We start from the raw sequence: 144,179 nt of genomic DNA on the forward strand, positions 1-144,179 counted from the left end.
CTACATTATGAATGGGCATTTTCTTTCGCTGAGGTGTCGATATGCAGCTAAATACAAGTTAAAGTTAGTCCCATAAATACAAATTAAAATTACTTTAATAAACGTAGTGATGAAGCAAACAAAATGTGCAGAAAGGTCATCTTTCTGTCTGAGATCGGCAAATAAATAATATCGAAAATTTTCATTTCAGCTAAACGTGCATTTCATTGAAAGGAGAAATTTGAAACTGTAAAAATACATCAACGGTATCCAGCTGTACAACCCATTGATGAAAGAAAAGTATACCATATCCCGGTGTTCTGACAAACGTCATATATTTGCTAGAAATGTAATCAGTCACCACGCGGGGTTGGTATTATTGACTTGTATTACTTAATGAGTAGTCCATTACTGATACCAATCACAGAACACTCATGTACGGTTTCAAAGGAAATAATTCGAGCACATGCTGAATATAAGTCGAGGGCAAATTTGACTCTCAATATTTGTCCCTGGAAAATACATCATAATTCATTATAAATTCAACTTAGTTATTGCCAATTAATGTCTTGGGTTGCCTGACCGTGTATTTAAATCAAAGGATGCTAGATATTTATTTTGAGTTGTAATGGGCTCAAATGCATTCGATTTGCCAACCAATCTCTGAATTTATATAAATGCAGTAAACTGACAACGAACAGTACAAAACTAGTATCTAACTTGCCTGACCACTATAGATTCTTAATGAGGCTTTTCCAAAAGCAAATACAAATCATAGACAAGACAAATAAAACAGAAAAACCGTTGTGTTTGCAAAACTTTACATGGCTGTTTCTACGGAAATTAAACCTTTAAATATATTATGTTTCAACTAGTTTATTTCAACTTGTGGATACTGAAAAATATTTGTACTGCCGTTTAAATTAAATGAGCCATAACGACATCTGTTGTTTCATGTAAATTTACGTAAGCGCAAATTATCTCCTGGATATTTCATTGTTATAATAGCAATTATAGGCTATTTAGCAAATTTAGAGAATTGTTTAAAAGAAAATGTGTCGGCTGCAAAAGATAATTTTGTTAATGCATGGCTGTCTTTTTCTAGTCTCCTTGGTTTAAACCGCTTGGTTTCAATGTTCTAATATCGCCGCCTTAGACCATTGAAACATATCAGATATCACATGAATTGAATTGTGAATGAATTGGTGAGTGGGAAAGGCCGGGTTCATGGGACGAGGTGATAGGTCTAATGAACCTAGATTTACAAAGGCACTGACATTTGCAAGTACATTAGAAAAAACCTTGCACATAGAGTAGTAGAATGTGGACACATCTTTACTGCATACTAAGAAACACATGAGGGAAAACTGTTCAGTCAAATACAATAGTGTCTCTGTATTTCTGCTATTATTATCGTTAGTATTGTCGTTAATATCACGACAGTTGCTAGTAGTAGCGGCGGTAGTTCTTTTCCTTTCGATTTTGTAGTTTAAAACCAACAACCTCCAGATTTAAAACCTATATATTATACAATGCAAACATCAATACCAAACACATCAATTCAACAGTTAATGCAAAAGTTATTTTTTACCGATCACCCAAAGGACAAAGATTAAGGCAACAATTACAGATAACAAAAATAGTATTTTATTTCATAGGTAAACTAGCACTCCTACAAAGTCTATACATATACATGAGTAACAATTTGTTCAAACAATAACTTTACTGAGTAAGGTGAAGTCATAGATTTATAACATAGCAAAGAGGAGATGAATTATAATGCAAGAGTGATCAAATAATGTTATCAAACTTGTTCAGTATAGCTAATAATGATAAATAGTTTTGTTATACATTCCATGATGATATATTGAAATATATCAGTGAGAGAAAAAATGTAGAAAGTGTACGAGAAACTTGATATCAATGTAATATCCCCTCTGACAATATCACTTTTTCAGCTACTTTGTTTATCCATTTAAGTAATACATCTGCCATTTTGTATGTTATTCAGACTTATATATGTCTTATTTAGGCCTATTATGTTCTTTCTTCACCTTTTTGTCTCACTCCCATCACTTTCCAACAGAATCAATAAGCCTGAAAATGCTCCAAGACTGTTGACCCTCAAGTATAGTACACATTTATTTGATTAATGAAAATGTGTCATCACAAATGTAGGCAAATAACCCACCAAAACAAAAAGCGTTCAAGTAGTAACATTTGGATAATTGGATTCGCACACGGATCATGCAAAATGTCAGTGGCTAAACTTATGTGCCCTGTTGATATTCGACATTCTATGACCAACATGTATACAGTTTTGCATACCTGTTACTCTCAACTACAAATTGTACACATTTGTAAGGAACACGTATGATTACATATAGTAATACAATTGTTTTAGTAGTGGTTCTAACTATAATCATTATCATGTCTGAAAATGATGCGGAAATAAGGCTTTGATTAATATCTAATGCAACTTACATGGAATTAGGGTCAACCAGATGTTACCAAAATAAAATGTAAACCTGCCAGCACAAAATTATTCGCGTGTGAATGCAGAAATAAAACAAAATAGCAAGCGCAATCCTCACAAGTACACTCGACGTCAAATAAAACGGACTTTATTTTCGCATCCAAACATTGATGGTTAGATAAAATATACAATTAAATTAGAATCATCATTTAAAAGTCGATGTTCCTTAGTTATTTTAAAAGTTGGGAAATTTTTTTAATTGCATTGAAGGAGAATGGTAAAAAAAAATTCACGGAATCGAATATGTTTGACTTATTAAAATCATAAAGTAAAATGAAAATTTAGATTTTATTGTCTAGATATAATGATCAATTTCACTTGTGAAGGGGTATTTGTTTTTTGTTTTTGTCATTTTTGGCATCGCCAAAATACAATGTCGCGAGTTCACTCGTGAATTATATCCTGATATATATATCCTTATATATATATATATATATATATTCAAAAATGTAGATATGTTCTATATATTATGCACCGAGCAAAATATATAGAGTGACAAAACAGAAAACAAATGTACTGCGCTAGAATAGGCTTAATGTACAAAACTTAATGCTTATCAACAATTGGTGTTATCATACGCTGCACAAACAACTAAAATTATAAAATATCAATTGTAGTGAAGACAAGCATACACATAATTGCAGGTATAAAATATATAATTTACCTTACTTGCCAAACGAGACATATGTTGCAATCTGTATTTATGACGTTCATGCAAACTGACTTATATAGATTCAAAATATATAAAACCCTTACAACTGCTTGGAACATTCATAAACAATATAATTTCGACGCAAGATCATTGCATCTCTGAACATATTTCACTTTCACTGAATAGTCGATGAGCAAGTGCAAGTATTATAAGTGTCAGGAAGCCTAAGCGTAAGAACGTACGAAATAAATGATACAAAAGGTGCAACAGCAGATAAAAGAATAAAGAAAAATTAAAACTAATTTATAATTCTTTTGAAAGCCTATTTTCAATGCAAATAATTGCACAAGTGTAATATCATGTTTTGATACAGAGTCATACTCCCTTAACCTAGATACAAAGCATCGTGTATTTTTGAGTTAATTGATCTTTTGAATTTTGGATCATGTATCATAATCCTTCCGTCAATAATAATACCCAGTGCAAAATATTGGACATTAGTGACAGTCGCTACATAATGTAGCATCACATATATTATTACATGTTTTGTTTATTGGATTATCTGATCAATATTTTCATGACTTGAGTGGCACACTTTCCATATTTGTTTTAATACGTTACGCAGGTTTTCATGGTACCACTGATTAAAATTAAAGATGACGAAACCATCGATTGATGTATCAGTCATGGCAGCATAATCATTTTGACCTCGTTGTGGGCGAAGAATACATCTGTTTGCATTATTCCTGAATTGCAACTGGTTTCAATGATTTGAATTGCACGTTGACCTAGTATTTTGATCCTAAAGTACACTTCTCATAACGACGCTGTAACTTTCAACAAATTGTTATAGTAGGATACGTTTAGTTTGCAGGGCTGGACCTGTGGCATTCGTGAACATCAAATATTCAAAATCCATGGACACCACTTTTAACGTATGCGTTATCGTAATCAGAGGAAATATTATATGAGTATAATCAAGTAATTTATGTAATTCATAGAACTGCATTTGGTCTATGCAAATTGTAAAATTTAGTTTCAAATTTTTTAATTGACTCCAAACATCAAATATTCGTCTTATAAGTATAAATACATGGGACGGAATAGAGGTTTTCGTATGATTACACCATATATATATATATATATATATATATATATATATATATATATATATATATATATATATATATATATATATATATATATATATATATATATATATATATATATATATATATATAATACTTTCACCCATGCCCCCATTTGATAGATTGACCTTTAATTTTATCCACGTCTTTCTGCTCAGATGTATTTAGATAATAGCATAATTTATTCTTGAAACTGCACATAACGATATTCTTGTACTAAACCGTTCTAAAGCATAGATCATTATGCACACGTCCGAGCCAATGATATTGCATGTGTATCCATATCATCGACAATTCGAAGAAAGAGTACAGGGCATCGTATACAATATCTGTCAAGAAATTATGTCAAATGATCCTAAGGTTTGACCACCAGTCTCATTTCCTAAAAGAGACCGGATTTTCTGCTTGACAGATCTAAGACGAGTTGTTACAGTCGTATTTGGCTTTAATCATGTGAGCTTAATGACATGAACTAAACATGTTCAATACGTAAAATCACGGTTTTGAAAAAATCAACAACTGATTTATTTCCCTAAAATACAAAGTCAAAATTAAAATCATGACGTTCAGATGTATATAGTGTTCCAAACGGGTTACATTGGTGTTCTAAATAAAGTCCAGTCTTGAATATGCTGATGAGCCATTATTCTCACATATGATCATGTGTCAAGAGTCGCAATGTATGACAATTATATGATCAAGAACGTCTTTACATTAATTAGCAATAATCTCAATAGAGTTAAGCTATGCTCAATTCTATAAGCACTTTGTAATTTCAATGAATGATTGAAATAAATCATCTCAAAAAAGCATTAAGTATAACTATAAGACTGACTCCACTAAAAATGTTTACGATAGGACTATTTACGTCTGTTTTGCACTATCTTTATATAAAAAAACTAATACATAATAACATAACCAGGATGGGGGTCAAAATTAATTTCACAACATTCTAAGGTACAAAATGACTCTTGCAAAAGACATCTGCGAAAAAATAAAACAACAATTTAGATATACATAACAATAGATCGTACAATAAACGAGAACAACGGCACTAAAACCAACATTATATTTTATTAAGCACGCAGACAACTTGCCGGGCAATCAGCTGCTGTAGCAAAGGATCAAACCACTAATTCATTTCCTGGATACATCAGTATTAAGGATTCCCTGAAAGAAAGACTTTCTCATGTACTTGATAACCTAGTGTGATGCCGATTTAAGCTACCCTAATTAAGAGCTTCTCATCCGGTTCATGCTGAAAATGAATCAAATCTTTCATAATCCGGCAAACATAATCTATGTTGAAGTACGGATTAAAGTGGCTTGATTTGTTTTGTCTTTCAATTTTATAGTATAGTTAATGAAAGGACCTCGAAGTAAAGTATCACATATTTTCCCACATTGATACTGGTACCTTTAATTCATAATTAATTCTCTTAATGTGTACATATAGATAGCGTGATGATTATTCAGTGGAACTGTGGATGATTTGATGAAAAAGCGCAAGTGCGACATTAATGGAAATAAAATAGGTTTTTCTTCCTAACGAAACTAATACTATAGCACGATTAAAATTATCAACAATATCTGAAATTATATTTTGCAAAAGGATCAAAGCCTTGAAGATTTGAAACCTACGCAAGACAAATGAGCATCAGCTAGAAGACAAAAGGATATAAAATCCTCACTATTGTTGTATTCAACAATCGATGTAAAACTTCTAACAATTATAAATGGCGTCGATGTAGAATTCATTTTCAATAATGAAAAGGTAGCTAGCTCTCAGAGCAGCTATAAACATTTACATTAAGTAACACTGCAATAACAATTGTGTTGAACACGATTCATATATCCAGAACATACTATATTCATATATATATATATATATATATATATATATATATATATATATATATATATATATATATATATATGCAGTACAATGACGACGAACAGTGCGAAACTAGTATCTAGCTAACCGGAGCACTTTCGAATCTTTTATGAATCTTTTTCAAAGGCAAATACAAAACAAAGACAAGACAAACAAATAAAACAGAAAAACGCTCATGTTTGCGAACCTTTACATGGCTGTTTCTACGGGACTTCAACCTTTTAACTTTTTTATTTTTCAATTAGTTTATTTCAGCTTGATGCTGTTACTAGAAAATATTTGTATTGACCTAGAAATTGATGCATTTATCTTAATCAATCCCTGACACACGTGATCAATTGCTGGCTCAAGTGCACTATATATATATATATATATATATATATATATATATATATATATATATATATATATATATATATATATATATATATATATATTTCATTTATTGCTTTAAATGTTTTTGCTGAAGTTGAAGAAAATTGGAACAGAAGAACAATGAATAGAAATGAAAATATTTAATAAGTAAATATGTATCTAGCCATTCAACACACCAACGGAAAGATGAAAGCAGACATGTCAAGTCGGTTTAAATAAGGCTAACATTAATACGAATAAGGCATGAATGGTTAAATGTTGCTACATTTGTTAAATTAATACTGATGACGAAATATCAGCAATTTTGACTCGTCTAAAGATTTGGCCTGTAGAGGGATCCTTTTGTCATTCCGATTGCATTTACACTAAAATGTAGAAATAATTTGCCACATAAAAACGTAAATTATATGTTTGTATCGACAAATGTTATAACAACTTTCTAAAAAGTAACGAAGCAAATATCATAGTTATCGACGAAGAGGGCAGTCAATAAGTTATATAAGTTGTATATCCAGGACAATGCTTCTTTACATGTTTTCCACAGTTTCTAATCTCCCATTCTTATCCAAAATCTTAGAAAAGGTTGTTCTATCCCAGCTTGTATCTCATCTTAATTCAAACAGTCATTTTAGCACTGTACAATCTGCATATCGCCCTTGCCACAGTACTGACACTACTCTTCTCAAAGTAGTTAATGACATTCTCTCTGCGTTGGATAGCGGAAAGATTACAGTCTTCACCCTCCTTGATTTGTCTGCAGCATTTGACACAATAGACCATGATATATTACTTCACCGTCTCCAGCACGCATTTGGCATTCTTGATACAGCCTTACTGTGGTTCAAGTCCTAGTTGGTCAACAGGACACAAATTGTATCTGCAAATGGAATACACTCCAGTCCAGTTGATCTATGTTGTGGTGTTCCACAGGGGTCTGTTCTTGGACTTGTTCTCTTCATTCTGTACACTCAGTCGCTCTCAAGTGTCATACATCATCATGCAGTGTCTCACCAATTGTATGCTTATGACACCCAAATATACAAATCTAGCCACCCAGCTGAAGTTGATGCTACCATCCAAGGTGTAGAGAGGTACATTTCTGATGTGAAATCATGGATGATTGATTGATTGATTGATTGATTCATTTTTAACGGCGCATCGGCACTGTTAGGCTATTTAGCGCCAAACAAAGTGTTATTTCTATAATCTTTTAAAAATTATAAAAGGTCCTATATCGACCAGCGATATAAAAGAACAAATGGTTGAAATTAAAAAACGGTAAGATGATAACGGTGCAAAATAAAGGTTACCGCTCAACGGGAGATGTAAAAATGATCAATAGGTATTAAAATGGGACGGTAAATATATTGCATAAAACTGCACAAGGTGATAGCATAAAAGTCAGAGTTTAGAGTAAATATTTACGGCTCTCAAGAACTCTATAATACGAGTGATGTTTATATTATCAAAAAGTTCTTTCATGTCATGCACAATGTAATAACGATCGCGCGTTGGTTGTAGGTCAAAGCACTCTATCATAAAGTGCTTGACAGTGAATGGTTCATTGCAAGAAACGCACTCTGGTGGGTCGTCACCTTTTAGTATGTGGGTGTGGGTGATAAAAGTATGACCAATTCGGATTCTTGCAATGACTACCTCCTCCCTACGAATGGTTCTGTAGGAAGGAGTCCATTCTCCTAGAGTCGGTTTGATTGCGTGAAGTTTGTTATTTACAGCATCATTCCATGATGCCTGCCACTTCTGACGTAAGAACTTTCTGATACAAGGTTTAAAATCAGTATATGGTATTTTAAAATCAGTTGGTTCTTGAGAAAGGGCCATTTTAGCAGCGCGATCTGCTTTTTCGTTACCTTTAATACCAATGTGGCTAGGTAACCAACAGTATATTATATTGTGGGAGACACTCAGCTCGGTATTTTTTACGAGTATGTTTTTCAATAATGGGTTCCCCAGTTTTCTATTGTGTAGTGACTGGAGTACTGATAGCGAGTCGGAGAAGATGATACAGTTTAAAATACGGTTCTTTTCTATATGTTGCAGAGCAAGGTCTATTGCTCTGATTTCGGCTGTAAAAATTGATGCTCCATTTGGTAAGCGAACTTGCGTTGTGTGATTTCCACAAACAAAGGCTGCAGCAGCCTTTTCCTCATCCTTTGATCCATCAGTGTAAATTCTGGTGTAGTTTTTAAATTCGGTGAGGAGTTCGTGGTAAGAGTTGTGGAAGATAGAAGGGTTTGTTTCGGATTTTTTTCCATCGTGTAGCGTAAAACGTACTTTTGGTTGTTTAATTAGCCAGGGTGGTGTTTCAGAGATCGATGTTTTCTGAATTTTAGAAAGATCTAAATTTGTAGTGTCAAGGCTGGATGATATTCTAATGCCAAAGGAAGGTATGGCGTTTGGTTTATTTTCGTATAAAGTTTTGTATTTGGGTTGAGAAACAGCCGAAAAAGCAGGATTCAGAGGGTTTGATTTTAATTTCAGAGCATACTGTGCGGAAAGCATTTCTCTACGATGCGATAACGGTGGTTCATTCGCCTCAGCTAGAAGGCTTTCACACGGGGATGTTTTAAATGCTCCCAGAGCCAGTCTTATTCCCTGATGATGAATTGGATCAAGCATTTTAAGATACGTTTTTCTGGCTGAACCATACACAACGCAACCATAGTCCACTTTGGAGCGAATAAACGTTCTGTATAAATTTAGGATGACTTTTCTATCAGCACCCCAGTCAGTGTGCGCTACTACTTTAAGTAGGTTAAGTGCTTTTAAGCATTTAGCTTTTAAGTTCTTTAGGTGTGGAATAAAGGTCAGTTTTCTGTCAAAGATTATACCTAAAAATTTGGTTTCCTCAACAACTGGAATAGGTGTTCCATCCAGCGTGAGGTTCGGTTCATCGTGATGTTTTCGTAGTTGACAGAAATGCATGCATACCGTTTTTGACTTCGAGAATTTGAAACCGTTTGCACTGGCCCAATTTTGAATTTTGTTTATATTTTGCTGCAGTTGTCTTTCAATTGTATGCATGTGCTTTGACCGATAACATATTAGAAAATCATCAACGTATAACGAGCAATCCACACCAGGAGTCAAACACTTGGTGATGCTATTAATTTTGATGTTAAAGAGCGTCACAGATAAAATACTGCCCTGGGGCACACCCATCTCTTGCTCGTGCAGATCTGAGAGGGTAGAGCCCACTCGTACTTTGAATTCTCTGTCGGAGAGAAAGCTGGATATGAAAGAGGGCAGACGGCCTTTTAGACCTAGATCGTTCAGGTCATTTAGTATCCCGTACTTCCATGTTGTGTCATAGGCCTTTTCTAAATCAAAGAAAACCGCTACTAAATGTTCTTTCTTAATAAATGCATCGCGAATGAATGTTTCTAGTCTAACCAGATGATCATTGGTGCTCCGGCCATATCGAAAGCCACTTTGGAAAGGAGATATTAAATTGTTAGTTTCCAAATACCAGACAAGCCGAGAATTGATCATTCGTTCCATTGTTTTGCACACACAGCTTGTGAGTGCAATTGGTCGATAGCTGTTGGGGTCTTCGTTATCTTTACCGGGTTTGGGGACTGGTATTACAGTTGCTTCTTTCCAGATTTTTGGCACATTACCAGTAATCCATAAATCATTGAAGAGTTTCAAAAGAGATGTTAATGATGGTTCTGGAAGGTGTTTCAGAAACTGGTAATGTATCTCGTCAGGCCCAGCGGATGTATCATGGGCCTTATCTAAAGCCTACATAAGCTCCGATAGTGAGAACAATTGATTATAACTTTCCGAGTTGTTGGATGTGAATTTTAAACGTGACTTTTCTTTTTGAGTTTTAAGTTTTCGGAAGGCTTCTGAATAATTAGATGATGAGGAATTTTTCGAGAAACTGTCAGCAAGAATATTTGCAATGTCACGTTTTGAACTAAAGTTGTTATTGTTCAGTGTCAGATGTCGGAGAGGGTTTTGCTTTCTCTTTCCGTTTATTTTGCGTATAGTGTCCCAAACTTTTTTAACAGAGGAACGAGAGTTTAAAGAAGAAACATACTTCTTCCATGATGCTCTTTTACTTTCTTTGATTATGCGGCGAGCTTTGGCCCGGGCAATACGATATATATTTAAGTTTTCGGGCGTCGGTTGATTATTAAATTTCCTTAATGCTTCTCGGCGTAGTTTAATGGCTTCCTTACATTCCTTAGTGACCCAAGGTTTTTGGGTTCTTTTACAATATGGCGAGGACTTGGGAATGGATTCTTCTGCAATCTCTATTAAAATAGATGTAAAATGCTGAATGGTGTCGTCAACATTGAAAACTGTATCCTCATTCAGCCTAGTTTTACAGAGTGTTTCAAACTTGGCCCAGTCGGCCTTCTTTAAATTCCATTGTGGAATTACTTCATCGACTGTAGAGTTAAGATTTACAAGAAAGATTGGGAAGTGATCGCTGCTATGAAGGTCATCAGCGACCTTCCATTCATAGTCCAAAAGCAGAGAAGGAGAACAAATTGTCAAATCGATGCTTGTGTATGTACCCGTGCCTGGGTGTAAATATGTAGGTGTTTTGGTATTATATAGACACAGATCGTGTCTAGAAATAAAGTCTTCAACTTTGTGACCTCTGTCACTTATATGATTCGATCCCCATAAAATGTTATGGGCATTAAAATCCCCGAGTAAAACAAAGGGTGCGGGAAGCTGTTGAACAAGATTGTCGAGTTCGTTTGGTACTAGGTTAGTGTTTGGTGGTAAATAAATAGAGCAAAATGTAATCACTCTATGTAGAGTGACGCTTACAGCAATGGCTTGTAAATTGGTGTTTAAATGAATGAAGCTATGAGGAGCTCTGTTGTTCACAATAACAGAAACTCCTCCTGATGCCCTATCAACATTATGAGAGTAGTTGTTAAACAGGGAGTAGTTTTTAAGTGTGATGTTATCTGTATCTTTCAAAAATGTTTCCTGAAGACATAGTACTGCAGGATCACGTTCGTTTAAGAGCAAAAGAATATCATTGTAGTTGGCTTTAAGTCCTCTACAGTTCCATTGTATGATGGTGTTCTTCATTACAAGTTAATATTGAAGATTCTGGAGCTAGATTAGTCCTTTCGCGGAGGCAATGTCTTTGGTTATTTATCTGGAGGAAGTACGGGGGTGAATTTTTTGTTGTTAGGTCTGGAGCCACCTTGAGGACATGGAGCAGATTCTTCTGCATCCATATCCTCAAAGTCTCCAAACCTATTGTGCAGTTTTATTGGGTCATCAGACCCTTTTTGCTGCCTATTTCCTGTCGACTTTTTCTTACTCTTTGGTGATTTTGATGGTGGAGGATTGTTGAACGTTGTTTGCGTCGATGTTGAGTTTTTTGGGGGTTTGTAATGCGATATGTTCGAGACGGAAGGGGATTCAGGTGGGTCTGTTTGGGTTTGGGCGTCTTTCGTTGCTTTTTGATTGCTTTTTACTATGGTTGAGAAGGATGGGCCGGGGAGTGATGTTCTATTTTATACAAGCTTCCTGGCCTCTGGATACGGGATGTTGGATGTGTATTTGATCCTTTGGATTTCCTTCTCCTGTTTCCATATATCGCAATCTTTTGAATTTGCATGGTGTTCCTTGCCGCAGTTGACGCAATGCGGAGTGGCTTTGCACTCGAATTCCCGATGAGAAGGGTCTCCACATCGTCCACATACTTGGTTTCTGGAACAGCGGTATTCATGATGACCGTATTTTTGACATTTGTAGCATCGGAGGGGATTTGGTATGTATACCTCAACCCTAACTTGTAAGAACCCAACTTTGACAACTTTAGGTACCGTTGGTCTGTTGAAGGTGAGTATAATGGTGTTGGTGTCTTGCAGATCGTTGTTTCGTTTGATACGAATCCTACGAACTGCAGTGACACCTTCACTTTTCATCCCCTCTACGATGTCTTTGTCGCTGACTCCAGCCAAGTCACGGCAACGAATGACGCCTTTTGATGTATTTAGAGATGTGTGTGCGAAACAAGTCACTGGGATGTCATGAAATGCTTGAATTTTTTGAATGTTCTCTGTGTGTGCTTTACGTTCGCACTCCACAAGCAGTCCACCTGATTTAATCTTTTTAACGCTTTTTGGTTTGCCGACTAATCCAAGTATAGTCTTTTCGATTATAAATGGCGATAGTGCGGCTAGGGGTTTGGTTTCATCTTTTGATTTGATGACCATGAAGCGAGGAAACGATTCCACACTACATGGTTCATCATCTGAGTCAGTTCCCGTTTTGGTACGCTTATTTTGATTTTTTTGATTTTCCATTTTGGCTTGAATAAAAATTCAGCACCCGTGCTCCCCACCCACCAAGGAGCCCAACAAGGGGACACTTTTCAAGTGTCAGGGATACACAGATGCCATACTCAGTTGATAAAATTACCTTTGATTGACCCTGAAGTCGCCAGTTTCTAAGGTCGGTAAAATTACCCCCCGATTGACCCGTTAAGCCACCGCCTTCTAGGAAGTCTTCTAAGACTTGGAAAAGGGAAAGATAAAGTAAAAGAGTTTAGGGGCAACGGTGGTATCAAGAGAGATACAAGGAGACAGATAAAGAAGGTGAGAGAGTAAATAAAGACCTCCTAGGGCTCGGCGTCACCAGCCGAGTTGTCGGAACCGGGCCCATCCCGACCACCCGTCTAAGAGAAGTAGAGGCCAAAGTAGTGTGTTGCAGGGAAAGCCTCTGCTCAACTACCAGGATCCTTTCCTCCTCCGACACGGGACGCAACCCACGGCAAACAGGTTGCCTCTACTTAGTCGCCTTTTACGACACGTAGCGAGGCACGTCGGGCCAATTCTACAACCCCGGACCCGCAGGGGGAGAAATCATGGATGACATGTAACAAGCAGCAGATGAATGATGATAAAACTGAGGCCATTCTGATCACAACACAAAGACTTTCTCATTCACATCCTTTACCTCAAAAAATAAATATCAGCAACACCAACATTAAATTCACACAATCAGTACAAAACCTAGGTGTTACTCTTGACAGTACTCTCACATTGCACCAACATGTCATGAACATATGCAAGGCTGCATATCTTGAGCTGAGACGTATCAGCTCAATTCGCAAATATCTTTCAGTTGATGCCACTAAAAGACTTGTGTGTTCATTAGTACTTTCAAGACTGGACTATTGTAACTCAATTATGTCTGGTTCATCTCAATATCTACTCCAGAAACTTCAAAAAAGTTCAAAACACAGCTGCTCGAATCATACTTACCACGATCAGAGCACACCTCCCCGCTGCTCTGTACCATACACTGGCTATCCATTCGATCCAGAACCAAACACAAAATGTGTTCTCTGTGCTACGTTTCACTGTCGGACTCTAGTCCAACATACCTATCCGACCTCACTCATGTGTATACACCAGCAAGATACATACGCTCCACTTCTGACAATCATATGCTCATTATTCCCACTATGAAAACAAATTCATATGGACAAAGTTATTTTGCATACCAGGGCCCAGCAACGTGGAATGAATTGCCTATTGAACTTAGACACAAAGACACAGTGATTACATTCAAGAGGGCACTCAAAGCTTACTTATTTCGACTGCAAGAACAAACTTAAAGACCTAATAATGTTTCCTACCTTACATATTCCAGCATGTTTTTTCAATGTTTCCTAATTTCATGCTGTTTGTTTTTGTAATCATATCATTATATGTTTTTATCTTATAGGTGTTGTGTAATGTTGTAAAGCGATTAGAGCTTCTAAAGACTAGGCGCTATACAAAGTCCGCATTATTATTATTATTATTACTATTATTATTATTATTATTATTATTATTATTATTATTATTATTATTATTATTATTATTATTATTATTATATTGTCAAGAAAACATCGTCCTAAGAGTGAATAAAATACTGACCTTTTGTATAACAGGGAACTCTCAGATCAAGTAAAAGAAAGGAAATGTTTTGTTCTGATTCCCGGATGCCTACACCATCTAGCCTAACAATCATCCTGTCTCTGTTTTAAACAACGCACGTCTTCATCTGGTAAGCCTTTTTAAATCTGAGTTGGACTTTGTGTAATCTTTAGAGGGATTTAGCATTTCCATGGAGATGTTTGCAAAATTATTCCACTCATAGTTTTTCAGAAAGTTGCCAAAGTAGTACTGTAACATTTTTACATATTCCTAAAAATAATTTAAAGCAAAATGGATGATCAAAGGGATGTAATGATATTAAATAACACAAAATGTCAGGATAGTAAAAAGAAACATTGAAAGCATAATGCGCACTCAATGTTTTTAACGCGGAAAACTTTCGTTCAAATCAAATAGCTACCTTCCGATGGCTAGCACCTTTTATTGATAGATTGTGTTTAAGACTCCCGTTTGAAACATACACCATCATACCGCTATGTTAAGTAGAAAACTGTAACATGCTACAAAGCATAACATTACTTTTACATGAGAAATCAGTATTTATATCCACCAAGTCAAATCAACGACCCGGAGGTGAATATTCTAAAATATTGTTATAATGTGGTGATCAATACGATGACTTTCGTTAAGAAGCACAGTGTACACACGAAATATTAGAGCCATCCTGGAAATCGTAAGTACTTTGAGCATATTTACAGCGTTAAGGATCGCAACTGGGACAGACAGTATTATCATACAGGTTAGATAATTTTTAACCAGTATAATAATGATATTTATTGCATTAATAGCAATTCTGGATTATCAAACATTCTTCTGCAGATTCCAAGGATAACAATTTCCGTTCTGTATCATACATATATATATATATATATATATATATATATATATATATATATATATATATATAGAGAGAGAGAGAGAGAGAGAGAGAGAGAGAGAGAGAGAGAGAGAGAGAGAGAGAGAGAGAGAGAGAGTGAGAGAGAGAGAGAGAGAGAGAGAGAGAGAGAGAGGGAGGGAGGTAGAGAGAGAGAGTGAGAAAGAGAGTGGGTAGAGGTAGGGATAGGGAGTGATATTTACCAATAAGTTCTAAGTATCCAGCCAATTCCATTATATTGTTATGCGGCTCCTGATATTCACTTTCTTTAGCATCTGCCCTTTGGAGACTATTGTTATAAGCTGGGACAATCGTCATTCCGGGTGTAGGGCTAATATCAATCAAATCGAATAAAAAAAAAACCATTCTAAATTGAGCTTACTTTCTTAGTCATACTTTATATACTTTTATAATCCATCTAAAAATAAGATTTCAAACATTAAAATATAAATGTAAAATAGTAAACTTTAACAATTCATGTATATAAATGATTTTTGAAGGAGCACTAAACAAATTCTGACAGCGGCCTGTGTAAAGGCAAAGTGTTACATAAATGGTGTGAAATATAATTGTTGTCAATGCATTGCATATAAACAATGTCATGATGTCGTCGGTTTTATGGAACAATACAATATTTTAATCACTAATTAATCAATCCTTTGTATATGTTGCCATTGGTTCTCTTGTGCAGTACTAGAAGTAAGTGTACCTTGTTGAATACCATGCATAAATGTCATAGGTTCATTCGTTTCACAATTTGTTTCTACTCTACGTCATGATAAGATGGCTTATAACACATCAATGTTTTATTTCCTGTCACATTGATTGTTTAGTATCACCACAGTTTGTTACTTGTACAACTAAATATCAGCATAATTAATTAATCATACCAAGTGAGTCTTTCCTCTTTCGGCCCTGGTCCTGCAACATATTTAAGAATACAATGATTGATACCTCAATGATGCCTTGTGGCTTATTGATTGTAGCTAAGACATCAACTTTATAGAAGACAGACGGCTATTTACACATACTTAAGGTTTTCAAAATTTAGTTTAGTTTAGTGAAGTTAGTGAAGTTAAAATTGTATTGTCTACAAAAGCTGGTGCTTTATTAAGTTGAACACATTATATATAATGATATGGACGTGCGCTTTTGGTCGTAGAACGTGTTTAAAATGAATAAAGAGATGATATTTCATGTTTCTCTGAGAAAGCTGATAAATCATCAATTGCTGTGTTTACCGCCGATCTGTTTACGGTTGCGTATTGAGCAAGTACAATTGTTCCAAAGTAGCATGTTCTTGCCATTTAATTCTAAATGTACACTTCACTATTTGTCAATTCGAATAGATATATAAGTCAATATTATCATTGCTACATGTAGCTTCTCCGACGTTAATAATCCATACATGTGTTATATAGCGGCATCACTATCGCCTGAATTAAGTGACATAGCATTGACTATTGATCGATGCATCCCAAGAGAATTGAACTATTATCTGTTCGATATCTGTTTAGATATATTGAGTTTGGTACCTGAAGCAAATAACAAAAGCCTATTGGATAACATTATGTATGTGCCTCGCTTTTCTAAGAAGTTACCCTCTTTGCAATTAGCTCCTTCCCCAAAGATTTAAGTTTGATAACTGATGTGCTGATGAATTAACTGATCTATGTCTTATAGCAGTATTGGAAACCATCTATCGTCCGTTTTATAACTAAAGATATTGCACACGTATGAGGCAAAGAAACGATGGCTAGTCAACAGTAAACACCAAAATGTACTAATATAATATAACTCACCACCTACCAAGAATATTTCATAGACAACCTACTTGCAACGTCCAGGACAAAACACAATCACACTATCACAATGAAGCTTTTTTATTGTTTTCACAAACGTTCCCAGACGACCGATCCTTACCCTCATTCAAATTTGGTTGTAAACCAAATTCTCATAAATATAAAGTCAACGCCATATTAGATCATATTCCCCTTAGGGAATAATAACAGTTACTATACGGTCTCCCAACTACTGAGACCTGCCCTCGTGATTTCTATTTTTACATACAAACCTAATAAGATAAGTTTCACTCAAAATACCGTGAGCTACTCTAATAGGTTTATGAAAGAAGCACATGTTTGATTTTCTTTTGGTGGGAATATTTATGACAAGCAACAGTGATAAAAAGAATCAGCATTTATTCCCAACATACGCAGAAACGTAAGGTTTGTTACTGTGTTCAACGGGTCTATTCCAACCGTTATTTTGACGTCCAGTTTCATGAACTAATTCAACTGTGATTAAATGCCATCTATTTAAAATGAGATATTTTGGAAACAGATCCTGTGTAGTAATCCATTCTTGATTAAACTCCATCTAATCATACTCTCTCCAGGTTTTACAGTCACGCAACATAACTCCTCAAGTTCTAACTCATTGAATGTATCATATAAAGATGAGAAATAGCAAATCCTATAAAAACTTCTTGTATACATCGATCTGACTTAAAACGTCACAAAATTGTAGTCCAGCTTTATTACTTGATTTATCTCGGTAGCAAAGTTATATCATTTTTAGAGATAGAAGATGATTCTAAATCAAATGATTGGCATTTGGTATTTCATAATTTTCTAATATAGGAATCACTGTACATTTTACAGATACAATCCTAAAATAATCCACGACAAAAGCATGCATACATATGCATGTATTTACTCAACATTGATTGTAAAAGTTTAAAATAGTTTACAACGGACTTAACGTACATACGTTAAGACAATTTTAACATGCAAGCAAATAAAACAACAATGAATACAAAATACATTTTGCTAGCAATGGCTGTTTTCTTATAATATGGTTTTGCTAAACAAGTGAGCATATAAAAATTAGAAGATGACATGCACCTGTATTTTATAAATATTAGCAAGGAGCTATAAACAGAAAAGATAATGATGTAAGAAACGAAGAATGACGTAACTACATGCATAGTGAATATTAGGAGAGGGTAAGTATTGATTATACTTACTCATCCCGACATGCAAATCTCTCTAGTATAAGGGTTGAATAGAACTTTGACAACGACGATTTTAGAAACATTTTACTCCAACAAAAAAAAAAAAACAACAAGAAAATGAATGAAAGCATTGGCTAACCTCATCGATGAATATAAATATAATTATGATAATTTAATTGATTTGACTCTAGTTAAAGCACAACAGCGCAAAACGTACACATATTGAACACTCAAATATAAATTTAATGAAAGAAGGAGGGTCTCAAAATATATTTCTATATTTGCAAAAGGCTCACTTTCTAAATCTATGGATGACATCATTAAAACAGAGAAGGTAAATTTAGGTGACCCTCCTAAAAATGAATTGGAAAACGTAAAGGGAAAGTAGATATGTTACGAGCCCGAACTGTCTATTTTAAAGACGATGAGATGAACGCTGCGATAATCTTGAAAAAAAAATGATCAACATGAACATTTTCGAACATTATAAACAACTAAAGATCTATCGCAATGATTAGCTTTTTCAAAATAAACCCGTTCACAAAGAATATGAGCTTCTCTCATACAGTAGAACAGGCTGAATGTAGTGATTATATTGAATATGGCCAAAAATGCAGCATACTGAAAACATGGACCTAAAATGCCGATAAAATGATGATGACGATAAAAATATATTAACTGCAATAAAATATATCATATTTGTGAAATTGATAACCATTGGCTATATTTTAAAAACATTGAAAGAAATCATGATCATTTAACCGGGAAATACAGACGTTATTTGAACAAATTGTGCAATGTGCATTTCATTGTATAAACTACTCTTTTGTCCGCATGATTTGTACGGTAGATTATTATAGCAGGACTCTGTAGGATACTAACATTTAATTATCAATACCTTACTGAACAACATTAAGAAATCAAAGAGCTATGATATTAGCAAGTAAAAATAATTAATTAGAGCATATGTTTTGAGAAATCGTACAAAACATGAGACAAATTTTGAAGATAAAATTGCTAAACAGTTGAAAGTATACTTTCAAAAGTGTTTCCAGAATTTGTGAGCAAATCGTTCACCACTTCGTCGTCGCATTCTAATTTGTATCTCTCCACATTTGCAATATACATCCACTTGTTTTATCAATTATTATTATTGTTATTAGTAGTACGTTTAAAAGTATTTTGTGGTTATATATTACTTAGCCTGAAGAGGAGATTTAGGCATGGGCAACATACCCAGATCTCCATCACTAGGATGACGATTTCTTTCATTTGTGGTTCTATCAAACATTAATTTCGTTTTCCTTGAGTGGAGTGAAGATTAAGTGCGTGCTTTTTCACAAGCCTTATAGTTGAAATCAGATTCATAGTCACGAAAATTAATTCTGGAGTCTTCCCTTTTAAAATTTTCAGTCCTCAATGGACAGTATGTCCGAGAACTAGCTCAAAATACCTAAATCATAAAGATTCCAGCATTGATTGGATAACAGCACGCAATATTAAATGAACACCTTCGTCCCATTCTTTACCCGTATCAAAGCAATATGACCGAATCATATTTTGTAAAGTTTGGTGAAATTTTTTTAAAGTCACTTGGTTTTCAGAGTGAGAAGCAGAAGACTTGAATTGCTGGAAGCCTACTGCATGCATAACTTGCTGGAAAATTCCAGATATAAAACTGTACCCTTTATCAGACTGGACAGATTTAGGAAGAACATCAAGTGTAAAATACTTTCTCAAAGCTTTTCCGATGGTTTTAGATATAATATTTCTCAAAGTAATCACCTCTGAAAATCTGGGTGCAGGCCTTATGGTAAACAAGTATTGCTTGCCTGGCTTGGTCTTAGGTAAGTACCTATAGTCTGCCACTATTCTGCTATATGCTAAAATGGATTGCGGTTGAATCTTAGGTATCTTGTGATTGAGTTTTCCTATTATTTGAGAAGTGTGAGATCTAAAATATTTATAAACATCCCTTTTCATTTTAAGCCAATAAATATGACTAAACATCTTGTGATAAGAAGTACTGAATCTTAAGTGACCAGCCAAGCCAATCACATGGGTTACACTAAGACGTTTCTGTCGTTATGACCCCTAAGCGACAATTTGATAGCTCAATTACCACTCATCACCAGCGGGTACCTCAGTTGGTCTCCATTTTCTCGTAGGGACCCTATAAATTATTTTGCAATTTCAGTTAATAATTTAATTAAATAATACCACTCAAATTACATGAAAACATAAATGTGATTATACAAGACTGATGATAAAATATTAATGAACAATTGATTACATGGTCTTCTCGACGTACAGGCTGTAACATGATCTATGACATAACAAAATACCCAAGATGTATATCATTTAGAACAGGAATTTGAATTGATTTATTTCTGATTCATTTCAACTGCTTGCTTCAAGTTTAGCAAACAACATAACATAAATTAAATGATAGACTTTTCAAGTGAAACACCAGTGTCCTCACCTCAGAAACAAGTAAACATGTTGATTACTAATAGTCATCATCTTAATGAATAATCTGCAATGATAGACAAAGTTTGGCTATGCAGTTTCTTATTTACAAATGTCCCTTACAATCGAGAATCATGGACGAAAACTTAAGTGCACCATACAGATATGTCTAAAACACGTGCAAATATATTATCCAAATCCACTTAACTTAATGTCATCAAACGTCTAGGAACCGTTGCATATACTAGCCAATGATGTGGTAGCAAACATTTATCTTGTATATAAACTAGGCGGAAACATATTTCAATATTTTCAAACTGCTATGTCAGATCAAGTCAAATTTTATAGATTAAAGAAAACTCTCTCTCTTTTACTTTGTGTACTATAATTGTATTTTAGGGGATGGGGTTTAGTTTATCTTTCGAACCAGATGTATTGTTTTCTTTTATTTCAAGATAATTTTGTTTGAACTAATATTATGGATATAATGATTTCATTTTATCTCACAATCATAGCAAAGACATTGCCTTGAGCTATTTGGTATTTGTTTTTTAATTTGAATGCACTGCTCTCAATAAATATCACAATCACACATGTGAAATGATAAGTAATTATCCAGTCACTAAGCTTAATGATACACGGTGAAACGTCTATAAAGTTTGTTAACCTTACAAATTGCAATCAATATTTAGCTTTAGTTACGTGAAAGCTGAGTAAGGGATCTCATGTCCGCTTTAGAAATGAAATACTTGGCATTTAAACATATGTTTCACAATTCCTTACGATAATGAATTTTGTTTTTGCAAAGGATACATATTGAAGATGCTTACAATGTTTCCATCTAATACTGTCATTATTTTAAATGTACCTTTTCCATCTCTGTCTTTAAATATATTTGTATTCCTTGTCTGAATTATATATAACTACTATGCTACTTCACGTATTAATTTCAAAATTAACGTGTGTGACTTTCGTATTATTAAATGTTGGGCAAAAAACACCACAGGACCAAAGTGACCTACATTTCGGTATTATGGAGAATACAATCATTGCTTAGAAATTGTGTGTGGTCTTCAATTCTTCTATCCTTTCATCTATTGCCAGCAATTTTGGTGTACGCTTGATCTATCCTGCTTACCAGAGCTCGATTGATGTGACCTAAGTTTGAAGACATTAAAATTGCTTCAAAATTGCATTCAACCTTTTCGTCTGGGTTATGACACGCTTATATCAAGACATATTTCACGGAACATGCACTGTGTCTGCACATTGGGATGAACATGTAACAGGAATGTTTCCTTACTTTTCAGAAAGAATTAGTAACTGCTTTTCTGTTTAACCATGCTATAATGCTAACAGTTAGCATATTGTAACAAACCTTCTAAAGAGAGTGATTCTACATCGTAGGTTGCTGCATGATTCTAGCCAAATTGGGGCACTATAACGTGCCTTTCTGTTTTGTTTCAAACTTGCTATAAAAATATTTCCATCCTTTTGTACCTTAGGCAGCTACAGGTATATACTTAAAACGAACATTTGTTGTGTATGCAGGGATGGGATAGATTTGCGTCTCACGCCTATACTGGTCACAAAGACCTACAGTTTAGGATAAAATAGTAGTGACAGTTATTTATTATCTGTAACACCTATTGCAATATAAATTCCACACAAGATTTTGCATCTTAGAATGAAAGCATTAAACTTACTTACGAGATCGTGAACATCATTTCTATATTGTATCTGTCTTCAAACTATAACATGGTTTAACTTAATACTTATTCTAAGAATACATATTAAAGTGGAACAATGTTTACATTTAAGTTCGGGAAATGTGATCGCTAGATCGGGAGTTTGAAAACTTCATACAATTTGTGCGTATGTTCAAATGTATACATTTTATAACTTAATAACTCTAAACATCCTTGTCAAATGCATATAGGTAATCAGCTAAAACGTACATCAAAAACGCGTTATTGTGACTTACATTCTTCGGTCAGGTGGGGATTACCAAAGAGACTGGCTTTGTAATAGACGTGGAAGCTATCTGGCGATATCCTGCTCACTAACAACTCTAGATAACTAGTACAACTCTTTTTGTTTACCAGAAAGTCATGACGTTAATCGGGAGAGTCGTAGCAGCTGAAATTCCACGTAAAAGATAAAACGAAATCTGAGTAACACTACTACATCTATCAACTAATAAGACTAAACTGTCTCTTACTGACACAATTCTTGTCGTATTTTGAAGTCATTTAGTACTATTGGCTTAGAGAAGAGGACATATTAATTAATTTTCACAATAATGGGACCTAAAAGTAATAATCCGTTGTATTTCAAAACCAATCTAATTGGGAATGATTTTGTATGTGTGTGATTTGAATTTTTAACGTAGCTTTAACATTGTTTCAGTCATATCGCTACGATTTCTGCAGTGTGTCAGTATATAGTGATGTCTAGCACTAAAGCATTATGCCGCAGACATGTAGCATCATGTCATACCCAGTCACATTATCCTGACACTAGGCCGACCAGTCCTAACACAAATGACCGAATCTAATTGAGATTATGCTTTATATCCGTACATATTATGCACATTCTGGTATCAGGTTTTATCCTCTTTCTAAATTTCTAGCATCCTTTATAATTTTCATGAAATAAAACGATGAGTAAGATTCGGTAACATAATACGTGTTTCAGATTGCAAACAAAAAGTTATTTTCATATTGAGGTGATGTTTGATGTAAATCAGCAAAGTAGGTTCTGAGCTATATATGTTTAAGTTGGGCAGAGAGGGAAAGTAGACGCATACGTAGGGATAGACAAAGTAAATTATATATATATATATATATATATATATATATATATATATATATATATATATATATATATATATATATATAGATAGATAGATAGATAGATAGATAGATACAAAAGCATACAAAGGGAATATTTTGATCAGGAGACAACTGTTGAATAATGACTCTTTTAGAAAAATAAAGTGATTTATAAAGTTAGTGAAGCACATCGTTAAAATAGCAAGTCAGTATATGAGTTCCAAGTTGACGTCATATGGTTTAGTGAACTCACGTGCAACTAAAGGTATATCTAATATAAATTTTCAACTATAACTACATTCATAGATGTTTATGCATGTTGCATTAAACATGCTGACCGGATAATTATTTTTCAGTGTGTGTGTGGGAATGGGGAGGTTAGGGGGTAAATAGGAGCCTAAAAAACATCAAAGAATGTCTTTGCTCAAATTTGAGGAAAAAGAACGTATTATATTAATTATATTAGCTTAGGATCCTCATCTTGACTTCAAAAGAAAGAAAAAGTCTGGTTCTAAAAGAATTCATGCCCCCCTCCCAAAATATACTACTATTATAAACAAATGTGAATCGAAAAGATGTTTCTTTCATTATTGATATTTCACCTAAAGAGACATATTAGTTTTAAAAAATAGTGAAATGTGTTTCCATCTTGTTAAAACATAAATTAAATATTTGATATAGAGTCTATATGAACTATATTGGCTAGTACATGTCTCATGGAATAGTTTCAGATAATTTGAAGATATTAACTTAGATGGTTTTGTACAAGCTCTTAAAATCATGTTTCCCAAGTGGCTCTCATCGAAAGCGGAGACAAATTTATTTTGAGACCATGTGAAAATTAATGTCTAAAAATGCAATGCTTTTAATAATAATAATAATAATAATAATAATAATAACAATAGTAATAATAACCTTGATTATAATACAAGTGCATGAATATTTAAACTGTTCGAACGGGAAATATATTAAAATATTACTACTAATTAGTGAAAGATTTGCCCGAAAACTCTGTTCGTTTGAAGTTCGTTAGCACGTCTAATAAGCATGAACCATCCTGGAAATTGTATGTACTATTTCAGAGTTACATGAACATTGCAACTGTTAAGATCAGTCAATACACAGCCGCCTCTAGTAAATCTTAGCTACGTTCGCAGGGCACATGAATGTATTTATATGTGATATAAATAATATATATATATATATATATATATATATATATATATATATATATATATATATATATATATATATATATATATATATATATATATATATATATATAGTATGTACGCTTTTTCACTGGTATACCACGAGATGTATAAATGTCATTAAAAGCAAATTCGGCAAGCCTAATTTCCTTTTAATGAAAACTTTATACAATTCGTGGTATATCATTGATAAGGCGAATATACTATATATATACATGAACAGAGAGAATGAGAGCGAAACTTACGAATAGGCTCTAGGTATTCAGTCATTTCGATTTCACTGATATCTGGTTGTGCATATTCTCTTTCATCATCAGTAGCAATTTGGACAGTAATGTTTGAAGCTTGGTCCGTCCTTATGCCTAGTTTTCGTCTAATGCCAAAGAAATCAGAGATATCAGAATGCATTCACGCTGAAGTTTTATATTCTTTAGGTTAAAATATTTCGTCGTACTTAATATTTTAACAAATAATTCAAGGATAAACACCGTATCTGAGCTGATTTCAAGCTTGCAGTTACAATTCGAAAACTGTAAGATTCATCAACGAATCCTTATAAATGATTTGTGTGGAAGCATTACACTTATTCGACTGCGGCTGGAATCTATATTATAAACTATAATAGAGTAAGATAAATCATTATGTTAAACTTGTCTGACTTCTGGATTTATCTCTCAGTAACCATTTTACTCAAAAGAATTCATGTATTGTTATTGCAAACTGGACACATAAACGTATTGCTGTAAGATACTATGTATATATGTATATAAAAAGTAGGCAAGCTATCATTTCTACCACTGTATTGTCAAAGTGATCCTTGCTTATATACTGTGGACAGATAAGACGATTAAATGCTTTAAATTAATCATTGGTTTGTTTAAATATTATTACTATCAAGACATTGCACACCAACTATAGTTACTTGCCAGTTTGTTTTTTGCTAATGTTCGTTACACTACAGTTTCGAAAGATGAAACAAAATATAATTTATTTTGTTTCCAGTTGACTTTGAAACCTGGAATCTTTTTCTATTTCATTCAAGGTTTTAGAATCATAAACGTAGTTAAAAATTGATAAATGAAATTCTCATATGAAAATATGCATGCACCATTATTCTAATGGCGGATGCTTACTAATCCTAGTAATCAGGGACATTTTACCTGGTGTGTTTGTCCGTAGCTATTATACAGCTGCTTTGTCTTCTTTGTACCTAATTTAGAGATGCCTGTATATTTGTTAAAAATAGGCATACATTTTGCAGGTTCTATCTGCTTTAAATGTAATTAAACTACGTCGTGTTTAAAGTTTCATATAAAGTGAGTGTAGTACATGCGCAAGAAAATAGAATTCATTAATCTTACCCAGTACTGTTTACCTCTTTCGACACCTTTCCTGCAATATATTTAAGAATATAATAATGACTTCCTCAGTGCTACATTGCGACTACGTTATTGTAACGAAAATGATCTCAAGATGACTTCGGAATATTTGCTCACCTCTAAGATTTTAAATGTTTGGTTTAGTGTAGATGGAATTAAACAGTCTACTAAACTGGGTTCTTGTCTAATTTAAATTTAGATATAATCATACGGACCTGAACTTTGTGTCTTTTAACGAGCTTCTAATCAATTTAAGATATGATAGATCATGCAGACATCATAGTTCTCTGAACAGTTGATGTCAGTATACAAATATTGAATTTAATACTCGACGAAATGTAGGAATAGGTTCTGCGGGAAACGTAGAAAACGGATCTGCTGGTTAGAAACAGATTTGTTATCTGACTTGTAGAAGAAAAACAAACGAACTAATTATATCAATTACTTTCAATGAAAAATAATTTGAGGAAATGAAAATAAAAGTACTGGTTTGAAAGCAAATACAGGTCCACACCCTAAAAGATGCAACTATTGTAGAAAATGGAAAGGAACAAAAGTGCTTTTGTTTTTAAAATTGAATTTAAATTGACATGGTAGTTTCAATGATATTGACACATGTTTCCCTCTGGTTGATATGGAAGAAAAATAAATAATAAAGAGTAAGTAAAACATTATTGGGTAGCACATGTCCCATGAAGTATGATGGTGAAGTTTGATGACCTTAAATTTAGTGATTTCGGACATGTCAAAATTAAATTTTCTCACGTGGCTGTCATCAAAAGCAATATACATACATTCGTATGTAAACTATTTCAAGAAGAATATTTACACATATATTTGTTTGCATTTGTATATGGTAAAAGTGTTTTTTCTACGTGGATATTGTGGATATGAAACAGTTGTAAGAATAAGAAAGGGTCTACACAGGCCTTTTGATTTTCCTGGAATGTTTGAATGAATCTAGATGTCCTTTAGCTGCAAAATATGTTTGATCAGATTGCTATGAACACTAGGACACAGCTTCACCACGTTCTTGTAGGACAAATAAAAAACATGAATAATGTGCAATATTTTATGTGTGATGGGTCACATTTCTGCAATTCTCCAAGCAGCTGGAATAATCATCATATACGTAGCCTGTTTCACAAATAGGTTCACGTTAGGGCTTCGTTAGAACCAACGTTTGTGTCATATTGAAATTAATTGAAATTTGTTATCAAACAGACATCTCCAGAATAGCACCTCGTACATGTGCCCTTTCCTTTACGCATCATTATTTCCATACCGCTATAACGGAAAGTTAATAAAGAATTGCACAATAAGTGTGGCTTGTAAACACATAATAAGAACATCCGACGTTCAAATATGTATCGCATAGGATGATGAAAATATCATATAGACAACTTCAATCTTGAAGGTGGCGGTAAAATAATTTGAGGTAATACAATCATGACTATTTATGTAACTAGTGCGTCAAATAGTCACAGTTTATTCCCGTCTTGTGACATGTTCCCCTCCAGCCATAGTGAGCTTTGAGTTAGAAACCTAGCAGCTTCCTGACCAGGTGTGGAGCTTTGTACATGATTGATTGCTTAAATGATTGTACTTTTACGGCACACCAGCACTGTTAGGATATTTAGCGCCATAAAAAGGTTATATGAATGATCATTTAAAGATGATAGAAAGTTTCATGGCGACCAGCAACATCGAAATAAATTTTCTAATATTTTATGAGAACAGTTTGTTAATGTTCAGAGCAAATATTCGATTCTGGATGGAAAAGTAAAAACATATTTGTAATTTTCCAGTCGCTGAGAGTTCTGATTAAACAACTGACCAATCGTATATATTAATATCTGTGAATATCCTGTCATGATTTGATGCTTTTGTAATCATACGTCTTTACTTAAATCAGTTATCTTTGGGACGCAAACATTAAGTTTGTTCAATTGCTGTAATAATAATATTTTCATTAATTGTAATACTCTTTTTTTCGTTGTTCCAGAGAAAATATGAAAGGCGTTTCTCAACTGGTTGCATGCCGAAATCGGGATCACATTGATTGACTCTTAAATTGATTCCAAACAAGGACGGCAGGCAACATTGTTTATTTCTAATCAAACAATTTTCTCCATTTTACTTTTACTATTTCCTGATGAACGGCTGTTTATTTCTATTTAGTCTCTCATGAGGTTTCGCAAATATTTTTTCAGTTGGGATCGTCAATTCCTTCATATTAGAAAAATATCTTTCAAGAGTTATTTAAAAACATAGTTCAGCTTGATACGGAAGTTAAGCATCCTCTTTCATATACACATTGTACAAGAATAATTATGCATTGTATAAGCATTTGATATTACTTTTCTGTTTTCGAAACCTCCCAACAGCATTGATAACCATACCAGTCGCTACAAGTACGACAACTAGTCCAGAGACGAGGAACCATTCGAACGTGTCTGTAAGAGAATAAATGCATGCTAGTCATACAAAGGGAATGATACAGATAGATAAACGATATTCAGGACAAAATACATATGCAGTCTCTGTAGATTAAAATGCATATTGAGACGCACATGCTGATAAAATTAAAGCAATCTGTAATGTGTAAACTATGTAGATAGCTAGAAGTTAATTGCAGCCCAAACGTTTTTATGCAGATATGTTTTTGATATACCACAATATCAAAAATCAGATTAGTAAGTATCCTCCATCATGTGTTAAAATAAGAACTGCTATTGGTATTCACGACACATATTCATTTTTTCATTGTAACATTTCTCTCCGGATGTGGATGCAGCTATGCATTGTAATATGTAAAGAAAAAATCAATTACAAATAAAACTTACCATACGTTTTAGTTTCATTAGAGTAATCATAACAGGCAATGTATTTATTTATTGATTTTGAAATGCACAGGTTACTTACAATTCTCTGCCTCAGAGCTAAGTAGATTAGGGGTAAATGTTGAGCTGACATATTTATGCGTACTTTCTGGGCTATATGTGGCGTCGTTTTCTAAAACAAATAAGAATAAAACTATTGTCACTTTTACCTGGCTGCAGAAAAGTGATGGTATTTGCTTTTATTTAATTTTCAAAGTATCACTGTGAGCTAATCATTTGACGATACTTCTAGTTTATATATATATATATATATATATATATATATATATATATATATATATATATATATATATATATATATATATATATATATATATATATATATATATATATATATATATATATATAAGCAACAAAATTGTCTACCGAGATTATTGAGACACAAATCAAACTAAAAGTGCTCCTCATTTTATATTATTATCAACGATGCATAACGCGTTTCGACGCAGAAAGAAACAATCCTTTATCAAGCAATTCAAATATATTCTGGATATCTTATCCCGCATCTGCCAACCCTGACGAGTCTGTCTCAGTAAGCCAGTTGAATTTTGATTCCTAAGATTGACCAGTTTTTAGTAAGGTTTAACATAATAGTGTAAACTGCTACCGTAAAGCTGGAAAACATAATCAAATGTTTGGTATTCGAAACATGCAGCGACAATAAACATTACGTTCAACTGAAACATTTGTGAAGTGCTCGTACACACTTTATTTACCACTAGTACAGTTGCAAACTATAGTTCCAAACCCAATGCAGCTCAATGGCGTGTTGGTATCCATCAACTTGGCATAATTCTTCGAAACCCTTTTTCGGTTTCACATGACGATAGCAGTCATATCGCCCGCCTCGAGACACACTCAAATCGGCAGCTTATTGGCCAATAAACGTTTTGTGTCAAATCCAGCGTTTATGCAAAAGAATCTAAATATTCTTTGATATTCTTCTCTGTTAATTATTAATACTTTTCAAGAGGCTTATTTTTCCTTTAGTCTTAAATATGCACGGATAGCTAGACGTCATTTTTTAAAAAAAAATATACTATCATCAGTTTGATCATGGAGACGCATACTATGAACATAAAAATAGGTGCAGTTTAAAGCGTCTTGTGCGCTGCTGTAAAGTTAGTCTGGTTCCCTGATAGATTTTACCATTCTAATATAAAACCCGTATCCAAATCAGACACGGATAACCCAATTATCTGGATGTTTTGGGAGCGATAAATTTTTCCTAAGTTTTGCATAAATGCCCTAAGTCTTTATTTGAAGGGTAATTTTCGTAAGACTTACGGCACAATCGTAAAGTTTGGCAGTTTGCTCAACCCTTTTTCAATTTTTATAATCTTTATTTATTTTATCAGTTTTAAGTCGTTCAAGAAATGGAACTATGGACAAGTGTGTATTGATTGTTTATTTCAATATTTACCATATTCTATATATTCCATTGATCAATAAGGGAATTTATTTGTCGTCGATGATATGATAAAACATATTAAATTAGAAGAATTACACTGGAGAGAAGAGATCAATATTTTAGTGGTTCATTCTCATTCTGGTCAGCATCACAATTATCAGATGCAGAAACCTACTGAAATTAACATAATTGTTTCATTCATTCTTACAGCATTCGACGCATATGCTCCTACCGAATGAAGCATCCACAATAACTGCTTTTCTTATTATGTTCTTACTTCAAGAAATAGTCAATGAACTTGATAGATGACGAATACACGTACCGAATAACATCCCATATTGGCAACAGATGTGACAAAATCTTGCATACAAATCTTCATTACAATAAATAGATATCGTATATTTTAATGGAAATGGCTGGAAAGGCAAACAGCTAATTCTTGACCAGAAAACGAATATCCTCCTATCAAAATAAGTCAAAACATTTGTAAGGTTTCTTCATTGCTTTTCTTACAAACTATACTATTATAAATGCAATTTGGTCAAAAATTCATTTCATAAGCTTATGTTATTCCTGAAAATAGATACATGAGCAAACAATATACTACGGAAACTTTATATCGATATATGGATTGAGATTGGCATGACAACCAGAGGAATTTCAGCAATAACAAAACTTAAATTTCACAAATTTGTAATGCTCCAATGTCTGTGATTTAGAAAACCAGAATCCGTTTCTCAGCCGAGTTAGATATATGTAATTTAAATGTGTTGGTCTGCTGACACCATCAACTGTGTTTGATTAATAATTTTACCACTGGCATTTTTGTGAGAAACAAAAAACTAACTAGTAATTCCAGCACTAGGTAACCAGCGCAGAATATATATCATTGATTTAATTCACAATACATATTTACCTTCAAGCGTCACAAATACGGAATCCATAAGGAAATCCATGTCGTCCCAGGCAACATATATGCCCACGTCTAAATATGATACCTCTCGAATTGTGAATGAGAAATTGCCGTTTCTTAGTGAACAGTTGTCTATCCGATATTTGTGCAGGTTTCCAACATCTGTACAGTTTTCCAGTGTTACATCATATTTTGCAACAAAAGAATGTAACTTACTTATAATAAACTCAATTTGGATTGATTTTACTTTGGTTATATTACACATGAAAGGGAGGATAATGGATTCACTATATTTTCCAAGTAGTCGATGACCTACAAAATAAATATAATTATAGTATGAAAATGAAAAACATATCTGAACTTGAAAGTTTCCTTTAACAGTAAGGGCTTATCAAAAAAAAATCAACAACAGTATACCTTTGTATAAATTAATATTTGCTCTGAATCGTACTTAACTGTGCAACTTTGTATAAAATAATATTTGTTTACTATTAGCGTTCTCTCGCCGTATTAACTGACTAAATTACCTTCACGATTCGCTGGTGTTGGGTTGCTTTTAAGTATATTTTATTATCATTTTATTATTCATTATTTAATTCAACATAAGTCAACTAACTCATATTGGATTGTTCGTAAACGTTTCCTCCGAAACAAAAGGTTTTGGAGGATACATGGAAGTTACAACAAAAGTACATGGATGCAATACACAAACTTTCAAGTCAAAAAAGAAACATATAATTGCATAGTTATAAAAAATCAGAGTGAGACAAACGTTCATATCACTGGCTACAACAATTAACGTCCATTGTATTTATCTGATAAGGTGAGTACTTAGAATACAAATTTCTAAATATTTAAAAATATTGGAGAGTTTACGTTTTTCTATAGTTATACGTATCCTAACAATACTATCGGTTGTGTACGTAAGAGGTCAGATGATATTGTAAATGAGCTGCAACTTGGACAATATAAAAAGTCGTGCAATATATTCCTTATCATTTTTATTATCTTTTCAGAGCACGTAATCTTGCGGACTGCCAGCTATTTATATTTGGAACTATCATCTGTTTGTCTGATAGAGTTACTTTATTCACTCGACCCAGTTGCAAACGGGTGTCAGAACCTGCTAAGCTGTTCTCCCTGTTAGATTCCGTCGACACATCTTGCAATAGGCCATATGACTATCGGATGATCTAGACATTATTCATGTTGTGTGCACAAAGCGTTATGCTGTTCGTTCCATTAACAATATTTAAGTCCATTTTATTGAAGGATCTTGGATATTATATTAATGCATCCTAATCAATATTGCAAATTACTAGCCAGTTCAAATGACACTTTTAGTTATATGTGTCTACCATGAAACCCTGAAACATACAGGAGTATACGAGAACAATGCAAGAGAGAATTGTGACTCATACAGGAGCAAAATAACTTACAAAGAATGATTTCAGCATTCACCAACATGCATAGCCAAGACATATCGCATAGTTTGGACGCCCAGGTCAGATGCGTTAGGAGTTAAATTACTACAAGAACTTACGTGGAACAAGAATGCTTGTTTTTCCTTTCAACATGGAATCTTCATAGGCCTTGTAATGTCCACTGTCCATGAAATTGACATTTAAGAGGAGAAAACTGAAACTATCTTTGTTCAATTCAATCCCTTTTATTCGGCTAGCATAAATCTGGTTAATAGATATGGTTTCAGATTGATTCTTCCTTGAGTCATACATCATCACATTGGTGACACGTTGCTTACTGGTGTAATCAGAGAAGGTTATTTGTAAAGTATTCTTTCCATAAGTTTCAAGTGGATAAATATGTACTGTTGCATCGTCACCTCGAAGGTAAATATTCGGTTTCCAATCTACAAAAGAGTACAGTTTGTAATATCCCTAAAATGTGATAACCGTATTTCAAGTCGTTTCTTGATAATTTGAAGTAAAATAAGCCTTAAATGAAAACGCATTAGGAGGGAGTTAAAAGCAATTCATTCATATGTTTTTATGTATAGCATGGCCTTGTATAATCTGCATGAATAAGTTCAAGTCTATATAACGTATAGTTTTCTTATGATAAATTAAATGTATGTCTTTGTTCCCAGGACGCCTTGTATATATATATATATATATATATATATATATATATATATATATATATATATATATATATATATATATATATATATATATATATATATATATATATATATATATATATATATGTATCACTATACCTGGGTTAACTAAATGACATAGACAGACTGTTAGTCACATTCAACAACGATAAACACGTTTTCTCAACATCAGCTTCGAACATAATTCACTTTTTTCATAATGTTTTCTCGATATTTTTTGTACTATTACGGTCAACATATCAAATTGTATATCATGATGAATAAATAGTTCATGCTGTTATTGTTCTATACTATCATATTTCAATCAGCGGTATGAACCACGTCAACTCAGTTGTTTTTAATTGCCTAAAATTTATTTTTATATTCGTGTAGGTAAACTAAGTTAAAAGCACGCTACTAATTTCATTATCTTACCTTTTGCATGAATTATTCCAAAGAATATGAGGAAAACGCATATCGTTGTTGCACTATCCATGATGTTCTACTCAGCTGAGACTGCAAAATGTTAAAACAGTGACTCGTTTTCTTGATACATAGGTAACGTTATGAAACGATTATAATCAGTTGAATGTGTTAGTCACGCAAACCGACAACATTGTATTTGTCTGCATCAAAGTGTGTTCCGAAGTCGTTCTAGTGAACTTCCTCAAGCAGTTAGATATACATATATATGGACGGACAAACGGACAGACAGTAACAAATACCTAATTAAAATTTCCTTACTGCAATCAGAACTGGCAAACATAGCATCAAATAAAGCGAAACCCATTCAAATCTAACTTTCATTAGTAAATTATTGTTGAATATATTTAAAACACTATGAACCTTAAACAATGTGCACTGCATGACATATTAGCCTTCTTAGTTGAACCGTTATTAGAGTGGAACAAAGATATACACAGTAAACAATGGATTATAAATGAAAAAAGAAGTATGAAGTTAAGAAGATATTCTAGCCAACATTATTTGTGTCGTAGCGTTATTTGTAACTTTTTAATGACACACATGAAACTATCTTCACTCTAATATGAATATTCATAACCACTCTTAAAATATAATGGTCACTGCCTTAGCGTAATATGTACAATGACCAAATTGACGCTTAAGCTGACGATGGATCGTGTGAAACAAACGTGGCAATCAATTTGCTTTGATTTATATTATAAATATATGTATACACAGTGGATTTAAACTATTTTCGCTTACACATTCATTTATTTTTTGATAAAATACCGTTCATATTCGTTATAAAAGGGTAAAGAACATTTATTCATAATTAGTTAAGTCCGTTGTTATGTACAAAGCCATATTTTTCAACCCTCGGGTATCTTATGTATATGGAAGCTGAATCAGTGTTTCAAATATTGTATTTGTTTGTTGTAATATATCTAGCAAATAAAATATCTCCGGAAAATGTCAAAGACACCGGCACCAGTCTCTGATATTACAAATACATCCATTGTAAGTTGTTCAAAGTTTAATTTGTTTGCCAAAATATTCATTGCAGAGGCTGTTACTGGAAACGATGAGTGTTTGGATAATAGTTTAAATCTACTTCTTTGCTACGACTTTAAACCTCGAGCTTATCAAATGTTCAGCGCTGAGATACATCACGACCATTTCACTAGCGTGTGGTATCTTTGACTGAATTTCCATCTAACCCAAATGACAATGATATGAAAGAGTGCGATTCTTCCTTCTGATTGGTCAGGGATTTTAAAATTTGTAACACATTGTGAGAAATGGCAAGAGTGGTCAAGCTCATTAACAATGTTCCGTACATTTTTTTCAGGTCTCTAGACCAAATTACGCAAAATTATAGTATTGAGCAATTAAATATACAGTCATTATAATGCAAACAATATATCTAATATGTTGTTTTAATTAGCTATCAACTTCTATGAACGGAAACTATAATTGACATCATTGTTAATTTGCAAATTTCTCCCTGCTTCGTTTATTTAATGCAATCACATTGTTATGCAAAATCAAAATGATTAACATATTTGGAATATTACGTTGTGGCCTCAATCGTGAAATTGATATAACCGTCCAATCATACATTTTCACTGAATTCGTAGAGTTTAAAGGCACTATATTAATCAACTGTACTATAAAGCTATCCTAACTTCCGACACTGGTTTATGTTTTGTATCTTTGTACTTCCCTGACCCATCTCATCTCTGTTATTGAGAACTTAATTCAAATACAATATTGAGCAAAATTCCGTGTACTCTATTTCAATGTTCATTCCAATGATATAAGTGGCTGCCATAGTATCAAATGGTGTTGTTCATCAGGACTTTCAAAGAAAAAGGGAAACAAAAGTACGTATAACAAATTACGATATCAGGCGAGGAACGATACCGAGCGAAGAGGTGTAAATGAAACTTCTGACCTGTTAAGTTGTAAGTGATTCTTACTTTTTAAGTAGGTATTACAGTTTCATTAACGCTGTCAAAAGGTAATCGTACCACTATTCCTAACAATGTACCCTCCATAACTACTGACCTTATTATAGTCGGGTCTTAATGACTGTGAACCAAATACATCTCGCTACTTAATCGTTTCTCTAATTTCTAATCTCGGTTTTGTAAGAATAATTTATCAAAAACAATTCCTTATAAATCTTTACCAGATCTGGTTAGTAAGTCTCTCTCGTAATCCGCGCGAGTTTGATTATAAATGGCATTGTATGTATGCATATATGTAACTATGAATAAACTTCATGCAAAAAGAATAACATAATAAAGTACATTACAGTAAAGTGTGTGATTTCGAGCAACGAGAAAATATGTCAAGCATGTTGACTAATTTGGGCTGAATATCGGATATGTCGGATTAGGAACATACTAGTTTCTTCACTCGTTAGATTAAATATATCCGTTATTCAATCGCAACAAGCAAACTTATTGTATACACTCCTATATTAGCTATCTTCACAACATAAGAGTTTAGTACTAGATATCGTACGATGGATATACATAACTATGTATCTATTCATCCACTTATGCGTGGAGAAATGGAAGGATGAATGTAAGCAATTATATATTCACGTTAAGGAACACGGCTAATAAGAGAATATGATACAATTATTAAACATATGTGCCATTCGTGCAACGAGAAATGATGCAGAGCAGATTATTTTCTGAATTACTAACGAAAATGAAAAACATACTGAGATAACGAAATTGTTGCTTTTCATCCGCGTAAATAAAATATATATGTTATTCGCTTGTAAAAAGCATTGTCTATTTTATGCACTAATATGTCGATTATCCATAGAATATAAAAAAGGTTCAGAAAGTGTGGAAAGGTGCTTCAGACAAAGAAGATTATTGAAAGAGTGGAAAGGTGATTATTAGTAAGTCTATGTTATTTAATACTAGTTTATCTGTTTCGACTTCCAGTCTCTGTAATTCCTTCTTAGTCTCTTTCTCTCAAACGCTCCACTTCGACTTGAACATTGCTCAACAACTCAAGGACAACAACCGTCTCAATATCTATTTTAAGGCGTCAATTGTCTGAAGAGGAAAGAATGGTGACTTGTGATATTACGAAGATCCAGTAAATCCACCTTACATAAATGTTGTACTTCGTCCATAACATTACTGTTATACAATTTCGATAAGTCTGAAACATAATGTTAAAAATGTACAGATACTTTAACAATAATTTACAAAACGTTATCAAAATAAATTAAGGCGACAGAAACAGCTTAGATAAGATAAGATAATAATTCTTTATTTCAGACTACAAAGTCCATACCTCTAAATTAAAATGTAATTGTAAAGGAAAAACATTGTAAACATAAAAGAACATATATATCATACATACAAGTATACAGCTACATTTAAAACAAATAATTGTGCCATGAAGTGTTAAGAAGGAAATTAAATGGCACATTTAAAGAGTAATTTGTTCCATCTACTAATAATGTGAGAATTTAAATGAATGTCATAATTCCAAAGAGATTTCAAAATACAGTTCTTACTATTAGATATTCTTGTCCTCATCGCGAAAACATACTTTCTCATTACTTCATCAAAACTGAATACATTATGATTTACAAACATGCTGGAGGCACTGTTCCACCTAGGAAGACCTATTAGAAAACGAAGACTATTATTGTAACCAATAACTAGTTTTCTTTTCATAGATTCACTAAAGTTTGTCCACAGAGGAGCACAATACATAGTGCAGCAATAAGTTTTGAATAATCTAATTTTGATATTCAATGAACAATTCTTAAATTTATGTAGGAGCATGTTTGTTCGAGTACACACAAATCGGTAATGTCTCATCATATCTTCATTATCCGACCGATTGAATTTCAAAATATGACCCGAATAGGTATAACAGTTGCCATGCGTACGAGCACTGCCGTTAAGATGTATAGGGGGAGGAGATGGTAATTTGAACGAAGTTGGCTGAAAGACCATACATACTGATTTTTGTTTGTATTATAGATGATATCATTCTCAAATGCGTATTGTTCACATATCTTTAATAATTTCCATATACCTGTGATAGAAGGACTTATCAATGACATCAAAGCTAAAATTGTTAAGAAACAACGCATTTGGTGGCAGACGTAACCCCACGCAACACTGGCCGAGCTTACGATTTAACTCGTCTATATATATATTAAATAATAATGGGGAAAGAATACCCTCCTGCCTCACTCCACTGGTTACATGGAAAGCGCTGGATATTACACTCCACCATCGTACACAATACAACTGTTTGCCATACCAGTTAACTAACATATGAAATATGTAGACAGATATTTTAATATCAATCAACTTTATAAAGAGTGTCCAGTGATTGACCCTATCAAATGCCTTGCTAGCGTCTAAAAACATGCAAATACTGGGTTGCCATGATCCACATAGTAGCTAACAGTTTCCTTAAAGGCATCTATGCATAAATCTGTTGAATGCTGCTTTTTCAAACCAAACTGATTAACGGAGATTGTGACTTCACATCTTTGCAGCATGATGCATTCAAATATTTTTGAAATAATAATCGTAAGAGCTATAGGTCTGTAGCTATTTTTGTCCGCCAGGTTACCAATTTTCCTCTTTAGTAGCGGTATAATTGTAACTTTTGTGAAATCATCTGGTACAAAGTGATGCACAAACATACAATTAAATAAAATCGTCAAAAGCATATGAAGTCTAGTATCTGAAAATTTAAAATATTCCACGTATAAAAAATCTGATCCTGGACATTTACCGCATTTTTGTCCTGTAACTGCACTTTGAATCTCAGATAATGTGATTACCTCAATAGGAGCAGAAGAGGTATTCAATGCTGAAAACACGTGCTTCTTATTCGATTCATTTTTAATACTATTGAGTAAGTCTTCAAAATGATTTTTTCACATGTTGCATATATTATTCTGACCATGGTTCCCATCAATGCAGATTGGTAGTTTATTGGAAGTTATCGTAGCATTGTGTTTAACATGGTTCCAGAATTCACGTTGGTCGACATTTTCAAATTTTTGTGCTAACGAGTCTGCTGGATGTTTTACTGCCTCCATCTTACATGATCTAAGAGCATACTTAAATTGTGCTCTTGTTTGGCGCATTTGGTTACTGAGATGGCCGTGACGAGGTTTACCGTTATCACCACACACACACACACACACACACACACAGATATATATATATATATATATATATATATATATATATATATATATATATATATATATATATACGTTAGAGTTTAGAATAAATATTCACTGCTTTCAGAATTCTATAATACAAGTGATGTTTATAGTAACAAAAGGTTTCTTCATGTCATGCGCTTTGTAATATTGATCACGCGTAGGTTGCAGGTCAAAACACTCTTATCATAAACCGCTTAACAGTGAATGGTTCACTGCAAATACTCACTCTGGTGGGTCTTCACCTTTTAGTATGTGGTAGTGGGGGATATAAGTATAACCTATTCTAATTCTTGCAATGACTACCTCCTCCCTACTCATGGTTCTGTAGGAAGAAGTCCTATCTCCTAGAGTTGGCTTGATTGCATGAAGTTTGTTATTTACTGTATTATTCCATGATACATGCCACTTCTGACGTAAAGACTTTCTAACACTAGGTTTAAAAACAGTATACGGTATTATAAAATCAGATGGTTCTTGAGTAAGGGCCAGCGCGATCAGCTTTTTCGCTACCTTTAATACCAATATGGCTATATAACCAACGGTATATTACATTGTGGGAAACACTCAGCTCGGTATTTTTGACGAGTATGTTTTTCAATAGTGATATTCTAATGCCAAAGGAAGGTATGGCATTTGGTTTATTTTCGTGTAAAGTTTTGTATTTTGGTTGAAAAACAGCCGAAAAAGAAGGATTCAAAGGGTTTGATTTTAATTTGAGAGCATACTGTGCGGAAAGCATTTCTCTACGATGTGATAACGCTGGTTCGTTCGCTTCAGCTAGAAGGCTTTCACACGGGCGTGTTTTAAATGCTCCAAGAGCCAGTCTAATTCGCTGATGATGAATTGGATCAAGCACTTTAAGGAGTTCAAGTGTTTTTAGGCATTTAGCTTTCAAGTTCTTTAGGTGTAGAATAAAAGTCAGTTTTCTGTCAAAAATAATACCTAAAAATTACGTTTCCTCAACAACTGGAATATGTGTTCCGTCCAGCGTGAGTTTAGGTTCATCGCGGTGTCGTCATAACTGACAGAAATGCATGCATACCGTTTTTGTTTTCGAGAATTTGAAGCCGTTCGTACTAGCCCAATTTTGAATCTTGTTGATATTTTGCTGTAGTTGTCTTTCGATTGCATGCATGTGCTTTGATCGATAACATATGAGAAAATCATCAACATATAGCGAGCAGTCCACACCAGGAGTCAAACACTTGGTGATGCTATTAATTTTGATATTGAAAATTGTCACGATAAAATACTGCCCTGGGGCACACCTTGCTCGTGCAGATCTGAGAGAGTAGAGCCCACTCGTACCTTGAATTATCTGTCTGAGAGAAAGTTTAAAATGAAAGAAGGCAGACGGCCTTTTAGACCTAGATCGCGCAGGTCATTTAGTATCCCGTATTTCCATGTCGTGTCATAGGCCTTTTCTAAATCAAAGACAACCGCAACTAAATGTTCTTTCTTGATAAATGCATCGCAAATGAATGTTTCTAGTTTAACCAGATGATCGTTGGTGCTCCGGCCATATCAAAAGCCACTATGGATAAGAGATATTAAATTGTTTGTTTCCAAGTACCAGACAAGGCGAGAATTGATCATTCGTTCCATGGTTTTGCACACACAGCTTGTCAGTGCAATTGGTCGATAGCTGTTAGGATCTGCACTATCTTTACCAGGTTTGGGAACTGGTATTAATTTTGCTTCTTTCCAAATTTTTGGGAGCAGTAATCCATAAATCATTGAAAATTTCCAGGACGACTGTTAATGAAGGTTCTGAAAAGTGTTTCAAAAACTGGTAATGTATTTCGTCAGGCCCAGTGGATGTATCGTGGGCCTTATTCAGAGATTCCATCAGCTTAAAACAGTGTAAACGGTTAATTATAACTTTCTGAGTTATTCGATGTGAATTTCAACCGTGTCTTTTCTATTCGAGTTTTTAATCTTCTGAAGGCTTCTGAATACTTAGAGGATGAGGAATTTTTTGAGAACCTATCTGCAAGTATATTAACTATGTCATGTTTGGAATTGATATTCTTGTTGTTTAATTTGAGATGTCGAAAGGGATTGTATTTTCCCTTTTTATTTATTTTGCTGATGGTGTCCCAAACGTTCTTTATAGAGGAACGAGAATTTAGAGCTGAAACATATTTTTTCCATGATGTTCTTTTACTTTCTTCAATCGTGCGGCGGACTTTGGCACGAACTATACGGTACTTAGTCAAATTTTCGGGCGTTGGACGATTATTAAACTTTTTCAGTGCTTCTCGGCGTTGTCTAATGACCTCTTTACATTCGTTTGTGAACCATGGTTTTAAGGTTCTTTTACCGTTTGATGAGGACGTGGGAATGGATTCCTTTGCAATGTCTATTAAAACAGAAGTGAAATATTAAAAAGGATTATTGTCGTTTAAAACAGTATCCTTGTTAAGCCTAGTTGTACAAAGTGTTTCAAATTTGGCCCAGTCGGCCTTCTTTAAATTCCATTGTGGAATTGCTTCGTCAATTGTAACGTCGTTCTTGTTAAGAGAGATTGGAAAGTGATCACTGTTGTGAAGGTCATCAGCGACCTTCCATTCATAGTCCAAAAGCAGTGATGGGGAACAAATTGTCAAATCAGTGCATGTGTATGTACCCGTTCCTGGGTGTAAATATGTGGGTGATTTGGTGTTACATAGACACAAATCGTGTCTAGAAATAAAGTCTTCTATTTTGTGACCTCGGTCACTTATATGGTTAGATCCCCATAAAATGTTACTGGCATTAAAATCCCCGAGTATAACAAATGGTGCAGGAAGTTGTTGAACACGTATGTCTAAATCGGTTGGTACTACCTTTGTGTTTGGTGGCAAGTAGATAGAACAAAAGGTAATCACTCGATGTAGAGTGACGCTTACAGCAATGGCTTGTAGATTTGTATTGATAGGGATGACGCTATGAGGGGCTGTATTGATCACAACAACATAAACTCCTCCTGAAGCCCTATCAACATTGTGCGAGTAGGTGTTAAACAGGTTGTAGTTTTTAAGTGTAATGTTATCCGTTTCTTTCAAGAATGTTTCCTGAAGGAATAGTACTGCAGAATCATATTTGTTTAAAAGGAGGAAAATATCATTGTAATTTGCTTTAAGTCCTCGACAATTCCATTGTATGGCAGTGTTTTTCATTATAGATTTAAATTAAAGATTGTGGAGCTAGGTTAGACCTTTCGCGGAGGGAATTTGTTTGGTTATTTCTCTGGAGGAAGTACGGTGGTGAATTTATTGTTTTTAGGTCTAGAGCTACCTTGGGCGCATGGAGCAGTTTCTTATGCATCCATGCTCTCAATGTTTCCAAACCTGTTATAGAGTTTGATGGGGTCATCTGACCCCTTTTGTTGCCTGTTTCCATGAGATTTGTTTTTGTTTTTAGATGATTTCGGTGCTTGGGTATTGAAAGTAGTTTGTGTAGATGCCGTGTTTTTCTGTACTTGGTAATGAAGGGTGTTTGAACTTGGTGTTAAATCGGGTGTTTCTGTTTGTGTTTGAGCGTCCTTCGTTGTTTTAGGATTGTTCTTCACTACAGTGGATAATAATGGGCCAGGATGGGCTGTTTTGGCCTGTACAAGTTTTCTGGCTTCTGGATAGGGAATATTTGTTGTGTATTTTTCCCTCTGTATTTCCTTCTCCTCTTTCCAGGTATAACAATCCTTGGAATTGGTGTGGTGCTCCTTTCCACAGTTGACACAATGCGTAGTTGCTCTACAATGAGATTCCTGATCAGAATAGTCTCCGCATCGGCCATATATTTGGTTTTTTGGAGCAGCGGTCTTCGTGATGGCAATGTTTTTCACACTTACAGCATCGAAGGGGGTTTGGAATGTATATCTCAACCTTCACTTGCAAGAAGCCAACTTTGACCACTTTGGCTTCTGTTGGTTTGTTGAAGGTGAGTACAATGGTGTTGGTGTCCTCAGATTGTTATTACGTTTAATACGTATTCTACGTACGGCAGTGACACCTTCATTTTTCATTCCTTCAATGATATCTGTGTCGCTGACTCCAGCCAAGTCGCGACAACGAATTACACCTTTGGATGTATTGAGTGTGGTGTGAGCGAATGAGGTCACTGGAATATCGAAGAAAGTTTTCATTTTCTTGATATTGTCTATCTGACCTCGTCGCTCACACTCCACAAGAAGGCAACCCGATTTAATTATTTGGCGTTTTTTGGTGTTCCAATCAATCCTGTAAATGTCTTCTCGATCACAAACGGAGAGAGTGAGGCAAGCGGTTTTGTTGCATCTTTAGACTGTATGACCATGAAGCATGGAAATGACTCCACACCACATGGTTCGTCGTCAGAGTCAAATAGAGTTTTGGATCGTTTATTTTGATTTTTTGGGAAATTTCCAGTTGGCTTAATTAACATTCAGTACCCGTGCTCCCCACTCACCATGGAGCCCAACAAGGGGACACTTTTCAAGTGCCAGGGATACACAGATGTCATACTCAGTTGATAAAATTACCTTTGATGGACCTGTGAAGTCGCCACCTTCTAGGGTCGGTAAAATTACCCCCCGATTGACCCGTTAAGCCACCGCCTTCTAGGAAGTCTTCTAAGACTTGGGAAAGGGAAGATAAAGGAATAGGCTATAGGGGCAACGGTGGTATCAAGAGAGATACAGGAAGAAAGATAAAGAAGATGAGGGAGTAGATAAAGACTTCCTGACCAGCCGATTTGTCGAGACCGGGTCCATCCCGACCACCCGTTTAAGATAAGTAGAGGCCAAAGTAGTGTATTGCATGGAAAGCCTCTGCTCAACTACCAGGATACTTTCCTCCCCCGACGCGGGACGCAACCCACGGCAAAAACAGGTTGCCTCTACTTAGTCGCCTTTTACGACACGTAGCGAGGCACGTCGGGCCAATTCTACAACCCCGGACCCGCAGGGGGACACTTAGATAGTAAGGTGAATAGTTATTTAACAGCATAACAGTTGACGATTGCATTCACAGCCCTCGTGGAATGATCAAAGGATCGCTTCTCCTGGTCTCACGAAGAATCCTATATTCGCTGGCGACCTGTTGAAACTCAGTGGCTGTATGTTTTATATGTAATAAAAACAATTATGTGATCGTTGCCATTTATTCAAGAACGTTGTGCCCAGATCAATCGTATAGTTAACTATCAAATAACTAGTCCTGCTAAAATAAATGCATGTATATTATTTATATGTATTGCAGGTGTATGTATATGTATTGCAGGTGTATGTACTAATATTGAATGCTTAGCAAATCTGAAAGAGGTAAGATATTTCAATCAAATGCTACCTTCGGCAAACTGTCACAATCAGTCATATTTTCTTCTCCGAGCCGTCTAAAATCATTAAAAAGGGACGATATTTTCCGCCAAATTAATACACACGAAAATATTTGTAAAATATGTTTAGCATACAAAGGATATCGTTTGTGGCATAACAATGTCGTTGGTTCATCTACATATGCATACACACCTGCCAATTGTATTTGTTATGCTTGAAGAATCTTTTCCGATATTATTCGATGTGCGGATATACAAATGCACACAACACGTATTAGCAAAAGGATATACATTAGGACAAGACCACATCAAACACAAAGTACTTACTGTAAGCAATGAAAACTATCAGAGAAAAGAAGAAAAACAATTCGATTGCAATCATCATAAATTAGCTATTTCGGAAGATATGTATCGAACAACAACCCTGAATACAACGAAGTAGACATATTACAGAAGCCATCTTATTGTAAACGCTACAGGGAGGGATCGAATCTATTAATGCTTCTTAGATGAAATATAGATTGCGAGGTATAGTAGTTATTCAAGGAGAAAGAAAACGTTGATTCGTGGTTATTTTCATGAGATATGATTGAAACTACATCTCCATTAATCTAAATATTCATGTTTTGAACGCTATCAAATATATTGAAATTTATCTAAGCACAAGATTTATGCAACATCCTCAATTTAAAATTCAAACTAGTTGAATCTGTGTGACGCTAAATATCACTTTCTTCAAAATCTGTGTGTGAGCCACAATAACGCATATTTATTGGAATTTCTGTGGGTTTTTTTCCATTACATACTTGAAAATTGGGTTTAATTTTAAAAACAGAAACGATATTGTGCCCCCATGAAGTGAAGTATAAAGGTCGTTGTTACATCTGTGTCAAAGTTATTCTAATTTCAAACTGCATATCATATTAACGAAACTGTACAGTTGAAATATTGACTACAGCTCTGATCACATTGGTACTTATTCAAAGTATTAAAGTGTAATGGGGTACTTTGCGTTGTTACGCATAGCACTTTTTTATCTTTTCGCATTGTTGGATCGGATCAAATGTTCGCTCAGCTGAACAAGAATGACAAGACTGGTTCCTTCTAGATCATATTTGTTTTAAACGTTTCTTGTGTGCTCTCAATCTGTGTAAAGAAAGAATGAACCATTATTCAGTAATTCCGCTGCTGAGCTCTTGGGACCACACTTGTGCACTTAAATTAAATCTCTTCGAACTTAGTCATCTATCATTATCGATTATTTATCAGGTGTAAAGCAACTTCCGAAGCTTCTACATAAAGGTCAGCACGGATAAGGTGCATTGGTGAATGAGGCTTGGATATTTGTTACGAAAAACTTGCATTTATCATTACCAGCGAGGTTTCAGAAATGTTCTGAATATTAGAATTAATTTGTGTTGATATGCATCAATTAAAGGAATATATGGTGTGTTGATGATGATGATGATAATATATATATATATATATATATATATATATATATATATATATATATATATATATATATATATATATATATATATATATATATATATATATATATAAATGCAAATCATCAAAAACTGTCTTCACCTTATGCCATGTTTGCAGCATCGCAGCGGAATGAATGTACGTTGACTTATACCGGAAGCGTATTTGACGACAATGTTACATCATCGAATATGTACAAAACAGTCAATATAACACAATACATGGCTTCCCAGATAAAAAAGGGATGCATGTATTTATGTGCGTTTATTCTTGTCAATGTGTACCGGTTGTTTAGTGAAGAAACTATTCTGTGCTACGTGATGAGAAACATCGTTTTGAAAGGAGGAAATATATTATTTAGTATAATAGAGCCTAAATTTGAACTTAAGAAAGCCTTTTGCTGCGATAAGCAATACTAGGCAGTTAAAAACTGAGGCAACATGAACGTGTGGCTAAATAAGATATATGATTTTATTTGCTGCTTGATATCCTCCTACTGAGTGCCTTGGTTTGTGAAAATAAGTCTGGATCAAGCCTAAATCCTATATAAGTCATCCGAATCCCATTGTAATCAGAATCTTATAGTTATCATATGAAATCATGCATAGCATAAATCTCGTGTTTGGCGGACTAACATTTTGATGAACCCATGTATACGCACCATAAGGACATCACATCTATTTTTCAAACTATTTTCGTGCACTTCGTAGCATGAAGGGGCAAAAATATGTGCTATACTGTTTAACATAACGAGATGGTTCTTTAAAAAAAAAAACCATAATATCCGGTTGTTTATGTAATACACTCTTTTAAATTCAAAATTATTTGACTCGTGTGTAATAATTCATATATTTCCAAGAACCAATTTGAGGAATTTAAGAATAAATTCTATTTATGCAGTTTTGGACCAAATTGAATTAAAGATATGTTTCAAAGTACAAAATACTGAATTGTGTACCTTAATGTTGGTATCAATATAACTGTTTATCCATTATCACGATGCAAAATGTAGGTATCTATATTTTCTATATTCATTATTTAAGATAGCAAAGACAGAAACTTGGTATTATCAGAATAATCTGAATATAACAAAGTCTTGCGCTACTTTCAAAACTTGCACTATCTCTGTTCATTGACTTGCTTTCAGTATGATCTATTCAAAACATGTACAAATGTAGATCGTAGTCCCATTTCTGTAATGTGTGCAGCACCAAATTGTCTCTAGTCACTTAGATTCTTCAGGCATAATTATAATTGTAATAACAGTTATAATCATTACCTACATCACTGTATTACTTTAGCCCTTTGGTACTGAGTATGACAGGCATGCGATATAGTATGGAGGACACAACATCGCAGTGAAACAGATCATGTCATTTCAGTTACAAACAATTTGCATTATTCTAATGGAAAAGTAATACTTTAAAGGTTAATACCTGAAGTCTACTGTTTGCGCCTGATATTTAATTTTAGGCATTATTGAAGAAGCAAAGCTTATCGCCATTTTGGTGTATCATTAGTGTGCTACATATATTTAAATATCGCATCAGCGTGTTGATGTCGACATGGTATAAGTCATGGAAGGTACCATGTAAAAAGGGCAATACGACATGATCTAGATGACTACAATTCAAATGCTACTTCAGTCCGATGTTAAAACCTAGATTATAACCACATAATATCGTCTAATAATTGCATTCGATGACACCATTTAAGAAGAATGCAGCACAAGGGAAGAGATGTATTCCTGAGAGATTGCTTTTAGCTCGGACCACTATCATAGTTATCAGATGCAGACACAATTTGTGCACCAGGATGGAAGTCATTTCACTGAAAATTTCCATCAAGCAGTAAACGAAATTCATTTCGATAACATTATAAGGTAAGAATCATGACTGTATACAAAACTCAAACTTAGTAAATATGTTCACACTACATGATATTAGATATGTGGGCTGAAGCCCCTACCCTCTGTTATGGACAGACGTGAACCACAAAATAAAAATTAAATATACATAGCAGTCAGCAGTCCCGTGTAATTGTTTTTTTGTAAACAGTGACAGTTAAAGACATATCAAAATGACTTGTTTTGCATCACCGACACATAATTGCTCATTAATCAGGGACTCGAAAAATGGGGCACACTTCATTATGCATACACGTTTACTTATTATCATAATAGGTATAATAACATTCGCACTGAATATAACAATGACATATGTATGCAGGAGTCATATGTAATTTGAAATGACTGGAAAGGCTGATTTCTGATCAAATAATTAGCATACTATTTAAATAATATAAGCCAAAATCATTTCTTAACTCGTTCAATTATTGTTCCTGCAAACTAAATTATTTTAAGGTCGATTGACGGAATGGCATTTCGCTCAATATATATATACAGATACAAACGAGAATGGAACTTATATCTGTTCAGACAAAATAAAAATGAGATAATATCATATAGTAATTACGTATGAGCATGGTAGGCTGGGCAAACAGTTTAAAGATTACAGTCAACTAAACAAATTATAAAAAGTTTAAGAGTAAAGTCACCTCAGTTTAGTCTGATTTCCATATTTACTTGTATTATCTGAAACATGAGTATGCGATGAAGTCTGATAGTTTACTATATCTGATTCTTTAATGAGCATTGGGGTGTAAGAAGAGAAAGAAACCATATGATATATGCTTCACCAAATAAAACTTTGTCCAGAACATAGCTGCTGGAAAATATCTAATATTTCACTTACAAATGCTGTTATTTCTCATACTAGAGGAGTAAGTGAAGTTTATTTTAGTAATAATAAACACAGCATGGTGGTAGGTAGGGTCATACAGCTGGAAGACAAGGTTTTGCAATACACAAAACAATTACAGAACATGGCTGCAGCAATAAAGCAATCAAACGAGAAGAGATGATAGATACAATTTCTTGACAAATGTTGGCATGAATGTTTGAAAGTGATCATTTACGTGCTTCGATGGCTAAATTAATACATGAGAATATAAACACTTTCGCATTCACTATCGCGAACGATGTTTCCAAGGTTAGTTGGCTCTAACACTTATTTTGACCAAGTGATTTCGGTCTATCTTTGTCGATGTTGTTACTTCCCATAAGCAATTATTTAGTCAATTAACAAACACGTTTTCCTGCTAAAATAGCCGTATGATAATTGATTCATACAATCCATGATTTGGTCTACGTTTGTTTGATTACATGATCAATACACTATATGATTGCCACTAACTGACTTCAAATATGTTTGCCAGACTATGATGTGAGCAATGTAGGCATAACAAGCAGAAACTAAATTAAAGATCCATTCGATTCCAGTCTCCAGAGAGTAAACTGTTATGGAATAAAATTGTTGCACAACGCCGCTAAAAACAGTCCCCTAATTCTGTTTGAAGTGCAGTTGGATATCAGTTTATTCAAAAGTCTGTGTTTGAGCCACCATGGCTTGAAGCTTAGCATACTGGCTTCAAGCTCAACTGGTTCCCTGTTCGAAGTCCATCCAGGGCAGCCCAACTCCGGTGTATCTACAAGGAAATGAACAAGAGGCTGGAAAGTGTGGCATGGGTAATCCAAATATACATTTGGAGTCACACTTTGCATTAGGAAATTTCTGATATAGGAGACAAATTACTCACCCCTATGCCAGAGGAATACAATGTACAGGAGAGTACCTTGAACGCTTAATATTATTTTCATGTACATCAGTCAAAACCATCCGTAAGGTTTAGATGTTTAAGTTCAGTGTAAGATTTTCAATATAAGTTTTAATTTAAGTGTATAGTTGTCAATATTGATTTACGTTTCATAACTTAAACTGTCTTGTGCTAAAATAAAGCCAAATCGAAATTTTCGTTGATACCATTTTTTCAATGTTATACTATTTTCAACCTGTTCAGTATAATACAATATAAATTAATGAAAATGTCATGAAGCCTACAAACTGAAGAACGTGATACTTCTCATTATTGGGTACAATGAAGTGTAACGTACTTAAGTAACGTTTTCATTTTACTTGCTGAACGCTTGTTATCGCTAAATATAATATAACAATCTTATAAACAATGCGTTAAAGGAAACTTCTCTGTCTAAAAATAATGAACCATTATTCAGCAATGATACCAATACGTTAAACAGATGAGTGTATATCAAATATTACATCCAAATTCAACCTGACTGTAGTCAGTCTTCTGTCATATTCGAGTTTATATTTTGCATGATGACATCGCGTGAGAACGTGGAAAATGTCAATACTGCTGCTTTTACAGTAAAAAGATTACTACACTGATTGATAGAGCTTTTAAACGTATTGGAAGGTTTGACATGTAATACAATTATTTCGTTGTTCAAAAGTACTTGTCTGTTTCCTCACAGTTCATACAAGTTTGCTTTGTTATATATTATAGTTCAGGATCATTCAAGTTTGCTTGCCTTGTTACCAGCTAGCTTCCAGGGCCCAGGATCGTTCCGATTTAGCGAAAAACTATTGGTTGAGGAACAATTTTGAAGCAAACAGATGGAAAAATTAATACATATTTTCACTTGTTGATATCAGCACAATATTAAGAAAATGTACAAACTTTATATATCATGATCTGCTGCAAATAAAGTAACCGTGATGTGAGGCTTCTAGTGAGGACAATAAATTCAGAGAGAGAGACAGACAGATCGATAGAGAGGCAAAGAGAAAAAAAAATTGTTAGTCACCTCTAATAAAACAAAAACATCCTAAATCAGGTGAAAAAAACAGCGATAAGATACCGTAATGCCTCATTACATACAGCAATAACTTGACTGACATGCAACAATATGTGGAATGTAAACCAGAAGATCGCCAATGCTACATATATTTCTTGGAAATTTGTATAATTATGCAATTTTCGCAAAAGAAGACGTTAAAAGCGTGACTAACAGGTTAAACGGCCAAAACAGCATATAACGCTAATCACCCTGCCATAGTCGCAATATTTGAAGAATTATAAAATTGTGCAGCAATGTACATGCATACTATGAAATTTTACTGTGTTTAATTTACTATAAGTAATTATTGGATATTTGGTAAATGATCAATTGCTAATTTTTTTGAATCAATCAACACGTGCATTTGATACTTTTACTGAATCTCTGAGGAAATATGTGCGAAATGCAAACAGATTCGTAGTATCAGTATTCAACCAATTATGAATATCTATATCACATATATTATTTTTATAATGTACTTCTATTTTGAAACATTTTGGTTAATAACAATATTATTATGATTGGCATTCTAACATTACAGAATGCACTTTACAGATAGGGGACGTGGCGTGTATAAAGTACATGTATTATCTAGTACTATTTCCATTGATAAATCAAGGCCGATTTGCCAAATTTACGTGCACATAATATTTTCAGTCCAAATAGGCAATTCATGTTTAATGGAGGTCAGTAAACATCACATAATCTAGGAAATAAATTTGTACTGTAGATATTGTATGACTATCCTATCTAGTGATTGGGTAAATTATAAAAGAGTCAAGTGTTGGATCATAAGATATTTAGCAATATAACATAATTTCAACGTTTGGGATTCTTTTCTATTAAGTCAAAATTCTTTACTTCCTGAGTATTAAGTGACTATATTAACGAACTAAAGAACATATTTTAATTCTTCGGTGACAATTCAGTCTTGTGTGAGTACAGAGGGATCTATATATTTTATTAGATTTGCTTTGAAATTGCAGAGTGGGAACCCTTTCCTCTAATTTCTTTGGATTATTATGAAACATTCAAAGACATTTGTTACATTCAACTTTCACTGAATTTTCTTTGAAGCAAAAACCTTTTGGATATTAGAACAACAATTCTGCGGCAATGGTACTGCATAAGCACATTGTAAGTTTAATACGGATTGCGTATAAGCGTTTCAGAATTAGTGGAATCCATACTATACTTTGGTTACTTTTAGTTTTTTTTCACTTTGTTTGGCCTTACATTTTAAGTAAATAAAATGACATTTTGGATTACTGAATATTTGTTTTAGTTTTAAGTTTAATTTTTACATACTTTAAGCCTCTGGACGTAATAATCGTTTATGGAAATGGAATAAATTTATACGAATCTACCAGCCATAATTCCGATTTATATGATATTTATTGTCTTTGTCACATCTGTTTTTAGTTAAATGTATCATATTTATTCAATATTTTGTATCTCTTTAGAGAAGTCAAACAACTATACTTATGGCTCCAATGACGTTGAAAATGCTGCAGTCATCATTAGAATTAATTGAAGTATAAAACTTCGTTTGCCAGATGGTTCATCTATATTTTCAGCAAAACTCAGGTTAATAGACTTTGCTCTGAATTATATCGAAAACACAGATAGTTTAAACTCTATCATCCTCTCCGATTCACTATCAGTACTTCAGTCACTCAACAATATGCATTTGGGAAACCCATTACTGACCAATGCTCGCATTAAACATATCTAGTTGTGTGCTTCTCACAATATAATATAATGCTGGCTGCCCATTCATATTGGTACCAAGGGTAATGAAAGAGCAGACCAATCTGCTAAAATGACCATATCTCTACAACCATCTGATTTTGAAATGACATACAGATTGAAAAGAATATATTCTTATTTGGTAAGTAACACACATCATATAATGATGAAAACAATACTTTCCATGTTGCGAAACCCTCCTCAGGCGAATATTTTCTTTCCTACAGAATCGTCTGTATCGAGGAAGAGGTCATTGCAACAAATTAAAATCTGCCATCACTTACATAAACCACTCCTACAAGACCCACCCAAGTGCGTTCATTGCAACAATCCATTTACGCAAAACACTTTTATATGCATTGTTTTGACCTCCAGCCTGCACGTGATCGTTGATACAATGATCATCAGCAAATGAATAAGCTTTTATATACAGCAAACGTGGCTTGCGTTTTAAATTTCTTGAAGAGAGTAATTTTTTTCTTAAATATAACTTTTGTGCCATTTCTTTGAGTATTTTGTCCAACATTCTGATTTATTGTATTTATCAAAATATTAACACGCACTATTTATATTCCGCGTAAATCTTGAAACGACCGCATATTACCCCTATGATCTCAAAGTTTTGCTTTTAATTGTTTCGTCTTACTGATGCTTGTCGAAAACGAACTTTTATCAACTGCATGTAATCTATAATATAGCATTTTATGTGGCGTAAATAGTCTTAAAGTGCTGGAAAACCAAAAAGTCTAAATTAATCATCATTTGTAAGTATGATCATTTTACAAAACTATTATAATAGACACTATTTATCCTGAACCCTGTCCTGTCTCAGGTCATGCAATTAACGATGCCAATATGTATCTCAGATTGAAACAGAAGCACGTTTATCCATGACAATCAACAAGTCTTCCTGTAACACTGGCTTCATTATGAAATCATTTCAAAGGTTGTAGAGTAAGCAAATATAAACCTGTGTAATTACGTGCCCTGTTGCATATTTCAATCTTTATTTCGTATATAATTTTGTACTTAATGTATTGATTAGAGAAAAATCTTCTCACTTTATTGAAAAAAAGGAAACTTTTGTGTAAACTACGTTAGGAACATTCTAGAATATCATTGTTTAATTTACCGTTTGTATGAATGGTATTCTACAACATGAGAAACAATACAAATCTTGAATACAAAATCCATGTGTTGCACCTCAGATATGGCTACGCAAATTTTCAAACGTAGAAAGGTATTCATAATCTCACGAATCTGTTCTATTACACTGCAATCAACACATCTGATTATTGCTTTGTATATATCGTTCACTGCCAATAGAACAACAATACGATACATGATTATGTCATAGGCTAAGCAATGCTCTTTCTTATTTAGTTCAGATGTAAGAACTTTACATAGCAATGGGAGAGGTAGCTAGTGTAATTCTAGCACTGTCTTTGTTCACATTAGAGACACCACATCAATGGGATGGATGCAAAACATCACGCATGGTACGACTACGAAAGTTTTAAGGTTCATAACAAAAGGAAGTGAAGCCTAAAACAACGGCTGCAGAAAGAGCGATGACAAAGACGTTGATGACAATAAGCAATATATAAGTTGTCTTAACTTAATATGTGTAGATTAGTGTCGAAAGAGGAGCTTTTCACAGCTTATCCAGTTGATAAGGGTTTGGACGTACCAATAATGGATTCCATATTGCAACCTAGTTTATATTTTTCAATAATGTTTCCGTTCCCACCTTTTTGTTTTAAACTATATATTAGAATTTTAAAAATGTTAGCGTCTTTACACGTTATAATTTATCTTGTGGGATAAAATACTCACTTTATGGGGAAAGGTTTGTATTCATGAAGACTCTAGCAATTGGTTTCCATCATTGTTGTTATAAGCACAATATAGTCAGAAATATCTTGATGTACCGATAACATTATCAATGATATCATATATTAATCCCTAATTACATTCAGATATTACAAGTGATTTACCTAATAGCTACGCAATGTGTAGGACCTCAGTTCCTATTGTATAATGCACTCATCGTGACATTACTAGATGTGACAATACTAAAATATATGTATTTAAATGAGATTTGAGAATCTGAGAAGACTACACAATTATCCGTGGCCATTGCACAGACCAGGCTCCGTATATTTATCTCTCTTTTAAAAGCACAAGCATATGTCTTTCACGCAGAGTCGATGGGAAATCACTGTATGTATGTATGTATGCATATATATATATATATATATATATATATATATATATATATATATATATATATATATATATATATATATATATATATATATATATATATATATATATATATATATATATATATATATATATATATATATATATATGTATGTATGTATGTACGTACGTACGTGCGTACGTACGTATGTTTGATTGTATGTATTTATGTATGTATGTACGTAGGTACGTACGTACGCACATATGTATGTATGCATGCATGCATGAATAAGTGAATGAACGAAAGTGTGCATGCATACCAAGACGCACAAACAATAAGAAATTACGATACATTGAGAATAAATGTTTAGGCCGCAAATCTAAACCTTTCAGAAAGTTTAAAAGAGTTATTGTGTTATAAATACAAAACTTCATTCTTATTTTGTTTCAGGTCGGGCGGAAGAACCTATTATGACATTTGCTGAATAATGTAAACTGCAAGTAGCTTGTGACATAAGCGTATACTATTATCAGAATCGTTTCAAGATTTCCCTCTAAGAGATCATATTATGTTAAAATGTCATTATTTCAGGTAGAAGCTGTCCCAAGACGCGTTCCATTTTACAAGCAAAATGGTTGCGATAAAGACAAACAATAATCAACTAATGAAAGAACACCACTTTATAATTCAATTCAAAGGCGAGAGAGTACAAAATCGAGACAAGTTCATGACCCTTTTTGTACTAAAGGACAAGACTGAACATCAACTGATAGTTAAAAATATCTCAGTAACTTCAAATGGAAAAGTTCAGCACATTGCCAAAAATCTTTAGCAAGAAAGTTTGATTTACATAAATACATAGTTTGTTATATACTTAAAAATAAAATATGGAGATAAAGTTGGCGAAAATTTATCATAGTAGTTAATTTCTATTTTATCTCACGTAGAAAATAGATCCTTATATGTTCACATGTGAATAATATATAAGATTTCTTAACATGCCATGATTGTGTGTGCCAACAAAAATTGAATCTGCAGCGACAAAAATGTATGTTCTTAGCTGAAAGAAATCAAAAGAAACTGCCTGGCATTTCAAGAATGAAAATTATTCTTTGATGAAGAACTTTGACCTGACACCGTTTGCGACTCACATAAGTCTGTTTTGCTTACTTTCTTGGCAACGACTAATCCGCAGTGATAGACTTTCATTATTTTCAGGAAGGGATAACTAGATTACAAAATGACAAGCATTTAATTTACTTCGACAGATTAGGTCCAATCAATATTAATGCTTTCTTAAGTCACGTAGATTTTATGATCAGCCTAATAAAGTGAGGAGAATTTAAGAAAATTGCGTAAATAGAGCGTGTTGTGCGTAAGAGTGGTGAGTTTGATCGGTTAAAATTCGATTTCGGAATACGTTTGGTATAAAAAGCAACCATTTTCTTTTTACGTTAATACATGATAAATTTCGTCATTTGGTACTAACATCATTAAAACATCACTTGCTTGGTTCCAAACGATACAATGTATCAGATATTAATGTAGTAACATAAAATATCCTCTATGTATTAATTCTTTTATAATTATGGAATCTTCCCCCTTGTAAACCCGCGAATTTTAATCTGTGAGAGGGTAAAACTATGTTTACTTAATGAATATAAAATTAATGCAGTGTCACACTGTTTAATTCTCAACTCATTTTTTAAATGGTCCGTACACACATGGCTATGGAAACTGAAAAAGCTAGGTTAATATTTTGTAATTCTGACTGCAATCCACGAATTAACCATAAATGAGTCTTCAAAGATGTATTTACCTGTCTATGGGTTTAAATGTTTCACATGCACATTCTCTAAGAAATAACATTATATTAACATTTTTCTTTCTATTAGAACCGTATAAATCCTTCTGGGCTATAGCCAGAGGACCTGGTGTTCACAATATAAGAAATATGCTGTCAATTGCACAGCATCAAATTCTGACAAGCAGAACAGAAGAAAAAATATATATTTTCGGGTGGGCAAATTGTAGTAATAAATTAAGAATATATTAATTCCTTTCAGTATACATTAGAACGTGTTGCAATTGACTTTGAAGCTATTAACTATAATTTGTTCTACAAAATGACAACTTATTCCTCAATATTTAACTTCAACGTCGTCCAAAATCGTATGAGAAAGGAAAAACGTTTCCTCCCAGGTTGTCATGTCACATTATGGATTACAATTAGAAATTTTCCTTTAGGACCCATCAACTAATTTCCTCGAAGGAATATTCTTTATATTTCCAATATACGCCCCAACGACCTGATAAGGACCTAGAGGCTATATTCAAAATCAGCCACATCTCTCTCTCTCTCTCTCTCTCTCTCTCTCTCTCTCTCTCTCTCTCTCTATATATATATATATATATATATATATATATATATATATATATATATATATATATATATATATATATACAAATATATCAATTACACAGTCATTTAATAACACTACAAATGGCCAAAATATTTGGATTACCATATAAGTTCCTCATTTTTCAGGTTATGTTGTTATGCTAAAATGAATTTGATTAACACAGCATATTTTCACTGTTATACAGACAACATTCTGTTGAGAGGGAAAGAGACAGATGTAAAATCTTGATGAAAGACTAAAACTTGGTGCCTTTACTTTTTGATGTAACAAAGAACGATGTCAATTATGTTATATAATTTATTGAATAAAATGATGTTATAATCAAATACAAATAAAATACAAGACACAAATTGTCAAATTCAAAACATTTGGAAAAATAGACCATGGTGTAAAATATATCGATAGTCCATAACATAGATATTAATATAAAATGTAAAACAAGTGTTCTGTATACGAAGATCTAGAAAAACAAATTTTATATAACACTAGAAGATGATTTCATGTACATTTAAACTAAATTCAGTTCAATGGACAAATCATGTTTTCTGTACACATTTTCACAGTATGATTTACAGTCTAAGCCACACATATGCTCCTCAGAGTTATTTTGATTTTAAACGTCTAAAGACTTTAACATCGAATTTCCTCTCAAATGATCGACAACATAAATATTATTATGGTATAATTAATGTGCATGTGTCGATGGATCATTTAAACTAAGATATCAGAATGTTAACCCGGAGTGGAAACAAAATCAAAGTCCTAGGTAGATTAGATAACATCAGACGTGTTCATTGTGGTACATGTCACTAGAAATTTATTACACAATAATCTAAGGACAATCAGGTTGGATTTTGGATGGAAGACAATGATTTCGGACAGCTGTTAGCTACAAAGACCGCCATAGTCATTGTATTGTTACTCTTTTGGGGAATGCAGCTTTAGTGACTATTGTGATATTTCTGCCGTGCCACATTTGTTTCAATGAGTATTAAACTATGAGACCTAAATGGAATCGTAAAAATATTCATTGATGAAACTCTTAATAGAACACCTCCTCCATGGTCGGGTTCTGGAGTTAGCCGTCAGCGTTCTGAATAATAACCGCAATATTGGCTTCTCCGATGTCCTCCTTTCCAGGAAGATGAATCGTCCAAGTTAATATCATTAAATTCATAATTCATGGTTTGCGACACACTTAGACTTTTCATATCTAATGATGAAAGAAATAACACATTCAAGAACATATAAAAATTACAAATTGTAAATGATGTAATAGGATCAACCCGTTTCCAGTTGTCGTTTTACTTCTTCTATCTAAAAAATATCAATTACACAAATCCATGTTCGTGCCAATTGCAAGTACACAAGTGAATGAAACTGCTCAAATATCTGAAACTATGCAGGAATGAGATTGTTTATGTATCTAACATGGTATTGATGGTGAATTGTAACAGTTGAACAGATTATGTGGTTTAGCGAAATGCTTGCAAAACACGCTGAGCATCAAATCATGGATTTGTTTTGAAGAAAGAGAAAACACGATTTGCGTGTTTTCGTTTACTTCATGTCAGTCAACATGTATATTGGCCATTGCAGTGGCCAAAGTACATAAATGTGATAACCATTGTTAGATGGCAGCGACCATCAAATTTTATTAACGTATCTGGCAATGAAACATTTAAGATGTGTAGTAGAAGGTCTAAATGCAATATAAACTCTTGGATGGTTCATAGTGTAACTCAATTCTTAGGTCAAAGAAATTTCAATGTATTTTGAGGTTGACATCATCGGAAAACAGACTAACTTTTATGAATATACATAAGAATATTATATATTTGACTTTGGCCAAATAAAGGTTATTGGAATACCTGACCACTGACATTTAATTATAACAACTGTTTCATCGTTGATTATATATTCAAATTGTCAAATCATTATTAGTAAACATGTCATTTCACTTTTAGTTAACGACAGTCGTTATTCTAACCATAGGAAATTCCAGAATGAAAAATTTATTTTAGTTATGGAGACGGTGTTCGTGAATCATATGTTGAGTGCACACTCACATGACGGACAAAATCAGGAACCTTCAGATGATTTTCTCACTCAGCTTGAGGAGTTTCGTGAATGCGAACCCTTTTAGCATGTCACATATTTGTTACTGATCTCCAGGTGTATAGCTACGTGAATTATCAACTTGCATTATTTTCCTAATCGAATTATGGATGAAACTGTTGTTATTTTATTGTTATGATAATAAGTCCCCTTCAGCTTATTTACCATTATCATGTTTTGAGTGAAAACCATCATTATTATTATTTTGATGACGCAACCCAAAGTGGACACAACAGGTGGCATTAAGCTGACAAACGCAATGCATCTTCAGTCCCACCGCTGTTGGACAATCAAAGATCAACCACTAATGGTCAGCCCCTCCCACCCTGCCTATGGATCTCTGCATATCAGTTGGTTTATGAACATTGGTGCCTCAACTAAATAACCACTTTCGCCCTCCGAACGAATATCACCACCGTCTGCAGCACACCGGTTATATACTAACCCATACGGTACATACTTGTTCCACAGAACACCACTATTCAGCATCCAATTCAGCACTACGGCTAAGGCCAATACACAGTGTAGACCCATCCATTACAGTCAACTGAACAGATGACATCAGTAGGAACAAGGTTACAGCTGCCCAATACACACCTCCAATAAAGACAGTCAAACAGTTCATTGCTATCAAAAAACTTAGCGTGGGCAAGCAAACAGACTTGGTCGTTTCTGACATCTGTAACAGCTCTACAGTTTAGAATCACATCTTCTCCGAACTTCAGCACCGACAGTTCCGACAGCTACAGAACAGTTCAATATAAAGCATAGATAAGCACAAGTCCAACACACACCGTAGACACAGCACAGTTCCTACACAACACAAATGAATTGAAAATCTCAAGAAGCTGTCTGCTGTGTAAGTTTATATAATATAATCCTTATTGTCAAGACAGTCGAGCATGATTCACATAAGGATGGAAAGAAATCTGGCGCATGATAAAATCAAAGTCATATGAGAAAGCTTAGTTAGTTCCAATTCGGCATCACATAATTTAGCGATGCAGAGATAGGATCACTGGAAATGAAAACATAAACTCGATCTTTTGAAAACAACAGAGAGAATCCATACAAAACACCGAACAGAAACTACAGGCATCACCTCACTAACATCAGAGACAAACAGCATGTATTGTGCATGAAAATATCAGACAAAAGTTATGCGTTAGAACGTTCAGGAGGAATGGATCTGGGGCCAGCCATAGACTGCAGGAAACATCATGAAAAAGAGGTACATGGCAACATATAAGTTTTGTGTTTATGTTATTAGCAGTGGAGGTGGTGTTATTTGGCCTTTCTTTACTCAGTATCCAAACTTTTAAATCTTGAAAGTGATCAACCCTATACATATTTCGCTGTATCTGATTAGAACCATATTCTTGCGGGAATTTTGCATACGTTTCGTTTAAAACAAAATATAAAAAAAAATAAAAATTATATTCCAGCATTACAGGAATCACGTGTAAATCATTTCAATGAGGACAGAGAGAGAGCGAATATTAACGTTATGGGAACTTCATTGCAACAATAAAATAAGCATATAAAACAAGCGGATATAATGTCACTGAAGTTAGTGAGTTTGATCTGAATTTGGAAATATTAAAGTTGCTAAAAATCATTGGCTATTTCCTTTAGCTACCAATTATGATTGCCTCCATTCCATAAGTTAGAACTACAATTGTACCAATTATGATGCCCTCCATTCCATAAGTTAGTAAATACAGTTGTGCTAATTATGATTGCCTCCATTCCATACGTTAGTAAATACAGTTGTACCAATTATGATTTCCTCCATTCCCTCCATTCCATAAGTTAGTAAATACAATTAAAGCTGTTGCTATACTATGTGTGTTTCTTAAAGCTTAACCCATGCGTTGGTATATTTTTGTATGTTCTAACCAATAAACTTTGATATTGTCAGTAATTACATATGAATCTCTTTCTCTACTGTAACAGTCAGCCTATAGTAAACACATGCAGTGCCATTTTCTCGCTCGCACCTTATATTTATGTCACGTACAATTATATGTTACCTAAGATATTTAATTTCAACGGTTTTCAGATTAGCAAAGGTTGAGACCCTGATAAAAGAAAACGTACATGTGAGTGGTAAAGTAGACACAATAGTGTTTTTTCTTTAAAATATGTGGATCCACATTATGTGTTTATAAAACATGTACTGCAACCAAAACGCTTATTTGCCGCTTAAGAATAATTTTGAAATTCGTTTGCCACATACAAATGTACTTGTGTTTAATATATATGCATAAGTTCTCAGAATATATTGGCCTTCATCCAGTAGTGTTTTGCATGATCGTTCTTCATACTACACGTACGGATATACATAAAGGCAAAACACAAATCGTCCAGTGTGCAGTGGTCAGACAGGTGGAGAAGTCCGATTTCAAAGAATGCATACTGAAAGCTGTTGTAACTAGCGATTCACTGAGTAAACTACTCTAAAATTAAATATCTTACAATAAGCCTCAAAACAGTTCATTACATATGTAACAGCATTAAAGTGGTTTCCGAGAATTGAAAACTAAAGCAATGCATCTTAGTCGAATCAGGAAATATGAAATGTAGAAGTTGGCCTTATGGGACTCATTGATTTGAAATAATTATTTGATGACTCACATAAATGAAATTATATCTGGTTTAATTTAAACAGATATTTCATAAAAGCTACACAACCTGCTGGAGGTTATCTTAGCGTAATATTCACAAAACGTCCAAAATGTTAAATTCATTATGTTTCAATGTGAGCGAAACATGGCATACGCTTGTTCAAAATATGCTGTAGTTCAGCGCATACAATTCAATGATTCCATATTGGAACCCTATAAGTATAGTCCGGATAGGGTGAATACGTGTTTCTCCAATTCATACCAATTACCTTATCACAAAAATATTGTATGTCCTTTTCGACCGTCAAATATTATCTCGATAGCCAGTAAAAAAAGATTCCAACTTTATCGTTAACAATTAAACATTCTGAATGTATTCATTGTTTTTAAATTATATATCTTTTGCTTTGATATTTGCCTTTCTTGACAATTAAAGGAAAAATGGTGGGTTATCAAGTAACTACATGTTCAATGGGCACTTATGTGCTGTTGATATATCTAGACGTATGCATGTAAGTAATCATTTTGCTGATTAAACTTTTTTTACGAGTTCATATACTGGGCGCTGATACATGTATAAAATCAATGGGGAATCTGCTTACTGATGTCTAATCTCTAATTGTATTGAAATGTTGTGTTCATATTGAGTAGATTATGCATGTATGTTATTTATATCTTCAATAGCATGGACCAGCCGCAGTTTCTTTCTTAACTTCTTTTACAGTAGACTAGGCTCCTTAGATACCGAGGAGCGAGATGGAGATTTTCATAGCAGGTGTTCCATTCAGAATCAATATATTGTTCTTGTCTTACTGGTTATTAATTTCACATGTGTTGTGTCCTCCTCCTAAATATCCATGTCTTATTAATTCATTTCTAAATGACAACGTAGATACAGTGGAAACTTGTGCACATATAAATATTCTCAGCACGTTTGGTAATATACGCTAACATTTATATTACCATATTTATATCATTAGCTTGCTTCTCGTGGGTCGGTGGTTCTTTCCGGGGTTTTCTCTGGTTCTTCCTCCACCATTAATACTGGCCGCCATGTATAGCCTATCATGTGCTGCAAAGTGGCGTTAAACCCCACAACAACAGCAGCAACAACAACAATATCATTAGCTTAGAATCAATATAGTGATGTTCAATCTCAAAAGGGCTTTAAATCTGGTATAAGAATTGTGGATGATATGTTCAGTTTACATACCGTTATATGTTTTAAGATCATAGGCAAATCAAACAATTTTGGCGTCTGATTGTTGATTAATTTAACTTCTCCTAATAAATGGACGAAATTGGGAGCATTCCTTGAGGCATTAAGACAAAACTGAAACTAGATCAAATACATAATTATATGTCGTTAACCACAGATAGAGACATGGACAAGGTAGCAGATCGTCGGAGCCAGCCGGACTAACGAAGACAATTCTTAAAATATCTGAATTAGATGTTGATGACTGCGATAGACAGCTGCTCATACATAATACAGTGATTCTGCCTTCTGGAGCCCAAACTGAGAAGTTATTATGACGCCCGACTTGCAAATATAGAACATTAAAAGCTGATTGTTCAAGGATCTTATCAATTATTTTAATTGAAACCACGAAGTTGAAAACAGACAATATCAAATAATTGCATTATGATTTCATTATATATATATATATATATATATATATATATATATATATATATATATATCATTAACATGTTATTTTGTTTTCTTTTCAAGTAGGGTTTACAAGAAGCAGCTTCACCTTATTTTAATTATTCTCATAAATTGTATTACAGGCACGAGATGACCCAAATCGTGTGTTTAACATGCAACCAAAGTGAAAGAAAACCCGGAAGCATCCAGGATTGATCATACATTCCTAGATTATGGACGAAGAAATGTAAAATGGGTGTATTGTCTCCTCACGAATTACCTACTACCTTTGTTCCTATTACCTACAGTGTATTGCCTAATGTACTATCTTCGTGTGCATTACTTACTCTACTGCGTACGTGCAAATTACCAATTATACAGGGGCCCCGAGTGTTCTAAAGCACTCTCCGTTATTGATCACTGCCATCTCACCTATGTCTGCGACGGTTCGAGTCTCGAATTCAGCCAATGTGGGTATGTGGGAAAGCTTGCCAGTAGCTTCTCGTGGGTCGGTGGTTCTTTCTGGGTTTTTTCCGGGTTCGTCCTCCACCATTAATACTGACCGCCATGTATAGCCTATCTTGTGCTGAAAACAACCTATGTGCGTACTGCCTTCCTTATTACGTGTATATTATCTACCAATTAAAGCTATCCAACTGTTATGATTCCACCTGATATTTACTATTCCAGGACACCTACAGTATTATAATCAAATAAACCGGCTGCAGGCAAAATTAATATTGTGATATTAATCTATAATTTGGGATTGAAATGATCATACACACACGCATGCATGTATGTATATCAAAAAACAAATATATAAGAGTAGGCCTATATTTAAGAAACACGCAGAGGTTGGTGATAATGCATTTTTATTATATGCATATATGGATGCATAGAACACTCACTCTGTATTGGTGAATTGAAGGAGTTTACTGATGTGATATGTAGAAAAAGGTAATTTGAGGATGACTGCTATCAATTGATATTTCTCCGAAGTAAATAAATAAATTCTTCATATATTTTTCTTCTCCGAAAATTATGCAAGCTGTTCAGCTCCTAAATTCATTATACCCCAATACTTGTAGACTCTCAGATTGCTGTAAATTTCACAGGAACATTTTCTTTTTCTGAAGTTCAGCCTATCATAAATAAACATTGGGTAGGTCTGACCACTTGTATTGAAATTTATTGTCAATCTGTACTTACCTACTACAGATGTTACTCACTTTTTGAACAATAAAAATAGCCACAAATTTACATTATTGGGGAACCTTCAATAATCATTAGACAATTTTGAAAAACTGATATTAAAGCTCACACGAAAGAGAACAACATATGGGTGTGAAAAATATTCACTGTAGCCAACGTCTCTAAGACTTAAAAATTAAAAAAATGTACTTAAATAAAAAGATTTGCTTTAGTATCATCGATCTTAATATACACATACACACAAACATGCTTTGCATGGGAACATTACCAGACCAAAAAATTATTATTTTGCAAGCAAAATTAGTCTAACTAGCAATAGAAAAAATTACACTTAGCAGATTGTTATCTCCACTATGTAAGTTTTTGTAAAACATAATTATCAAACAAGGACCCACAAAACAATAGTTTCACCTCTTAGTGAAACAATCATACGCAGGAAATAGCTCTATCTACAGCAAACAATGCATCGTAGACGAAACAGAACATATAGAGTGTATGGACTGACCAGTAAATACTTTTCTTCCTGTGTGTTAGTATTGTCCATGTTAAACACAGTTGTGTATGAAGCATTATATTGATGACACACAAATGAATCTATCTCAGATTTGCTCTAAATATTTGTCATAAGGGTTGTACTACACCAAAATCTATACTGTTAGCATTTTCCAACGAACACACATTTTAATTTGCATGTTTCAATGACGACTACATGTAAAAAATATATTGAAAATATGCTCTGTAGCGCCAGTAACAGTATCAATCAGTAAGGTTCATTATGCAACCGTAACGACATTGGGCCAGACGGACTGAGTTTGCATATCGGAGCTTAAAGTACTTTACACCCACTATATCTGCGCTTTAATGTTGTGGGAGTGAAACTTAACTAAGGCAGAATTATATCCTTTTCTTAGATTGATCTGTAGAAGCTAAATATCACTATCTCGAACCTAACTGTCTGAAACGAAATAATACGTTAAGACATGTTAATGTAGACAGGCAAAAGCATATACGTTCCAACAGCCTTTAACAACTTAATAAACCATATAGCATTAAAAGGCGTAATAAGCTTGTCGTGTTTTGGTTTATGAGATACATTCAACCTTTGATTTGTAGCAAATTACCAGTTGTTGTCTTTAGTCGATTCAGAGTTGAAGCGATATTTAGATATTCACTGCTGTATCAAATTGAGGCTACTAATAACAAACAAAGCCTCTCCCTTGCAAACAAGGAATTTAATATGTACGTATGAAAAGAGGTGTAAATTACGAAAGCAGGATAAGTTGGTAATTTTACATAGACACAAATATAGCTGTATATAGAAACATATTTAAGTAAGCAGTTCTGAATAGATATATAAATTATATAATGATTCATTCATTGGCTGGTGAGCATATAGAAAATTCAAAATGTAAATGGTACACCCGAAAATTTGATATGTTCTTTAACCTTCAACCGATTGAGACGAACGTGCGAGAACGAAACAGCAAGACAGACAAATAGGGAGCGACAGAAACAGGTAAATGAAAATTATGATTAAGGACTAAAGCACCGTCTCAGGATGATCTCACTACTCAGCACGTAACTTCACGAGAAAAAGCCAATAAATAACGTCACATGTCATTCAAATGTACAACTTATAAAACAGATCTTTATCTACAAGAAGGTAAGGAAATTATATTATATAATCCGTCATATATCTTCTTTCTTCTCTCCTGCAACTTTTATCCATGGTGCATATATATATATATATATATATATATATATATATATATATATATATGTGTGTGTGTGTGTGTGTGTGTGTGTGTGTAAATGAAATCATATTTGTATCCTTACAAGGCATCCTTTTGATTCTAACTTGAGCAAGCCATGTTTTCTATCATTCAAACCTAAATTAAAGCCCATATAACTAATAAAGTAAATTCAATTTATTTGTTCTCGTCTATTGTGCGAATTAAAATATATCAGTTAGGCTCAGATTACTTGCCATCAAACGCGTATTTTTGTCAATGCTTTGGTCATATTAAATTGCATTTTTTATGTATATTTTCAAAAAAATTAACACTCAGACAAACAAGATCATAATACGGATAACGAGAATCACACCCGTTATGGAATCAACACTGAATCGCGTTCAGACACCAATGTCCATTAGTTTCTTTGTTTATTTGTTTTAATTTCAAGAATTTTATTGGTATCTAGCTTTCATGTATCATCTGTAATGGGGATTTAAAATATACATAGTAAGTAGGCTATCGGCACACTATAACACAAATTATTATATGGTCATTTCGTTTTCTCCGTTGACTTTGCACTGTCAGAATCGCTCAGTATTTGGCGATATTAAACTCGCGCGCAAATTCATATTGCACTCATCAAGGAACTACTTTATATTGTAAAAAAACAATGGACTCAACCGTCGGCACTTTTGATTTGTAAACAAATCATATACACTAGATGTTTCGTGGTCCACCACATACAAGTTGCTTTGCTACATTCGCCGTTAACTTGTTTCATACAATGTTTCGGAGTTAGTCGGGCGATAGACGCCAGATTTCATAAAATTGCTGGGTTCCTACAAATAACATGCAAGCGACAAGGCATAAACTGTCCTCTTTAGCTGATAAGAAGACTGGCAAAAAATTTACTTAGTTTTACATCCTGAAAGTGTATTTTCTTTATTTTGCAAATCTGAATTACACGAAACATGTCATGGGTTCTCAAGCTTGATTATACATTTCGAAATTTTAATGTAAATTTGACTATATTCCAAGAGCAGTTACGTCATTCTAAGTGCACTCAAAATGAAATAAACATTATATTCCATAGCGTATTTTTGATACTTGAAATTAATAGACTACATATGTAGCCCACTTTATGATTTTAACATTCAATGACAGAACCGAAACAAAGTTTCAGATATCAACGCGCTGCTTCGTCGCCTCTAATATTTGAAGTACTTTCTGTAGAATTGGTATATATAAAACCAGTCCATAATCGTATAATTTCGTGACATCGACAAAAATACAGAAATATATTCATTAAAGATCAAATGGAACAATTGTTGCATTGCGCATTTATTCACAGTGTGACTAAAAAATCAACTTTAAGTAGACCAAAACGCCTTTTTGTTCGAAAGTTATGTCTAGCGCGCGACTACGTTTAACTTTATCTGGGCGGAGTTATTTGCGCATTGATTATGTTGCTGGTGTGTACTGATGCTCATCTGTATGTATTTTGGAATACGGCATAAATTCAGTTACTTTGTTTACTGTTGTGTATTTTTGTTTATATAATTAAGCCTTAGGTAGAATAAGAACTGTTCATATAACAAAAAAGTTATTGCATTTATATGCGTTCAAAAAAGAATATTTCTTCGCTGAATAAAATACAAAGATGTGTTAGTTGATTTTCTCAAAGTCAATCGAATAAGTTGTAAGAAAACAATGCACATAATGTACCGTATTGAAGGTATAACATTTATTTTCCTTATGGTATGATGGTTACACTGGTTACTTTTCACGTGACTCTGTCTATAGTAGTTGATATAAATTAGTTATGTGAATCGTTTATACAGAAATACACGCACGAAATAACATAAAATGCGACGATACATGTTTATTAAAAATTGACCATTAAACTACTGAGGAGAAGCCCTCAGAAAACACAATCGCCGGAAAGATATTTTCTATGATTTCATGGCAGCGAAGTAAAATATTTGCTTCGAAGTTCCAATCAATTATACATAGCGCTAATAAAATTCATACAGGAAACGTGATCGGCCCTAAAAAATACCGACGCCAATGATCTAATTGCAGAAGAGCAACAGCTGCAAGGAGAAATCGCTAAGACAACCGACTCACTCGTGACATACAAACGTCTGTTTTTGGTCGTATATAGTGCTTGTGGAATCATCGCCGCGACGACTGTTTCTCCATGGTAGTACTTTATGTTGGTTACTGCGGCAATCATGATATTTACAGAAGTCGGTTTACTATTGGTGTTCTGGGTGTCTCTAGAAAGTTAATCCGTTACTGCCCTCCAGAGCTTCTGCACCCCAAGTATCATTAGCGCAATTGCAAACTCTTTACCCGATGGATATCTAAGATAGAACAATTAGCATTACATCCTTAAAAGAGTGCTGTTTGAAACAGGTAACCACCAGCAACTCGCTTGTGCCGCTTGGTAATCACACTTTAACAACCCAAACATGTAATTGATTTATTCAATTGTAGGTTTATCAGTCTGTTGGCATATACAACTACCTATATACAAACTCAGTTCACTTTTCTTGATCTCATGTAAATTAAGAATGGGGCACCCCTTGGAAACCTCGCTATAAGGACCACGCGGGTTACAGTCGCATATTCACACGTGTCTAAATATTCCTGAGTGAGGAACGTTAACAGGAACCTATAAATTGTCTCAGGATTGAAAAACTGAAGCTGGTTTAAATTGACAATAATTTCATTACTGCACCTCACAGAACACACTCCCGAAATTAAAGAAAAGAAAACTGATTTTATTTATTTCAATAAGAACAGATATGAACAAACACTGTAGCTTTATCTGCAATATATGTTTTCCCACTTAGCGTAAGTTACTAAATTTGGAGATATGAACTTTATTTAGGCAAGTGAACATAAAAGAGGAGGTGATCATTTTATGATTCCAGTATAAACTGATATCTGTAAACTAAAGATATGGTAAGCTTTTTGAAACCCAAGCAATAATTACTGCAATGTACATTTCAATACAAATTAGTATTGTGTTGATCAGAATGTGTGTCTGGGCCTAACCAAGAAATAAAATCAAAAAATAAATTGAAAAGGGACAATAATCGTACGAACAACGTTATATTAACTTTCGCTATGCTTTAAACAAAACACATTTTCAAGTGCATTTAGTTAAAATCAGGAACTATATTCACTATCCCCATAACTGTACAGGATAGATAGATATAGATAGTTCGTGTATTAGATATTTATATTTACTATATACGTATGACTAGATAAATATTAACATAAATATATTATGCAAATTTATACCACTATAATTCTTCCCGGAATATACGATCACTGCCCTGCACGAGTTCAAGCATTAAGACGGTAGATTAGTTACGCTACGTAAGATGATATTTGAGCTTTCGTATTTCATAATGTGAAACTGTACGTACTTCATCGTAATGAAAAATTACTTTTACATAGTATTTAATCAATTAATATATATATATATTTATATATACATACATATATATATATATATATATATATATATATATATATATATATATATATATATATATATATATATATATATATATATATATATATATATATATATATATATATATATATATATATATATATATATATATATGATTGTTACATATGATTGTTACATATGATTGTTACAATCGGGTCGTAAGAAAGTTTACTCTCAGTTGCGTTTTGTGCCTTTGTCAATTAACTGATCGAATATATATTAACCGTAGTGCATTAGTTCAGCTTATAAGCTTACACTTTAACTAAGTTTCATAATATTTTCAATGCATACTATTACATTCACTCTGCATTCCTGAAAATTTAAACTGAAAATACAATTCATTTTATAGCAGCTGTTATATGACTTGAAAGACTCATTACATAATTAACCAAGTTTAGCTCTTATGTTCCTGCAATGAAAATCGGTGCAAAACCTCACATTTTCAACCGTCATAGGTGCCCATGGAGTTCATGGCTGTGTTTGCTCGAAAGGTCTGTTTTTTAACGTCCTTCCTTTGCATTACTTTAAGCCCATAGTTCTTGCCCTAATTCATAAGTTGATTGTTTTCTACGTAAAATGCGCTGCGTTTCCTTCTAAAGCTTAACTCATCTCAATCTTTATCTTTTAAAGTCACATGATATTTTTCACTCTCAATACGTAATAATATTCACTGTGATCCATGATTGAAGCAATAAATGCATGGAAAACATACCCATTTAATAGTTTACAACATTGTGATCTAACCAACGTCGGGTCAACATTGGTATTGAAATAAAACATGCTTGAAGTTATTAAAACACCCTTGAAGTTTTCATTGATGGTGCCAATGTAGACTATGCAGTCTTGCATTAACTTTCTGCAGTTTGATGTCTTTGATGATGGCGCTCATTATCTCCTTGTAAGAGCACATATGAAAATTTGAAAGTGATGGCATCGAATTTCTTGCAAAAGTAAGCGACATTGATAAGTAGGAGGATCTCAACCAGAAATGTCAGTTAATGTATGTGGCTGAAAAAAGGCTAACATACGATTTGCATTTGCTACAATCAAGGAAAACACTCTGGATATACTATTGTTATCTACAGCTGATTTAATATGTTCTGTTTAAGCAAGGCAAACATAAAGGTAATAATAACATCAGCGACTGGTGCCTATACATCTTCAACCGAGTCAGGATGGCTTAATGGAAGCCTACATTAAAGAATGCCACAGTATAGCCAACAAGCCACTATGTGAGTACTTACCGGTATCAGAAGAAAGCATCTTGTCAATCTTGTCCACCACGGCCAAATGTGCATACAATACTTTATTTATGCAGACGTGGATGCACTTAATGCGTCGGCTGAAGGGCCCGACAACAATCCAGTGGAAGTCAGCATGCAAACAATTGCTATCCAAGTTCATTGTGGCAACTGCTATATAATTAACTACTGAAATGGAGTCTTTATTTGTTAGTGTTTAACCAGGACAGTAATACGATAGGAAACTTTATCAGGTACCTTGGAGGTTCAGCTAGAAGAGATCGGTGAGTTGCCGTCCATGACGCATGTAACTTCAGACTACTCATATACAGACGAGAAACAAAAGTGAAAGCTGTCATTCACAATTGTATTCACTACATTGTGCAGGATGAACACGAGCAAACTCTGCGGAAAATATCGGTGCGATCCAATACAACATAGAAAAGCATATAGTGTTTTCACTGGGATATTGGCCTTTTGTAGACAGGCTCTGTTCTAACAGCGGCATCAGCAAGATGGCTGCCAACCTAACCAAGGATACATTTCTAGTCACATCATGGTGCAACATGTATAATATTTACTTCCATCTACCTCTACGAATACAAGAGCAGCTGAGAGCATTTCATATTTCCCAAATGAAGCTTTCTACAGCTTAGTTGATCTGACATTTTTGACAAAGTAGCACACCAACAAAATGTGGCTCAAGATAGACTGCCGAAACCTTAGAGATTATGACGTTCACTAATTATGACAGATATTGCTCCTCCTGTTGGGTGCATTTGAGACCTTTAGGGAAACTTGGCAGACACAATGGAATGAGATGGTATACATTCGTGAAAACGACACAATATTAGCTAGAGCACCTGTCCGACATATACAAGCATATTTTCATTCTTAAGGACATTCCTGTGCAGCGACACTAACAGAAAAACCTACCGTTACTTCAACAACCCATATGCAAATTCACTGGTTGTGCTTGGCTTGTTAAATTATAGGAACCTGAATCTTAACAGGAATGTGTCATTGCAGTCCACATGATATTACAGTTTGACCAAAACATGTGGGCTGCTCCATACATGAAGTTCAACACAGATCTAAAAACCAAGGTCAAAACAGAGGAGACAAAAGACCTCTCCAAGCTGATGAACAACACTTTATGGACACAAAGCCTTCCTTCATATTGTCAAACAACGTGTAACCTTGAATATGAGATAATTACTAAATGCACTTTCCTTCTGAGATTGCATCCGTTTCACTTGCAAGTTTTACATAATATAAAATTTGTTTCGTATTATATCTTTCATCATTATTGCACTGAATTTGATTCTTTCAAACCTTACATGTGTGTCCTCCTTGTTCAAGCTAATATCTTTACATGAGTCTATTATACATTTTCAAATTGGACAGGCATGTTCAAGACATCAAAAATTTAGCTCATCAAAGTCATTTGCATGATATACATACTTACAGTATATTTACAGCATCGACAGTTTATGTTGGATCGTGAGCATCTATTACATCATCATCTTCGTACCTTTTCATATGAATAATCATATTGAATACTGTCCTCAGCCATTTACTATACATAGGATTGTTTCAAAGGCATATTCTCTCTGTTCAGCTCTGCTGTTCGTGCGATGAAGGCACAATTGTGCAAAAAATGACTCTCACAGAATTGTATAAATCCCTTTATTTATTCAATACCTGTACTCGGGTTTGGGTTTTTTGTGTACAACGATACCCGATGGTCATTTATGTATATTGTACCATATTTCGAAAGAGTGAGTTCGGTTCATCCTATGTCGCACGTGCGAAGTACTTCCGATGGGAAAAACCGAATAGTTCCAGCGCATAGACTGTGTATGGCTGCATCGTATGTGTATAAATGCCTCACCATATGACGAAATCTTTACAATACGGAACGTGTTTCAGTGAGCAGTCTTCTTAAGGACTTACACATCTTCAGCTGTAGAGGTATGCGATTTATTTATTAATTCCTTATGTATGTCATAGGTTATACCTATTGTACTTCCACGTTAACGTTTTGTATAATTTCTATGTAACTCCGGTTTCCCTAGTATAATGCAAATATTTTCTCGTCTTATATGTGACTTAACAGGAGATTTATATTCGCAATAAAGTTGCATTTTATTAAGAAATGTTTAGTACCATATGACTCTTATCGGGCACGGGTAGGTTCACTTATGGGCCTAATTATTGATTTGTAATGTTGTGCCGATAATGTAATCTGCACAGATTACCGTATATAACGTCATCATGTGTTCTTCTGTATGCCGTGTCATTCTTCGTACACCGTGTTAAATTTATTTTTAGCTGATCAGAGTCGACGTGATAACGGCTGTATAAATAACCATAAAAGCTGACAATAGCAGCCGTAAAGCTGGTTGAGTAGCAGATGATCGAGCGTTGTTGACCTATTTGTGAGCGCTGATTGATTGACTCACCAAGAAATGGGATGGTGGTCGGTGACTACATGTAATGCTGGCTGCCTGGATGACGAGTGTGACTGGCAGCAAAGTATTCTGGTGACGGAATGTTTTGTGTAACAGTGTTTAGAGACTGTAAAGATATTTTGTATGATATTTGTCCCATCGTATCATCATTTTACTATGTGAGTAAAGTACCTCATTTATCACTATTTAAGTGAATAGATTTTACTATGAGTAAAGAAACCTCAATTGTGTTATTTTATTAAAACACACCATTCTTTTCGTCGTGTGAAATGACTATGAATCATTAACCTTTGTCCCTGTCCTGTATAATGTCATTTACTTGTATTCACATTTAGTAGATTCGTACGGATTGTGTTAATGTTTCCAATATTTGGATCTTATACACGCACGTGACAATACTATTATTTTTATTTAGGTCATTCATCTATAAACCTTGTATTTATATCAACATCAAACGTGTTCTTTTATACGTCCGAAATCCAACCTTGTTATCTTGTTACAATAACATTGTTGCCTTCCAAAATATGTCTGTCTCGTCAGAAAAATGTCATTGTTACCTTCTACCAAAAAGTACATTCCTTCAGAACAATGGCATTGCGGTCCCCAAAAGCCTATTCATTCAGGAAATTGAATATTACTGTTCCAAAAAGGCATGTCCCTTCAGGAAAATGACATTGTTGGCACAAAAATTGGCACAATTAGCTTGAGACATTTGTAGCAAAAGACTGTAGCATTGGTTCGCGCCATTCTCTGTTATTTAAATAGCTTTGAATGCATCAGATCCAATTAAAAAAGAGATTGTACTTTATTGTGGAGAAAGCTTATAATATTTTCCTTTTGCAATAATCAGAAGAGTACAATTGGGAATTGAACACAGATATCGCAAGTGGATTACACGAAGAGATGACCAGTAAAATGTATGATAGTCGATTAATATGGACAAGAACATTTAAAGAACATGTATAACATTGTTATCAATGCCTAAAATGTCAATATATGAAAGCATTGCCCGATGGTGAAATTTACACTGTGGCATAATAAATTACTTGCACCATTCCTTTTAAATTATTCTCAACAATTAAAAGAACATGAATTTATTTGTATATTATCCACAACAAGATATACTTGAAATGTTTTGGAACATATCTAATAAAATGTCAACTGTAACAAAAGATAGCAACATATATCCAACATAAAGCTTATATCTTTCCGTCATGGTTTTGGAAAACCTATCAAAGCATATAAATGATCATCATCAGTCATGGATATTGAAGAACTTGTAAAGCTAATCGTTATTGTGTCTTTTAGCCAATTTACAATTTTCTCCCTCATAGCACATGAGCCTTTGCATAGTCCCGTAACAGTTCAATCAGAAGTTCTTTCCGTCTCTGTCCTTCATTGCTTATGAATTTATCAAGTGCCTCTATGCTGTTGCTTTCAACCAGCTCCTGAACTTTCTGCACCAGTTTCTTTCTATCAACATCAGATAGGTTTCCAAGCACTTCCACCATTGACTTGTAGTCATCTGATTTGAAGTACCCGGCAAACGATCCTAGATAGATATAAAATACAAAGAACTTGATTAATATATTAAAGAGTATGTATAATATATGAAAGAACTTGATTAATATATATTTAACTTGTATGTATAATGTGTGTAAGAACTTAATTACAATAGTTAAATATTATGTTTAATGTCCACTCCGTGACACGCAACACAAACATATATAAACTGTTTGATCAGGGTCAGTGCAGTTGTCTGGGAAATATCACTCACAGTTCATTTTGTTCAAAGGTGTATTGTATATGATTTTATGGTCTTATACCATGTTGCGGTCATATCGATACGCTGTCTGCAGCGTGGCAGTAAATAGCAATGTTTAGCACTGGGGCATCATGTCGCAGACACGTAGCATGATGTACTACTCAATCGCCTTATCCTGACACCAGGTCGACCAGTCCTAACACTAGCCTCTTAATGCTGAGCGCCTAGCGAGGCAGCTGTTAGTTCCATGTTTATAAATTTTTGGTACGACTCGGCCGGGGGTTCGAACCAACGACATCCTGCATTCGAGGCGGACGATCTGACCAATAGATTACCGGATTCGTCGGTGGGAAAAGAGAGAATGCATTATATGGTTTGTCTTAATAGATATGTCGTGCATGAATTTTATGTATTACTCATTTTTGTGAGTAAATACTCACACCAACTGTTCCATAAAAGTGCCTTCTAATATAGTCGTCAGAAACTTTAGTCTAACTATGCATACTGTATTTGGTAATCAAGCACAAAGATCGCATGTACCTCATCATTCTCTCCATCTTTCTCTCTTGTCAGGAGCTGAAATTTGTTTCACTTCATTTCACAGATCATAAAATCATTAATGCTTAATAATATATTTCCATGCTGATTACAGGTACAGATTTGTTTCGATACTGCTTGAATATGAATGGATGATTTAGAATAGTGTATTTTTTTCTCTAGAATGAAATAACATCGATAAACATGCAAATTCTTTCAAAATCCCGTAGCTAGTAATTCTTTTCAAAATAAATGTGTGACTTGAAGCAAAAACAGTTTATTTATAAATTACAAAGCGACAACCTTAAATGTAGACCTGTTGAAAAAGTGTAGAATTCCCGCTTAATCTTCATGTTCACATCGCAATTTCCCGATGATGCATTTGTACATCTCACCAAGATTCTTTCATCTTTCTCTCTGTATTCCCGCTTCTCCTTGGTTTTACTTAAATGTAAGCTGTAGTTTCTATTTTGTGTCAACTGTGATGACCTGCCACTGAATCTTTTCGTTTAAAACTGCAATTCATGCCCTGTCCTATATTAAGAAACAAATCACACCCTAGTGCATTCTCTGACTCTCATTTGTTCGGATGCTAACGCACATTCGCTACTAAAAAGACCTATAATTCAGTTTTCCCCTTATTTATATCATAGATTATACCGCTATGTAACTATTATCTCTTAAAATAAAAAACTTTATATAACCTGATACCGCCTAATACAATTAAATACATGCATATATCAGTGTTTTAAAGAACTGCCCTACAATAAATGTATGCTATAATAATTTGTATTTGCAACCAATGGCCTTTATCACTGCACCTCCACAACTGTCACATGGCAAATTTGCACACCCTGATAAAAAATATCTTGACTTTGAAAATGCTAAACTCTCTTTCCCTCATCCACATACTACATTCACTACTTTGAGAGATCTTATATACAAAATTTCATTATTATAACGATGCCAGTTAAAGACGTGGAGAATACCGTTTGCCATTATCTTGCCAAAAAAGTACATTATATAACTTGAATACCACCTCAAACAAATTAAATATATGACCATACCAGCCATTTATAAGACAGTTCTTTAATGAATGGTCTTATATTTAGGGTATGCTCTAATCAGTTGTAATTGTAATCAGTGGCCTTTATCTATGTACATTCACAATAGTCACATGGTAGGTATACACACACTTTATGTGTATGTAACCACTTTACATGTATTATACTGTAATGATTTAGACAAGAAAAGCAATTAAAGAAAGAAGTCATTATGTAGGAAAAAATGAAAATATGCAGCAAACGAGTCGGTCTGATCAAACAGGTGCTCTTGTCGAATGTACATCAATCAGCATTTTGTTTTAACTTTAATGTCTCAAACCTGACACTGAATTAGATGTAATTTTAAGCAAATGTACAATCGGAAACAATTACAGAAAAACGTTATTGTGAAGGCTAATTTATGTATTCATTAAATTATGCATGCTATTTTGTGTTTCGTTTGTCACTTTAAGTTATTATTCATTTTTCATTTATCCTTCATTCTATTTCCATGTCAAAGGGTTACAAAACTGTCTGAGCATCTGTATTGGCCATCCACCTGAAATTAAAACTATTGCTCCTGTGACATTTATCATTCAGTCTCGGTAGACATCAGTCTTTTGAAATGGTCCGTCAATAACCCAAACCATATGGAAACCCAAGGGATAAACCACTGGCTATATGCAGCTAAAGTGATCAAACACTTACTGAGGATTGCCTACCAAAAGCCTAACATATTCCTGCTACAGAGAGCAGCTACCGTCTAAGACAGGGGTGCACAACTATTTTCGACCATGAGCCAGATGGCATTAAGACCACACAAGAGCCGCAAACACTAATGTTTTAATATAATTACTGCTCACGGACCAGATTTACGTGATGTTTTGATTTGTCATGAAGGCCGGATATAACACGTTGGCTAACCGGATCCGACCCAAGGGATGTACACCCCCGATCTAAGGGCAGCCAACAAAAACTAACACAACAACTCAAATGATCAACCACTGGCTGAAGATGGTCCACCAACAGCCCAAGTCAATTCCAGCTCAGTTCCAGAGATCAACTAACATCTAAGCGAGGCCCCGCAATCACCAACATGCGAACTCCAGTTATCAACCACAGACTAAAGACGGTCCATCAACAACCCCGGTATATCCCACCACCATATATAAATTCCTGCTAAACATGGCCTAACTTCACTGAACAAGTTTGCGTGACCGTGATATCTAATCTCGTTAAAGCTGACATGACCATGATATCTAATTAAAGCCGACATGACCGTTATATCTCAATAAATCTGAGATGACCATGATATATAATCTATCTAATGCTGACATGATTATAATATCCAATTAAGGATGACACAACCATGATATATAATCGAATTAAAGTTTACATGACCATGATATCTAATTAAATATGTCAGGACCATGTTATCTAAATCTAATCAAAGATTTAATGACCATGATATCCAATTAAAGATGACAAGACAATAATAACTAATTAAAGCTGACATGATCATGAATAGTTATCGCTGACATGACCATGGTATATAATTAATGATGACATGACCATGATATCTAACTAAAGTTGACATGGAAATTATATCTAATTTCTTTAATGTTGAGATGACCATGATACATGCTCTATTAAAATTGACACATGTAGTTTACTATATTTTGTCTATAAGCATGTCTCTGACTCAAAGATTAAAGATTACATACCGGCAATACCACCAACGAGGGCACCTGGTGGCCCCGCTACAACACCCCCAACTGCAGCACCGCCAGCTGTCCATGCCATCTGCTTGAACATTCCTGAAACCATTTTGTTTACAAAAAAGGTATTCTTCGAAAGCAATTATCTGATAGCAACATTAAAAGTACAGAGGACGCAAATTCAAGTATTTATACTTAATACATGAGAACACTTCTACCCTTTAATATAATGAACAAAATTGTCAAAAATGCTATAATATATATCATTTAGGCTTTGAATTAGGTTCACAACTGAACAAGAAACAGTGATTCATTTGTGTACTAAATACATCATAATAACAAAATGTCTCCTAGGTAACCAACTATCAGGTAAGATGGATGGCATGAATACATACCTGCCAAACCCTGAGTACGAAAATATTGAATGTATGTTACAAAAATATTGGATTTTCAGGAACTAATACTAATTTTCAAAATTTTAGTGGATGTGTAACTACTTACAATATCTGCAACCATCAGCAAATTAGAACAGTAACTTAATTATTTAATGTAAAAGATGCATGTGTGTACTCATGTTCCTTCTGAATGGGCACCTTGTTCAGTATCGATTTCATTGTGCCATATATCATTGATGATCTGATATATGTGCGAGTTTTTTTTTTTTTTTTTTTGCTGAACTGTTTTCATTCTAGCAAACGAGCAATTCTCTGCGATTTTATTGTCTGGAAATGGTGATAGAAACAAATCGCAAGCAAACATATTAAACAAACAATTAAATAACGAACATACACACCGAAAATTATCTTATTTTATTTCTCTCTAACATCTTGGTAACTTTCAAAAAGAAATAAAAATGCATAATATTTGTTATCAACATACACTAAATTCGTTCTAGAACAAAACTTATAACAAATGCTCTGAGGCCTCTTCACCTTCCTATCGACCTATATTTATTTTAAACTTAAGACTAGAATATATAAATATTGAAATTATCCAGAGGATGTTAAGAAGGAAATCCTATGCATTGACATTTACTAGCAAACATTAATTACTTGCGTTGGTTATATTACTGTACTTTGCGTTTGTTATATTACTGTACTTAGATTTTGTTGACAAATTTAGCATTTCATGCCGATTTAAATTGTGAATACTTTTTCAATTGACAAACATTAAGAAAATCTTTAACAATTTCTCTAGAACAGCTGAATCAGCTAATTATAACTAAGTTGCTTTAAAACATTTCTATGAAATTTTCTTCTTCTAAATAATTGTTATTATAACTGCCACTTGTTTAGTCTTTAATTTTAGCAGACAGTCTTATAAATAAAAGACATGCACAATGAAACAGAAGAACGGAGGTAGATATGATATGATATATATATATATATATATATATATATATATATATATATATATATGTGTGTGTGTGTGTGTGTGTGTGTGTGTGTGTGTGTAATAGATAAATGGGTAAATAAAATTTCAAACAACTAAAAAAATGACTGAGCAAAGGATGCAAGAATTAAATGAGAAATTAATGACTAAAACAAAGGATGGAATTAATAATAAAATAATGTAAGAGATGAGTGACAAAAAGAGCAATTACAATATATTCATATTTAAACATGAATGAGAACAAACATAAGAATAATAACAAACATAAGAATAATAACTATGTAAGAATAGCAACTGTCCTTACCATTTCACAAATGGACATTCGAAATTTAATTAAACAAGGACAGAAAATGCAAGGTGTACATTTCAACAATGAACGGAGGCTACTTCTGAATGGGGGCTTTTGCTTACATTTTTTATGAAACAGAGCAGTAAACGAATTTTCCTTTTAGCCAAACGTTACCAGTCTACAGTATTTAGAGAACATACAAATGCAAGACAAGTCTTAATTTGTTTCATCTACTATCTGGGCTTTATTTTATCATTGTATATTCTTTGTACACATTGATATGAATGGATGATGCAACACAGGGAGTATAGGAAATAGCATCAGCATCACATTTTGCATACTACAATACTGTTCTGTTTTTCTAAATAATAATGTGGTGCACCCAGGATCTCGTGAGTATATGACATAAATACTATTTATGTCAAATAGATGAAATAGTAACTTGCATTATACAAATCTGAACCTGAAAGCCTTACAAGAATGACAAAAATCGTCTCATTTGTAGTTGTTCTTTATTTCACATAACAGTTAGGTTACTATATTAACAATGATTTAGACTTGTCTGTGGAAGATGGGCTATGAGATTGTTGTTCCTGCAAATATGGTGTTCATTGGAATGCTCGTACATATCTATATGAGCACACTCTCTTCTTTCAGATCAAAGCTAACAAACGAAAACGTTTCTCAATCCCTGGCAAACCTCAATAGATGCAGCAGCTACTTAAATCCAGCTAGAATATTCTAATTTATTATCACTATTCAGGTTTGACATCACTTCATTAACTCCTAGCTGTATGTGATAAATCAATCTAAAAAATAAATCTTACATATACCTGTGATGACATTCCCTGGTCCATACAGCTACCAATAATTGCTAGATAATTGAAATTTCTTGTACGTAACCCAACCTTTAGCATCGACTAATTGAAATTAAAATTCTAGAGAACTTTTGTCATTACCTCCTTGCCAGGATAGCAGTATACAGTATTGGCTGTTCAGGCGCACTTTTTAATAGTCGCTTAGAGCCCTTCTTTATGAAAATAACAATAAGAGTTAGAAACATTTTTATAAAATCTCGATCAGGACATTCTAAATCAAAATCTGGAAAATATTTTTTTCAATTTTCAAAGGGTTTATTTTACAAAACAACAGCTTTATTTTATATTTTTTAAAACTATACTAGTATTTTTAGTTAACTAAAAACAAATTACAATAATAAAATGTCACAATCGTTTGTTTTAACACTCACATCAATAGGACTTTTACCTGTTCTTGCACAAGTGCCTTCACGAGGATAAACTTTTCCAATTTTAGTTTTACAAACAACAGCTCGTTATTTGCGCAGCCGAAACATCAATAAATTGAACCTTCATCGGTTGATAAAAGAATCTCACACGTTTGTGTCCATAACGGCCAAGCGCAGCTGATCTCATTGGGGAATACAATATCAACACCAACATCTAAACAATCTGACGGCCACGGTTTATTCAACGGAACGTTAAACACTCGATCACCAACATCCACAATATAAGTACCTCCAGGGTGTTGTTAGACAAATATTCCTACTTGTTACTATCTCAACAAACCTTGCTTCTGATACGGCAACTGCTGTTTCACCACTTTCATCATCGTACAACCTTTGTTTAGTTACCATATAGCTAAACCATACCGTACTTATTAACGATCAAACTTAAATTATCAAGCTGGTCCTGAGACAGATTATATTTTAGATGTTAATTAGATTTTAACTTTTTGACATTAATGTTTCTTAAATCAGGATGATTATGTGTTTACCATGTTGTTTTTTATACTATATATCGATTATTTATCTAAAATGCTTTGTTAATAAAAAAAATAATTATGTTTGTAATAAGGCGGTCCAAGTATGATTCGACCAAGCGTGTTAGTAACACGCTCAGTTTCTAATATATTATCACTTGTTGCATTATAATATGACATTGTTCACTAACGTTTTAACGAATTTCTTTTTCAGCTCATTGTATTTCTGAGTTCCACTCGCCTACGTCATTGTTGTACGATAATCTTGATTCGTTTCTCCCAGCAGTAATTCGAATTTAAGTTTTGAAAGAGAATTTAACTGTGTGGGGCTATTGATTTGTTATCAACGCTCATCATTGGTAAATTGTCACTCATGGAAAATGTGATTCATCGATGAATCTGGTGGTATTTGTTTTATTTTAGATTTTATTGTATTGATTGCCTTGGATTAAAAGCTTACTTTGTTCCTCTTGATACATAATTGGATGTTCCACAATTAGGCTCATTATGGTGTGATCTACATTAATTTCACCATCAATTTTGTTAAAATGTAATATGTTTGTCAATATGAAAATTATCATTGTAATTCTTTCATGAACAACTGTGCATCTGTTAGCGTTGGACGATTTGATAGTTTTAATCTTGGTGCAGTGTACGTATAATTGTATTCGCAAGATTTTCATGTTCCAGCCGGGTTTTCCTTTTCAACGCGATTGTATAATCCACAAACAATTTCAAACAACTCCATATGGATAGCGTCACTGTGATGCGGTGGCGACTGCAGCGGCATCATCGCGGTTGACTGTGGCGCTGTAGTCTGATTTGTCACTGTTGCTGTTAAATTAGTTGCCACTGCTTCTTGCCACATTTTGTAGATTATTGTTGGTACTAATTTTGTACGTTCTAGCGATTTCACTCACGTTCACGTTAACATTCGAAGCCATAATTTCCTTGATTTCGTCATTGGACAGCTGTTTTCCGCGATGTGCATGGTAATATATTAAATGCATAAAGTTTTTATAATTTACGAAAATAAATAAATGACGAAATATGTCATATTCGATGAGCACTATAATGATTATTAATTGACTAACAGAGTATACGAACTGCTTATACACCACTAGATAGCGCTTCTAGATGTATATAAAATATGGAACTCGTGGTAATAACGATATTCAAGAATGCTAACCCGTCTAAAAATGGGTAAAGATAACATAGGGTATATATGAGTTTGGCTGGCCAGGATTTGTTAATAACGAAATGAAGAGTTTAGTAATAATAATCCTGTTAGATGCAACTGAAGAAACAGAGACATTGTTTTATTAATATAATGTTTGTCCACTGTCATCAAGGATGTGTCTATACTGACAAATATACGTTTGATCATGACCACTCAGAACGTCTAAGTTATTGCGTTTTCAATACCATAGGGTTTGCATAGGTTTACTATGGCAACTGAATTGATACCATGAGTCCTAAATATATATATTTACTCTCAAATCATGTGTCTACACATTTTATGACATACTTTGCCTCACGAACTTTACTCAATTAATAATCTTTGAAAACGTCCACATCACAGGCATTAAGTAAACAATGATTGATACATGCCACCCTCCCAAAAAGTATAAGCATAATAAGTACTATTACTCGAGGCAAAAGCGTATATAGGGCGTACAAATTGTAATTAAATATCATATTCCTAATTACAGCATGTTTGGAAAAAGGGTTATTTTGACAACTAACTAAACTATAATGACACCTAACCTGGTTCTGACGCTGTTCCAAATTCTTCTCGCAAAGGGCAAAATCTATATACATTAGAACCAGAATAAAATATATACTAAAGTATTTTTTATATTTAGCACTCACTTCAACTTGTCTACATGTGTACATTTCACTGATAGATCTTGAAGTGGAATTCTGCAATGCGCATGTTCAAGTTCTGAGAGTGATGTATTACATTACTCTCGTATTCGTCTTTTAAAGTCTGTAAAATGGTGTTGATTTCTTTTAAAGTTTGTAATAATTAATCTGCGCGAACATTTCCCGTCATATGCCATTCACAAAATAATCAATCGATCAGGCAAGTTCACTTTTAAATAAACCCTTTTGTTTTCTTTGAAATGGGACATCTGCAGTTGCCAGAAATAACAACAAGGAAAGCACTGTTGCAATATTATTATGCAGCACTCATCTTTTAAAGAATATCCTCAACTTTACTTAAGTAGAACTAAAGAGATGATAATGCAATTACATAAACAACTTTGTCTGGCTTTATTTTAATGTTATTTTTTAATGTAGCAAGAAAGCGTAATCCATATGCAGGCCTGCAGAAAATGTAATTTCGTGCAGAAACAGCATAATGATTACACTAAAAGCGTAATAGATGGTATGTATGATGATGGAGTCAGATAGAAACTGAAGAATACGTATAGGTGGATTAAAAACGAATATTGCTGACAATATCTAAAAACAATAGATTCATAAATCAATAGACAGAACATGATACATTGTATACACCTTTGCTTGTTTTCTTCAACTCTTCATTTGTTTCCAGTAACTCCATGAGGTGTTCGTAGTAATGTTTATCAGCCATTATATAACACCCTTTTGGTTAAATCTGACGAAAGAAAAAACAATTTAAGTTTAACAATAGACTTTTAATAAACCTGTAATTTCAAAGAGGCTAGGGAAAAATGGATTAAAGATGACATCATATTGTAAGTTTTTCTTTGATGTCAGGTAGCCTGTCAGTCGTTCTAAGATGTAATTTAGTATGTCAGTTTTTCTTTATGACAGGCAGTCTATCACTTTCTATATGATGACAAGTAGCCTGTCAGTTTATCTATGATGACATATAGTCTGTCAGGTTTTCTATGTCAGGTAGTCTATTATTGTATTTATGATGTCAACTAGCCTGTAATTATTTATATGTCAGATAGCCTGTCAGTTTTCAGTAGCCTTATACAAGTGCTGGTACTAATACCCTTGCCGATTTCGCAATCGTAAGACGGAAACCTTTATGACCAAAAGGTATTCACTTGGGTTTACAATGGTACACTATGGTATGAACAAAATATTGTAATTCATTTTAATTAGAGGTGTTTTGTTTACATATAATTGCCTTATGTGTCATTATCTAAACAATGCTGTATTCGTCCTTCTTTCTTGCCATGAATATAATTCTGAATATAAGAACTATATTAGTCTGTAACAAACGAATGATGAAATCTGAAATGCCATTGAATATTTTACTGAATAATTTAAGTTTCGCAACTGAAAATAACTTTTACTGTCTCACCACGATTAACTGACGATGTACCCGTTCATATCAAGTTAATGTCTTACAATATATGATTAACCGACGAAGTGCATTGTGTCCATGAAGCTATTGAAAGTATGATATAATAATTATGATTAAACGTTTCTTTAAGAAAGCCAGAACGAACATACAGTGGGATACACCCCACATCGTACATAAACCGAAGTAAATCCGTTTACAACAAAAACATTCCTTAGAATCCCTTAGATTTGTGACGGCTGAAAAAATAATGCTAGCTTGACAAATGGAACCACCAGGAGACCAGAACGTGTACTTAGAAACAAACGTGATGCAAATGCATCTTTCTGGGGGTTAAGCTTCAAGCATCGAAATCTCTCCAGATAAAAACACTTTCGCATTAATTATAAGTGATTTAATTGGGTAATAACATAATGTTTCCTTCTTAACTTCGAACTGTTGGCATTTGCAAGTAAGCCATTGCGAAAATTAAATGTGTTTTCCGCACATGAATGTTATTAACATTACAAAAACTATCTCAAGATTAATGACCAATAACAATTACGTTAACTTATTGAAGAAAGAAGAAGAAAGAAAAACAAGGAGTGTTTGTATGTAATACTTTTCAAGAATTCCAGACGTATGGTTTGGAAAAGTATAACGTTTATAACGTTTGGTTGTAATTAAAACTCGTGAGATCTGTTACCAGAAACAGGTGCATTTTCCCAAGAGGTCTGAATGTTTTCGGAGAAAAATTCTTGAGCCTTCATAGGGAAATACTATAAACTCCCTCGCAGACACTCACACACACACACACACACATGCATTTCAAACGTCTGTGTTAACTCCTATAGTTTTACCTATGAAGGTCTACAAATTCACGCTGTTTAATTTGCCATAAAACTATTTAAATTTGTAACATGTTGGTACCTATTCGTCTCTAAGACACAAATGCTTTCAGATTTGTTTCTCATAATGAAATAATAATGATAATTACAACAAGAACAAAAACAACAACAACAACAATAATAATAATAAATAATCATAATAATAATAATAATAATAATATAATAATAAACTGATATATTGAGTAATTAATGGTAGAAAGAAACAAAACGCATACTCAAAGCTTCCTAAACAAAAAAATCTTTAGCTTAATTCTAAAATTTCGATAGTCAGACTGAGTTTCAATCTTAAAAAATAATTAGCGTATGTTTATTATTTTTCACTCAGTATATTAAACAACTATGGCATGCTTCTAAAACAAAATTGAAAATAAGTCATGCAGAATAATGCGATTTCACTGGATAAATTTATTTTTAGGATCATATTTCGCTGTTCATTTTCTAAACACAGCAGCCGAGCAAGACGTCTTTTCTTGTTATGTTAGGATATAATTTAACCAACAGCCTGTTTGCAAAAGGAAAATGCTCTTGAAATATATTATGGACTGAATTAATGAAACAAAGACTTTAAGTTATCACACATGTTTAAGTACTTTGTGAAATTTCCATGTCACGTTTGGCAAATACACACTGAAAGAATAATAATAATAATACTAGTGACTATATCTCGTTCTCTCTTTGCATCAGTTACTCAAACACCACACACGCACGTTATTAAATATCAGCAAACCAAACGCAAATTTAACACATTACATTTGTTCGTAAAATTCTGTGTCTAATTATTTTATTAAACATTTTAGTGGTTGCAGGTATGGTGACGGTGGTGGGTCCAGAAAAATCGGTATGTGTATTTAGCACATTGAAAGGGTTTTTCTTAAATCTGTATTATATTTGATGAATTAATCTTTAACCTTATATTGCTCTAGCAAAACTGTAACATATTTAAGATATTGAACACACAAAATCTGAGACTAGCAGAATACTTTGACATCTATTGTTACAAATCTTGAACTAAGTAACAGAAACGAGTGAAAACCGACAAAGTGGATCTGAATTTCAAAAGCAAATTGAAGTTTCTGACATTATTTTAAAAAATTAATATCCTAGAATGGGTCCCTAATTTTCTGGTACGCCTCCGTAGCTAACATTAAGTAACAGTAAAAAGCGAAACTCAACACATTGAATACAAAATTAACAAATAAGATATTTCCCTAGGTTGCATAGTGAAATGTTAAACAGTACTTATTCATTATGATATAGGAGATAACTAACAGCGTTATAGACGAAACTATATTCTTTTTTACTGTACTTATTCGAGGTTTTCGGAAGGTAGGGTGGCTTAATAATGTTTACTTTAATCCCGTCTTTAAAATCATTCCTTGGGTACATGGGATGGTAGTTTTGTTTCAAATCAGGCGAGTAGGTGAGAGTAGGTACATTATATATGGCAATAGAGATTGTGACTTTAAACTAGAATTATAGTGTCCAACGGGAGATAATAAATGTAGTTTTGCTAATAAGAGACTTACATTGTATTTTATACTGCTTCTTTCGCATCTAAAGCTGTGGATGTCAGTTTGGTTTGGGTAGAGATTTTATAGAAAGAGTAAAAATATTGTATAAGTGAGATCCTAGGGCAATAAGGGGAGACATGGAATGTATTTGTAATGATGAGTGACAAATTTTATTTCTTGTTGTGCTTTTTCATCATATCCTCTGTGCATTGGGTGGTAGTTTTAATTGAAATAGGAAGGTAAGGACCTTAAAGATGAAATTATAGATTTTTCTTTATTTATAAAAAGATTATAAAGGTTAATGTAGCCATTTGGGTTATTGGTTTTACTTAGAATGGATTGAAGTCGCCCGTAGCCTGTTGAACACGGTTTACTCTATAGGGTTATAGTGGAGATATTAAAAGTACGTTTGAAATTAGGAGGATAAAATAATGGTAGTCCTTCGACACAGAAAATGGTAGGCACTGAGATGGCTTTGCAGTCCCAGTCTTGACTTGCATAGTCGCTGACAGACGGAACATTAGAAGTATAATTTCAATAGTAGTAACAGAAAACTCTGACCTGTGGCGACGTTCCCGGGCTGCCACCGTCTTTTATTTTCAAGAGCAACGAACGCTTTGCGGGTGACGACACGCAAGCGGGTTCGGTCGTGAGCTGTTAATTCCAAATTCGGCAGTCCGAGGCCTCTGCATCTTTAGACTGTCTAATAGAATGTAATTAATACCATTGCATTGTCGGTCTTGACTTATACGGTCATGTGCTAGTTTCCCCAAAAAGAATTGTTTCAGCGAAGTTGGACCGTGTGCACCATTGCTTTGACTTTATGTATTCCACTTAACTTTCAAGTGTCATCATCGAATACTACGGATTGTAGTGAGGTCAATTTTATTTCGAATAAAAAGATAAATGATTGATGTGTAGAATGAATGTTATAACATCATTTCGGTTGGATGTGCAGACAAATTCGCTTTTAATTCTAAATAGAACAAACATGTGATAAACATAGGGAATCGACTTAGATCTAGAGTGATTGGTTTATTTCTTGGTGGAGTGGTGATGATATTGTAAATTTAACGTCTGTCACGTGTGTATGAATTCTTTAGTGTGTGCCTTGGACAATATCCCTCCCGTTTCCTCAGCCTGTCTTTCCTATAGTTACAATGATGAAACAAATATAAATGGTTTTGTGAACATTATAGTTACCTATTTGCTTTAGCGCAGAAATGTACTTTATCTCGATGGCACAATGATACTGCCCTTCATGATCAAAACAAATCTAATCTAACTTTTAAACACTACCAGTATGATGATATTTAATATTTTGTACATGAATATGGAAGGAACAAGCCCTAATCCTTCCTCTTCATTTAAACTGAGCGGGCTTTTAACTTTTAATAAATGTTGATTTTGAAACCTTGCATTCATTTGTATCTTTTCATGTTTTAACCCTCTCTCTGTGATTCACACAGTGACTCGCATGAACAGACCTCACACACATTGACATGCAAACAAATACCTACCTCATTTTAAACGTATGTCTTCACACCACATACAAACAAACATGGCGTATTTGTTACATTACCATTCGGCTCTCAAATATTTTGACCCTATTTCACACAGGGCCAGCAACTCCCCTCCGTTGGTCTAAAGTGACATCTACTCTTTTGAATCTGCATTTTAACTTTGTATTTCTGTCTGACTGTCTCTGTTACACATTCTCACACACTGACAGACAAATTCCTCATTTTGCAAAGTATGATATCAAACACATACCGTCACCTCAAGCAGCTACACTGTTAAAATATATGACCTGACTTGGTGTCTATGTTAAATATTCACTTGGTACCTTGAAGCTCTTTACCATAATCCTTCCCTCTCGCTCCGTTCCCGCCCCCAGCATTCTTTATTATCTTAATTATCAAAGTCATCAATAAAAATGTGAGAGGAACATATAGTATTATGAAGTGAATCTAAACTAATCCTAATAAATGTCTATGAAATCATAAATTAATTTAAGGTTCCTTACAAATTTCAAAACAGGAAACGTAATGGTATTCCAAAAACGGTGATGATATCAAGATGGCTTTGGCCAGAATTCCTTCGAAATAATTTCAGAGTTCTAGAAAAATAGTCTTGTTCAAAATGAGCATCTTCTATTTCCACTGAAAAGTCACAACAAATAGGTCTGTTGTCGAATAATATATAAGTACAATATAAAACACGCCTGCAGACTTACAACAGAAGCACAGAAGGAAGAATGACTTCAAAATCTGAATGAAATTGATTCTCAGTTCTCTCTTTATATATTCTCCGCCTACCGAGTCTTTATTGCGCTAAAGACTCCACATGACGGACATTCTAACTCGCTTTCCTTCGACTTTGCCCATTCAAGTGATCCAGCCAAGCCATTGGGAAGTTACCTAATTTTTGCAGAAACAACCAACCCAATCAGTCATTGAGAAATTCAACCAATGACGCCATTACATCTTATTATTAAGACTATTATTAATAATTGTCAACACATACGAAAGCATAGATTTATTCATTCCAAACAGTTTCCGTTCTATCCTTAGATTAATTAGACGAAATATCACAAAATATATCATGTACAGCCAATGACCTTGAATAAAAATTACAAAAATTACATAAGGAGTTATATATATCTGTGTGTGTGTGTGTGTGCGTGTGTGTGTGTGTGGGTGTGTGCGTGTGCCTGTGTCCGTGTGTTCGATGTAGTGCAACATTGAAATGGGTGTGCATCGATTTGAGGTTAGTTAAAGTCACACATCTCGACTGATACATTAGGATTAAACAATATTTAGTGTTAAATGACACAATGTTATAGATTTCATTAAGTTATGTCTGAGTGTATTCCACATCATTATGAATGTAATTTGATGATAAAGTGCTACACTGTAAGGAATATGTAAGGCCCAAGGCTACTTACCCCTCCAGAAAGCTGGCAAACCTTGGAATACAAATAATAGTAATTGTTAGCACATACTACGAGGTAACAACCAGAATTGAAGATTGTAACAAAAAGAAACTAGATTCACATTGCATCAACATCAATTTGACATCCGGTACTTGACTGTAGTGGGCCGTCAAATCGCACATCATCTTCTCTTCCTCCTTCGTGGTAAATTATATATGCTATTGTACTAAAATGACCTGCTTGTATTCGTTCAACATGATCGTCCCATTTAAATAAGTGTGTAAATTTAAGTGCATATCATGGTTTAGTTCTCTTTTTGCACTCAGTTTTGACGCAAATATTCATAAACAAGTCCAACAAAATCCCCATCAATGTTAGCATCCACTGTCAATGGGTATAACATTTAGTCTACATATTCCACAACTTCATCATATTGGTCATAATACATTACTTATATGGAGTAATAAATCGAATCTTCATCAGAAACACCGAATACGGTTAAGCAGTACATTTTCATCTTAATCTATCAATAATATTTGTCTTTAGTTATTAATGATAATGCTGCTGTAGATATGAAAGATTCGAAAATACGTTACCTATTATTTAATTCTGGACCAGGCTAAATTTTTATAAATGTTGTTTGTTGATCCCCCCTCCCACTATAATAACAGAATACGATGAATACCATCCGGAGGAGCGCGCCTTTAAGATGTGAGTTTTAGGTTTATCAAAACCGTTGACATTATCAAAAACATTTGTTATTACGTTTTTTATCAGTTCTTTTCCTCTATTTCATTCGTCAGCAGTTTCCGGTATGATGTAGTTAAACTTACTACACGTGGTGGTCAGGGCAACTCTGTAATCTTTACAACCATGTATTGTTTTACTTCATCTTCTAATGTGTCAGTATAATGTTGGATAAATGCAACAGACACGCCGGTGTCTCGAAGCCACCCTTTTCGGTAATCTCAGGCTGGTTCATTGCAACAGAACATATCAACCAGACTACGAAATCGCGAATGTCCACATTAAACGTTTTTATCTACCATTTAGATCTTGAAATATCACAAGCTCACCAGGGTCGACGTGCACAACAACACGGCTGGCAAATTCGGTTAAGTCTGCATTGGTGGAAAACTGTTTGATCCACATCAGCACCTCATCTAGTTTAGTAACATCCGTAAATAGTAATATTCATTTTCTATAATATTAAACGTACGTTAATGTAAAATCAATAAGAAGTTGCGTGTTTCAACGCTCCCCTTTATGAAACGCTTTAACAGGAATATGACCACATATTGGTCTATCCAATCTTGTTTGTACCTTTATAATCGAATACATTAATGTTAGATGACGGGCGATAACACCCTGGGTTAAATAATAAAAAAGGAACTTCAAGCGGCTGTTCTAGGCGATGATGATTACGTACCACCATACATGTAACACATTGAGTACCATGTCCTGTTGTCAAATCAAGGTTAGCAATACCGGTTTCACACTGGCGTGGTGGCATCGATACGAGTTCATTTTGCATATATTAAATACAACAAAACAAATTGTTGACTGATTTAACCTTCTCGAATAAAGAAAGATTGTTTATTTGACGAGGGACTTTCTACGTAATTGGAGATTTCTGACTAATGTTATTTGACGACTTGTTCCTAGTAGTCGAAAGAGTTTTCCTTCTGATTATAAACCCTGTGTGGTTAGGGCACTTGGGCCTGGAAGGACCCCTTCCGACCGAATCTTTCAAAGCTTTTCATAATTCTGTCTAAATATGGCATAATGCCGCTGCGTTTGAACTGCTAGAGCCACTGCTGGTAACAACGATGGAATAATAATAATAATAATAATAATAATAATAATAATGATAATAATAATAATAATAAAATTAATAATAATAATAATGTTAATTAATAATAAAAATGTGTTGGATTTGTAGCTTTAACAATATCACTCTGCAGTGTGTCAGTTTGTAGTGGTGTCTAACAATGGTGGTATCATGTCACACTAAGTCACATTATCTTGACACCTGGCCTGCCAGTCCTAATACTAACCACTATATCCTGATATCCGAGGCGGTTGCTCTAACCACTTAGGGCACCGGAGCGGTCCAATAATAATAATAATAATAATAATAATAATAATGTGGAATTAGTATATCGCCTAATCGTACTATATGAATGATCTGCATTTTTAACGTTTTAAAGTTTATGTAGTATGTACTGAGCCGAACCAGACAGAAGTAAATTACAATAATCCGGTATTGAAATTACTAAGGAACAAACTAAGAAACACACAAGTTTTTTAGCGACATCAACAGAAAGAAACTTCCAAATGGAACTGATGCGCCTCAGCTCCAGATATGCAGCCTTGCATATATTTATTACATATTGGCCAATGCGAGAGTAATGTCGAGAGTGACATCTAGGTTTCGTAATGACAGTGAATTTAACGTTGGTATTGCTGATACTTATTGTTTGAAGTAAAGGATGTGAATGAGAAAGTCTTTGCATTGTGTACAGGATGGCATCAGTTTTCTTATCAATCCTCTGCCGGTTGTTGCGTGTCATACATGACCTCACGTAGGAAATGCACCTCTCTACGCATTGGATGGTAGCCTTAACATTAGTTGGGCTGCTAAATTTGTATATTTGAGTGTCATCAACGTACAATTGTCGAGACGCCGGATGTCGGTCTATGACACTTGAGAGTGTTTGAGTGAGTGTATATAATATTAAGGACTTTTGTAATGCACAATTCAGTACAGGTGGGTGGGAGTGGAATTCTATTTGTGAAGAAATTGCTAAACGTATGGTAATAGTGATGTCTCATTTCTTTCAGTTAAGTATAATGCACTATTTAACAGTGAGTGTGTGAAATAATAACTTGTGATAAAAACAATTCCAAACAATTTTGTCCAATGCATTGATGCAGTATACAGCATTATTGAGACTGTATGTAGCGAAACATAAATTCCACTGACACTTAAGAATACTGATTTAGTGGTACTTTCAATACAACTTTGAGAAATTGAACATGAGCTCTTTATATGCATATCCTGTTTGCAACTAAAATGGGTCCTGCTCAGTCCTAAACAACCTTTACAGTAATTCCTAAAGCAAGGTATGAAAGCATGTGTTGGCCATATACATAATTTTATGATGAAGACAATAGCACAGCTCTCTATGTTTTTGTTAACAATAATAATGACATATTAGTAACAAACATTATGATGTTCACCAAAATGAAGTGTCTGTATTATTCATATTGTCTGCCTTACTATACATGTTGAAAGATCTATTAACCACAAGTGATAATTCAGTTTTTCAAACTTTAATACCGGGTAATTATTGAATCTTACGTTAAAAACAACAACAAATTTCTTGGTATGTTGATAATGGGTTCAAGGCAAACTACTTTGATCGAATATTTTTCCTTTATGTAGACAACCAGCCACGATAAACTGCACCCTAGTGTAATGGTTCTAAATCAGTCATTGCAAAATACTACAATTGACAACAATACAAAATTATTTTTCAAGTGTCCAACTGTCATACACAAAAGAAAATAAATAACTAGTAATCACAATTACATTATCACTAAACTGCAACTAACATGTACATAACTAATGGTACAAATAAGTGTCAACTCACTCCGAAGCCTATTTTGCTCATCGTACACTCTAGTGTAGAAAAGCACGTGGATGTATAATGTATAAATGTCATATTCATAGTCACTGAGCATGCTGCGCTATACTTCGCTTAACATTCACGATTAGCGACACTCGTGACAGCCACCAGTATGCAACTGCTTGTATGCCTTACTTGATTAGTTTGTAACATTGTTAAACGTTGTCTTTTTTAATTTGATTTACACTGCTATTGGTGAGAAGGGTTTTCTCAGGCGCCAACAGAAACATATACCACGACCAGAATAGTTCTCAAACTTGCATTTAAGTTTAATATATATCATATGTAAGTAGTATATGGGGACAGTATAGTGTCAATTTGATTTTACAATGTAAAAGGTATATATGGCTTCTAGGAAATTTATAGGCTTAACAACTGTACAGCGCCAAGGTATTTTTAACACGCTGGGAGTGTGAGGCCTCAAGGGGAAAGGAACTGGGTGACGAGACGGTACTGGACACTAGAGAACAAATGTCAACAATGTAGCAACTAGCTGACCTATATCGGGTGCTCATGTAGTAAGTGTTCGAGTTGACCTGAATGTGTGCTACTGAAGGTAGGAAGGTGTGATCGGGACAAAATAAGCATACTTAAACATACATACACAAACAAACAACAGCACAAGGTATACCACATAAAGACAAAATAAATTGGCAACGAGACAAAATCTTTAAGATGTAATGGAGTAACGATGAAATGGGCCTTTGGTTCCTTGTTTCTTCTATTACCTCCAGATCTTTCACCCAGTTCTTACTTATTGGAGAAAATCCATATTCTCTTCTTCATCCCGGGTTTGATGTCCCATGGCTCTAAACTTTCCTTAAACTTTCATCCAGTGTGTTTGAGTCTTTCAAGGGCTGCTTTTTTCTTTCTATTTTCTGTTTATTTCTATCCTTGTTGAAGATGGTATTGATATTTGTGACTTGTTCTTCAATCACTTACCTCACCAGTCTCTCAGCACTAATCAATATATAAATTCCCCATCTTAAACTGTTTAGAGTTATGTAATCGACGGGGGTCTCCATTGTCTTTAAAAAATACCTCATCCCTTCCATCCAATGTACAGTCTCCAACAACTTTTCCCACTCAGCAATGTGGAAAAGTAAACACCCATTTATCTGCATTTCTTCCTCGAACCATACGTATTGCACAGGTTGTTTTGTTCTGTTTAGGGCTGACATTTCCTTTCTCACATAGTCTAAGGTAATTTGGTAACTTCTGGAATTCTCTAATACAATCTTAACCAACGACAAACGTCTCTTAAATCGTCTACGCAGCTCACTTTCTGGGTTGGTGACATGTCAACGATGTTAGCCCGACTGGCACCGCGTTATATGCCTCACGTACGTTCGTGAACGAAGAATAACTACACACCAACTACACATATCACATAACAAACAACCAAAAGAGATCACAACGGTGACCTTAAAGAAACCTTTTTAAACATTTTACAAACCAACACAGTCTTCCATGCAAAACACACTATAATCCATACCAACTCATGTTAGAAAAATAAAAAACCAACAAAAACATCATACTAAAATAGCGTATAATCACCAATTAGACCAAACAAAAATAATATCACACACAAGCAGAGTTAGTAAGTGTTTATAGTCACACCTCTAAACCCTTATATACAAACTCATTCACCAGAATAAGGAGATGGGTTGTTTTGTTTGGGACAAATAATATGCACACACACACACACACACACACACACACACAAATAAATACACACTCACAATCACATCCTTTCATCCTGTTGTGGCACATTGAGCAGATCTCTCTTTTTTGGAGATCTGGTAGACCCTGATAACGACCACTTTTATATCTTTATCGCACATAATTTACGAACCTCCCAGGCCGCGCACGACACACACATTGTCAAATTCAATTGTTCACTCAACTCACAGTGATAGTAAAGAGGGCAGAGGGAGCATGGGTCGCGTTAGAGTTATAATCCTCTCTTTGAGGAAGTCTGAATTAGACTTTCCTTCTACGCAGACTATGTGGTGGTGATGTTGCTGTGTTCGTACAGGTTCCCATTGTATGCGCTGCCTCTGCAACTCCTGGTCCCAATCCTCAGTTTGGGGATACTAACTGGTGGTTGCTGTGGTCGTTGCTGTATTCTGACCATGGGAGACACAGCATAGTCCGGGCGCATCATGATGTGTGAAGTATCTTTTCTTCCGTCTTCTTCTTCTCCTGTTCTGCCTTTCTTCCTCCTCCTTCAAGATAACGAGGACGAATTAATCCGTCAGTTGTCTAACACGGTTTAGACTCACAATGGATCTCTAGCATTTTGATGCTTCTTTTGCTTATCGTGTTTCGTTCTTCATCAGTCAAGGATGAGTACCCAGACTAACGAACGCACCGCTTTATATAACTGAAGCACAGAAAGGAAAGAAAAACACCCCTCACTCAAATTAACAATACACACACACACACACACACACACACACACACACACACACACACACACACACCACATCCAAAACATGGAAGCCTGCTCTTTAACATGTTGCATCGAAACACATAATACTACATACAATCATACACCAAACCTACCAAACAATCACTATTACACAAGGAAGGGTGTGAAGTACTTTAGAGATATATTTAACCTCTCATATTTACATACACACATTAGATTATGGAGACGTTTTTGTGAGGGGAAACATACACACACACGCACATTTATTCGCACATGAACTGATCTACAAGTAAACCTCGACTTAGGTCATTTGACCATTGATGTACACTGCGTTCTCTTTGCTAAAGACAAGATATAAACATAATGTTTACACAAAACTACTTTACAATCGTTTCCAGAATAATCACGATGACAATAAGTCACTAAATGTTCTAAGACATTGTCAAGACTGCTTTGATGAAGATCATGCACACAACATTGTCTACATACCATCGAATCAGTGCGTTGTAATTTCACATTATTGAATCAAGTCGTCTTTGCATTTCTTCTAATAAAGTCAATTATGTCGTCTTCCAAAGGTTGCAATCCATAATAATCAAAAATAATCCACACTGTGATCCTTGGAAAAGTTGACGGCCACGCAATGGCTTCATATGAGATGATTGTAGTCGAAGTTGATGCCATAAACCTGAAGATTTATTTTGGTTTGCGATGGCTAAGTTCGCATTTAGCGCAGACGACATAATTCCATGAAGCATGCTCGAACTGTTTCTCAAAAGGCAATGAAGTTCCCATGTATCCATGTTTTTCTTTCACAGGTAATAATGAGTCATCAGTTCAACCCTAACTTTCTTCTTGCAAATCTCTGAAAAGTAAATGGCTCTTCGCATCGTCTACGTTCTCTACGAAAAGAGAGATCCGATGCGTTGAATCTCCAGATAAGTCTATGGAGAGGAATAATAGTTATGCAAGTCTTTACACGACTGAGACAACACTTCCTCTTCCAATATTTCTTCTTGGCGCATCATAAAGAAGTTTATCGTCTCGAATTGACTGGGATAATCGTTGTAACATCTATAACAATGTTTCTCGGTCAACGCTGTACTTTTTATCAGACAGGTGCTTAAAAAAACAGGAGATGTGTGTGATTTGATTTTTTTTACATAGCTTTAACCATTGTTTAGTAATATCGCTACGATGTCTGTAGTCAGCAATTTATATTCACGTCTAGCACTGAGGCATCGTTCCACAGACATGTAGCACGATGTCCCTCCCACACATCATCCTGACACCAGGCCAACCAGTCCTAACACCAACCTCTTAATGCTTAACTCTAAGCGAGGCAGTTATAAGTAATGTTTTTATAAGTCGTTGGTATGACTCAGCCGTGGTTCGATCCCATGACCTCCCTAATCCGAGGCGGACGCTATAACCGCAAAGCCAGCGGAGCGGTCTAGCGAAACAGGAGACTAAATGTTCTATTTTTTCTATTCTATCTCGACATCAGGATGTCCTCTTTTTATTCGTCTTTTTGGCTGGTTGAAATACATTCTCATCTTCTATCTCCAAAGAGGTCCGAAGGTCTAAAGAGAAATAAATGTATTCCACAGCGTATAACATTCTACAATCACTTCTCTCAAACTGTTGATTTATATCGTAATGTAGAAATCTCCATACACCTTGTAAGCAGATTTCTACATTACGATATAAATCAACAGTTTGACTTCATTGTGAGGCCAAGGTCATTTGCAAACTGACGTTCGACATGCAGATGATCGAGTTTTATGGGCGGAAAATGTCCCTCTTCGCTGCCGTGGTCATGAATGAAATCAATAGCCCACAAAGTGTAACCTCCTGCATAATCGTTGTACGAAATACAGTGGCTTATGTTCATACATAACTGTCCGGTGGCTTCGTATAGTACAATCGCAAGCAATTCTTCTCCTTAAAGGTAGGTTCAATGGTTCTGATGCACATGATCTTTCCATCTCGACTGACTTTGATCCTGGATACGTCAAAGTGTTCACAATGGAAGGATTCTACGCGGAGGTTCCGTTAAAGGCTGAATTCTTGAAGAAGCCGTTTAGGTAACTGTCCTTGGAACATATAATTTTCGACCATAGATCGCTGTCCAGCGGAAATGGTAAAGGTTTTCACTTCCATTAGCCGTATCGGATACTTGGCAGTCGTTCTGCACAAAGTGTGACTGATTGCGTTTCCCACTTTAGTGAACACTTCCTCACGTCTGACATCAAGGATGATGGTTTTGAATTGGCGGCATTATCTGACATCAAATAGAAATTGGTACTGTTTCGATCCAGTCTTAAGCGAACACCCACTATGTTGGTTTTGAATTTGCGGTATTATTTGACATCAAATGGAAATTGGTACTGTTTCGATCGAGTCTTAAGCGAACACACACTTCGTTCAACAAATCCGTGTCTTACAACCTAATGTTCCAATGCAATCGGTCCATGAGTTCTAAACTGTTATTGGTTGCAATATTGCTGCGCTACATCTTTCATTGTTCACATCTAGGTTGTCGGACGTGTTTGCTGTGTCAGGTTTTCATGCTACGAAAGCATGCAGATGGATCTCTTTGGCTTCTTTCCCGAATGTCAAGAAAGTGTATATGTACCCTTGGTAAAAAGAAAGGATCCATGCTTTTGCTGACCAGTTAAGTATTCAAATATAAATATAATTCGCTGAATAAAGAATGCATGAACTTAAGCTCATCTGGAGGGGTGTCGTCGTCATCTCTTTATGTCTTGTTCTTGCTGTAACGTGAATGAAGAAGGAATGTCTCGCACAAGGCATTTACAGGAGTTTCTGCGCGAGTCAAAATGCCTTTTCCAGTTTGAAGCAACACATTTTTGCCTGCTCTCTACAAGGATTCTTTGGGATTTTGTTTGTCGATGATGATATTTTGGAACAATTATGTTCCTTGCGTTAAAGAGGCAGCTTTCAATGCTTCAAACAATCTCAAGTAAGATCTCAAATACATTTCCTAGGAAATGTTAGGCTTAGAAGATAGGGTAAACAACGTTTGCCCATCTCGAGTGACGTCTTTATTAGGCAAGCTGAAGTGCTAGAGCTCTAAAGGCCATTTTAAGCACTCATTGCTGGCAATGCCAAAGGGCACATATTTTGGTAGTTGTTCATGCAAAGAATAATATTTCACCTTGGGTTGCAGTCCAGGGGAGGCAGATATGAAGGTTGCAGTCCAGGGGAGGCAGATATGAAGGTTTATTCTTCAATCCGGAGTTTATGATACTTGGCTCTCCTTTGGCTCAGAATTTGATTATTATTTTTTCTCATTTTAAGAACGACTTCCACACGTGTCTCCCGAACCCTGGTTTCTTCGATGTTCGTTTTGTACTCCTTTGCAATAGCCATAAAAAACCACTGTGCTGTTTTCATTCAGTCTCCTAGTATATCCACACAATTAAACCAAAACATGCAACCAGAAATCAAAATGTAAATGATCCATCATCTCTAATAGGTGTCCTTGTTTCTTTTTATTTCGACTGTCGTTAAATATAAACGCATTGTGAAGATCGTCATCCGCAATTAACGCTGTGTTGATTGACTGTCCAACGTGTAATGTATTTCAGCTTATTAATGGCAAGTGTCCATGATGTTTCTGACTAGTTTGTTAATGAGGTACAGTAAATGCATGAAATTGTAGATGGATGCTACTCTGGCATCGGCACCTGGTTTGCCAATGTCCAATTTGAAAAACTTTAACTTTCAGATTCAAATAACTGTAATCATAAGTTTGACATTTGTTACAAATTCCATACGACCTGAGATTCATAAAGATAACAGAGGATGAAATTCTATATACTTTGGAAACTTCCATCGTTATCATATTCGGTGGCACACATATCAAGGTCTGACTTTCAATATTCGAAACATCACTGTGCATTAATTTTATTTGTTTGAAATGTCCAGTGTTCTGACAAATTTTGCTTTCTTATTATTGAACATGCTTTTGAGATCGGAAAGGGTTTTGGACGTCTTTTTCTGCCCTGCCCATTCTATAACGTAGAGAAGACAGTAATATCTTGGCCAAAAGTGTGAGGGGAATTTGCTGCATCCCAAAAGTACTTTTCTAGTTTGAATAAACTCATTGTTTAATGCTTTTATAAACATGTCATAGGACTTTGTCCGTGCTTAAGACTTAGAGAATATTTATTTCCTTGTGTCGAATATGAATGTTTTACAACATTCATTGCGCGTGTTATCATTGGTTTTGACATGGAAACTACAGTATGAAACACTGCTTTTCACATATCCTAAAAACAATGTCGGCGTTGTCGCGAAATTACTATGTACGCAGGATACATATATTACAATTCACTATCTGAAATATACTTTTACTTACATTTCTTTTGTAGACCGACTATTGTCGTCAGGAACTCCTTTTATACCAATACTGGCACTGTTGAAACACCAATTAATGACAGGAATATGATTAAGATATATAAACCTTCTGTGAACATAATTTTTTTTTATTCCTTCATCATAAATAGCTACGGCATAATCCGCTTCGAAACGAATTACTATCAACAACGAGAATACAAATAATAAAGTTTGCCCTACAATAATTTTAATAGGATAGTGAAATGACTTGAAAAAATATACCGTTGTTGTGAATGTCTTTTGAGAGAGCTGTATCAACACAGAATAACAAATAAACCGAGGCAGAATATCACGGGAATCGTTTGCCCGTTAGGAAACTATATTGTAAAACGGTAAGTAATTTTTTAAATTTTGCATCATTTTTTGGCGCATTGTCTCCAGTAAACGGCCACATTGATCGCTAAAATCAATCGAAATCGTTTCAATGAGATATTGGGCATTGACGTAACATCCTATATGAATTCTCCTAGTATAAGTGTTCACCAGTAATTTAAATAATACTAGCATTACGATGATATATTGTTCGCGTAATTTAAAGCTTCATTTCTTCTTCGTGTCATCCTTACGTTTAATATAAGATGACAAGAAGTGAGTTACCATAACATAGTCATCCAGAGAAGTGGAATGTATTCAACAAACGAAATGCATTCTGCATGACTTTTTTGTGACGTGTATCACATTTGCCATTCTTTGTATAACAACACTGAAGCAATGGTGATTTATCGTCGAATAAACGTTTTATAAATTTAGGTTGTCTCATTCACTGAGTCTACCAATCAGCGCGTTAAATGAATGGCAAACATACAATGGCTTCCATCTGAATTTTTATTTTTAGAAATACTGTTACCGCCAAAGGAATTCATTGACGTAGCCTGAAAAAAATGTATTCAAAAGGTCCTCGTCGTCCCGTCGCAAATGTCCCGTGAAGGTGAAATATTTCATACACTATTTGTATGAGATCGAGAGTATGAAACATTTTTACACTAATCCACATTCCTGTCAAAACTCGTTATTGATCATTGTTGGTATCAGTACTACGTTTTAGTACACGTCAGACATCAAACTATTAGGTTTCTTTAGCAATGATGAAGCAAAGCAGGATGTAACAAGATCGTTAGTGAAATCATTTTGCATTTGATCAAGTGTTCCTATTAACGAACCTATTCCACGTCCATATGTCCAGTTAACATTTCAAAGTGACCAATGTAGAATGAAGCATATTTGAAAGCAAAAGGAAACGAACTAACAAACAACGATGTATATCAGTAATTGAGAGTTCATCCATGTTGAATAACAGTCGTGGCACATAGTAACATTCGCTAATGGATACAAACATTCTTATCACTTTTGAAACGTCGGTCATAGTCGTGATCCCACTTTTCTATCCTTTAGTATCCATGAATATCTAAACGATAGCGTCGCTGTTATATTTGGTGATGCAACTTGTCAATAGTAAATGATTAGAAGGGAACTGTCTGGTCACGAAGATGGAAAGAATTGGGAATCAAATAATTAAAATTCACTGAAATAAACCAGCTATGTCTCAATCCATTCCCGCGACTAAATCACTCCCGTCCTAGCCTTTTCACCACCAACACCCTGTGTCAATTAAGCTTTCATATAAGGCTCCACCTTGAAGTGCTATAATATTAACACAAGCAGGTCTACAAGATCCACAAGAATCTCGTAAATGCATGCATTACATAATTTGTGTACCACAATGCATCTTTAAGCGGGAGTAATGTGTTGACCATTTAAGTTCAGTTGCAGCCAGCGAGATTGTCGCTCGTCGTTACAGAGTTTCTGCATAAAATGGCCTGTTGAGCATTACATGAATCGAGAACTTGATACTTTAATTTAATATCTTCGTTCCATTATGATAATGCACGTGTATAAAAAAAAAATATTTAGAATTCAATTTGTAGCATTTTTGCTATATAGGTCTAGAACCCCTTGAACATTAACAATAACCTTTCCAACTGAGGTAGTTTTGCGTACATATGCAGCCGCAATTACAAGCCACGTAGGCATTGCCTCTATACGAAGTTTCCGCCTGGAGCCCCATTATTCTTTTACCTGACATCAAGGCATGAGCGTTGCGTTTGTACAGAGATAGCTGTATCAAGGTTCGTATTGATCTGCGATTGTCTATCTGCATTATACAGTCTCTTGTATAAGACAGCATAGGTCCAGAAATAGGGCATGATGGAAGTTTATAATTTTGGAAAAGCAAACAAAATTGTCTTGACGTAAACTGTCTGATGCCAAAATATATTCTCCATTGCCGAAGTGAAAAATGTATCTAACCTTTGTTAGTGGAGTTCCAATTTAATATATATAGGGCAGAATTAATATAACGAGATGCCAGTTATTATAATAGTGTACGACCGCGTGTGAGATCTTTAACACTGAGAAAACGAGGTATATACACCATACACAGACAGCACTCGAAATTAATAAGGTACGGAGTGTAATTCATACATGGATTCCATTTAGCATGGTAAAAAGGAGGTTAATTCTAACATGGATTCCATTTAGTATGGTAGGAAGGAGGTTGCTATCACATGGTGTTATATGTATACGAGTTCTTTTCTCTTGCATATCACCGGTTAAGACATGTTAGGTTCGAATCACACTTGCATAACATTATCGCTAGTTATATCCTTTTTATTAATTGAGGAAACGTCGAATTCAGGTTGGATTATACATAAAAGACTAAAGTCGAACCCTACGATATATTAACTGTGTAGATTATACATTTTCTCAAATATAGATATGTATGTATGTATGTATGTATGTATGTATGTATGTATGTATGTATGTATGTATGTATGTATGTATGTATGTATGTATGTATGTATGTATGTATGTGTGTGTGTGTATGTATGTATGTATGTATGTATGTATGTATGTATGTATGTATGTGTGTGTGTAGGTGCATGTGTATGTATGTATGTATGTAAATACGTATGGATGGATAGATGGATGGATGGATGCATGCATGCATGGTATGTATGTATGTATGTATGTATGCATGTATGTATTATCACAGAAAATACTATTTCTACCAGGTACGTCACATATGTCATATCGTGTATGATATTCGGGTCTTCTTAAACAAATTCATGTATCTATATATCTTAATGACTAAGCATGAGTAAAACATTGGAAAGAATATATTTTGCAAGAAAACTCGAAGTGTATAACTTTTATTTGGTCTCCAGTGATCGAGCCCAATAACAACTCATTTATTGACTAGTAAAGAATAGCATGGGTAAATCAATTAGAACAATTCTTTTGACACGGTACAGCAGTAATATCCGGAAAAGACATTTATGAGAAATAACAATTGATTTACAAAGATGTAGACTGAAGTTGACATCTGATTTTAGCGTATGCTGTGAACAAGAGAATCCTTGTTTACATGAAGTATTACGGGAAACATTTCGGTGATATTTTCAGTGGATTGTCCACAGGTATACCAAACCCCTGACCTAGCACACTGCACAAATTGCTAAAATGTTGTAATGAGCTGTTGATAGCATCAAACGTGTGCTCCGGGTCAGTTGAGGAATGTATGTTTACAGGCGGTCTAGTCGATTCGAGATTAAATAAGACAATTAGTTATTCGGCGTCATCAAAGACGGTTTCGATTTTATTAACAGCAACTATCACAGACCTGGTCAGTAAGGTCATCAATGAACTGCTCACAACGACTGGTCATTTCGATGATTATACATTCGGCAATATAAAACGGATTGTCGTTGTGGACATACCACAAAAGATTTTATACAAAACCGGTAATGTGTAAATAGAATATAAGGCAAACTTCAAAGGAGTACCCGACACTGTGTTTCACATGGAAGTACCTGTGTCGATAGGTAGAAGAAAAATAGATTTCGATATTATTAATACACATATACGTTTCCTAATCAAAATGAAGGAAAGGAATTACCAGTACATTGCACGAGTCGGTATTGTCTTCCATACGTACGTCTTAACGTGAGAAAATGCTTCTCAAAGAGTTGTAATTTGCCTAATCATATCATAAGGGTCGGGCATATAGATTTAAATAAAGGAATTTTCTAATCCGAACCACATTCGCATGTAGTATTTGTTTTAGATATATATGTGTTATGTTTACCAGGTTTAACTTGCACAATGACTAAGAAGCATCTAGCTGATTAATTGTAATATCTATGTACAAGATAGGCTGTTCCGATTTGTTCTCAGGACCAACAAAAAAGATAAATTAGTCTCTTAGTCTTAACTATCATGCATCTAACAGTTTATTGATATCATTAGAGACTGCCTGATGTTTCTTTTAATCTTTAACAAGGCCATACTTTTCCCATCTTTTTAAATGCTATCATAATCTAATTGTAATAACTGAATCTACTGATACTCATGTAGTAGCATTTTCTAAACAAAGATATGAGCAAAAAATAGTTTCAATGGAATATAAATAAATAAATGCATATCAGAATATTATATAGAAAATAAATGTCAGAATATTCATTTTAAAATAGACGATTTTATTCGAATTTAAAATAGAAGATATTATTAGAATTTAACAGCCTGAATTTTGTAAAAGCCATAAAGATTAATTTTAATTAAATACGTGCTATCTAATGCAAAGCGCTTTCTATCGTTTTGTTTGTGTTTATAAAATCTTTTTAAAAATACAACCATTTATCCTAAACCATGAGAACATTAGATCCTTGAAGACTGTTAAACCATTGATAATTATACGTACTTATACGTACATGGCCACCAGCGACGTTCCATATACATCGATAGCGATGATTGGATGCAATCAAACAGAGTACTATTAAAACATATGTTAATAAAGTTAACAGAACTATAAAACAGTAGGACCATCCTAAGCAGTATCTGAATTTACATAGTTTATATTTCTCACAGTCAACTTTTGCAACATAATCGTTGCTGGGATCGAGTCGTCCTTATACCGGAAGACTAAAGTCTACTGTATTCTTCTGAATCAGTACATTACAAAATAGAAAACAACATATTGTACTAAAGCAAACGGATATATATTCAGCAAGAAAGTTCGCTTTGTACAACTGAGTCGTAACGTATAGCATTCAGGGGTACATTTTGTACATACACATTTTCGGTGCGCATAATGGCCCATTTCTGTTTATTGCTTCAAGCTTGCAGAATTCTACTCTACTGTTCCGAGTATTTTTAGAGGTCTATAAGGTATACAATAGAGGTAGTTGCAATTCATATTTAGAATCCCCGACAAAAAAGGCACATATAGAAAAAGGAAATGGTTTGTTCAGTATCACGGCAGAATCTGCTGAATCAGAAAGTAATATAACAAAAGCCGTAAATATTTTAAAACTTTGTCATTATAGCCAAGGTAACAAACTTGAAATAAGGTATTAACTTGTTCATGCTTAAAGATTGATGCCCTATTTATATGACAAGTATTGATCTATGTCCTTATATACATTTTCTTACCAAGCTTCGATACACTCGCAACACAAACCAATAAAGCTGCAGATTGATAGTATAAAGATATCAAAGAACCTTTGCTCACTGTTGTTACATGAAACGAATCTGAAAGAAAACCATGCTGCTGCCATTGGTACTAAACTTCAAAATGTATTTAGCTAATTTACATAAAACCTTTTGAAAGCCATCCATATAAATGAAATATAAATCAATATACTATAGGTAATGAGATATATAACAAATATCGTCTTCCTATTTGCTTCTAGAATTTAGAGACAAATGAACTTCGACGAATAACCAGCATATCAACGGTTAGAAGTGTCCTTCTCGATGTGCAATTTATGGTAGTACAGTCATACGCCCCGCATCGTCTGTTCAGGTCTGAAATTAGCAAGAAATATACTTGAAACAAACGATTTGTCCACATAATTAGCTTTCATCCAAAACGATTTACAACATTTTAAGTAGCATCGAAGTGAAAGTGGTTTAAATGCTGACATTAAATCCAATCTATGCGACAAAATAGTCACGTAACAATTCCTACAATATTTGAAGATAATACACCTTTTATAAGATGCATAGCGACTCATAAATCCAGTTTATTCACTATCCAATGTTTGAAACATAGTACAGACGTTAATCAGTTCTACCACACCGACATCTATTTATGCATTTAATATTGATGACTGATTCAAATAGTTGTCAAATCAAATTTAGCCAAAAAATTGCAAGTAGATGATGTAAGTTGGATTATGCATCCAGATGTGTAAGTTTTCGTAAGCAGTATAAATGAATATACGTGCATGTCATAATAGTATGATGCAGCTAAATGAACTAAACTTAATTATTTTTCTATTATCAGAAGTTGGAACAGAACAGGATCTACAACAACCTTTCAGTAGTATTTTAATAATATTGTTTTGTTACAATACAAGGATTCGGATTATCATTGTTTATTAAATATAACATAATGAATGAACTTACAATAAATTGTATATTCTTGCAGTGATAAACTAGTTTAAACAGTTCACAAACGAAGTCTACGGGAATGATAAGTCCGAGTATTTGTCCACTTTTACGTTCTAGCAAATCAATATCATTGGTTCTTGGCAGAATACACAGGGATCCATTTATATAAATCAGAACCGAATATACCCAACTATAATTCAGATTATTTGTTTATGACAAAGACGTATCCACATAGTTTTCTTGCGAACAGTATCAAACAATTATGTTAATATATATTCGTCCCAGATGATTAGAGTATATATGCTCTTTAAAAACGCTCGTCAACATACCCAAGTTCATTCACTTTATCAAGATATATTAGGACCTCAAACTTATAAAAAGAAAGAAACAACGGAAACAGGTTTTTATGAAATTGTGCTTTAACACGGAATTTCTTTTATGAACATGTAGATGTTCATCCAAGATCAGATATTTTATTAATGAAAACAGAAAATACCACAAAGACAGTTCTACAATTATATTCCACATCAAGTGCAATCATCTTTCAACTTCTGTTCATGTATTATGTAGTACTTGTAAGTAAATTTTGTCGACAGGAACATGTGGTGAGGTGAATGGATAAATGGCTAAACAAGCCATCACATTTGATATTATGGCAATATGATGAACATTCCTGTTATCACCACTTTATAAGATAACAACAAAAAATATTATTCTTACTTTACTAATTCAACCGTGTGGTGAATATATTGCATACCTCAGTGGTGTGTTCTGGTGTTAAAGAACTGTACATATTCTTTCCTTGATTTTCACATGGACGAAGTGTTTCATAACTGTTGCTGAAATGAAAAATCTGTCTACGTATGTGTTTGCTTCACTATCTTTCAGTCGCTATACAATAATGACTGCCCTTACCCAACAATGTGAGTTTTTAATTAAATGGCGAATAACGTCGACAAAAGCATTTGTGTAACAAATTATCAATTTATATCACTTGTTTCCATACTGTAATTACAATTATGACTTCCTATGTGGAAGATGGTATGGCTTAATGCCAGAGAAACCGCATCAGTAACTAAACACAACTTAACATAATAAATACATACATTCAGAGTCGACTGGTTCATTGTATAAATTAATTTTGAAGTCGATCTTGACATAATTTAGGGATAAAGACATTGCAAATAAAAGTGGAAGCATATAGCCGACACCATTATTTTAAACTGGACTTATTCAATTAAATTAAAGCAATCTTTTGATAATCAACCATCAGTTTGATCATTTGTTAGAATGGGATACAAGGCCGATGCCAGCATTTTTAATGAAAAACATCTTGTGGCGTGCATTTATTATTATCAGACGTTTAAGATGCTAGACCTACCCTGTATAGTTTACTAATAAGAATGTTAATTTTTAACGTCAGTGACTAGGTGAGAACATTATACAACATGATGACGAGAATACCTATACCTCTTGCTCCTTTGTTATACTTTATTGCAACAAATCCTTTTTTATGTTTCAATCAGAGACCGCTCTACAATCTGTTTTTTTTATTTAAATTTTACTACTAATCAAGTTCGAAATTTCACTGCAGATAGGTGGGAGCATTCAAGCTACTACTGAATGACAAATCTCAATTATTGTTACGTATTATTTCTCTAGTTATTATGAATCCAAATAACCACCCATCTATCAATCGTTCATACGAGCTAACGAAGCACCAGCGTGAGCATGGCATCACGCCAGAGTTTCCTCTATTTCCAAAGACCTCAAGACGACAGTTGTTAAAATCTAAATTGTTCTAAACCGCTTGAATACTACACATAATATGATCCTGATTACCTAATGACCACAAATCACGAAACTTTGATTTTACACTTGCATATTTTTCTTTTGTGTTACACTTGTAATGTTTATTAGTAAGCTGTTCCAAGGGAAATATTAGTATTTCACTCCATGAAATACAAAAATCCTACACAAAAATGTGTTTTTAATTTAAATTACTATATATATATATATATATATATATATATATATATATATATATATATATATATATATATATATATATATATAACTGTAAATATAATCTCATATGATAAGAATGACGGATGGGTCTATTTTATGAATGTAATACATGATGGCAAAAGCATGTATTTTATGAAATCTGCTCTTATCAACAATTACGTCCAAGTTACGCCTCAATGCAACAAATATTCATTAGAATCTAACAACTTTAGATTAGAATCTAACAACGTTATAAAGGTTATAGACGGGGATTTAAACACAAACTGTACATACCCTAAGTTTAATCCATGATGGCAAAAGCATATATTTTATAAAAGCTGCTCTTATCAACAATTACGTTCAAGTTACGCCTCAATGCAACACATATTTATTGGAACCTAACAACGTTATAAAGGTTCTAGACAGGGACTTAAACACAAACTGTAAACTGTACATACCCTAAGTTTATTACACATCGATCAATCCCTCCATCTATCCATCCATCCATAAATTTATCTATCTATCTATCTATCTATCTCTCTCTCTCTCTCTCACTCTCTCTCTCTCTCTCTCTCTCTCTCTCTCTCTCTCTCTCTCTCTCTGTATATATATACATATATATATATATATATATATATATATATATATATATATATATATATATATATATATATATATATATATATATATATATTACCCTGGATTGTGGTATTCTATCTGTTCCGGTTCAATACCTATAACATTGATGATATAAATATTAATAATAATGCAAATCAGTAACTATTTCAATAATAAGCTCCACTGTGAAAACAGTGTGCACCCATGGCAGTAAACTTATCAGCCATACAATTTAATATGCAAAAAATATTTATTTTTGGTTATAGATAAATTGTCCGTATCCTTATTCCCATATTTGCCTTTATATTGATGTTTTGATACAAATAAAATGGCACAAAATCTCAGGCTAGATAGGTGTACAAAAATATTTACTAAACAATGTTTTTCAGAAATGGCTAAAAATGTAATAGTTTTCGCTTTTTTTAATTTGATATAAGTGTGCTTTTCGTTGAAATCCTAGACAGGTGAACATGTATTCATCGACTGCAAAACAGCGATCGATTTGGGGAGCGGCAAGTTCTAGAAACTCTTGAAAGTTATACTTCCCGTAATTCTGTTTTCAAGATTTGTCTAACGCCTGTTAAGTCGTTTAACAAACATAAAGACACTACGAACGATCCAGAGAATTTACCAGCAGCAGAGAGGGTGAACAGAACAATTACTGGAAGATCCATTTTTGAAACATAAAGCTTCATACGGAAACGAAATAAATAATGTTAATAAGGTCAAATCGAAGAATCTAATGCCCGAGAGTTTCTCTAGTTGGCTTAGTTTATTTTCTTACTCTGTCATATGTGGGTTTTTTAAAATGACCTTCTAGCAAGATCATATACATATATATGTGAACACCATCTTCGCAGCTTTATCTTTTACATAATTTATATACAATTTTAGTTTATATACAGAAAGATAAAGAGACATAGTTACCTGTAGGTTCTAAATATACACTCAAGTCGATACTATTGCTATGCAGTCCCTCATATTCTCTTTCATCCACATCTCCTCTATGGGCAGTGTCACAAGAAATTCTGCTCATCCTTATATCTCGTTCAGAGCTAATCGCCATCAAAAGAAATGGAAGCGGTTAATTTCAAATATAAATAGATGTACGATAATAATAGCCTATAACAGTATATAAATAATCTTTATCATAGGAAAATATAAACTCCAGCGACGTTTGGTATTGACAATATTGACAAGGATATTTTTCCTGTAGGTTCGAAATCTACACTCAGTTCGATCCTATTACTATGCAGTTTCTCATATTCCCTTTCATCCACATCTCGTATTTGAAAGAAACTGCGCTAACCCTTAAATCGCGTTCAGAGCAAATCGCCATCAAAGGAAATGGAAGTGGTTGATTTCAAATGTAAATAGCTGTACGAAAATAGTAAGCTATAACAGTATATAAATACTCCATATCGGAGGACTATATAAAACTACAGCAACGTTTGGTTTTGACAATACTGACAACGACATATTGACAGAAAAGAATATATTCAAATCATCTAATTGCTGATTATGTCCACATTTATTCACAAAATCATTTCTATGTTGTAGCTTGCAATCCGACTAATAATATTACATGCATTCCTACTAGGTAGACAGGTATTTAAATATGAAGAAAAAAAACACACACGCACACGAACGCACACACACAGATATATATATATATATATATATATATATATATATATATATATATATATATATATATATCTTACCATATGACTTTTTCCTCTCTTGGCCTTCTTCCTGCAATATGTTGTTTTATCAAATTAGCTTATTGATTATGTCATTTAGCAGCGAACAAATATGGGTCACTATCAAATCCGAATATGTGTTTTGTACTTAAAAGTGTACCTGCAATTTAAGACCAGATCAATATACAAATTCAAAACTGCGTATCTATCATGTTCATGGGCTCGGAAGGTCTAATGCAAAACGAAAAATTCCTCTACTTGGTAATGTATTCACAGTTTGTGCACGATCGTACCCAGATATTCCGTGGTAACGTCTTCTACAGGACGAATTGAATGAAGACTATAAGGTCATTTGACAAGAAATATAAGACTCAAGTCTAAGTAGCGCTTTATTCCAGTTTGCCTAAGTCTGATGACGAATTCAAATAGGCTTTATGTTGACGTGATTTCAGATGAGTGTTTTCTAATTCCTTTACCTTAATGTTGTCCCCTGTACATTCAGCTGTCACCAATCGTTCCCTCTATATATTTTGATCAAAGTTTATAAACGCATGGAAATATGAATTCACTCACCTTGTCCTGTAAGACGAAACTGTAAACTACCTCTTCTCCATATTATAAGTAACGTAATGGCAACCGAAAACGGAACAGTCAATGCCGCTCCAACACCAGCGAATACTAGTTTCACCAAAATCTCTGTCAGTAGCATACAAAACGTATCTTAGCAACATAGCATATCCTCTCACCAAAATTAATTTCTTCTATCTACCCAAAATTAATTTTGAAAACAAATCAGCCAGTCTACTCACAAAACATGATAACAATTATTCAATAAATAAGCTCCCCTTTACCTAAAGACGTTTTGCATATGTATATAGAAAAGGAAAACGCATCATGATATCTGATGTAGAAAGCTGCTTCCGTTTGAGGTTAAAATGTTGGATTCTTAACGCGTACGACTGTGTAAAAATGAAATCAATAACATGCAATTTCCATTCAATATTATATATGGGAGGTGATGCTTAAATTATGTTTCATTTCTTAAAATGATTAATTGCCGGACAATGGGAGCCTGCAACATAGGAAAAGTACGGTCATCTGACTCTCGGAAATCATACATATATATTCCGACAAGTTAATCGTGCAAAATAAGCTGAAAATATGTCACAAGATTCAGTTCAAAACGCGTAGTAAATAACAGCTTCAATTTCAGACTGCTTACTATACTAACACTCCTGGCCGTGACTGACTAACCCCTTACAAAATATCATGATACCCCCTGCAAAAGATCATGTGGGTTCCCATTCGCAGGACAATGCCTTCCAGATTCAATGTTTTCCATCAGGCATCTAAAGCATTAATTAATATTAGAGTTTGTGTTAGGAAATCTTCTGATATATTTGCTATTGGATTGAATTTCTTAATGTCCCATACTAAAGGAATGTCATGTCTGAGGGAGTAGCTTAACGAATTATTAGTAATTTCTTGTGTATCTATCTAGGTATCCACCTTTTATAATTTTATTTTCATTTTGAAACTTTGTTAATTTTGTTTTATTTCTCATAAGATAAATTGTTATTATAACTTGAAGTCCAAGATAAATTGTTATTGATACTATTCTGACCAAGTGTTACTGTTTTCGAGGTGTACGCTACCATTACAGAAAACGCAGGATAACGTTAAAGTCATGGGAATAACATCTGAAAAAATAAATCATGTATACTGTACTCATTCAGTACAGTGAGTGTAAGAGAGGTAACTCTGTTTACATTGCTTGACGTTTCTGTAGGAGGATACGGCAGTGATTATCATGCAAGCTATGTAAATTAACTATGCTGTATGTACTAAAGGAAATTATCGAATTTTTCCAAGTAATATGTAAAATAAAAATAAATACATTTTCCACCTCAGGCATCTGTATGGCTGAATCAAGCAATTAATGTTTGACTAAAACTAGCCAATTTTATTGTTTATAAAGACTATGTGTGTTAATAATTCAGTAGCCAAATATGACTGGCTGTATTCAAAACAAACAATGTGCCAGGAACTTATTGATGTTTCATGTTCACTTTATCTCTATTCATTTGGGATATTATATACGAAAAGTATCAATTAAGAAGTTAGGAAAGTTTAACATTTTTATTCAACAATTTATGACTGGGCATTGTACATTTCTCAAAATGGAGATTTAGATATCGAGTTGCTAAGGTTAATGATGATGCAGAGGATGAACATATATTTAAGAATAAAAGTGTCTATTAAAGATTACAACAATTCAACCATTATAATAAAGTTATCAATGATCATGTGTGAAAAATATGCAATAAAGGTCTTCGCTATATTTTAATTCCATTACATTTTGGCCGTTTTGAGTTCTTTTCTGTATTTATATTTGTGTAATCATTTGTTTGAAGTGGTTATTTTATTTTATTTAAATGCTGACTTAGAAAAACAAATGTTCAAGACACTAATTTCCTCTATAATGTCAATAGTTACCAGTTTGATTTGCAGTTGACGTAGACGGTACAGTGACATACCCTTTTGTACTTTCCAGGTTTGATGTTCTGGTGCCTTCTAAGCGAAAATAAAATTAAAAAATTATACGGAAGGGGAAAAACGAATTCCTGAAAGATTCACTCTAACTAGGGTCATCAGCACATTTATCACGTCCAGAAAAGCGTTGAAATAAAACATTTTTTTTGTTGATCATACAAAGTTATCGTTCCCTTTTTCGTTTTGTTTGGTTATGTATTTTTCTACAGGTAACATCTCAGTTGTTGAAAGAAAAAAGAATCTTTAAAACAAATGTTAAAATAATTTAGTTTGCAAGAAAAAAAACTAAATGAGCTTTGCCTTTGATTTTTTTCATAGGATTATGACCCTTACGTGATTCAGATTTGATTGCGTGTAATAATCAAGAAGTTAGGAAAGTTTAACATTTTTATTCAACAATTTATGACTGGGCATTGTACATTTCTCAAAATGGAGATTTAGATATCGAGTTGCCAGAGTTAATGATGATGCAGAGGATGGACATGTATTTAAGAATAAAAGTGTCTATTAAAGATTACAATAATTCAACCATTATAATAAAGTTATCAATGATCATGTGTGAAAAATATGCAATAAAGGTCTTCGTTGTATTTTAATTCCATTACATTTTGGCCGTTTTGAGTTCTTTTCTGTATTTATATTTGTGTAATCATTTGTTTGAAGTCGTTATTTTATTTTATTTAAATGCTGACTTAGAAAAACAAATGTTCAAGACACTAATTTCCTCTATAATATCAATAGTTACCAGTTTGATTTGCAGTTGACGTAGACGGTATCCTGACATACCCTTTTGTACTTTCCAGGTTTGATGTTCTGGTGTCTTCTAAGCGAAAATAAAATTAAAAAAATATACGGAAGGGGAAAAACGAATTCCTGAAAGATTCACTCTAACTAGGGTCATCAGCACATTTATCACGTCCAGAAAAGCGTTGAAATAAAACATTTTTTTTGTTGATCATACAAAGTTATCGTTCCCTTTTTCGTTTTGTTTGGTTATGTATTTTTCTACAGGTAACATCTCAGTTGTTGAAAGAAAAAAGAATCTTTAAAACAAATGTTAAAATAATTTAGTTTGCAAGAAAAAAAACTAAATGAGCTTTGCCTTTGATTTTTTTCATAGGATTATGACCCTTACGTGATTCAGATTTGATTGCGTGTAATAATCAAGAAGTTAGGAAAGTTTAACATTTTTATTCAACAATTTATGACTGGGCATTGTACATTTCTCAAAATGGAGATTTAGATATCGAGTTGCCAGAGTTAATGATGATGCAGAGGATGGACATGTATTTAAGAATAAAAGTGTCTATTAAAGATTACAATAATTCAACCATTATAATAAAGTTATCAATGATCATGTGTGAAAAATATGCAATAAAGGTCTTCGTTGTATTTTAATTCCATTACATTTTGGCCGTTTTGAGTTCTTTTCTGTATTTATATTTGTGTAATCATTTGTTTGAAGTCGTTATTTTATTTTATTTAAATGCTGACTTAGAAAAACAAATGTTCAAGACACTAATTTCCTCTATAATATCAATAGTTACCAGTTTGATTTGCAGTTGACGTAGACGGTATCCTGACATACCCTTTTGTACTTTCCAGGTTTGATGTTCTGGTGTCTTCTAAGCGAAAATAAAATTAAAAAAATATACGGAAGGGGAAAAACGAATTCCTGAAAGATTCACTCTAACTAGGGTCATCAGCACATTTATCACGTCCAGAAAAGCGTTGAAATAAAACATTTTTTTTGTTGATCATACAAAGTTATCGTTCCCTTTTTCGTTTTGTTTGGTTATGTATTTTTCTACAGGTAACATCTCAGTTGTTGAAAGAAAAAAGAATCTTTAAAACAAATGTTAAAATAATTTAGTTTGCAAGAAAAAAAACTAAATGAGCTTTGCCTTTGATTTTTTTCATAGGATTATGACCCTTACGTGATTCAGATTTGATTGCGTGTAATAATCAAGAAGTTAGGAAAGTTTAACATTTTTATTCAACAATTTATGACTGGGCATTGTACATTTCTCAAAATGGAGATTTAGATATCGAGTTGCCAGAGTTAATGATGATGCAGAGGATGGACATGTATTTAAGAATAAAAGTGTCTATTAAAGATTACAATAATTCAACCATTATAATAAAGTTATCAATGATCATGTGTGAAAAATATGCAATAAAGGTCTTCGTTGTATTTTAATTCCATTACATTTTGGCCGTTTTGAGTTCTTTTCTGTATTTATATTTGTGTAATCATTTGTTTGAAGTCGTTATTTTATTTTATTTAAATGCTGACTTAGAAAAACAAATGTTCAAGACACTAATTTCCTCTATAATATCAATAGTTACCAGTTTGATTTGCAGTTGACGTAGACGGTATCCTGACATACCCTTTTGTACTTTCCAGGTTTGATGTTCTGGTGTCTTCTAAGCGAAAATAAAATTAAAAAAATATACGGAAGGGGAAAAACGAATTCCTGAAAGATTCACTCTAACTAGGGTCATCAGCACATTTATCACGTCCAGAAAAGCGTTGAAATAACACATTTTTTTGTTGATCATACAAAGTTCTCGTTCCCTTTATCGTTTTGTTTGGTTATGTATTTTTCTACAGGTAACATCTCAGTTCTTGAAAAAAAAAGAATCTTTAGAACAAATGTTAAAATAAATTTAGTTTGCAAGAAAAAAAAATTAAATGAGCTTTGCCTTTGATTTTTTCATAGGATTATGACCCTTACGTGATTCAGGTTTGACTGCTTGTAATAATCGAGACAGTCCGTTTTTAACCTTTTCGTTGTAAAACGGGTGATGGTGGAAGTATTTGTAATCGAACTGTTTGTGAGGTAAAGAAATGTTCCCCAACTCATCGCATATTTGCCAATCATGAGACAATTTAAAGAATAAAAGAGAATACTGCATATAGACTTGCTTATTATTGTACAAATTAAATAACATAGCACTTAGTATAGATAGAACACATCTGAAACGATCATACTTTATTCCAAATATCTTAATTAATACGTAGTCAAGTGTAAATCACATAAGGGACATAATCCTATGAAAAAGCCAAGGCAAAACTCATTCATTTTTTTCATACAAATTAGATTATTTCTCTCAATAGCTGAGTTATACCAATAGAAAAATACTTAACCAAACACAATGATAAAGGGACCAATATACGCGAACACAACATTAAAAGCTGATGCTATATGCTTATGAGCCGGACACTAATAAATTTAAAGACTGTACTAAAATATCTCAAATAGCTTCTTCCTCTGCGTGAGACTGATTTAATATCCTTCTTATCTCTTAGCTTTGAACAATAGAGTTTTTAATTATTTATTTATTTACATGTTTACTCACTGAATATCAAACACCGATCAAAAATTTAAAATACTATAATAATGTCGTGAATCTCTTATAATAATTCACACTTTATACATTATACCACTATAATTGTCATGGCAAATGTATCAAATGATTTTGTACTATGTGATATTCTTCAAGCAAAGAGTTAATAAGTGTATCATTTAATTTGCAAGACACATTTACCTTGAATGTCGAGAACTATTGAATCCAAAAGAAATCCCTTATCATCCCAGGTAACATACGTGCCAATGTCTAACCATGATACTTTTTGCAACGTTAAAGAAAAACTGTTTACATTCAATACACAGTTTTCTATTCGATCCGTATACAGATACTCTGAACAGTTTGCCTGTTTCACGTCATAGATTGCAATAGGAAGATGTGTAGGATCGATCATCTCAATTTTAATTGAAGATATATTCGTTTTGTTACACATAAACTGAACAATCAACGATGCACCGTCTTGTACACGTATCACCGTACCTACAACATAAAATTCAAGGTATTATAACAAATAATATCTGCAACCGAATGTTTGTTTAAAGAGTAATAAGTGTGACAGCCTGTAAAAAATGTCAAAGATCTGTTGACTTTAACATTATCATATTCTGAATCTCATATGTCTCTCATCGTTCTGATTGAGTGAATGACCATTATGAGACTCTGGTTAAGGGTTGCTTGTAAACATATTATATTATTGCTTAACTTATCGAGGTCCTTTGATATGAAAAAAACAAAATGACAAAAACATGAGTATACATAACGTTATGTCAGAATTTCATAGAAGAAAGATCTAAAATTTCAACGCAAAATATAATACAATAAATTTCAATGAAAAACGAAATAAACATATATTTGTATAATTAAGTGAATTAACATGTATTATGAATAAGAGAAAAGGGTGGGGGAACACGTCATTTCACTAGTTATAGCCACTACTGTCATTGGGTATAATTGATAAATTTAGTATGTAGAATATAAATATTTTGGAGCATTTAGGAATATTGCACAATTTGTTCTCTGTCACATATCAATTTAAAAATATCAACAACAGGAGTAAGCTGAAAGATACAACGAGAAGGCTGCATTTTCTGACTAGTATATAAGGACCAAAAGCAAAGGAGTGTTCAACATCTTCTTTATCATGAATATCAAATCTCCTTTGAGCAGAGAACATAACATTATGGACCCAGCAAGTAGTAATAGGATCCATTATCCGGTGGTCAGTTACCACTCCTTGATTCAGCTTTGTCGGAAGTCGATGGGTACTAGCATCCGTTGGACAATTAAACTTGTTAGGTTCTGTCGATTCAGTTGTAAACGGGTCCATGGTCTTCTAGATTTATCTGGTCATTTCGTCTCCAGTAGGAAGGAAAAAATAGACGCTGAAATTTTCCTTTAAAGAAACGGTTTTTGGTACAAACTACTGAAGTATAGGGACGTGAGAGTGATCAATTATAATTGATTGTTAACAATGAATATGTTTTAGTTCGTTGAAACGGGACTGTACTTGATTTAAATGTGTGGTTACCATTCAAGTGGCGACGAAACAGTGGGATAGGCAGCAAGGATCAAACGGGGAGAGAGCGGGACATCCATTAGGACATGATAATCTTTATCCCATGAGTTTGTGGTGCATCAATAAACATTATTCACAAGATAGTTTTAGAACAGTTGGCGCCCCTGTTCTGGCTACCTTGCATGCGAGACAATAAGACAACTTACGTGGGACAATAATGCTTTTCCTCCCTTTCTCAACAGAACCATCCAATGTAGAGACTGTATAATTTCCACTGTCCATAAAATTGACTTTTAATAAGAGAATACTGAGAATACCATTGTTCATTTCGATCACTGTTATACGGCCAGTGTAATTTCTGTTAACAGATATGCCCTCAGTGAGATTCTTCCTTGGATGATAGGCCATTACATTAGTGACATATAGCTTACTGGTGCAGCCAAAGAAGGTTATTTTTAAATTTTGTTTTCCATTCATTTGAAGTAAGGTCACATTTTCTCCCTTATCATATATCTCAGGTTTCCATTCTGCAAAAAAGCATCATTTGAAATATGATTAAAATGTGATATTGACATTTCGATTTCTTTATTGAAAATCAGAAATGATAGGTTTAAAAAGCACGAACATTTATATCCGTTCATCCATTCCTTCATATGTTCTGGAAATGTTATGACTCTACAAGTATTAATTCCCTCCCTTAAGTTTTGTACTTTCTTAAGTCTACTTAAGTTCATAGCTAAAATTATATTCCATACTTCTTCTATGTTAAATGTTTTTATTTTAACTTCAGTCTATCTGTGTCAGATGAGTCAAACAACAATTATATATATATATATATATATATATATATATATATATATATATATATATATATATATATACTTTATAAATAGCATGGCTTTTAAAGAGATGATATAAAGCAATTTCTTATACCAATGATATTGTTATATCAAATTGTGATTCCCCAATGGCCCATACATACGCAGTTAGAAAGATTCTTTGAAAATTAGGTTATATTTCAACAGCTAGCGATCGCTTCTGTATTCTATACATCTCTGATGAATTTCCCTTGATTAGTCATTACCGTTGTAATACAATGATTATATATATATATATATATATATATATATATATATATATATATATATATATATATATATATATATATATATATATATATATATATATATATAATCAATATAATGAATTGAACATGCTACACAAGATCAGGGAAATTCTCTCTCTCTCTCTCTCTCTCTCATGCATAAGGAAGAGAACACGGGGAAGTCTGTGGCAGTGCCAGATTAAACACTGTGGAGGCCCTTAGGCAGTCGAAATCTTGGGGCCTTCCTCGCAAATGATCTCCTAATACGTTTATCAATATTATTTTGAACCATTGCCGTGGGGTCCATAGGACGGTGCCTACTCTGCCTATTTGGTAATCTGGCACTGATCATTGGAGTGAGAGAGAAAAAGACAACTGAATTTGCACACCTAGAAGAACCTGGTCTTGGTAACTGTTAGGTGTGCAGGCCTCGTGAAATTTTAATAAAGTGTTCACAATACCAATTATACAAAGTTGCAACACCCTGGTCAGATTAAATGATAAATGCTTGGGTTAGGAGGAGGAATATACTATAATATATTTAATGCTTTGTTTATTTTTAAGAAACATTGGGATTGGCATTGAACAAATTCGTTTATGAAAAGGTCTCCCCAACCGCATCACCACATCTCTCTCTCTCTCTCTCTCTCTCTCTGTGACAGAAACAACTGCATGTTCGATTAATTAACACATAATAGCCACTTAAATCAACTGAAAATAATATAAATGCTTGAAATACCTCTTGCGGGTTATTTTATATTTCACACCCGTTTTATTAAGCTAGCCGGAATGTGAATATTTGCGAGTTCAGCGTTCAAGAAGCTTATCATACTGTATTTGTAGTTCTCTACTTTCTTCATTTAAGCCATATTTCAGGTTTAAATCATTAGAGTGTCTCATATTTATTTAATCAATGCAAATAAAAGTAGAAGTTGAAATAAAAGAAGTAACTTTTCAATTTGCAAAGGGGTTTGCAATTACTCACAAAAAGGAAAGAACTACATTTTGTGGCATTGTCCCTGAGTGGCCGAGTGGTCTAAAGCGCTCTCCGTTACGGATCACTGCAATCTCACCTCTGTCTGCGTGGGTTCGAGTCTCGGTTTCGGCTAATGTAGGTATGTGAGAAAGCTTTCCAGTAGCTTCTCGTGGGTCGGTGGTTCTTTCTGGGGTTTTCCCGGGTTCTTCCTCCACCATTAATACTGGCCGCCATGTATAGCCTGTCGTGTGCTGAAAAATGGCGTTAAACCCTACAACAACAACATTTTGTGGCGGACAAAACTTGACAAGGCTAAGACGAGTTCATTAATTCTGTACGTAATCTAAACTTGTTGGAAATGTATATATGTGTATTTGTATATGATATCAATAAAATATATGTATAGTATGACTTCTGTATCTTTGACATACCACTAGTTGTATGAATTTTTCATTAAAAGAAAGTTCGTGGTATATCAGTGACACAGTGTAGACTATAATACTTGTGTGTGTGTCTGTGTGTGTGTGTGTGTGTGTGTGTGTGTGTGTGTGTGTGTAATCGTCATTTGCTGCCTTTCACAATTGCGTCGGAGAATTCATAGTAAGGAAACTCAATAGTTATCATTGTCAATGTCGATGTCTTATTTTGTTTTATACCTTTACATTTGTTAAAACATATAGTGAAGTCTTATTCTCAGTTTATTACGAATTCCATAGTACTACATTGGAAACATTATACTACATCAGTTTATTGCTTACCTTTTGTATCATATATTCCAAACAACATAAGAAAAAAGCATATCTTGATTAGAATAGCCAGGATTTTGCACCAAGATGTGGTTCTCCACATTTTAGCAATAATTCAAAATCTCAAGAAACGGTATATTATGTTAGATTATAGTCAAGAAGCGTAATTCTCTAAGGTAGTCATATGTGGTTCACAGGCTATGGTGCAAGCAGAATGACGGATGATGCGTTCTAGATAACTCAAATACGTCTTTAGTTCCGCATCAGAATTATAGACTGCAGAGATGTGATGAAAATCTATTTCTGACTCTTTTTTAAAATTAGGGATCACGTGCAAACGGTGGTGATAATGAATTTGCATATATGCTCGCTATTAAACGACATTTTTTGGAACAGTGTCAAAAGGAACAGAAGTGTATTGTTAACTTCGGCCGTATAAAGATTTCTGATACAATTGTAGATGGCGATATCCAATATCCGGTATATATGTGCAACGAGATGTTGCTAGGTCTCGTAGTTCTCTGTCTTCACTCTATTATTTAATGATGTGAAGGAAATAATCAACCAGGCCATATATGCGTCATCAAATCAATCTCTAATCAAGGTCTTAGCTCTAGACGGGAATTTCACATATTTTCAGTTTCAGAATAATTTTTGTTTCTCGCAGCAGAGTAATCCCTGGAGTTTGTTTTAATAAGGATAAACAATTAAGAGAGAGAGAGAGAGAGAGAGAGAGAGAGAGAGAGAGATAATAAAAATGTTTCAGTACACAAGGCAATTATATATATATTGGCTGCAACAATAAATTAAGCATATGAAACGATATAATTGTTCGAAATCTAAATCGTTAGTATATATTCATGAGTCTGTGAACGTGTAAGAATAACACTGTGACTGTTAACATAACACCGGATAATTTTATTTGTCGTTGTTACTCAAACTGATGTTTTTTCAAACACACTTCTGCTGTGAAATTCGTGCAAACTATATGATTTCTTCTGTATTTGTAGTAGATACATGAAAAAAAAGCAATGAGATATTTTTGTCTTGTTTGCCTTTGACAATTTTTCCTAAAACAAAGCAATTAAGGAATTAATAAATAAACGCCTCTTCTAACAGTGGTATATATAAGACTATTGATAATTTCGCAGTAATCTGTTCCATGCTTTATAGGCCAGTTTTTAACAAACATGTACTGGAGCTCTCTCTCTCTCTCTCTCTCTCTCATACACACACACATTTTTATAAGGGGTGTTACCTAAATTGATATGTTACATAAGTTAATCAATTTAAAAAATGATAATTTAATCAAAATCTTCTGACAGAAAAATGTGCATGAGGTACATTTTCAAAATAACGTTTTTTATGATTATTACAGCAAACAAGGAAATTTTCTATTAAAACTAATATACAGAATTAGTAGATTTGTGTTTATAAAACAGCAAAACATTTCTACCGTTTCTAAAACAAAAATGACATAATTGACATTGTTGCATGCACATATAATCACACCAATCTTATATGCAAACAAACTAATCAAATTTGACGTCACTCCATCAATTAGTTCTAATGATCTTTTCTGTATGTGCGGACCAATAATCACACGGTCGAAAACCAAAACCAAACGTCACCACTACCACCAGTAGTAGCCTAACTTGTAGCAAATGAAAATAAAACCCATTTATTACTGAGGAAAACAATTATCACACAAAGATACTCCAGACAATGCATTTTCTATGTCCACTTAACCCAATTATTGAAACCATTATTATAATGAAAGTAAACCCTACATTTAACACGTTTCTTAGACGAAAAAGGAAGTATGAAGTGTGGTGGTTATTTTTTGGAAACAATCTTTGTGTCGTAGTGTTACTTTGACAACACATAAATGAGATAATATCTGTTTTAGTCTTAAATAATTGTTATGTTATCTCTGTCAAAATCAGTGTTACACACACACACACACACACACACACACATATATATATATATATATATATATATATATATATATATATATATATATATATATATACATACATACATAAATACACGGCGGATGACCAAAAGTGAGCTTTTAGTGAATATAGCTAGGTTAATATACATTTGCAGAGCCATGCCTTTAAACTCGCGCATCCATTTATTTGTACTACAAGTGTGATGAAGTCGATGGGGGGGGGGTCAGATGTCTACCGTGTTGAACAATGACGCAGAATATTAATCTTCTGAGAACTTTATTATTGATATTGGCTCCTATTTCCCTAATCACACCGACGACAGTTTCATTTTTTTTTTTTTGATCATAATATTACTTTTCTGTCACGGTGTTCATTGTAGAGGTTACTTCTGGAAAGGAACGTGTTTTCGGGGATCGTCCTAATTCACTTTGTTGAATATATCATTTGCATGTCCTTTATATAAAATGAAATTATGAATGCCTAATAATATATTGTAAATATTTGTTGAAGTTATGTTATCCTAAATTTGCAGAGCCAGACAGGTATGAGCTATGTAATCTTCTCAAATGTGTTACTATAGCATTCGCGCACCCTGCCGTGTGTTTGTATCCCATACCGTTTTAAAAATGTAAAGCATCTAGTATATAAAAAACTCACAAAATCTTAGTCATTTCGTTAATCAATTTATAAGTTATAACCTGAGTGTCGCCAGGTAGTCCCTAACACTGTAGACTTATTGGCTTTTCAAACCATACATAATGTATCGATGTAAACAAGCAAACAGACTGATAATGGTCCCTTCTGGAGTCCAGAAAAGTATATTTTTCAGTAAAAACTGTGTCTTCTGCGTCCAATATTTGCCGTGTCTAATTTTTTGGTTTCTCAAACAAATATGGCGACTATGCTACTAAAGAAACTCCCGTTTGCTTCAATATGCCAACAACCTGACTGTCTGGGACCCCTAGGCGACAACCTGGTTAAAACTTATAAATTGATAAATAAAATGACTAAGTTTTGTGCAGTTTTATATGCTTGATCCTCTTTTAGTTTTTAACAAACAAACGAGATAGTGTCCGAATAACATAAAAGCTGCATTAAATGTCTCTAAGTCCCCATAAAGGAAAGGAAGGCTGCTTTCCTTGCAAACTGCGTGGCTTATTGAAATAGTTAGTGCCGAAATTTATTGCGCCTGTCCCAACAGCGATGGATAATCAAGTAAACGTTTCCAAAATGAATTTTCAACTAAGCCAAAAAAGACTCGATATATAGAGGGCTAATTCTTCAGTCTGACTGAAGTTTTCTAGTGTCATTGGCCATAGTCACACGTAAGATATGTCTCTCAACTCAAAATTTGAACATATGATTTGTCAGTGATTGGACGTTTGCCATTGATATGCTAGGGGAAGATAAAACGCTTGCAAGCGTTGTTGAAATAATTTCTCTCGGGTTTCAAGATATAAGCAAATGAGGATGTAGACAACAGTGTGGTAACTATATTGAATAATGTCATCCTTTCTCGAAGGAGCCAACCTGGCTGCAAAATTATTCCGACACCTATGTTACAGATATGAAATGTTAAATGATATCCCCGATCGTAAAATGGACGAAACCATCATATCACAGATTTTCATTGAGGCTATTGATTTTTAAAAGATCATATCAAAATATATCCTCATGAATCTATCCTACCTTTAGACGTTACTGTATTGTCTTTTTGCTTCTTCCTACCCACCCACCCTTAGATGATAGACTTAGAATAAATATATGACGCAATGTCATTTAAACTCTAGTAATTGTAGTCAAGCCTTAGCTCAAATCTTTTTACAGACTTCGCCGATTGTATTAAATATTTTAACAAATGATATGAGCGGTTGTAGATGGTGCCACTGGTGATAATTAATAACTATTTCTAAACTGTAGAGCCTCAAATGAACGTAGAAATAGTTACGATCTCAGACGGACGATACCGGGCAAAGAGGTGCAAATGTAATGTATGACAAACTGTAGTATGTACGTTAGTATTGCATACTGTACTATCCATTTCTGTATTACCTACTGCACCATCTTGTATGTATTACATGCTGTACTATATGTGTATTACCTACTGCATTATCTATGTGTGTTTTACATACTGTACTATATTTGTATTATTTATTGTACTATTTGTGTACTACCTACTGCACTATATATGTGTGTATTGCATACTGTGCTATGTGTATGCAACCTACTGTGACATCTAGGTTAATACTACACACTCTACTAAATAGAGTGTAATACCCAATGTACTATGTATGTGCGTATTATTTACTGTGATATGTACTTGCGTACTACCTATTGTACTATACATGGAGAATCAGATGTTATGCTATCTACATGCTTAATAGCTACACATTAACACTGTCATCAAATTATAAAACCACCATTTCTAAATATTTGTTATCCGTACCAATCTACAGCATTATAATCAGGTTTCAGCTGCTGAAAACAAACTCCATATTTTTATTCAATAATTTAATTTAGTTTTTCCTTATACTTAATCGTAGATGATGTTTAATGGAACTAGGGTAGAATCGATCAGGCTCTAATTCGGCGGGACTCTCTCTCTCTCTCTCTCAATAAGAAATTAAGAGACGTGGATCAGAAATATTTGAAATTAGAACAACGAAAAACGATGTAGAGTAATTTTACTTCTTCCGAGTGAATAACGAATATATGGAGTTGGAAATTGATAGTTTTCGTTCACAAGATGAAATATGACAATAAGAACAAGCAAATGTTATTTTCATTGTATGCTCTGACGTGTTAAAGTGTAACAGCTTTCTAACATCAAGCAGTGACATCACTCGGGTTGGTGTCACCCAGTGCAGTAACTCAAGGTGTCACCCCCATGGGCCTCCCTGCACAAAAATTCAAAAATTACAGTCATTTGCTGTCATCCCGTCTGATGGTGTCACCCGGTGCGGTCCGCAACCCCGCACCCCGCACCCTACCCTCCAGTGACGCTACAGACATCAAGTTCACCGGTTTATTATTTATTTTCTGCTGTTTTATGAACGTGAGCGCAAAAAAGTTCCATTTCAGTTAGAGATAAATTAATTAATATTTCCATATATCTCATAGAATTAAATATATAACGCTAAAATTGAACACATTGAACACATATTACAAAACTAATTAATTAGAATATATATATATATATATATATATATATATATATATATATATATATATATATATATATATATATATATATATATATATATATATATATTATATAAAAATGAATGAGATTGATTTCTTAAAACTGAATAATCTTTTTTTTTTATAAATCTTTGATATAATTTACACAAATTAATATGTAATACGTGAAGAAATACTACATAAAATAATAGTTTGGAAAACTATTAAAAATTCTGTATCTGTATGATTTGGGTATTCAACGTAACTTTAACAATTTAAGTTATATCGCTATAATGTCTGCATTGTGGCAGTTTACAGTGATAGCTATGACTGGGGCATGTTGCATTATGTCCCACCCAGTCACATTACTTTGACACCAGACAGACAAGTCCTAACACTAGCCTCCTAATTTTGAGCGCCAAGGTAGTACCATTTTTAAAAGTCTTTGGTATTAGTTTGAACCCGCAACAGCCTGCATCCAGCGGGATGACCTTTCCTTAAAGTGGCTTTAAATTTTGTACTTGTTTTATTCAGCAAGGAATAAATTGTTTTTGCTGGGTTTTCTTACACTATGCATTTTATATAGTCCCCTTCTCTTATACTGCGTCTTTCTCTTAAACATTCATCTCTAGTTCAAACTAACGGAACTGTACATGAGTGAAAGGGCAAATGTAAACAACAAAAAGCAATTAAACGATTTTATAGAAGAAAAATTTATTCTTAACCATAATACTCGGTGAATACAATAATATCACTGTTCTGTTAATGACTGTACCCTTTCACATAAAGAGTAATAGTAAATTCAATAAACTATCAAATAATAAGGCAATGTAACCTCAATATTTACCTCAAACGTAGACCAGAATCGTATCCGAAAGGAGCCTATTGACTATACTTCATCATACAGGACCTTATCTAACCAAATTTTTACCAAGATAAACGGGACACTGTTTTCTTTCAATGCACAACTTTGTATTCGATCCATTTACAACTTCCCAAACTATTTACAGTCCCCTGGCGTTGCATCATGAATTGCAAGAAGAATATTTATTTTAGGTATATCAGCTGTCACCACGTCAGTTTTAATCGAACATATGTTTCTTTTATTACACATGGTCGGTGGGACCTTCGTTCCTCTGTTTAGTTCAATTAATATTCGGCCATGAAAGTGATTCACTAAAATGATTGCATAGGAAGAAAACATATCTTAACTTTAAGGAATGTATTATCTAGCCATTTCAACAGAAAGCAAATCTACAGGCTTTCCAGCGCATACTCAGATCTCGCAGCTTCCTATCTCACGACATTCAACCGTACCCATCGGACAGTGACCCAGGAGTCGTGAAAACGTTACCTTGTACATATACAAATAGTTTGATCCAGAACGCAACAACTCTTCTCCCAGGCAACATACATGTCCAGGGCATACGTTACTACTAGCAAAATATAAAATGAACTCATACGAAGAAAAATAACTCAAAGTATTGTTCCCATAGCATTCAGTGTAAGGGCCATTTAAATAAATTTCAATTTAAGTTCCTGTCCAAATATTTTGCATTATATTTCCAGATATATATTTCTCCTGCCGTGCTGAAAATGAGTGTACATGCACCGTGTGGCTGCTTTTAAGCATATTTCGTGATTTGAATAAATAAAATGGGATTCGAATTTGAGTAAATTAACTCACCTAGGACCATTCCCAAAAAGAAAACAAAATGCTATAAATATGACGTTAATACATTAAAACGCTCGAAGCAATGGTTTGATGCATACTACCTTTGTAAATATTTAGCTCCACGATATAGCTAGTATTAACAATGTATTCTATTCTTCTAAGTAGTGGTTCTATATATTCGTTTCCTTCATGTTGTTGCTGTACTTACATTGTCCAGTTTGTATGAAGGTAGGATAGATTTTATTGTATCTCCTCCATTTATATACTAGTTAATTCTTACAATTAATTGGTTTTGTTTAGAGATTTATTTGTTTGTCTTTCCTTTATCCTTTATGATAATTTACATTTTATGCATGTTGTTTCAGCAATCGTGGTTTTTAAACTGCGTAATATTTCGTTTTAGAGCTAACTGTACAAGTTTAACAAATTGGCCTTACAAATCATGGTAGCTGTAAATAAAGTTGTTAGAAAAAGGGTAGTGGTCGAGATCTCCATATGAAGTTCATATATTTTATATAGTGGTTAGAGCGTCAGCCTCGGATGCGGGAGGTCGTGGATTCGAAACCCTGCCGTGTCACACCAAAGACTTGTAAAAATGGTGCTACTAGCTGCCTCGCTTGGCGCTCGTAATTAACAGATTAGTATTAGGACTGGTCGGCCTGGTGTCAGGATAATGTGACTGGGTGGGACATGATGCTGAATGTCTGCGGCTTGATGCCCCAGTGTTTGATATAACTATAAACTACCACACTGCAGACATCATAGCAATATGACTGAAAAATTGCTAAAGCTACATTAAAATTTCAGAACACACACACACACACACACATTATAATTTTTATACAACATTATCTGCAAGTTTTAAACATTGTGTGTCCATCTGGCAGCTGGCAGCAGTTACTATTTTAAACTTTGAAACTGCCAGAAAAAGGTTACCTTCTTATGTGTTTTACTGCTCAAGTAAATGTCCCTTAGAGTCCTAATATATGGTGCATTTATAGCTAGGAACTATGTCTAATCCCATTGTCAATATACACATGTCACTAAGCTATTCACAATGATATTGTCACTAGCAGCATGTGGCTATAGCTGTTTACATGCTACAAGTATTTAAACTTAATCCGTCTATCAGGACTAGGCCTGGCAAGGTTCAAATATGGACACCGCTAACTTTAAGCATCAAGTTACGGTCACTCAAAAAAAATGGTACTAACAGCTGCCTCGTTTGACGCTCAGCATTAAGAGGTTAGTGTTAGGACTGGTCGGCCTTGTGACAGGATAATGTGACTGGGTGGGACATGATGCTACATGTCTGCGGCATGATGACTTAGTGCTAGACATCTCTGTAAACTGCCACATTGCAGACATCGTAGCGATATAGCTGAATAATTGTTAAAGATACGCAAAAAGTCCAAATCACACACACATACACACACACACACACACACATACACGGTCACTCATACTCAGATTTTGAAGACACTGATATTAAGCTTCATAAAACTGAAACACACTGAATTTGACATTTGTGTGCTTTTCAAAGCATATAATGAAATAAAAGAAAACTAACAAACAAGCAATCCAATTAGAATATGCATAACATCTCCCCTCATAAAGAAAAAGAAAGATTTAAACAATGAATAATTTTTGTACTATTAACCAAATAGACAGGTTATAACAATTTGCATAAGATAAAGACTTGCGAAAAACACAAACTATACACGAAACAATATATCGCTTATAAATTAGATGGCTAATTTCATTTGATAACAGCATTAACTGCGAAACCAGGAGAAGAATATTACGATATCGCTTGCTGAATAAAGACATGCACTGCTATCGACCTTACAATGATGCAGTTGTGATTTTGCATGTACCAGATCTTGTACATTAAACCTATTTATTATTTTTACCATGTCATATACTGACCTTTGAATACAGACAGAGAACCACTCGACTGCGTAGATTAACAATTTTGATATATGTTTAGTGCACTTTAAGTTTTGAGTATACTCGGAAGTTGAGCTCATGTTGAAGTGTTTATTAATGTCATTGTGCAATAAAATTATAGCTTTATTTCAGCGACCGACACTTGTGACCCAATTATATCGGGGCCCGTAGTGCCCAGATAACCAGTGCACAGCTGATACGGGACAAAACTATAATGCTATGACTTTGAAAGGATGCGGGGCAATTAGAGTTGCAATATTATAATTGCCCAATTTTTCTTATCTCATTATCAACAACGATTACTTCGATATCATCGATAATTACAGATGTATAAATCTTATCCGCACCTTTTAAAATAAGTTCCTAAAACATTTTTAAAGAATGATTTCATATAATGAAAAGTACTATGGTCCGATTTAATGAGCCAAGTTATAATTGGAATAATAAATAATTTTGTCTTACAGAACGTCATAGATATTTGGACATACAGTACATTCGAACTATCGTGCATGACTTGATTTTAGTTTCAAATCTGGTTATTTTCTGAGAAAATCAATTGTGCTAAATGAAGGAAAAACAAAATGGTACAAAATTATTAATTGAAAACGAAGCTACATCAGTACACATTTTTAAAGCAATTTTGTAATGCAAAAAAAAATCAAGGGAATTGACACTTGATCAATACTTTTCTTTTATCATACGCCTACAACATATTCATCTTTTAGGCTGACTTAGAAGATTATCTGTCCTGTTAAGATTTTAATTGCGGAGGCTGGTTATAAATGCTTCATAAATGGGGTTTGAATAAATACTTTGTCCTATGACTTATTGATTTTGTTGCTCGAAATTTACAGAAACAGACTAGTATGATTATTCAATTTTTTTAAGTAGTGTCACTAATAACGGGTATAGATATCTCTGACACCGGGGGGATACAGATGTAGCTTAAGACAGGTTTTGAATCTGCGTATGTTATGAAAACGTTGGTTCCGAAATATACAGCAAACGCTTAAACAGCAATGGTGTAAAACTTTACATGAACTTTCTAAGATAGCAATCGTGTAAGACTTTGCATGAACTTTCTAAGACAGCAATTATGTACGACTTTACATGTAAATTCGAACTAAGACAGCAATTGTGTAAGACTTTACATCAACTTTCTAAGCAGTTGTGTAAGACTTTGCATAGAGTTTCTAAGAAAGCAATTGTTTTAGACCTAACATGAAATTTCCAACTAAGCCAAATCACACTTAATATTAATACGGCTAATTCGCCAGTCGGACTGAATGTATCTAACGCCACTGGTGTGATAGCTGAAACTCTTATCTCTAAATAAAGTAACACAAGCTGACAAGTTATCATACAATTCACATACAATGTAACAGACATTAATATGATAAGAAAATAAAGAAACGCGTTGAATAATATTATACATATCTGTACAAACAACTTTTATCCAAACAGCTGTCTTAATCATCATCTATAGCGCTTTCTTAATCATTATCCAAACTGCTGTCTCAAATATTATCCAAAGGCCCCTTAGGCAGGAATTGTCAAACCGCTTGCATTTTGCAAACACAATAATTAACTAAAACAACATAAGATAGCCATATGTACAAATTTTTTGTAAAACAAAATTAAAAGGTCCGAAAGTATAAACACCAGACACGTTAATGACTTATTGTCATAAAGAAGCAGCAGAAATAACAGAATCTGATCTCGTAAAGTATCAAAGAGCTTACCAAAAAGTATTAACTTGATACTTTACATTCATAGGTGTATAATGGTACGTTTACAAATTTGGAATTAGTCCCTCTGTACGTCCTTGACATACATTCAAAATATGTACCTGCATTTATGTTACTGAGTATGACAAATCGTTAGTGTTGTATAACTTTACATTAAACAATGTGGTATATATATATATATATATATATATATATATATATATATATATATATATATATATATATATATATATAAAAATTTATCTGGCAATATAAACTGAAAGATGTTATTATAATTAAATTCTGATAATGATCCATATGTCTGTAAAATTCACAATAAATCAGTTTGTCAGATATATATATATATATATATATATATATATATATATATATATATATATATATATATATATATATATAGATATATATATATATATATATATATATATATATATATATATATATATATATATATATATATATATATATATATATATATATCTGTAGACTTAGATTTTAATATTTACGTTCTTTCATTTTCTAGCCCAAGTCTCTCGGTTTCAATAGCAAGTCTCTGTTTTTCGACCTTCAACCTTTCTAATTCAGCCCTTAGCCTTTCCCGCTCGATGCCTAAACGCACCATCTCAACTTTAAACATTTGGTCAAAGGCCCCATCTATCCCAATATCTGCTTTAAACTGACATTTGTCTGAAGAGGATGGTGGTGGTATTGTGTACGATGTCGAGGAACCAGTAGACGTTACAGTCTGTGTTGAAGGGAGTTCGTCTTCTGCATTACTCAAAAACGACTCCGACGAATCTGAAATATGAATTAAAAACTTATAAAAAGCTTCAGTATCACTTCACATAAAAGCACACAAAATTAAATCTGAGGAAATTTAATATTTATGAAAGGGATTATTCTGAATTTAAATATGAAGAACAGGAAGAAATGAAATGATATTAGCATGTTTTTTTATCTTACTAATATTGTATGGCAATTGATGTGCTGTCTTCATAAGGCTCTGTAAATATTATATCAACACAATGTGGTCAATGATTGCACAGTATCACATTATGCACTGCAAAACACTTTCACGAATACATTATGTTAACGTCAACGGGACAATTGAGGTATACGAATATTTATTATAAATTCATAACTTATTGATTTATTTTTGACATAGATTCAACAATTTGAAATAGAACATGAACTTCTTTACAAATTTAAATATCGGATAGAAAAACAACGTAGCCTCAATATTTAAATTCAAAGTCGACAATAATCGTATCTAAAATGAAATCCTTGTCATCCCAGGCAGCGTAAATACCCTTGTCTAACCAAGATACATCTCGAAAAGTGAAAGAGAAACGGTTTCCACTCAATACACAGTTTTGTTTTCGAGCCATGTACAATTGTCCAAAATTTGTACAATTCTCCTTGTTCACATCATACATTAAAACAGGAAAGTTAATGCTAGGGATATGCATTTCAATTTGAATTGTAGATGTGTTGATATTATTATACGTGAACGGAAGGACCATCGGTGTGTTGTCTTGTCCACTCAATTTATAACCTAGAAAAGAAAATAAATTAAATGTTGTCATAAGTAGAAATCTTGTTTTAAGTGTAATATAAGTAAGCGCCAAAAAGAAATTGATTTCGGTTTAAAATCTATGCACTGTTTATTTACTTTTATGAATATTAGCTATCTCCCGCATCACTGATCTAACGAATTACCATATGCATTATATTTGTCATACATGCAGAGGAGTTGTGACCTGGTGGTGGATACCGCACAATCCAGATTGATGATCGTGGAATACAGCCTAATCCAGTGGTTCCCAACCGTTTTTTTTTGTCGTTGTTTTTTTTTGGCCGCAACCCTAAAACATAGATTTTCTGAGCCAAACGAACCCGTTTCCACATTTTAATAAGTTTTACCACCCTAACGCAAAATTTCTGGCCACCCTCCAGAACGTCCTCGCGACACTGATTTGGGTCGCGACCTGTGGGTTGAGGTAATATAGTCTAATATATGGTACTGCTATATATCTTTCTGAGCTGAGCAATTAACCAATCCGAATAGTCGTACCAGTTATATACAGGCACCAGTATCTCCTGTGTGATTAATATTGCTGTATTAAATTATTCCAGTTGTAAATAGCTACTAATATGAGCTACAGAAGGGAACCCTTCGGAATTCAGTTGGCCCTGCTCTAAATGGGTACCAAACTCCGCTAGGTGGTTAACAGTGTTCGCTTCAGTTGTCCCAGCTGTAAATGAGTACTAGTATCCGCCAGAAGGTTAACATTGCTGGATTCAGTCGACCCATCTGTGAGTGGGTTATAACATCCGCATAGCACATGCCCTTGCTGAATCCATTTCTCGGAGCTGCAAACGGGTACCAGAGTCTGCAGCGTGTCTAACCTTAATCAAGCCGTTCCAGCTGTAATCGCAGACCAGCATATGCTGGACAGTTAACCTTGTAAGATCTAGTCGTCCCAGCAGTGAATTGGTACCAGAATCCGATATTAGCCTGCGATGGACTGTGTCCCATACAGAAGGATTAAGCACAATCTATAGACTCACTCCATAGAACGTAGAATGAGCTCCGCCATCGTGCTCTATTTGAGATACTTTGTCCTTTAACGTACTTGCATTGAAAAATATGTTTCTTTTCTGCTTAATTATAATGAATTTTTATACGAATTACAGAACGAATTAGGATTTTACAGTGACCATGCAGTGGTTCTGAATGAAGCATGTAGATTGCTAATTATTGTAGGTTGAATGATATGTATACAAATGTATACCCTTAAAAAAAGCATACACCAATAAATGACAGAAGGATTTTCGAGTGCAGGGGAATGGGTCTTCATAAAATTAGTGGGGCAATCAGCATTATGTATACTCATGCAATGCAGTCAATATATTAAGAAAACTTAAGTGCGACAAGAATGCTTGTTTTCCCATTTTCGAAAGAATCTTCGAATATTGCGTAATTTCCACTGTCCATGAAGGTTACATTTAATAGCAGAAAACTGAGACTAATGTGGCTCCTTTTGACGTTCTTAATTCGGCTAGTGTAATTTCTGTTAATAGCTATGTAGTTATGATGTTTCTTGGTTGAGTTGTACAGCATCACATTCGTGACATGTAGCTTACTGCGTAACCGGAAAAATTTATTTCCAAATTCTTTTTCCAGTCATTCGAAGCTGATCAATGTGTAAAGTTGCCGTGTCTCCTTAAGTACACAGATACGGTTTTAAATCTGAATAATTAAGTGTTTGAAATATCAATAAATATGGGATAATAGTAAAATGACTCAGTTTATTCAAATTTAAAGTGATCTAAATCTTAAATACAAGAGTATACGTAGATAGTTATGTCCATCCATCCATTCATCCATCCATGAAGTGTTATGAGCCTACAGCATTATTCTGTTTTGTTTTATATGATTATCTTTTATTATCTGCCACACTGTTTTTAAATTTTAAGTCTAGAGGTTTTCAAACTCCTTTTAAATTCATTGTCATCATCATCATCAGTCTCATGACCTAGTGTGGTCGTTGAGGCACTGTGCTGCTGAACATCTGACCAGTTCCCTCCACTTGTCTCGATCATGTGCCAATGCCTGCGTCTCCGCAAAACTTTTCCTGGTCCATTCTGTGATGTTGTCAGTCCACTTTTTTCTCTGTCTACCTCTCCTTCTGCCACCCTGGACGCTGCCCTGCAGGACTGTTGTGGATAGACTGTTGGCTCTAGTGACATGGCCATACGATTTCAGCTTTTTCTTTTTGACGGTGGTGAGGAGGTCCTCATATTGGCCTACTTCGCGCCTGATGGTGTTACGCACTTCTTCATTTGTGATGTGGTCCATGTAAGAGTTGCCAAGGATGGTTCTGTAGCATCTCATTTCAAGTGACTGGATTCTTCGTTGTAATTCTGCTGTCAGGGTCCATGCCTCACATGAGTACAAAAAGACTGAGATGACTAGAGCTTGCAATAGTCTGATTTTAGTTTTCAGACAGATATTCTTGCCTCTACAGATGGGTCTTAGCTTTGACATAGTTGCCATTGTTTGTGCTGCTCTTGACAAAATTTCTGCTCTTGATCCCTCTTCAGTGATTATAGAACCAAGATATTTTAACTGGCTCACTGTTTCCAATTCATGTCCTCTGACTTTAATCTTGGCTGAGATTTGTTTGCCACTATTTGTCATTAGTGTTGTCTTCTCTGTGCTTATCTCCATGTCAAATCTGGAAGATGTTTCATCCAGGTTATTCAATAAGGTGGCTAACTCGTCTTCACTGCCTGCCAGCCCATCAATGTCGTCTGCAAAGCGGAGGTTGGTGATCTTACGCCCTCCAATGCTGACTGTCCCACAGTGGTTTTCCAGGGCTTCGCTCATGATACGCTCTAAGTAGATGTTGAAAAACGTGGGTGACAGGAGACAGCCTTGACGCACTCCCACTGTTGTCTGGAACCAGTCCCCCACTGCACCTTGGGCAATTACTGCACTGGTGGCCTTGGCGTACAGCTGCTTGATGGTATTGGTTAACTTTTGACCCATGTTATACTTCTTCATTGTGGCCCATAATGCCTCATGCCACACTCTGTCAAAGGCCTTTTTGAAATCTATGTACACACGATAGATGTCTTGTTGGTGTTGCGAGTACTTTTCGCACAGAATCCTGACATTGAATATTTGTTCTGTTGTGCTTCTTCCACTCCGGAACCCGGCCTGTTCTTCAGCGATTATTTCTTCTGCTTGAGGTTTCAGTCTGTTCAAGATGATCTTCAGCATTACCTTACTAGCATGGCTGATCAAACTGATAGTTCTGTAATTTTGGCACAGCTGGAGATTGCCGTTTTTGGGAAGTGTTATAATCAGTGACTGGGTCCATTGTGTTGGCCATTCACCTGTCTGCCAGATCTTGTTGCAGATTTTTGTTAGTACCTCTTTCACTGAATCTCCCCCATTCTTGATAAGTTCAGCTGGGATGTTGTCTACTCCAGCTGCCTTCCCATTATTCAGTGCTCTTATTGCTGACTCCACCTCTTCTTTGAGAATGGGGAAGTCATCATCATTTGTGGAGTTTGGAACTTCAAGCACCTCTGGGTCTCCTGTAGACTGATGGTTGTAGAGTTCTTTGCAATACTCAAACCATCTTTCTGCAATGTCACTCGCTTCTGTGAGGCATTTTCCATGTTTGTCTTGAATGGTACTGACTCTTGGTTGTTTCTGTCTGGTGAGGTCTTTCACAATTTGGAATGCCTTTTTGCTGTTATTCTTTATCAGACTGTTCTCCATTTCTGTGCACTTCGTGTCCAATCCAATTTTCTTTTGCTTTGCTGAAGTTTTTTCTGATATTCTTGTTTATTTCTCGGTACTTCAATGCCCCTGTTGTGTGTCTGGTGTTTTTTAGTTCTCTTCGGGCATCACACAACTTCATAATCTCTTCTGTAACCCAGGGTTTTTTCTTCGGTCGATGGAGGCCAATGATGTCCTTGGCAGTTGCTGTCATGACTGAGTTGAAGGTGTCTGTCATCTCATTGACATCACCATCCATCACAAGGAGTGGAGCAAATTTTCCCCCAATTGTGGCTTGGAATGACTTGCAGATGTTAGGGTCCTTCAGTTGTTCAAGGTTGAATTTGAGCCTGATGCTCTTTGACTTGTTAATTTTCTTCAGCCTCACTCGGAAGTTCATAATCACGAGGTCGTGATCACTCCCAACATCAGCACCTGTTAATGTCCTTGTTTTTGCCCTATTGATGCCAGATAGGTAACGGTTTTGAACTAGTATGTAGTCGATCTGGTTGTGATGGGTTCCATTTGGTGTGTGCCATGTCCAGCATCGTGAAGTTTTATGTTGTCCCAGGGTGTTCTCTAGTACCAAGTTGTTGTAGCTTGCGAACTCGAGCAGCCGTCTCCCTCTTTTATTGGTAAGCTCATTGCAAGAAGGTCCACAATGTACTTCCCAGTGTTTTAGAGCATCTTTGCCAACTTTGGCATTCCAGTCTCTTTGGACAAGGAGGATATCTTTCTTACTGACCATGTTTAGAATACCCTGTAGTTTGTTGTAAAACTCCTCTATTTCTTCATCATCATAATCGGTAGTTGGAGCATAGACTTGGATAATTGTGATGTTAAAGGGAGATGCTTTCAATTGAATGGAAATGACTCTGCTAGATATGGGGCAGCATTCAAGCACAGATCCTTGATGGCTTTGTTTACAAGGACGCCTACTCCATTTATGGACTTGTCACACTCTCCACTATAGTATAATATATGCCCATCTTCGGTTTGGTGTTCTCCCTAGGGATTTTCATCTAACTTCACAGAGTCCCAGAATGTGCCATGTGTAGTGTTCCAGCTCATGTGTCAACTCTTGGAGTCTTCCTATTTGCGCCAGAGTTCCAATGTTCCAGGTGGCGATGGCAATGTTGTCTCTCGCTCTCATTGTATGTATAGTACCATTAGCACACTTGTCACCTCCGTCCTGGTGGACAACGGCAGGCGCGGTCCTTGTTGACGCGGGCGACGACCGATCCGGTATTGTAAGCTCAGATTTGTCCAGCATTATCAGTGTGTCTTGGGCAAAAGTCGTCTGGCGGAGCCCATCCCTCTCCAGACCAAGGAGTTGCCAGAAGGGGATGTAGTGAATCGTCCAGCTGCCTTAGGGTCTCCACTCCGGATTTTCTTTTAGGGTTTACTCCCTTAGCCTTTGGCTAACCAAAGCCGACCTGCAAGGCAGCAGGAGACTCGTGGATGGGCGGGTGCGTCCATTTCCCGAGCAGATAAAGCATCTGCCACTGCCTTTTTAAAACTTAATTTTATATATTTATATTAATTATATAACGAAGGTAACTTGCGCTTATTTTATGATGGCGTCTCGGCTTTGCAGTAAAATTACGATATCCATGATTTTGTACTCAGACGCAGCTCACAAATTTTCAGCAGGCAATAAGCTAGTCAAAGCTGAAACTGCGTGCAGGAATTGAGGCTTACTTGAATATTGTCGGATCACTGTCAAAAGGAAAAGATTATGATGGAATATTAACTTTGCCTTCGTTCCAATTTAACGAAACCGAATGTTAAGATGTCGAGATATTACCAACGTACAGGAAAACAGCTCTTTGTGAGTTAAAGACACCATTTCGAAATACTAACATAGGACATGTTGAATGATAAATAGGAAATTTTAGGAAGCAAAGATAAGCTTTTTGTTGTTTTATTTCATTCAGGGGATAGCACATCGGGGATTTAATAAAAACGAGTGAGTGGTGATCAAGAAGTTGTTCGCAAAGGTCAATATCTCACTTACATTGCATAGGTGCATATCGTTAAGTCTGATACCTTGCTCACTTACCATTTAAGTACTGAGGAGTGACAGAAATAAGAAACCAGACTATGCTTCATCAAATCCAAAAATTAATTCAGTCGTATCTTGTTCTATGGATCTTCTTCTTTCAAAAAGATCACACACACACACACACACACACACACACACACACACATTATTTAAAAACCAAAAAGCAATTTAACAATAAAACAAGTACATTGAACCAGAAATAAAGTTGCAAACCGTAACGTGTATTTCACCTTGCTCTGCATACTGTGTATTGATTAGATAACGTAAATGGAGTAAGTAGCATACTGAAACTGTTGACTACACAAGATAATATTAAGAATGTGTCTTCTGTCTCCTTAAAATGACATTTCGTAATCCCTTTATCAAGCTCATGAAGACCATGTGATTTCGGTTTGTATTTGCCATGGTTACATAAGGAAACTAAGTAAGGGATTTTCTGTGATTAATCATAAAGACCATGTGATTTCGATCCGTTTTTGCCATGGTTACATACGGAAAATAAGTATGTGATTTTCTGTGAATAATCATGCATACTATGTGATTTCGGTCTGTATCTGCCATGGTTACATACTGAAGATAAGTAGGATACTTTTTGCGATTAATCATGCAGACCATGTGATTTCGATCTGTATTTGCCATTTTTTACAGATTTAAGATAAGTAGGAAATTGTTTTCATTAATGATGTTTTTCCCTAAATAAATAAATGCATTTAAAAATAAAATTATAATATTTACTACATATGTGTAGTCAACGTGTTGTTCTTATTTCAGTGGTACCATAATTTATAAACTCTTTGATTGTCACAAGTTAACATAACTATGCCTTATGTTCTAAAGTACAGTCAATAGTTAATATACATTGGTCAAGTATTCACCTGCATTTAAAGTTTATGTTATCTAGATTTACTTTTTATATACTCTACTCAACAAAGAAATTATCCATTTAACCAAAGAATTAAATTGTAATAAGAACTGAATATTTTTCGAAATAGTATTCTCTTTGGGAAGCCGTCGGTGATCATTACACAATGAGGAATGCCGATTAAGAGTCATATAAAGGAAAGATACTGAAGCCGAACTCTTAGACCCCTACAATACCGCAATTTATTTGTTAAAAATCCAATTTTTCTGTAAGGGCATGAAAACTTAATTAGGTCATCAACATATGCATACAAACATGTATTCCAAATTTAACTTATCTAAATCATGTAGCTTTAGTGAAATTATTAAGTTGAACATCTCCAAACGGGTGTACGTACGGATATGAAGATTGGCGGACGGGAAAGATCAAATCATAATATCTCTGCTGCAAACAATAGCAGCATAGCAATAGTGAAAACCCAGTCGATTCAGTATTCGGTGAGTAAACTATTGTGAAACACGATAACAAAACAATGACCCCAAAAACAATGCATTCAACGTGTCACCTAAACCCCGATACTGAAACCATTACAGACAGGAAGCGAAAACGTTCGAGAACAATACTGCCTTTTATACGAAACCGAAAGTGTGGAGTACACAGGCTGACGTACTAATGCGTGCCTTGCGAGTTATTTTGTGTCAAAAGTGTTAATATCTCAATTTAATTCGAAATGTTTGTATTAAACGATTTATCATAATTATATTCGACGTTAACTACAAATGTAATATTATCCATAAATATTAAACTGATGATTGTAAATTTGATATCCGTTTGATAACTCGCTGTGTTGGAGCAAAGTGGCTCAGTGATTAACATTGCCGACGTCATATTCATGGGGATCCATACTCGAACCCCATCCAGATCAGTCTGACAGACTGCGATTTTGTCCCTCGAGGCAAAGACTTTACTCCAATTGCCTCAATAGTAAACATCATTCCATGTGTTGTTGCGCCGTTCAAAACCAACAATCAATCCTTTTATTTTATTTCTTGTCTTCTGCTTCCGAACCAGGGAACTTCGTGGTGGTGGGGCTTCACTGCAAAGTTGAGAATATGCATGGCTTATCTTATTTTCAGTTTCTAGAGGCATTTCGGTCGTTGTCTGTTCCTGTAATAATTTACCTGAAAGTTACAGTTACGCAGACCCTGGCTGGATCAAAGAGGGCTTTGGCGTGTGTATTTTATACCGAAATGTTAAACTTGTCCTAACCATGGAGCTTACTAATTTGATCACGGAGTGAGGACATTTTCTATAACGGAGTGTTAATTTGATCATTTCATTATTCGACCTTCTATTTGCAACGAGGCGGTTCTCAGTTATTATAGATGATAATTCCTAAGTGTACTGTCCTTGTCACCATTCAATTTTCAATGTGCTTCATTTAAATACATTTTTGCAGGAAATATTTTTAAACTGCGCAAAACATTTGTAAGATTCTTTGAAACGAAGGGGCAGAAAATAAATACTTTATTTTAGTGTATTTGTCTTTTGTTACTTTTATAAAAAAAATTCTTTAATTTTTTTTTTCTTCAAACCTTTTGGAAAGAAACTTAACCTACGATGAGCTGATTCTACTTCGGAAATATCTATAATACTATCAAGACAAGTAACTGATATAAGTGTAACCACCACACTAACGTTTCGTTCTCCTTTTACTATAATTTTTGTTGAGTAACACATTTCACATCATTTTGCACTTTGGTTTTGCACAAGCTGTTGTACCTCTGTGAAGCATTGCCACATGCGAAACTACTCAGTCTGCGCTACTCTCCTGTTCCTTTAGAACTGCTTGCTCGCTAGATGTACAAGATTTCATATTACACTGTACATGTATTAGTAGATCATCTATCATGCATAAGTAAAGATCGTCTTAATTAAAAAATTAAAAGATTGGTTCATCTCAGCAAGTAGTAGCATATTTGGAAATGCGGTAACTGTCATTTATTGGTGTATGATTTTTTTTTTAAATAGTGAGCCTGAGCAAAGCTTCTTACGAAATGCGAGAGAGAACTTATGGTATATTCTACATCCCTTAGTCGGCATGAACTGGGTGGGGTGAATTGTTATAGGAATAGTCGAGAAGAAAATTTAAAGTACATAAATAAATACATTATATTTAGAAACTCCACAATGATAAAACAACTGATGGCCATATGGCACTATGACCGTCAGAACATTCACAGCTACATATGAGTCACGCTTCAGAAACCGTAAAAATGGGTATGGGGAACAATTATCTAACTTACACAATAGCTCTCCAACAATGTATCAGGAAGTGTGGAGTGTAGAGGTGATTGTACACTATTATTCATTCGTGAGAAGAGTATTAGTATTGAACGTGATACTGCCACTTCATCTCTCCCTATTCATCCTTCTCATTCTCCTCCTCACCTCTACTCAACATCTTGAGATTAAACTTTACTTAAGCCATTATATCTACTGTCATCTCCAAGTTAGACTCAATTTCTAATATCTTAAAAGTGTTATTGACAGTTGCCGTATTAGAACTGGAGGCAGTCTAATTAACATAATTGACAGGGGTGTGCTAAATCAGATTCCCCTTCATGAATGATCATTACACGTCTTAATTAAATAATTACGCAATTAATTTATAGTCCACATTTTATACTTCATGTTAAAAGTTTGTTTTGTTATTTTGTATGTAGTTAATATTTATTGGGATCGAATGAGATTTATTCTGATCATAGATAAATCAAACTGCATCCACGTCGTTTTTTTCTTTCCCTTCTT

The 144,179-nt window shown here is 34.2% G+C and overlaps 3 protein-coding genes across 9 annotated transcripts; all 3 read right to left on the reverse strand.

Annotated features, from left to right (window-relative positions):
- Nucleotides 1–4,420: 4,420 nt before the first annotated feature.
- Nucleotides 4,421–34,180, reverse strand: LOC149769861 (uncharacterized). The gene is made up of 10 exons (XM_089949724.1): nt 34,101–34,180; nt 33,090–33,416; nt 31,550–31,858; nt 29,245–29,334; nt 28,680–28,775; nt 26,302–26,332; nt 25,186–25,313; nt 16,301–16,331; nt 15,614–15,741; nt 4,421–5,485 (listed from the first exon to the last, which is right to left on the reverse strand). The coding sequence occupies exons 1-10, from the start codon at nt 34,159–34,161 to the stop codon at nt 5,475–5,477; spliced, it is 1,212 nt and encodes a 403-aa protein (XP_089805850.1). The 5' UTR covers nt 34,162–34,180; the 3' UTR covers nt 4,421–5,474.
- A 40,483-nt stretch (nt 34,181–74,663) lies between these two features.
- Nucleotides 74,664–91,205, reverse strand: LOC149769862 (uncharacterized). 2 transcript variants are annotated; one of them, XM_089949715.1, is made up of 4 exons: nt 91,050–91,205; nt 84,924–85,023; nt 78,947–79,039; nt 74,664–75,429 (listed from the first exon to the last, which is right to left on the reverse strand). In XM_089949715.1, the coding sequence occupies exons 2-4, from the start codon at nt 84,997–84,999 to the stop codon at nt 75,206–75,208; spliced, it is 393 nt and encodes a 130-aa protein (XP_089805841.1). In that variant the 5' UTR covers nt 85,000–85,023; nt 91,050–91,205; the 3' UTR covers nt 74,664–75,205. The 2 variants fall into 2 exon arrangements, with proteins under 2 accessions (XP_089805841.1, XP_089805843.1); XM_089949717.1 differs by lacking the exon at nt 91,050–91,205 and adding an exon at nt 90,129–90,362.
- Nucleotides 91,206–104,781: 13,576 nt separating this feature from the next.
- On the reverse strand, nt 104,782–123,043 carry LOC149769863 (uncharacterized). Of its 6 annotated transcripts, none has more exons than XM_089949718.1 (13): nt 122,647–123,043; nt 120,014–120,334; nt 118,472–118,771; nt 117,269–117,346; nt 116,467–116,544; nt 115,665–115,742; nt 114,863–114,940; nt 112,940–113,062; nt 112,388–112,418; nt 111,591–111,718; nt 110,743–110,779; nt 108,796–108,877; nt 104,782–107,450 (listed from the first exon to the last, which is right to left on the reverse strand). In XM_089949718.1, exons 1-13 carry the CDS (start codon nt 122,735–122,737, stop codon nt 107,445–107,447), a joined length of 1,431 nt encoding a protein of 476 aa, XP_089805844.1. In that variant the 5' UTR covers nt 122,738–123,043; the 3' UTR covers nt 104,782–107,444. The 6 variants fall into 6 exon arrangements, with proteins under 6 accessions (XP_089805844.1, XP_089805845.1, XP_089805849.1 ...); XM_089949719.1 differs by lacking the exon at nt 122,647–123,043 and adding an exon at nt 121,898–122,323; XM_089949723.1 differs by lacking the exon at nt 118,472–118,771 and having other exon boundaries at nt 122,647–123,041.
- Between the last annotated feature and the right edge of the window lie 21,136 nt (nt 123,044–144,179).

Source organism: Sinohyriopsis cumingii, unplaced genomic scaffold, assembly GCF_028554795.1.
Source record: "Sinohyriopsis cumingii isolate HCF-2022 unplaced genomic scaffold, ASM2855479v2 utg003142l, whole genome shotgun sequence".
Lineage (NCBI taxonomy): Eukaryota > Metazoa > Mollusca > Bivalvia > Unionida > Unionidae > Sinohyriopsis > Sinohyriopsis cumingii.

Bases quoted from the DNA above. Each gene is read 5' to 3' on its own strand.
- LOC149769861 (XM_089949724.1), bottom strand. From the start codon at position 34,161: ATGGATAGTGCAACAACGATATGCGTTTTCCTCATATTCTTTGGAATA. The intron at 31,859-33,089 runs GTAAGTTCTTGT...TTTATTTTGTAG, and splicing joins AACAAGCATTCTTGTTCCAC to GTCATCGACTACTTGGAAAA. The intron at 28,776-29,244 runs GTAAGTAACCTG...ATTCTCTTACAG, and splicing joins TAGCTCTGAGGCAGAGAATT to ACACGTTCGAATGGTTCCTC.
- LOC149769863 (XM_089949718.1), bottom strand. From the start codon at position 122,737: ATGTGGAGAACCACATCTTGGTGCAAAATCCTGGCTATTCTAATCAAG. The intron at 115,743-116,466 runs GTAACTATTGAT...ATTTTCGCTTAG, and splicing joins GTCAACTGCAAATCAAACTG to AAGACACCAGAACATCAAAC. The intron at 110,780-111,590 runs GTAACTATGTCT...TCAATGTTATAG, and splicing joins TGTATATTTAGAACCTACAG to GTATTGAACCGGAACAGATA.
- LOC149769862 (XM_089949715.1), bottom strand. From the start codon at position 84,999: ATGGCTGATAAACATTACTACGAACACCTCATGGAGTTACTGGAAACA. The intron at 79,040-84,923 runs GTGTATACAATG...AAATGGTTTCAG, and splicing joins GTTGAAGAAAACAAGCAAAG to GAATGTTCAAGCAGATGGCA. The intron at 75,430-78,946 runs GTATGTAATCTT...ATATCTATCTAG, and splicing joins CCTCGTTGGTGGTATTGCCG to GATCGTTTGCCGGGTACTTC.